The sequence below is a fragment of the Miscanthus floridulus genome, unplaced genomic scaffold, assembly GCF_019320115.1.
Source record: "Miscanthus floridulus cultivar M001 unplaced genomic scaffold, ASM1932011v1 os_1181_1_2, whole genome shotgun sequence".
Lineage (NCBI taxonomy): Eukaryota > Viridiplantae > Streptophyta > Magnoliopsida > Poales > Poaceae > Miscanthus > Miscanthus floridulus.
In genome coordinates this window covers 1-120,000 of record NW_027097568.1, presented here as the reverse complement: position 1 = coordinate 120,000, position 120,000 = coordinate 1, and the positions used below count along the sequence as shown (strand labels likewise).

Genomic DNA, 120,000 nt, shown 5'->3' with positions numbered 1-120,000 from the left:
CAAAATTGGATTTTTTTATTTTATAATTTTTCTATGATTTACTATGATTTTTCAAAAATTCAACCGAAATAAATAAATAAGAAAAAGATAAAACCGCCTTTGAAAACAGCTTATAACCGGTTAGGGAAGTAAAATGAACGGTTTTAAAAGTTTAGGAGGTGATTTACTCGGTTTTAGAGTTTACAGAGATAAAAGTTGAGGGAGCTAATGTGGACTTTTTCCAAAATTGGATGACCTCGGAGCTGAATTGAACTTTTTCTGGAAACCAGGCCGGGCCAAAACTGAGGAACCTTTCTGCCCAAAGTTTCTCTCAAACAAAAACAACGGCTCGGGCGCACACGACACGGCACACATACGAAAACCAAACAGGCCAACAAGTACTACAGTACACTGTACTTCGGCGTCCCCTGGGCGAATATCTCGAGAATGATTCTGTTCCCACACCCCACCGCAGAAAAGCAAGTCCATACCCACATAAAACAAGCCCGCCCGTCTCTTTCGCCACCCCAAGACGCCCGACGCCTCTCCTTCCCCATCCGCCCATCGCCCCTCCCCTGCGGTCTGCGCTCCCACAGCCTCACCCCTGCGCTCTCACCGATCCGCATCGCCCGTTATTGGAAGGAACGATGGAGCAGACCTTCATCATGATCAAGCCCGACGGCGTCCAGCGGGGCCTGGTAATCTCATCTGCTTCTTCCTTTTCCCCGTTTTCCGTAGAAGAGTCTGATATAGGAGTCCCGTTCGCGGGGACAAGTTTTGGTTTCGTTTGGGTTCCATAGAAGAGACTTTGTTGATCCCGGCGGTTTGATGTTTGTTCACGGGGACGAGTTTTGATTTCGTTTGGGTTTCCGCGTCATGTTTCATGTTTGGTGCGCAGTTTTTAACTGGCAGTTCCTGTGCAGATCGGGGACATCATCAGTAGGTTCGAGAAGAAAGGGTTCTATCTTAAAGGTAAGGCTGTTTCTTTTTGTTCTCCAATTGATTGCTGGACCTCATACTCTGTTTCATTTCTGTTACATTTCCTAGTTATACACATGAACTTGCCTGCTGATTAGACAAAGGTTTCATCTGCGTATTCTGGATTTCTGGTGATATCTTTAATTTGTTCGATCTATCTATGTTGGGTTGCATTTTTTTGTGAAAATAGGTGTTAGGCCGGTATGATTACCATCTGAAAAAGGATGTTGGTCGTGGAAGTAGGAATATTGTGTGGAGATTTGATTTGATTGAAAACCATTATTTTTCTGTCACTAGCCCATGATGGCATGATTGGTCCCTTTTTATCTGGGCAGCTGATGGTCGGTACTCTGGAATTAAGTTCAGCTGCTGTTGCATTACTATAAAGTCTAATAATGAATTAGACCAACCACAGGTCAGGACTATTGTTAAAAAAATGAAGATACTAGGATAAATGTTGGACGTGGAAGCAGGAATATTGTGTGCGGATTTGATATGATTGAAAACCATTATCTTTCTGTCACTAGCCCATCGGTTGGCCCCTTTTTACCTGGGCAGCTGATGGTCACAGTAATCTGGAATTAAGTGCCTGCTGTTGCGTTGTAAATTCTACTCATGAATTAGATCGATGGACCACAGATCAGCACTATTGTTAAAAAAATGAGGATTCTAGGATATGGATTCCAAAAGCAGATATTCCTGACTGTATGCTCTGAATGTTGAAACTACGTCACCATTTATGCCTTTCATCAGGTTTTGAACATTCTCTTTCCGTTTCAGCATCAAGGAAATTTATAGAGCACAACAGTATATTATATATAACAAAAGGCAATCAATCCTTGGCCAGTCGTTATATTGATATTATGTGTATCCTTGCAGGGATGAAGTTTATGAATGTGGAGAGGTCATTCGCACAGCAGCACTATGCTGACCTTTCTGATAAGCCCTTCTTCCCTGGGTTGGTGGAGTACATCATTTCTGGCCCTGTCGTCGCAATGGTGTGGGAGGGGAAGGACGTTGTATTGACTGGCCGCAGGATCATTGGGGCCACCAGGCCTTGGGAGGCAGCCCCTGGTACCATTCGTGGGGACTATGCTGTGGAAGTTGGCAGGTGAACATTCCTTTCTTTGTAATTAATTGTACTTCATTGCGACGATTTTAGTTTAATAGCTTTGCTGCTATTGAAGTCAACCAGTCCTTGTCTTGGCAATTTTCTAGTTCAGTCTAAATAAACGTGTGGTTTATGAATTCAACCAAGGTCAATCAAATAAGATGACTCGAATAATCCATGTGAGCGATGATATGCTCCATTCTGAAATATTTATTGAAGCACTATTGTTTATTTGTGTTTATTGGAAAAAAAAAACAGAACATAGAGGCAAATAATGACGGCTGCTTGTGATGATAAATGGTTTGTTTAGAGTAAGAAGTGTTATGATCTCTGGTACATGTCACATCATGCAAAACTAGTCTCGATTGTGTGGTCTTACTGAAAAATAAAATCATGGTTGCTGGATCTCTGCAAGTGTGCTCCTGTACTAAATCTGTCCCCTCTCGTATAGGAATGTCATCCATGGAAGTGACTCCGTGGAGAACGGAAAGAAGGAGATCGCTCTCTGGTTCCCTGAAGGTCTGGCTGAGTGGAAGAGCAACCTTCATCCCTGGATCTACGAGGCTTGAGCAGTTGAGCTTCGCGGTATTGGTACTGGATGCCTGCTTCCATGAAAACCGAGTTTTGTTTGAGTTATCTATTGGCTCTGGCTATAGAGTCATAATTTCGTGCTTTGTGCTACATCGTAGTTAAGTCTGCCCGAACTTATGTGGCATTTGAGTTTCTGCCTTTGTGCCCGGTTTAATGTACTGTGATTGTGAACCAACTAATGTGATCTGAAATAAAACTTGCATGCCAAGTTTGTGTTCTATAACTGTCAGGTCACTGCGATTATACTTGCTTTAAGCGCTAGAAGCTTGAGGATCCTGCCTGGTTTGATGCACTGTGAATGTCAAGCAACTAATGTGATAATAAACCTTCGGCCAATCTTTTCCCCCCTAATTCTAGATCAGTGTAATTTCATTTGCTTTTCGAACAGTTTTGACAGGCACTGTTGCTCGTCTTCATTTCACATATATATGAGGTGGCTAGTAACTCTGAATTGAAAGGGAATTGTGAACATACAGAACAAAATTTCAGATAGCGAGTCGTGCGTAGTAGTGTAGACTTTGGTATAGGTAATCAAACGAATCAAACACCTTGGTGATGACTGCAACTCTGCAAGATAGCATGTGCAAGGGCAATAAGCTGGTCATCTTAACAAAGCAGAGGGCCCAGCATGCAACCATGGTCAGCAATGACCGCTCAAAAAAATTTTGTCATCTCTACCAATAAGACTCGTTGACGTGTCTTGTGCATGCTCTCTTACTCCTGGGTCACGGCATGCAACCATGGTTCACTTCCCCCACCACACCACACCGGTGGACGTGTCTTGTGCATGCTCTCTTACTCCTGGGTCAGGAACATGTGGCTCAAAACCTCCACCTTTCCAGACTTGTAATTCTCACGGCAGTCAAATAGCCGCATGGCACTGCGAGTTCCCCGACCCCAACTCCTGTTTGTCATCGCCGCATGGCACTGGCCACCGCCATGATCTCTTCTCCACAGCTCCGGTACTGCCCCTCTCCTCGAGGTAGGCGTCGTCGGCGTGGACGCCACAGCCCCGCCGCGGCTACCGTGGCCGCCTCGGCGACGCCGCGGTCGGAGGAGAACATCGTCATCGTCGGCGCAGGCGTCGCGGGGCTAGCCACGGCGGTCGCCCTGCGCCGGCTGGGCGTGGGCGCCGCCGTGCTGGAGCAGGGCGACGCCCTGCGCGCGGGCGGCACGTCCCTGACGCTGTTCAATAACGGGTGGCGCGTGCTGGACGCCATCGGCGTCGCCGACGAGCTCCGGTCCAAGTACCTCCGCATCCAGGGGTGCGTTCCTCTTCCCTCTTGTTGCGTTCAAGTTCAACCTCAACTCAAGCTGCCGTCGTTGCTCCGTTGCGTTCATGGATCGTTGTGTGTTCTGAGCTGCACTGTGAGGTTCCAGCTGACCGCAGGATGAGGATGCGATCGCCGGCGGCGGGCGGGCGGGACCTGCGCGAGTTCTCCTTCGAGGAAGAAACTCCCGGGTACTGCAGTTTCCATCCCCTGATGAACATCGTGAATGAATGCATGGCTTCAAGTATGTAGTAACCGGGAAGCTGCTGCTTCGATTGCTTGGCACATTTGGCAGACAGGAGGTGCGCGCGGTGGAGAGAAGAGTGCTTCTCGAGACGCTTGCTTCTAAGCTGCCACCAAGCGCCATATCGTTCTCATCGAAGCTGAAATCGATTTCAGAGCAAGGGCGTGCAGGCACCCTGCTCGAACTGGAAGACGGGAGGCAAATTCTTTCCAAGGTGAGTGAGAGAACTAACAATTCTCGTGCAGTTTTGAATTTCGATTCACCAAAACCGAACAACGGAACAAGCTTGGTTTTGATGTTTTTTACATACGAATGAAAAAAACTGCCTCTGCATGTCTGCAGATTGTGATCGGCTGCGACGGAGTGAACTCGCCCATTGCGAGGTGGATGGGCTTCTCGGAGCCCCGGTACGTCGGGCACATGGCGTTCCGGGGCCTCGCGGAGTACGCCGACGGCCAGCCGTTCGAGCCCAAGGTGAACTACATCTACGGCCGAGGCGTCCGTGCCGGTTTTGTCCCCGTCTCCCCAACCAAAGTCTACTGGTTCATCTGCTTCAACAGGACAGATCCAGGTACTGTATATCTCCTATCTCCTAGGAGAACCCCACTAGCAGATTTCTCAGCAATTTCATGAAGCCACGTCCATCGAGCTATTAAGTCAAGCAATGTGTTCCCGTGCGTCCCTTCACATCCGCATAGAAAACGCAGACAAAGCTATCGCAGGAAGCCATTATGTCGGGCCCTTGCACTTCACCTTCTGCACCTTCCTTGCGCTTCACCGGCAACCTATAAAATGAAAAGAAAACGCATCTAGATCAGCCTCAATTCTTCCTGGCTCCCCGACTGCATCGCTCCGACGTCGAGTTGCTCGGCCATTTGGATCTCTTCCTGGATCTCCGGCTGCACCGCTACGATTTTGAGCTGCTCGGCCACGAGGACCGCGGCCATCCCCGAGAGGCCGAGACGGAGCCTGCGGCAGGGCCCTCGGGGAGGCCGAGGAGACTGCGCGGGAGCAGAAGCCGCGACCAGGGCGGATGCAGCCAGGGCCAGCGCACGGGAGATCAAGGCCACGTATCGCCGTCTGGTGCTCGCCGTCCATCGTCGGACGCCGCCCCACCACCGGCCTCCTTCCGACGAGGTCTTCATCTGCGCCCATGGCTTGCTCGAGCTTGACGCTCTCCGACCCTAACAAGCGCGCGGCCACGACTGCCTCCTCCTCTCCGCCGCCGCGAGGTGAAGGCTCTTCGCCGAGATGTTGGTAAGTGGAATGGATTGGTGCGGCAGTAATCGGCGGAGAAGCGGCGGATACGGTGCAGGAGATAAGGGACGAGTGGATAAAAAGACATCCGCGCATGGTCATGACGGCAGTCGACTTCTTTTTCTTTAAGGGTACGGTGGCATTTTTTTAGGGAGCGGATGGATTGTGAGCCCTTAGAATGGGAATAACTTATTCTATAGCCACTTTGATTTACGATAATATTTATACTAATTTATGATAACATGAATATGCATTTACGATACTCGTGTTACTACAACTCACGGTAATATTTACGACAATGTTACAGTAAATCACTTAGTAAGGAATTACTGTAATCTCGTAAATTAGCATGGTAATTATCGTAACTCAAAGTGACCACAGAATAAGTTATTCTATAGCCCGCTGTAAAACAGTGTGTGTGTGTATATATATATATATATATATATATATATATATATATATATATATATATATATATATATATATATATATATATGATACTTGTGCAGTTTATTTTACTTTTAATACGAGTATCGGCTCCATATGATCTCTGCAAACTATCATGTTTCTACTCAGAAGTATACATTAGTCTGACGCACGCGTATACGTGAGCTCCAATGCTTATGATAGCCAGAGTATTGTCGAGTTTCATAATACTATTTTTTTACCTGTCTTATTTTTGAACTAAATGGTGATAATTTTCTACACTGGTTTTTTAAAAAGTAGACCTGTAAGATAATTGTTACTTTTTATCATATTCACGCTATTATCCATTTTATATCCAAACTTATATTTAACTCTTACATCTAACGGCAACACTCTGGTGTTGTTAGATGGTACTATCAATTCTTCATGCATAATTTTTCCCATGTATCATACAACACAGTTCCCGGAGCAACACGCGGGTATCTAGTTTATTCAGACAACAAATGCCAGGGTTGCTGGTTTGTCCCAGGAAAACGGCATCACTCGCTGACATTAATGGCGCGGATGGTTCTGGTGTTGTTGGCAGGGCCTAAGATCACCAACCCCGCGGCGCTCAAGAGCGAGGCGCTGGAGCTCGTCCGCGGCTGGCCATCGGACCTCCTGGCGGTGATGCGCAGCACGCCCGAGGGCGCCGTGGTGAGGACGCCGCTGGTGGACCGGTGGCTGTGGCCCGGGCTGGCCCCGGCCGCGTCGAGGGGCGGCCGGGTGGTGCTGGCCGGCGACGCGTGGCACCCCATGACGCCCAACCTCGGCCAGGGCGCCTGCTGCGCGCTCGAGGACGCCGTCGTCCTGGCTCGCCGCCTCGCCGACGCCGGCGGTGCCGGCGCGGACGGAGACCAGGCCCAGGCTGCCATGCGCGCGTACGAGGCGGAGCGGTGGGCGCGCGTGTTCCCGCTCACGGCGCGCGCGGGGCTGGTGGGCGCGCTCGTGCAGTGGGAGAACGCGGCGGTGTGCGCGGCCCGCGACGGCGTGGTCATCCCGAGGCTCGTCAGGCTGGGTCCGTTACTCGAGCACACCAATTTCGAGTGCGACCTGCTCGAGCCGGCGCCGCAGTCGACATGAGACAGACGTGCACACCAGCTTTCTCCTGTACATCATTGCCCGACTCTGCTGATTCACACTAGTAATTAGTAGTATATTAACCTCAGATTGGCATGTGCTCCCTCCGTTCCAAGATGTGTCTACAGATATCTGAATTATCTATACGTTTGATCCTTTTCTTACCTTGATTGAGATAATAATGTAGGCCTTCAGCTATCTGAATTCCAGTCGAACTGTGAATGACAGTGGATCTGCAAAGTCGACCTAGATAGCATCAGGAGCGATTCAGAGTCTGGCACGCAGCATCCTTGAGCTCTCTCACTGTGAAGGAAAGTTCTTACAAAATATGAAAGCACAGCGAACATGTACCCCTTCGCTCTGTCCTTGATTCTGTGCAGACATGAGAACAAGGCAAGCATTACAATATATATAGGCAAATTTTGCAATAGCGCATCAAACATACGTGGTATTGGCAATTTCACACCGCATGCACTGAAATATATGCCATGTATCATTATGAAGGTGTGGATCTTTGCTGCAGCAAACCAGCAAAGAGCTTCCGTTTATTTATTTATTTTTGGAAACTAAGAGCTTCCGTTGGTGAGAAAACCGTTCATCAGTCATCACTGAGAAACCGCTCGCTCGGAAAATGGATCGGAGTTGCTAGCGCCCGGATCAGACGCTTAGCGTCGGACAGTGCAAATTTCCGTTGAAACGTTAATATGTGAATAAAAAAAATCCCGTGCCTCACCGTGCTTATCTGTACGCCCGCCCCGATGCCTTACTCGCCCCATCCACGCACCCCGCCACCATCTCCATCCGTTCGCCCTGCCCCAGCAGGTGCACCCCCGCCTCATCGTGTCCCCGACCGCCGGCCACCGGCTCGCCGCTTCCCATTCCCCGGCGCCCCCTGACTCTCCGAACAGCATGAAACACATGCAACATGAAACACTTGAATGCAACATACATCTGAAATAGATGAAACATCTACAACATATGTGTGAAAACATATGCAACATCCATATAAAACACTTGCAACTTGTAGCATGAAAACACTTGCTACAATAGAAGACTGAAACAGATGAAACATTTAGGAAATACTGTTGCAACATATGTGTAAAAACATATGTAACATCCAGATCAAATCAATTGCAACATACGTCTGGAAAACATATGAAACATTTTGAACAAGCGCTTGCAACATGCCTCTAAAACACTTGCAACATATGCAACATGTGCAACATCCCCCGATCTACTTTTGCAACATCCATATGAAACAATTGCAACATCCATCTGAAACACTTAGAAACATACATATGCAACATAGGGGATGGGAAGGCTAGGTCGGTCGATTTCGGTCGTCGGGGTCGGAGACGGCGGCGAGCGGCTGCGCACTAGCACCACCGCCACCAGCGCCACTAGTATCGGGCTTGGCTCAGCGGCAACGGTGGGCGATGGGGGCGAGGAGTGCCATGGCCGCCAGGTGGGGGGAGCTTGGTCACCGGTGTGAGAGAGGGAGTCGCCGGGGGTGGGGAGGACGCGCACGCCGGAGTGGGGGAGAGAAGCCCACTCCCCTGCAACACCGCCTCGCCACCTCCATAGATCTCACTCGTGCTACATGGATCTCGCCAGGGTTGAGGAGAGCGCCACCGGATCTGTGGCATTGGGTTGATTTTGTTTTTTTTATTTATTTAGGCATGCGGCGCGTGCGGCACTGAGGTAAAGTTATGGTGCACGTCACGCCACCCATCCGGAGGGGAGTCACTGGCATCAGACGTCCTGTTTGTAGCATTACCGAAAACCGATATGTGCAATAGCAGGAGCTCGCACTACACATGATCCCTATGCGTGATTATTTAGAGAGTTATTTGAGTAAAAATCACTTTCTATACATTTGTACCCTTAGTTCTTTATCTTGTGCAGACTCTATAGAGCCAAACAGATGAGTAACCTCATATGATAACTCGTAACATAATGAACGTTGATATGCAAAGACACCTTGTTTAGGTCCAAGGTATCTTGTGCGCATTCTAACGAGAAATCGGGGATCAATAAAAGAGGCTATTAGAAAGGGGGGGGGGGGTTCATCAAAATTTCTATTTCTATAAACTAAATTATTATGAAAGGAATATTCTAGCACAATGGCCAAACAGATGGCAACCTCAGACAGACAACTCGGAACATGATGGACGTTGACCTGCAAAGACACTATGTTCAGGTCCAGGGTATTGGTGTTGCAAAACTGAAGACTGAATATTGTAATACGGTCGAGGCGTTACGATTTGCGAGCTTCCGTTCATGATGTGGATCCAGATAGAAACCCAATTCAGCTGATAGTTTTTATGGCTGATAAACAAACTGCAGTAGAGAAAAATGTTGTATCATGTCCTTTTGCCACCCGTGTCATGTCTTAGAGCAATACATAAAGCAGGGGAAAAAAAGTTACTTTTTGAAAAGTTAAGTTTTTTTTATATCACACCGCCGTGGCGTCATTGCAATGACACATCCCTCACATTGTACTTGTACATCACCCCAGCGCAATGGGGAAGATCCGAAGATTCAACTATTTACATCGAATGCTATACCGGGATCTGGCAGTTTTGCCTTGCGGCAATACATCTGCAACAACGCTCCACCTCTCCGTTTGCATCTGTACCATCTGTTGTTCAACCGAAGAAACCTGAACAACATCTCCGAGTTGTATTGTATACACCTCCGAATTCGTATCGCGAACTCGTGCCCCTGTCATGTACACGCGCTGCGGTCATGTGCTGCCCCTCAGCCTCTCCAGTCTCTCCAGGTAAGACCTGAGCCAGGCAAACTCGTGCCTCATCTTCTCCATGTGCGCCTCCACTGCCTGCATCTCCTCGCTTAGTAAGCTGAGGCGCTTCTGCACCCACTCCATGCTTTCTTTGCTGTACCCTAAACTGCCCGTGATCCCATGAGGAGCCATTTGGACCTGGGGGGATCTAGTTAGCAGAACTATGATGGTCACCTGCAACAGAAGTATGTGTCAGAATGGTTGGTAGTCAGAGGATGATTCACTGATCATTTTCATCATTTCATGCCATTGGTTATGTTCAGATATTTTTCAGTTGAGGTTTATTCAGCATAACAAACTGCATAAAATCCAAAAAACTTGCCTGCATTAGGATAATGATAGCCACCAGTGCCACTGCTAGTACTGGACCAAGTTGGCTTGATCTCATGTATGACGTTAGTGAACCCCACAATTCTTGTGAAGTGGACGCGATGGAAGAATCTCTCCCTGTTCTCTGCTGGTGATCTTGAATAGGAGGAATGAGGCTTCTCGCACCAGATTCATCCTGTGAGGAACTCACCACTGGAACTTGTACTTCCACGGTATTTTCCTCGTTTGTTGTAGCCCCTGGTTGAACACCAGAATTAGTTGTGCTCGAGGTGCCTGTAAGAATGGATGGAAAAAATAGCTATTTAATTGCTTCATAACTTAGTGTTTGCAGTGAAAGGGGATGCGGTTCATATAGAGAAAAGTTGGAACTGCAGCAACTCTTTGACTGAACCGTGAAGTACAAATTACCTTTTGATCGATCATATTCCTGCTTCAAAAGATCATGACCCTAAAAACATGAAATGAGAAAAGATTATATACACCTCCAAATGGACAGTAGCACTGAGAAATATTTTCAAGTATGAGAATAGACGTACAAGCTTAATCCAGAGACTGAAAACTTCACGGCATTCATCTTTTGTTGACTGCTCTATTTTTCCTGTGATTTAGAGATTTAAAGAATATAAGCAGTGATGCCATACGTTCTAAATAAATGGTACTATATATGATTTGTGTGTTGGAATAAACTAATTGCACAAACATACAGACACCATGATAATAAATGATGAGAATAGTACTTTCTTTAAGCCTGGCAAGGGGCTCAGACAAGGTGACCCCCTGTCACCCCTTCTATTTAATTTAGTTGCTGATGTGTTTTCTAGAATGCTTATGAAAGCAGCTAGGGCAAATCTTATTTCGGGCCTGTTACCTCAGGTTGAATCTGGGGGTATTATCAGTCTACAGTATGCCGACGATACCTTACTTTTTTTTTAGGATGACCTCACTAAAGCTGCAAATCTGAAATGGATGCTGGTATGCTATGAACAGTTATCTGGTATGAAGATAAATTATGATAAGAGTGATCTTTTAGTAGTTGGGATGGAGGAGTATAGAGCTAATGAATTTGCTAGAATTTTATGTTGTAAGAGAAGTAATTTCCCAATCAAGTATCTAGGGGTTCCCCTGCACTTTGCTAAGTTGAGAAGAGAAGACCTACAGCCCATAACTGATAAGATAGTGAAGAGGATTGCTGGCTGGCGGGGGAGGCTCCTGTCTTATGCAGGGAGACTGACCCTTCTTAAGACCTGTTTGGCCAGCATACCGATTTATCTCCTCTCCATTATTAAGTTTCCTAGATGGGCCATAGACATGATTAATTCCCATATGGGACACTTTCTGTGGAACAATACTGAAGACCACCACAAATACCATCTAGCTAGTTGGCAGTTGGTGTCCCAGAAAAAAGAAATGGGTGGCTTTGGCATCCCTGATTTACGGAGTTTGAATTTAGCTCTTTTAAGTTCCTGGATCTTTAGATACCATTTGAATACCAATTCGATTTGGACTAGGATAGTTGATTATAAGTATAAGACAAAAAAACCCAATATATTTTGCTGTCCTGATGTTGGATCCTCACCTTTTTGGAAAGGTGTGATTTGGGCTATACAGGCTGTCCATATGGGTATCAGGTGGTTAGTCGGAAATGGGGAAAAAATTCGGTTTTGGGAAGACCAATGGTTTGGTAATACCAGTCTGGCGATCATCTATTGGCCATTGTATGTTATAAACGAACAGCAAGGTAAATCCATTCAGGAGGTCTGGGATGGTGAGGAGCTTAAGCTCTCTTTTAGAAGGAATGTGTCTGAAAGTCTTATGTCTCTTTGGGAAGAACTGAGAGCTATTGGAGAAAGTGTTGCCCTCACTAATGAGGAGGACCGGATCATATGGAGTTTTAACTCTAATGTGCGGTATTCTGTCCAGTCCTTGTATGCTGTGATTAACCATAGAGGAGTAGTTCCAGTCTTTGTGCAGGCTGTCTGGAAACTCAGTATACCACCAAGGGTGCAAATCTTCCTGTGGTTACTTTCTAAGAATAGATTGTTAACTAGAGATAACCTTGATAAACGTAGAGAAGTCAATGACCCCTCTTGTTTGTTTTGCTCTGAGAATGAGTCAATTGTGCATCTGTTTTTTGATTGCTGTGTAGCCACAAATGTTTGGCAGTATATATCTGATTTGCTAAATGTGAATATCGGGAAGGATTTTGAATCTGTAGCTGCCTTGTGGTTAGCCAATAAAAAACACTTGATCACTAACATTGTATCTTCTGCGGTTTTATGGGTGCTTTGGAAATTACGGAATCTATTGTGTTTTCAGGGAGTAAGTTGGAGTGGGCTAAAGAAGGTGCTGTCTATGACTGGAAGAATGCTGAGAGGGTGGCTACCCATGTTCAAGCCAGTTGTCTAGGAGAAAGTGGAGTTTATCATTCAACAAGTGGAACACGAAGCAAGCTTGGCGCCGCAGATCAGTTGGAGGCAGGATTCATTAGAGTTGGCACAATCAGATGCTCAGCCTTCGGAGGTCTTAAGCGATGTGATCTGGGATCAATGTAATAGGCCTAGTAGTTTCGGCTGTGGACCTGGTTAAACTCTAGTTTCGGCAGCTTGGCTGCTTTTGTTGGTTTTGGCGGCTTGGCTGCTCTGTGCGCGATGGTGCCTAACTCTGTACTGAATTGTTGTTCGCTTTACAGCTATAAAGCGGGGGAAACCTTTTTATTCAAAAAATACAGACGCCATGATAGCAAAATTCGAGCATGAAATCTGATCCACGATAAACAACATCTGCAAGAGTCTCTACATCAACTCCGTTCTATTCATAGTGATACAATCCCTAGAACTAAGCCCCTCAGTTTCACTGAAAATAGCACAGCAATCCAAAGAACCAACTTGGCCAAATCAAGTATATGACATATTGAACTGCAGGGGGGAGGGGCTCCACTTACTAATAATAACTGCTTGTGTCATTTGTACCCAGGTAACCATTACTTTGTATGTTTTTCCAACTATGCGACTAAAAAACAGTAAATACATAAATAAAAATGTGCACCATTGTTGTGGAAATATATAGAGCTGATATAAGTTGTAACCCTAGGGGTTTCCCTGGCAAATTATGTTTTGGTTTATCAACACATGAGCTGAAACTTAACATAAAAAGCATAGCTTGTAAGATTCAGGCACCAGGTTAAGTTGGACTAACTCAAATTAACAAACTTTCTCGCAGAAACTAGAGTTGGTAGGGGGTTAATTCTGAAGGCATGCAAAAAATGGGCCCTAAGAATATTGAGGACATTTTGAAAGTGCCGGAGGATCCAGAATACAAGGATGCAGGATAATTCCAAATATCGTTCTCGCTAGAGCATTCAGGATACAATGGATGTAAATTACCTCTAAATATCGTTTTCTTTGAGAAGGCTACATTAATATATATCCTGAGGTCACAACAGTTCTCATCTAGGCTATCCTGTTCGACATCCCAGATGCCCTGAAGGTAAAAATAAGATCAAACAAGAGTTAAGGGCTTAAAGCTAAGAGCAAATCAATGTTAATATGGCATATAACAACAGAAGTTGATACTTGACAGAAGCAAAATGAAAAATTATAAATACATTATTTTCCATTGTACACAAAAAGGAAATTCCAAGCTAGATAAAAATCAACATTATAAACAGCATTTGGATTACTCACCTCTACAGTGAAATGGTCCCCATATGGGGCATCACCTATTGACTGAGAGGTTTGAATCATTAGACGCCTACAAAGAAGTGAAAGAAGTTAATTGCAGGGAGCTGTAACATCAATTATTCTTCGGAAGGGAAACATTGATACAAGAAACAAGCATGCGGCAGATTGAACAGAACTAGCAACAGATTACTGCTCGGACTAAAATCCAAACATAAGAAATTAAGGCATGAGTTTTGTTCAGGTACAGAGCTAAGTTTGATAAAACCAAGTAACCAACAAAAAGGGCGTACCCAGTGCAGAGAGCTCCTGCTCTGTACGGGGTCTGGGGAAGGGTGTCAGTGGCAAGCCTTACCCTCGCCTGTGCAATGCGAGGAGACTGCGACTCGAACCCGGGACCTTCCGGTCACAGGCGGTAAGACTCTACCGCTTGCACCAGGTCCCCCCTTCAAGTAACCAACAAAAGAGGACACTAAATAATTGCTAGTTCTACAATCTCAATTTTTTATTCCATAATGACCAAAGGCTCAGTGAAGACACCACTTAACTGGAAGAAAATGGATCTTACACTAACCTGTTTTTGTAAAGACGAAGTTTCTGAACCTCTTGACAAGTCCCAAATTTTGCACCTAAAGACAATTCAGAGTAATCAAAGTGGACCATAAGAAAATATAAAGCAAGTCATAGCCCATGTCATATTCGATGCCAATTAATTTCTTCAGTCAACTGAAAGCTCTTGTCTTACCAAGATAAATTTTTATCGGATGCAAAAATGAGACATCCCTTACAAGTCCCCCTTGCTCATCTGTACGCCATTTCGAGCAACTAAATTCTGCAGGTCATCCACGTCAAAACTCAAAATACTTCTAAAGACCAAAAGATGTTCATGATTAAGGAAAGGATAGATTGGCATCAACCTTTGTCACCACATTTTTTGTGGAAATCATCCACATAGCCAAAAGCACCATCAGACAATAAGAAATTAAAGAGAACCTCCACAGGCACCTGTTTTTAGGATGTTAGTGTTGTAAACGTAATTGTCAATACTACTACAAAGAAATGGAATCATGCAAACCTGAAACTTTGACTCCGTGATCATAGTGTAAGATTCAGGTACTGTGAGAAAAGGCATGATGGACGTTTAGTAAAAACAAAAAATCATGTAACAAGTGGCTAGCAAACAATTAATGATATAAAAATAAATAGGAATAACGAATATGGCAACAAACCACTAGGAGGAGCATCATCAAGTGGTTCCAAATTGAATGGGTTTAGTGCGATGATGTTGTCTTCGAGTCCATTCTCCTCAGCTTTTGAAAACCTTTTGGAAATGTTGATGTTCGAATCACCACCATCAGCACTACTAGAGACAGCTGTACTATCGACAGACCTACAGTCCAATACGTTTGAATCATAAATAATTATAGAGAAAAGAAGTCAATTTCAAGATTTAAGACAAGCGTAAATCATTTTTGTCCATAAGCCAAAACCTGTCCGGTGGTGATGAATCTTCATCTTGTTTAGATTCCTTTGCTCCTTCCAATAAAACATAACCATTTTCTTCAGTGCTACTAGCTGACTTTGTCTCCTATATAGTGCCGTAAAAGATTCCATGTGAACAATAGTTTAGAAACAAACAGTAACTCCAAAGTGGCAGCTCCAGGTCAACAGATTGAAGTTACCAATGTGGTAATGATTCATAAAGAAACAAATCTGCTAACCTGACGTTCAAGGAGCAATCTTGCATCACTAACATGTTGTTCCCAGCCATCTACTATAATTTGATAGGCTTCATCACGTGACAAGAACGATCCAAAAAAGTGCTGAAAGTAACAGGACATTAGTGCAAGTGGTTTAATAATGTATACATACAAGAAACTTAGACAATGATAGCTCCCTCACCCTTCTAGTACCAGCAACAATTTCAATGGCATTAGAAAAAATGGCAGCTGTCTTTGCTTTACGAACATCAGTTACCTCTTGCAAAGGTATTGTTTTCTGGATAACAGGAACAATGTCAGGGAACTTCTCGAAGTCAACTAAACAAGCTACAACAGCTATATGGTGACGCTCTCCTTGGATCATTTATTAGTTATTACCTTTGTCTCATATCCAAATATGTTAGAGTAGAAGCATATATGGTGAAGAAATAAATACATATGCCCCTGCAAGATAACACAATTTAGTAACAAAGTCCATTAAGAATGCTCAGTTTAAATATTACATTTATTTCCTTAAAAGATAAAAAGATAAGTGTGCAACTTAATTCAAAAACAATTTTAAAGTTGTCAGATGACCCGGTAGATTTTTTAGACACAAGGCACTACTGGCTTAGCATTGATGAATACTTAATAATTTTACAAGGCCAAAATCTGTTCATTTATTTCACTAGAGGTTAACAGGAGATATATTTAGGGAGCACCGCAAATTTAATAGGAGCATGTACTCATATTTTCACCAAATATAATGGATGACAGATAAATGTATACTTTATTGTAATGTCATGGAGACGATCATGTAAGAACTACCTGAAGAAGGATATTTTCTTGGAGAGCGCAGTTAAAATCTTGCACGAGAACCTGGATGACACGAAAAGTTAAGTAAAATACAAACAACGAATTGCATTCTCAGTTTCTCACTTGCATAAATGAAGTGTACCAACCAAACAACATTTGTGGAAATCAGTGTTTTCCTTTATTCAAATGGACATGATAGTCCATAAATAAATGTTACCGAATGGCAAGTGCTCTCGAATCAAATGGTAAACTTGACATGTATGGTAACAGGCTATGTTAGATGGACAGTTGGACACTTTGGCTTAAGCGTTATTGCTCAAAATCCACCTATCAGACTACCTTTCAATCAACTATCAGCAAAATAATTAAGTATGATCACTCAAAATCCTCCTTTTTGTACAGTGGTTCAACCAACTGTCAACCAAATCAAAACGCGGAAGGAAACTCATGAAACTATAAACCGCTTAGGAGTGAAGTCAAACCAAGAATTATAACAAGGCTCCTCTGAACTCACTCATGATTCAAACCAAACTCTCAAAGCAAGATGCTGGCGTACTCCAGAGCAAAGGAGCAAGATGCTGGCATACTCCAGAGCAAAGGGTAAAGCAGCTAGTAATTAATTATGATAAGGTTTGTCCTAGAAAACGACTTTGTGATAAAAAAAAAGTCAAAGCCCCCCACGAAATCAAATCCCCTCAGCACCAGTACGAGCACTTGAGCATCCAAATTCCGCCAGAACGCAACGATCACGGCCCAAAGTCAAAAGCTAGATCGCACGGAGGGAGGAAGGAGCTAGGGATCACTCGGCACCAATCGGCCGCTCGTCCAATTACCTCGTCGGGCGGCAGCCGGAACAGAAGCCTGTACTCCTCGCTCCTGCTCGCGAGCAGCGGGCTCTGCACGATCAAACACCGCGCCACATCAGACACGCACCAGGGCAAAGGAGGAAAAAAGGAAACGAGGTGCGATTCCAGCGGTGATCGAATTCGCACGCAAGCGCGCTGCGCGCGGCACCCACCAAGGCGTCGGGGGCGGAGAACTGGTCCCCGGAGTGGGCGGAGGCCGGGGAGGAGGACACGGACGCGTCGACGGCGGGCGGCGCCGACGCGAGCCGCCGCGGCGGGGAGGCGGGCGAGGGCGCGGCGGTGGGGATGTCGGTGGGGCTCGCCCGGCTCGGGGAGGCGACCGTGGGCGAGGCCATGCCGGTGAACGCCGGCGAGACTGGGGTCCGGTGGGGCGCAGTCGCGCGGAGTCGGGGACCGGGAGGAGGGCGGGGTGTGAGGGTGGTGGGAAGATTGAGAGAGAAGGGTAGGTGAGTGAGGGCAAGGAGAGGAGGAGGGTTTACCTTTCCACGTACAGCTATCAGCCTGCTCGGTTGGCTGGTTGACATCGTTGTTTGTTCGTTTATACGAGAGAAAAGTACTGTTGGTCGGTTTATTAAAACAGTGTCTATATGAGGGGGCTGGCCAGCCCAGTCAGCCAGCCAGCCCTAGTCGAACACGCCCTATGTACTTGTACTTCACTTCTCCCTGCTCGGTCCGCTGCCTCCACTCACTCTCTCCCACACTCACTCGGTCCGCTCCTCCACACTCGATCTCTCTTGCGCTGCTCCTCTGCCCGCTTTGCTGCCGGCTCTCTGGTCCATCCCCGGGACGGGGACACCGCGCGTTGTCCGCTCGTGCTCCCTTCCTTCCTCCGTCCCTCGCCCTCCGCGATCTCTATGCACCCCCCCCCCCATCTCCCTACGACCCGGCTCCTGCACCCCAATCGAAGACGAGGACGACAGCGACGGCTCAGGCGAGGTAGCTCGCGGAGGGATATGGATCTGAGACCTGCTCCTCTTCCTCTCGATCTGGATCTGAGCCCTCCTCCTCCTCCTCCTCTGGATCTAAGAGATGCGGCGGTGGCTAGGGTTCCGATGAGCTCTCGGGGTCTGATCTCGTCGTGTTACGCTGGGTTTTTTTATGTTGCAATGTGATTTTTTGGTTGTTGCAACAGATGTTTTTGTGATGTTGCAGTACTACTGCTTGAGATGTTGCAGTACATTTTTTCGAATGTTGCAGCATAATTTTTTGATGTTGCAGTAAACATTTTTTTATGTTGCAGTATATGTTTTTTCGATGTTGCAGTACATGTTTTTCAATGTTGCAGTACACATTTTTTTCGTTGTTGTAGTAGATATTTTTCATTGTTGCAGTGCATGTTTTTTAATGTTGCAGTAGATATTTTTTCGATGTTGCAGTCTATATTTTCTGTTTGTTGCAGTAGATTTTTTTTCGATGTTGCAGGGTATGTTTATCAATGTTGCACTACATCTTTTTTTCGATGTTACAGTTGGGGAAGGGGGTACGTTGGAGAAGGGGGGACAGGAGCGTGTTGGGGAGCGGAGCCGTCGTCGGGGGCCACGACGCGGTGGGGGTGCTCCTACGAGGGCGAGACAAACGGATGAGGATGGGGGATGAGGATGGCGATGGAGATGGAGACGAGGTGCAGACGTATTGGGCGTGCGCAGGGGCATCCCGATGGAAGCGGGCTCGGTTGCGGGCGATGGGGACGAGGTTGCTGGTTGTGGGCGGAGAGGCATCCAGGAGCAGCAGCGCGAGAGTCCGACGCTAGCGCCCGGATCGGACGTCCCGGCGCTAGCAGTTCCCATAATAAAGGCGAGGTGCATGACGGTGACGTGTTCCGGCTCCGGCGTTTGTGGCTCCACCTCCTCCTCCGCCTTCCTCTGATATGGTATGGGTTTGCTCGTTCCAGACTTTCCGAAGAAGAAAACGGGCAGAGGAGCAATATAAGACTAGTGTGTTCGGCCTTCTGTTGAATCGAATTATCTTCCGTTTATAATCATCCTACTTTCTCTCGTCATGAATATAACTTTATTATATACATTGACTTGGAAACTTTTGAGTAGAACGTCTTATAATTTGGAATGAAGTTCATTAATTATTGTCATGGCGAAATATCTTTTTGTGACTATATGATTTTTTAGATGACGATGGTCAAAGTATTAGGAAAGTTTGAGTCAGAACAAAGATATAGCAAAACTTATATTTGCAAGGGGAGAAGTAAAAGAAGCTATGATAAGCAAATATAAAGTTTTAATTAGAAGTACTATATATAACCATAATTGTGAGGGAAAAACAGCTTACAATCACATACTCCTTCCTAGGTCACTAAGCAAGGTGTCACAATAAAGAACGGTTCAGATAAGGTACAGTTTAGTCCAAATCCAAACATGAAACAACAGCCCTGGCTCGTCCTAGTTCGGCGGCATGGCGGCAGGGCGGCAGCCAGCACCATTAGACCCGGCCAAATCCGGCGATAAAAATACCAAAACCACTCACGAGTGCCGACGACACTCTAACACGTAAACGCTCCTCTCTCAAACGTCGCATCTCCGGGCGTTGCGTCGCGTCCATGCGCATATATCTAAGATTAAGAAAACACCGTCATCTACGATTAGCAATTAACAAGTTGGATCATAAACTAACACCATGATGATTGATTGAGAGGGGCCGGTTGATGGGACACCCACGCCGGCACGGCACGGCGAGTGCGAGACCGATAGAGCTTTTGCCTTGGGATCGGCGTCGGGGCAGGGGCAACCCGAAGCGTGCCGGTTTTGGCTAGGGATCGGCGATCCCCGCGGCGGGGCCACGGCGACGGCGACGCGGCACCGGTGGCGTCGGTGGCACGTCGGCGCGGCGCCCGCCTCCGCCTGTGCGCGCTCGATCGCGGCGTACGGGTACGGCGTGACGCGTACAGGGCCGCTCTGGCCCACTCATCCTGCCATGCAGGGCCGGGCCGCCAAAAGCGGGCCTCAAATCGAATGGGGGCCTCTGTTTTCGTGTCCTTGTCCGAGACCGAGATATCGACAGATCTGAGACACGAGCAAGGACGGAACAGCAGTGCTAGCGCCGCCCGAACGTCCACTCTGCTTAGGAAGGACCCGGGTGTGCCCCGGCCGCGGCGTCCTACGGACGCGCAGCCAGCGTCAAGAGAATGAAGAAAGGCCGCACAAGGAGAGGAAAAAGATGCAACATCTGATTTATATTTGAAACATTCTGATATAATACTTACAACATACGTATAAAGACAGATAAAACACTTGAAACATGCCTACGAAATACTTAAAAAACACACCTGAAAAACACTTAAAACCATTGCAAACATATACAACATCCAGATAAACACACTTGCAACATGTGTCTGGAAAAAACAGATGAAATATTAAGAACAGAAGCTTACAACATACGTATCATTGCAACATCTCGATCTACTTTTGCAACATTCATTTAAAACACTTGCAATATATCTATGAAACATCTGAAATGCTTGAAACATACGCTTGCAACATATGTTTTCACATTTCTTCTTCCAAACACGTAGAGCAGAGTGGGTAACAGCCAGTTTCGGCCAGCCGGTGGCCAAGGATGGTGGCACGGTCTAGGAGCTGCAAGCTACGCCTGCGCCTAGCCTGGCCCGGCCAGCGACGACCCTTCTCCTGGCCACCTAGCCACACACGACAGTCGCCTGCTGCGCGGCGGTCGTTGAGCGTGGTGGAGAGGGAGGAAGGCGATCGTCGGTGCTCGGATGTGGTGGAGATGGAGGATAGAGGCCGTCAGGTCAGACGAACGTGGTGGAGAACGTCGCTGTGAGGCAATCATAGTGGCCCGCTCTACGATGGTGCGGGCGATGCTTTAAGTGGAGAGCCACTTTTCTAAGTGGAGACATCAGCCAAACGAAAGAAACATGAAGACGAGTGCGGAGAAAAGTTGTTGGACCGTTCGGAGTATGGCGGCCCACGCCAACCTGAGCGTCCAATCGATCGGACGTCCGGGTGTAAGCATTCTTGAGGACGAAAATGTCCGAAACCATGGGGCTCGGTCAATCTGGTCTCGCAGATCATCGTGGAGTTAAAAAAAAAAGAGGTTTAGAGTGGACGGTAGAGTTTTTGAAACTTAAAAAAAAATATAGTTTTAGCAGTACCACAGCAAACACCTCGTGCCACCCTAAAACCGAAGTATTTTATAAAACCGTGGTATTTTTCTAGAGCATCTCCGATAGTATTTCTAAAACTTATTCTCTAAATCATTATTTAGAGAATTATTTAAATACAAATTATTTTCTGTATTTTTATACACTGACAACTTTTCTATATCCCGTTTGCACTCTAGAGATTTATCCTCGCTCTCAATCTTTGACCAGCGAGAAATATGGAATAGATGATGTCTATATTTAGATATCTCTACAGCTAAAAAGACCGGTAACGTTATATTCTACTCGGTGATACCAAAACTCGATCTCTCCTTACGTGTCAGCGTCGTGATAGAATTATCCTCTACTTAGATCTCACGTGTATGTGTCTACTCGTCTCCGATACGAAGACCGGATTCACATATCCACGTCTGACACGAAGTCTTCAAAGCTCAGGCGTCCGCAAGCAATCTAGTAAGGTCTCCTCTTTGGGAAACTATTTTTAGTTTTTCTATTATTTCCTGCAAAACCATTGTGGACAAAAATATGTGGTCCCAACCCATGCACGGGCATATATATCTGCCTGATTTAAGGGGTTATAATTGAAGAATATTTATTTTATCAAAATCTATATTTCTATAAATTAAAAAGGATTGTACTTATATCAAACAGGGCCTAATTGGGACAGGCGGGCAATATTCGTGTACGTACTCCGTAACGAAGCGCACTAGCCACAAGCAGGCCAAAACCCTCCCAACAAACTCGCGGAAAGCCGCACCGAGAACACCATTAAGGACGGGCGCGAGAGGGAAGGCCGAAAGCGAAACGCCCAAACCCCAGGAGGTCCTGTCGGATCCTCCAAACCCTAACCCTAGCGCCCCCGACTCGCCGCGGGGCGATGGCGATGGATGCGGAGCGGCGGCAGGCGGAGCTGATCGCGCAGTTCTCCGCTCAGGCGGCGGCGCTTTCCTCCGCGCCCCAGCTCGCCGCGCTGGTGCTCGAGGCCACCTCCCACCCGGCCCTCTTCGCCTTCTCCGAGCTCCTCACCCTCCCCGCCCTCTCCAAGGTACGCACCCCGCCCTTCGGCGGGCGCCCTAGTTTGTTACCCCGGGGCCTGCTGCCGGACTAGGGTTAGGGTATAGTTATCCGTTTGCTTTCGCGTCGATTAGGTGGTGTGCGGCTCGATCTGACGCGGGTTTGTTTGTTTGTTTGTTTGTTGGCGCAGCTCGCTGGCACGCAGTACGCGTCGTCACTGGACTTGCTCCGGCTCTTCGCCTATGGCACCTTGAAGGACTACAAGAGTAAGACCGTGGCCTGCGCCTTTACAATTCTTACATTGTTTTGCCCTTTGCGGCTTTGCGTTCGTTGCTGTGCGTCTCGGTGTATGCCCGTTGGTTCTGTGGGCTTTTCCGAGGTATGCTGTTTGGTCTGTTTGTTTGGAGTAACTCCCAGCAACTCTATCTGTGGCTTAAAATAAAAGCTGGACCATGGGGATTCTGTTCTAAAGATTATCGAGTATGAACTCGGAAATTTTACTCTGAAAGAAGGCCACTGGGTGGGTGAGATCTAATGTTGAGATCACACATTGCAGAGAATGTTGCTGATGGCCCAAATTTAAAATTTTATTTCTGGAACTCTGGTCAACAAACTGAGAACACATCACATATCACATTGTCATGCTAGAGATCAGACGATGAGCTATTGAGATGAATTCACCTTTTTACCAACTACTATGAATGTGCATTTAACTGTTCATAAATAAGGTTATGAACTTATTTCTGCTTGTGGACTTATATCCTACCGTGCACTGCACTTGTAATTTCTGAAATTTTCCGCTTGTTTGATCTACCATTGCTGTCAGCGTGTATTTAGTGGTTAATGTCCAAGTTTGGCTTACTTATTGGTACTGCACTACTGCTGTATAGCAAGATATGCACATTGTTCTGTTCGCTAATGTATCTTCGTGCAAGTGTAGGTAATTCTGGATCCCTTCCAGCATTGTTGCCTGACCAGGTTCGGAAGCTAAAGCAACTCAGTGTGCTAACTCTGGCAGAGTCAACTAAGGTGCAAATTCTGATGAAACCTATCATCTAATATTTGTAGCAATCATCTATATCATGCTAATGACACAAAGGCGGGGTGGATCTATATTGACATTAGTGGGTGCTGGCGCACCCACACAAAATTGAAAAAACAGTGATTATGGCTAATTTTTCACCATATCTGTACCCTCACAGTAAAATTCTATGCACCCACAAGGCACCCCCCGCCCCCCCCCCCCTCAAATTTGCTCTAGCTCCGCCAAGCTATGCTTATTTGTTGCCATCACTTGCAGGCATGTAAATGGTAGCTACCCATCTTGCATGCTTGTTGTATAGGTTTCTTAATCCTCCTCTTTGTTCTTCTAATGGTAAATATTTCTGTGTAGTAACCTAGTAGGAACTATCTTTGAAGGGGAAAGTGTTATTTTCTTTGGTCAATTAGTTAACCAACGGCTGATAATCTTACCTTATTATGCGTGCCAAATCTATGAAATACATGGACCTATATTATGCTTAGCTTAACATTGGGAGAAACATTCTTGTAGCAATATCTTTTACCTTCTACTCCACAACAGCAACAACAACAACAAAGCCTTTAAGTCCCAAACAAGTTGGGGTAGGCTAGAGTTGAAACCCAGCAGAAGCAATCAAGGTTCAGGCACGTGAATAGCTGTTTTCCAAGCACTCCTATCTAAGGCTAAGTCTTTGGGTATATTCCATCCTTTCAAGTCTCCTTTTATTGCCAATACCCAAGTCAACTTCGGTCTTCCTCTGCCTCTCTTCACGTTACATATTGGCTTAGGATTCCACTATGCACCGGTGCCTCTGGTGGTCTCCGTTGGACATGTCCAAACCATCTCAACCGGTGTTGGACAAGCTTTTCTTCAATTGGTGCTACCCCTAATCTATCACGTATATCATCGTTTTGAACTCGATCCCTTCTTGTATGACCGCAAATCCAACGCAACATACGCATTTCCGCGACACTTCTGTTGAACATGTCGTCTTTTCGTAGGCTAACATTCTGCACCATACAACATAGCAGGTCTAATCGCCGTCCTATAAAACTTGCCTTTCAGCTTCTGTGGTACCCTTTTGTCACATAGGACACCAGATGCTTGGCGCCACTTCATCCAACCTGCTTTGATTCTATGGCTAACATCTTCATCAATATCCCCGTCTCTCTGTAGCATTGATCCTAAATATCGAAAGGTATCCTTCCTAGGCACTACTTGACCTTCCAAACTAATATCTTCCTCCTCCCGAGTAGTAGTGCTGAAGTCACATCTCATATACTCAGTTTTAGTTCATAACTCCAGTTTCTGATTCACTCCTGTCCGGCTTTCATCAACTAGCACTACATCGTCCGCGAAAAGCATACACCAAGGGATGTCCCCTTGTATGTCCCTTGTGACCTCATCCATCACTAAGGCAAACAGATAAGGGCTCAAAGCTGACCCTTGATGTAGAATTAGCCTTAGATAGGAGTGCTATATTTTTTTACCTTCTACTCCATGCTATATTTTTACCTTGCACTCCATGCTATATTTTTTCCTGTAGAATTCTAATGTACCCCCTTTTTCACTAAAATTCTTTCTTCAGATACTACCGTATGATCAGCTCATGCAAGAGTTGGACGTTTCCAACGTAAGAGAACTTGAAGATTTCCTAATCAATGAGTGCATGTACTCGGTGAGTTGTTACATCCTCTTTCGATTTATGCACTTAATCTTTGTATAAACCATCCCTGTGAGACTTGTAAATGTGTCATTTGAAAATTTATCATTTACCGCTACTGGTAGTATTTTTATTATTTCTAGTGGTTTTACTGTGGTTTCTAATACTTAGTGTTGCCTAAAGTATTTTTGGCATCATATACATAATATTCTTCATGTTTATGTAGGGTATCGTTAGAGGCAAACTGGATCAGCTGAGAAGGTGCTTTGAGGTAAGATGCTTGCAGCCTGTATCTGTAGCATCATTTTCTATATGTCTAATGATAAGTTTTTTTATTAAAAAAATTTGTCTTCATTCATTTTAGGTACAATTTGCAGCTGGAAGAGATCTTACACCTGATCAGCTAACCAACATGATAGAGACCTTGTCTGACTGGTGTGTATGCTTATTTAAGAAATCTTTCTACATCTAGTAAATGCACATGCTTGTTTAGTACAACTTTTCTACTCCCAAAAAAATGTGAATGCTTGTTTTCGTAATTGCCATTTAATTTTATGTCTCATATACAACGTTATGATGTCACATTGTGGTTTGTTTGCCATGGAATGGACAACCTGTTTTTCTGTTATGTTTATTCTTCTATTGATTGTTTGCGCTACTCTTCTTGGTGTCTTACAAGGTAGTGACCTATATTAGTTTTATGAGATAATTTGTTTTGGTAGGATGATCATGATCATAGTCACAACTCACAAAGTTCCCGGGTCGAGGAACGTACGCTACTTGTGAGAGGTTTTTACACTGCAGGTTCGAAAATGACCCCGCGTACCCGGGTCGGGGGTCGATGCCTTCGACCTGTTTTATGTGACTGATCATGATGTGATGAAATAGTGTGCACCATATTGTTCCCTAAAAGCCATGGCCTGTTTGAGTAACACTCTACATTAAGGTATAATTGCTTTGTGTTTCTTAAGGTTTTTCCTTCAAACTGGATAGACTTTCATTGTTCCTTCTGTTGTTATGGTATTATTATTGTTAAACTGGAAATAGATAATATCAACTTATTTCGGCATCCTTTGCTGATGATTTAGTTCTGTAGCAATCTATCCATATGTTATGGTTACTCAAATTTTTTTTGCTCTGAGGTGAAACTCAAAGAAAACAAAGTACATTTTTACAAGTTCTGATGAAAATGTAGCATCGCTCAGGTTGGGAACATCAGATAGCCTGTTGCATCAAATTCAGGAGAAAATCAAGTGGGCTGATACAATGAGTGAGGTGAACAAGAAGCACCAGAAAGAATTTGAGGACAGAGTGGAAGAGGCCAAAAAATCAATCAAGGTGAGCTGGATTAAACTGAAGCATTTGTTATTCATCACTTTTTCTTGTTATTAGTAAGATTGAAGAAAAAAGGAATAATTTGCATCTTCTTGTGATGAGTTATGCTCTGTTATCCTCATTTTCCTACTGCTACCAGACGACTGCCTTCTGTTTAGATATATTATTATTATTATTATTTTGAGTGTTCATATAATGGCAACTACTGTATTAAATAGTGTTGCCGAACCATGTTTCTTACTTGATGGCAGAAGTTGAACAATTTAAGCAGGCAGACATCGACTTACGGGGGCATGACGACTTTCTCTCTGAATCTGGAGGAATAATGGATTTTGAAGAGGACCGCGTCCGACCAAAAAGGTAATAAAATATAGGGCACTCTAGGTTGTGTGGTTATGTATTATCCTGCTAATTTTTAGCTTTTGTGCATCTGTTTGGAGATATTGTTGACTACTTGTACAGAAGTATAGTGTTTTTAGCTAGCATTATAAACCTATTAAAAGTTAGCTACTCCCTCCATTCCAAATTGTAATTTCTTCTGGCTTTTCTAGATACACAACTTTTTACTATGTATCTAGACATAATCTATATCTAAGTGCATATCAAAAGCTATGTACCTAGAAAAGCCAGAACGGCTTACAATTAGGAACAGAGGGAGTAGTTTTTAGCTAGCATTTGTAGCTTCAAGTATATGTTTTGTCCAAATGTACTTTGTACATGAGCTACCCTGAGTCACCGTTTTATTAACCCTCCTGTTCGTCCTTTTACAGAATTGTGTTCTATTGTGAAAACTATAGTGCTGTATTAATTTGATAGACTGATATTGCATGCAGGAGGCGACAACCACCGGCGTAGTTTCAATTAAGCTCTTACCAAATCTCTCCCAGAATGGGAACTGCTGATACCTTGATTGAGACATTTTGATGCCAGAGTCTAGGAAACTTTGTACATCTGTCATGTGATGCCTCCACTGTAGCGAGTCTGTTATTTTGCCTTCTGGTCAAACTGCTCGTTTGTGTTTTTGGTAGGGATGTACAAGGTCAAACCTTAACGTTATGTTGCATTTATTTGGTAGTAAATGGCGCATGGCAGAAATAGCGCTGTTATGATTATGGCACTGGGTTATTCTCAAGTTTCATTTCGTTCTGTCGTGTTTGTGATGGTTTGTGTGGTGAGGTGCTCGCAGGGTCGTGGCTATGGGCACAGCAGGTGCCCTATTGGCGATTGATGTGACGTTAATCTTCACCGTTTTTATTTTTCAGATGATAGAGATCCGAGCCATTTTTCGGTGAAGCGTGGCTCTTGCTGAAAAATCTGCCAACCTGATTCATGTTCTCTCGATTGTTTTTGTTTCTGACAGAGGTCCGCTCCATTTTTTTTTTCTGAAATTTTATACCGGCCAACCGGATTCATGTTCTCTGGATTGTGTCCGGTATTCAACAATAACGTGCCAGCTAAACATACGCTAAACTAATGGATACATACTCTCCAAACTCTCATGAATAGTTCATCCCCTGCGGTAGGTAAGGCAAATAGCCTCGCGCGTTGAGTATAGTAAAATGCCTAACCGGCTGTAGATGATTTGACTGATACAACTATAGTGATTTTGCCTATACCATTAAAATATATAGTTTTTGTATAAAAGTAACCAGATTTCAGAATAGACAAAGGAGACTTACCAACATAAAAAGACTTCTCGAAGGGCAGCATTCTTGCCAAACCCTGACCTGATGCGTCCTGTCCATTACCCAAAAAGGAAGACTTTTAAAAGGGCAGGTATGTTCCAAATTATTCCCCGCTTTCTGCAGCGTGTTCAACCGCTCCAGGTATCATGAACTTGGGTTTGAGCGGTGAACAGTCCATTCAGCATAACATTTGTGGTTAGAAAGGGCTATGTTTTGTTATCACGGGGTGCAAAGCTAATGAAAATTCGATCCAAGGTTGAAAACATTCACACAGATGTCATCACGCTGAACTGAAAGTTCAGGGAAAAACAGGAGCTAAATGGCAGGAAAGAGACTGTTTACAGTGTAGTTTACTGAACGGTAACAAAAGGACAAGGCTATATCTATGTTACAGGAAAAAACAGGAGCTAAATGGCAGGAAAGACTGTTTACAGTGTAGTTTACTTAACGATAAAAAAAGGACAAGGCTATCTCTATGTTACATGATTGATTCGAGGCTGGCTGACTTGCTGTTTTAGAGGTTAGCGTAGCTGCTCACGTATACAAACTGCCATCATGTACTCTGCAAAAGGGAACCAACTTTTGGTGAATCAAAATTGTACTAACATGAGAAGAAAAGGCAAATCTGAATTCTGAGACGAAATGTTGGTATGTACTTGTTGAAAAAAGAAATAAGGTTATGTACTTGTTCAAAAAAGAAATTAGGACCAGGTCACATAGCAATACGGAGGGAGCACTACAGCAATACGATTTGCATCAGAAACAGCAGCAGTGAAAAAATCTGGAAGCGGAGGCAGCAATAGATCCAATAAGGGGCCTTGTTTGGATGTAGTCGGATTCGCATCAATTCACATAGGTTGGGGTGGATTGAAGTGGAACTTGAACTAAATTCCACTCCAATCCACCCCAACACATCCCCCAACACATGTGGATTGAGGTGAATCCGATAACATCCAAATAAGGCTTAAGGTGGATATTCACATGCAGAGTGTTATGCTTAGATAGAAATAGTGAAAAACGTTCAACTCCCTCTCCAACTATAGGCTATCGCAATAACATGATTGAACTTCCGCGCCTGCAAAGAGAGGAATACACGCTGTCTATCTCAATTCAAGAAAATACCATCTTGTAACCTTCTGTGCAGAGTGCCAAAAAAAAATTCAAATGACTTGCAAAGTGTTATTCAGTTGAATACAGTGAGAATGTGGACGAAAAACAAGTATGGCTCACGCTATATACACTGTACAGCATGCTAGGAAATAAGTGTTGTCATGCCTAGGAAATAAGAAGTCTGGTCGAAAATGTAAGTGTAATGAGCTGTGTGACAAAGAACACACCAATGGTTGACATCTCACAAGATTGCATATCTGAACAGAACAAAGTTGTGTTCTTTTTTCGAAAGATCCGTTACCGGCTTTCATTGATAAGGAACAAAGTTGTGTTCGATACATAGTTCCAGAGATGTGTTCTCACTTTGTGTTATTTGTTCCCCGTGTGGTCAGCGATCATTCTCTCCTTGGAATTAATGCGTAACTGAACGCTTCCAACCTGGTTCATTTGGCTTTCATAGTACTTTTTCCTCTTCAAGCACTGCATTGCTGCTTGTTTGTTTCCCGACTTTGTAAACTCCTTGGCCCGTTCCATCTCTTGAGAAATCTTCTTTTGCAAGACCGCCTCTTTCGCCTTGAAGACATCGCGAGCCTGCAGAGCCAGCACATACTGTCAGTGATCAATTCAGCAGCGAGAAATGAAATACATCAATCAGATCAGATCACACTCCTTTAATTTAATTCAGTAATTTTTGAGTCTTTGGTTAGTTCAGAAGCGCAGCAAAATGAAGAAATGAAATAGCCTTGAGTGCAAGACCACGCAGTGCAGGATGCAATTTGTGCTAGTTAGAGAATGTAGAAGGGTAGGAAACAACATTGCAGAAGAAAACAAAATGTTTGTAATGTTTCTCCTCAACACGGAGGTACCAAAACTTGCATCTCAAACTCATTGATCCAGGTAACAGCAGGAAACCCCACCCCACATTGATCCACCAGCAGTTTATTTGACAAAAGAACAGATCAGCAAAGAAGACACATTTCTCCTCTTATTATATCGTCGAAGTCCATCCAGGAATTGTAGGAAAGCGAAGGGGAGCACACTGGCGCACCCAGTCCCAGAAATGAGAACTTCCCCAATCTTCTCTATCTCACAGTTTCCGCACGCCTTCATTCTTCTTGGTACAGGAAATTAGCTCCATCCTTTACCCCAAGACTCTCAAATGGCAAAAGTGGGGGAAAGGCCTCCTTTTCCTGTTGTGTGGTTCATTCGAAATCGACGGGGAGAAACAGATTTTGGGGGGTGAAAGGCCGACCTGCTTGAGCTGGTCGGAGGCAGAGCTCTCGTCGCGGCAGCCGCGCAGGATCCAGGCGAACATGGCCGCGGCGGCGGGTCCACACCACTTGCAGCGTTGGCGGCAGCGGCAACTGACAGGAGGAGAAGAGCGCCGCAGAGGCAGAGCAACGGCAACGGCCGGAGAGGAGAGAAAAGGGGGGTAAAAATGGAAAGCCGAGACGCCGTGGAGACAAGTCTAGACGGCGGCCTTTGGGCTTCGGTAGCCATCGGAGTGGGCCGCGACTTTTTTGCGTGGGGCTCTATCTGGCCTTTTAGCGTTCTTTTATTAGCGAACCTACGGTTTCCTACAAAAAAAAAAAAAGCGTTGTTGCTAAAAAAAAGGCGAACCTATGGTAACCGTTCATCCAGCTAACCCACAGTAAATTACTCATACATCCACAGCAGGGTGACGGGTGTGATTGGATTCCAATTTCCAACTTGGCTCGCGCATGCATCAAAATTCGAGAAACGCACCAACTGAACAAATGTACTTTGTTTATACCGTATATATAAACACGTAGCAGCAAGACGAGTGTAGATCGGAGTGGCTAGCTGCATACATACCTGCCTCAGCTGAGACGCGGCGGAGGCTAGCCCGGCGGCCGAGGAGGAGGAGGACGCAGACGGCTGCAGGCGATCTGCGCGCGGCACGATGACGGTGGTCTTGGCGGCGACGACGGAATCCGCCGTGAAGCCGCAGAGCCAGTGCGAGAACCAGGGGGACGACGGCCTCGAGCACGCGGCGGAGGTGGCAACCATTGGTGCTATACACGTTGGCTACAAGCTAGCAAGGCACGTACGTACGTATGCACAGATGACAGATCCCGCCGCTTTACAAGGTTTGTTTGGTTTCCTGGCTTTAGATGGAGCCCGTCTAGAATTGGAGACATGTTGGGTTTGGCTTGGTTCCATCAAGCCAACATGGACTTAGTTTGGTTGGACTGTTTTTATTGGTCTGGTTTAGCTCAGATTTTGTTTGGTTGGGTGCATGAGCTCCTGACTGTACTAGTGTAGCCAAGGGTAGGTGTGTTTGGTTTGGTGTATACAGCTCAGTCCATTCACCCCTAAGTTCAATCGGTGTGCTTACCCCGTCACCCATTACTCCGTCCATAAATACGAACCGGCTACCCACAAGCTCGCTCACCACCATTCGTTCACCGTCCCCTGACCCCTCGTCTCCCTCTCGCCGTCCCCTTGCCTCCTAGCCTTCCCTCGAAGCCGTCACCGACGAGCCATCCCACCCGTGGCGATGAGCGACAACGCCGCCGCCGCGGACTCCTTGGAGGTGCGTCGCGCTGTGGGCCGTTGCACTGGTGGCTCCGGCTGCACCTGTGCTTCCCACTCGGCGTCTCCGCTCCGTTCGCCGGCCGTCGGGTCTCTGTCCAGGAGCCGCTTGGCAAGGAGTGAGGATGGGGAGTCTACCGACTCATCGGAGAACCGCGACAGCGACGACAACGCGACATCCAAGGTATACATTCGTTCCCGTCCTGCTCCCCTCCCTCCTACGGTTTTAGTTGGAGTGCCAAAAACCCATTTTTGCCTTTGAAGGAAGGATAGGTGGCGATTTGTGTTCGATTGTTTACTAAAACCCGAGGATAGTTGCCGATTTGTGTTGGATTCTTGAGGAAAACCCTAGGTGTGATCAGTAACTCATGTTAAGGTCGCAAGGATAGGGTTTTTTCTCTCAATAACGCGACATCATGTTTATGTAATAATGCATGTGATAGAAAATGTTGATAAATTTCTTATAGCCTAAAATGACCAATAAAAATGTTAAATAGAAATTTATTCAATAACTCATGTTATGTCAAGTAGGGTGGAAAAAACAATTTTATTGAGCAAAAATACTATAGAACATGTGTGTGATACTTAAATAAAGTTTGAAGTACAAACTTTGTAGATGACAATGAAATACTTTGAAAGGGACCGTGACGCCTAAGAGGGTGGGTGAATTAGGCAACTTAAAACTCTAACTCTAAACTATGGCCTCTTTTTCTAACCTTAGCAAAACCTATGCAAAAAGATAAATTATCTAAATATGCAACTACGGCTTTGCTAGTATGTTGCTATCTCTAACGTAAAATGAGTTATGCAACCTAGGTTCCAAACCTATCAACTAGCCTATCACTAAGTTAGGAAAGTAAAGCACACACCAAGATTGCAATGTAAATACGGAAGCTAAAGAGTAATGTAGAGATATGCAAACTCCCGTCGATGACTTCGGTATTTTTATCGAGGTATTGAAAAACGCGCAAGCTTTCCCCTAGTCCTTATTGGAGCCCCTCGCAAGGAATCCCTCGTAAGGGCCAAGCTCCCAATCGGGTAACTCCATGGATAGCCTCGGGCCTTCTTCACGCGCAAGTGGGTCTCCGACGTGCCTTCCGATAAGCCTCTCCCGGATACTCCTCGCCGTCTTCACTATCAAGCTTCTGGCCAAAAAGCCACAGGCCTTGTTCTCTTCGGTATACGGTGGCGGCCACACCACAAATGCGGTTGGTGTGATCTCGCAAGACTACAAGCCCATCCAATGTACAACAATGGTGCGCACAAGCACCGAGTGGTAAGAGATATGCAAACCTCACTAAACACTAGGCCTAAACCTAAAGCAAGCGCATAAGCGATGGTCTAATCAACCTAAATATTTCGCAAAGCATCTACGCTAATCACCTAATGAATCACTAAGTATTATGCAAGTGGAGATCACTAAAATGGTGCATCAACACCCTTGGTATATTTCCTCAACTCTCCACATATCAAATGGCCGGTTGGGGGTCTATTTATAAGCCCCATGGAGAAAGTAGCCGTTGGGGGTGAAACCCAGCTTTCTGCTACCGACCGAACGCTGCTGTCATTCTTACCGGACGTGTCCGGTCGTCTTAACTGTTGAGCACGCGCATAGAGATCAGACACACTACCGAGTCCGGTCATCATCGACCAGACGCGTCCGGTGGCATTTGCGTCGCTCTGGAACCTCTCTGGACATGATCGGACGTTGTACTTTGTGCGTCCGGTCATCCAGTGCCGCTGCATCTGGTCTCCACTGAGTTGTTGCCGCGACGATGAACAGTGAAGTCCGTGCGTCCAGTCACTGCTTTGCTCAGTGTTCGGTCGCTACTGCTGACGCCTGTTGTTGCCGAGCAACTGATCGAACACGTCCGGTCCTCCTAGGGCCGTGTCCGGTCACCTCTACCGAGCTTATTTTTTCGCGATCTTGCGTCCAGCTTGATTTCCATCTTCGTGCTTGGACTATGCTTGATATCTTGGGTCTTCTCTTGTGCTTCTAGGGTCTTGCTTAAGGTGTTGTTCATCGGATCATCATATCGCCTTCGTCCAAGTCACGTCTTGCACCCTATTAAACTACAGAACAATTACTTGCAAATTCATTGGTCCAATTTGGTTGTGTTGGTCATCAAACACCAAAATCCAAAGTAAATGGGACTAGGGTCTATTTTCCTTACAATCTCCCTCTTTTGGTGATTGATGACAACACAACCAAAACAAGCAAATAATAAAAATTTTGGAATTTAAAAACTATTTACTTGCTAGGATGCAATGCAAAGGGCAAGGTTATATGATGCTAAAAGATATCACATGTAAACATCTTTAGAAAGTTATCTTGCCCTTGCAAATGTTCCCATGTGGCATTATGGATTTAAGCCTCCCCTAACTCCATAATCCACTATCCTCCCTTTCTCGGACTATTACCACTTGTAAATTATTATGATCAGGCTTGCTTTTGGTCCTACAAATTCTCTCCCTTTGGAATCAAACACCGAAAAGAAAGACATTAGTAGCATAAGGGAGGGTCAAACTTTATGATACTTTGTATGTGGAGTAGAATATGTCACAAAATTTGACTATCACATTACATAGACTAAGCTCCATCTAAATATATGCATACATATGATGGAGAATGTAGTTTATGCATAATTGGTAAATTAATGCTCAAGAGAGTTTAATCTATATAATGCATGGAGAAAGCATATAAATACCAAAGTGAAATCAACATGATGATATCGGTTTAGAAATACCACATGTGGAAACCAATTTGATTTATACCACTTGCAATAGGTGGTGGATATTTGAAGTATGATGCTTAACTCTGGGGACTTCATTTTCCTTGCAATGAGACTACTACACACATGATAAGTTTGAAAAGAAGTTAGTCTCAAAGTATCCAACTTGTAGAGTAACCTCCCTCTAAATTTGTGCACACAAGTATGGAATACTTGTAGGAGACATGCACATTGATTTTAGAATAAAAAATACCACTTGAAAGATGGCATCACATGAATGTGAGAATCATTTTTGAAGATGATATTCGAAAGAAATTATCTATAATTTGGACTTTGGCACATATTAGATGAACAATTGTAAAACAAGCCATATGTCGTGCTCCTAAACAATTTAAACCATGTAGGTTTGTTCCAAAGGTTAAGAGTGAAACCGAGCAAGTCTACCATAAGATATACCTAGTGTATGCAAGATAAAAGATTAAACATGCAAATGCAAACCTTGGTATGAAAATAAACTAGATGCCAATTGAAATTACAAAAAATTAAATCTAGTTACCTAACATGGGAAGAAGAATTTGGGTCTATAGTATTCACTAACTCACTTGGCAATTGACATGATCCAATGTGATGCACCCCATAAAATGCACTCATACTTTGCCAAGTCTCTAAATTCCCCTAAGTCCATCGGACTTCTCACTTCCCTTTTGGGATCCAAATTTTCTTGGTGCTCTTCATGTTGGAAATGATCTCCTTTGGCACCCAAATGCGTTTGGCCCCATTGTTGGCTTGCTTGTTCACCTCGATGGCCACCACCTTGTCATTTTTCTTCTTCAAGAGATAAGGTGCAGAGACCTTTTTGTCCACCTTGTTGGTGTAGGTGTTGGTGAGCTTGCTTGTTTGCCTTTTGTTTTTCTCTTTCTTCTTTTCTCCTCCCCCATTCTTCATGTTGCGCTCATAGGACTTGTGGCCTTCCTTGTGGCATATGTAGCAAACCATATTTGTCCTTCATCAAGCTTCTTCACTCCCTTGATGGTGTTATCTTGATGAAGTTGGGCTTGCTCCGTCTTACCTTTCACTTGAGTCAAGTCCTTGGTGAGGCAAGCCACTTCTTGCTTGAGTTGCTCATTCTCCATTGCGACCTCTTATGTGTATGTTTCTACAACAATTTTCTCAACACAAACTTGGTTGCACAAGGGTGAGTCTAAACATAAATCATTACAAGAAGTAGAGGCTTCCTTTTTAGGCATATCAAAAATTGAACCTTTCTTTTTAGGTGCCTTGGTGGGGGTTGTACCGATGACTTCAAGATTAGCAACTTTATTAGTTAGCTCATCATAATGTTTGCACATGGTTTCCATTTTAGCGAGCAAACTTTTATAATCATCTTGTAAGCTAGCTAACTTTTTCTTTAATTTTTCATTTTTCTTTACAAGTTGCTCATCATTGATTATGCAATTATTTGTGTTTGCACTAGTCTCAAGTTGCTTAATTTTAGTAGATAGCTCCATATTAAGATTGGTAAAACTTTCATATTGTTCAAGCAAGGTAGCATAAGCTTTTTGTGAGCTATCTAGTTTTTATTTTAATTTTTAAGCTTCTTTTGTTGACTAGTGTAAACTTTAGCAAAGTTAAAATTTTGTTGCACAATTTCATCATAAGAAGGTAGCTCATCATCTCTATCACTATCATTGTCACTATCACTAGAGATAGGCTTTTTGTTACCTCGTGCCATAAGGCACACACGTGAGGTGCTTGATGATGAGTGCTTGTGCCTGCGCCTCTTGTGGTGGTCTTCTTCTTCACTTGAAGAATCGACCCATGACTTTATTGATGTGAGGGCTTTGTCCTTGCACACCTTCTTCTTTGTCTTGGGTGTGGTCTTGTTTGGATAAACTTCCACAAAGTGCCCCAACTCACTGCATTCATAGCATCATTTCTTTCTTTGCTCATTTCTTTGATTGGTGAAGATGAAATCTTGAATTTGGATGGGCACACCCTTGACATTGAGTTTTTGGATCATCTTCTCCACTTTGTTGATAAGCTTGATAGATTCTTCATCAAGTCCTCCATGTTATGAAGGATGGTGATGATGCTTGCATATTTCTTTTGTGGTAGCACGGAGATGATCTTCCTCACAATGTTCGCATCATCTAGCTTTGTTAATCCTATTGAATGGAGCTCATTGATAATTAGATTCAAATGAGAATGCATATCACGAATAAGCTCATCATCATTCATTTTAAAGGAATCATAATTTTGTTTAGCTAGACAATATTTTTGCTCACGGACACTAGTTGTGCCGTCATGGAGCTCTTGGAGTTTTAACCAAATTTTATGTACCATATTTAAAGTAAACACTTGGTTAAAAAATCTATGCTAAAAGATTCAAACAAGCAATTTTTAGCTCTAGCATTGAAATGAATTTCTTTTTCTTCACTCTTTGTGGATTTATCGAGATTCTTAATGGGTTTCATCCCGTCACGAGTGACTCTCCAAACAACCAAATCTACCACCTCAAGGTGACAAGCCATTCTAGCTTTATAGTAGAGGAAATTAGTTTCATCAAAGTACGGAGGCCTAGAGGTATCCATCCCAACCACCTAAATAGCGTCGGCTCAACAGCGGTGAAGCAAAAGGTCCAAATTGAGCCAACCAAGCTCCGATACCAATTAAAAGGGACCGTGATGCCTAAGAGGGGGGGGTGAATTAGGCGACTTAAAACTCTAACTCTAAACTATGGTCTCTTTTTCTAACCTTAGCAAAACCTATGCAAAAAGATAAACTATCTAAATATGCAACTATAATTTTGCTAGTGTATTGATATCTCTATCGCAAAAGGAGTTATGCAACCTAGGTTCCAAACCTATCAACTAGCCTATCACTAAGCTAGGAAAGTAAAGCACACACCAAGATTACAATATAAATGCGGAAGCTAAAGAGTAAGGTAGAGATATGCAAACTCCGATTGACGACTCCAGTATTTTTATCGAGGTATTAAGAAGCATGCAAGCTTCTCCCTAGTCCTCGTTGGAGCCTCTCGCAAGGAATCCCTCACAAGTGTAACACCCTAGGTGTTTGTCACTAGATAAGCATTGGGTTTGAGCTCAACCATGACATGTTAAGTGGTAATGAAGATGTCAAGGTCAAACCTATGGAAATGAGCCCTAACCTAAACTCAGATATTGCACCTTTGCTTATATATTGGCCCTTTTCAGATATATACCTAAGTAATATTGAAGGTGCTTCTTTCATGTGTCTCACATCAATATCCATCTATATTGATCATTGGAAAAGTTTCATGAAGTTTGGAATCAAAAAGTCCCATGAAATGATAAGTTATATCCTTATTGGAATGACTTTGCTAAGTGCTTGAATTGCATTATTAAGTGAATGGAAATGTAGGTCATCAACCAAACCTTGCAAACTTACCCAAATAACTCTAATTGAACTCTACAACAAAAGTCATGAAGGGTTCATATTGAGCAGAAGTCAAGAAAATGCCTCAATTGGTCGAAAACTCTAATTCTAGGTTTAATGAGATGCTGCTTTGACCAAAGTAAAAGAATGGTTTATATTCAAGATACAAGGTTTGACCTTAAATAAAAGTTGTAGTATAGTTTGTGTACTACAAACTTTATTTAAGGACCCAAGTCTAAATCTATCTCTAAGCTTGACAAACAAAGGTCACAAGATTAATTTTGCTACAGTCTTCATCACTTAGAATTATTCTAAGTCTGGAGTTTTGCTAAGCAACGACGTTGGCATTCCACGTTCTCCGAAATTTGTTAAACAACTTGAGTTGGTACAAAAATAAAAAGTTGAAGGTTATATTATGGAGAAGAGCATGCAAAAAGTTGCACTGAGTTTAACCGAGTTTTGACCTCTGAAAGTGAATTTCCGTGACCGTTATCAAGGTGTTGACACTAGTAGTTTGTGGCTTAATTACCTACTGATGAAGAGCTCTAATGACCATACAACCTTAATCAAGTTTGTAGAGCATCTAGAGTAGAGCAACTTTGCTACTAGCGCTAAGGTCCGAATGTGCATGGAATATGCCGAAAACGGACTCCAAGTCAGGCTCCATCGCGCGCGCCACATGTTCGACGAAATGGCGTCGTGGCAGCCATGCACCGGAGCGCGCCCCGCCATGGCTGACGCGCGTCTAAGCTCCGCACCACGCGCTGCCTCATGCCCTGCTCCTCCAAACTGAGCGCCCAAGCTCTCCACGTCCTCTGGCTCTCTCTGGCACTCCCTCGCGCACGCATTCACCCTCCTCCGCTCTGCTGCCGCGGGCGCCATGGCCTTGGCCACCATTGCCAAGCGTGAAAGGTCCTAATATGGCTAGAGGGGGGGTGAATAGCCTATTTAAAAATCTACAAATTAACTAGAGCAATTTGATTAGTATGACAAATAGCATAATGCAAACTTGCTCTAGCTCTACAAGGGTTGCAAGCCACCTATCCAATAATTCTAGTTGCAATGATTACTTAGGCACACAAACTTGCTACTCCAAAGAGCTCAACTAGATGAATGTAAATAATAAAGCAAGCTCTCAATTCTAATTACACTAAAGAGCTTGTATCAACTAGTTTGCAAGAATGTAAACAAGTAAGTAGAGTGATTATACCGCCGTGTAGGGGATGAACCAATCACAAGATGAAGATCAAGCCAATCACTGGGAGAATGCAAATGACAAGAGACAACCGATTTTTCTCCCGAGGTTCACGTGCTTGCCAACACGCTAGTCCCCGTTGTGTCGACCAACACTTGGTGGTTCGGCAGCTAAGAGGTGTTTTACAAACCTCATCCACACGATAGGACACCGCAAGAACCGACCCACAAGTGAGGTAACTCAATGACATGAGCAATTTACTAGAGTTACCTTTCGACACTCCGCCGGGGAAGGTACAACTCCTCTCACAATCACTAAAGGCGGCCACGAACAATCACCAACTTGTGCCGATCCTTCACCGCTGCTCCAACCGTCTAGGTGGTGGCAACCACCAAGAGAAAAAAGTGAAATCCGCAGCGCAACACGAATACCAAGTGCCTCTAGATGCAATCACTCAAGCAATGCACTTGGATTCTCTCCCAATCTCACAATGATGATGGATCAATGATGGAGATGAGTGGGAGGGCTTTGGCTAAGCTCACAAGGTTGCTATGTCAATGAAAATGTGCAAGAGATATCCTTTGAGCCAGCCATGAGGCTATAAATAGAGCCCTCATCAAATAGAGCCGTTATACCCCTTCACTGGGCAAAACGCGCTCTGACCGGACGCTCCGGTCATACTGACCGGACGCTGGCCCTCAGCGTCCGGTCGCCCAATGGACGCCACGCGTCACCGGCTTCAAACGCTGTTCGTCAAATTTCAACGGCTATGAAGCTGACCGGACGCTCCGGTCAAAACTGACCGGACGCTAAAGCCCCAGCGTTCGGTCGTTTCCAGTAAGCTCCTCGAGGCATGTTTTTTTGACCGGACGCGTCCGGTCCACCTTGACCGGACGCAGCCAGCGTCCGATGCTCAACCCTTAGCCACTGTGCAGACCCATCAGTTTGACCGGATGCAGAAACCAGCGTCCGGTGCATCTCAGGTCCAGCGTCCGGTGCAACACCGAAACTGGCGACCTCTCTGCCAGCTCGACCGGAAGCAGCCTTTCAGCGTCCGGTCGCTGAGTGACCCAGCATCCGGTCAGTAGATCGACGCCAGCATCATTTCGACCAACTCCATTTCAACTCTAACTTCTTCACCCTTTCTCAAGTGTGCCAACCACCAAGAATTTTGCATCCGGCGCAATAGAAAATAGACATTTCATTTTCCCGAAAGCGCCGAATCCCGAGAGACCCAAACTCATCTCAACCCTGCAAACACCTTGTGCACATATGTTAGCATATTTTCACAAATATTATCAAGGGTGTTAGCACTCCACTAGATCCTAAATGCATATGCAATGAGTTAGAGCATCTAGTGGCACTTTGATAACCGCATTCCGATACGAGTTTCACTCCTCTTAATAGTACGGCTATCTATCCTAAATGTGATCACACTCACTAAGTGTCTTGATCACTAAAACAAAATGGCTCCTACATTTTATACCTTTGCCTTGAGCCTTTTGTTTTTCTCTTTCTTCTTTTCCAAGTTCAAGCATTTGATCATCACCATGCTATCACCATTGTCATGATCTTCGTCATTGCTTCATCACTTGGAGTAGTGCTACCTATCTCATAATCACTTTGATAAACTAGGTTAGCACTTAGGGTTTCATCAATTAACCAAAACCAAACTAGAGCTTTCAAAGCGGCAGAGCTCCTCCCAACCACCGCCTTGCCCCTCTGCGGCACCATGCCTTGCTGCTCGCTCCAGCCGTTGCTCCCTTCTCCCTTCTCCACCTTGGCACGCTGCTCCCCTGGCCGCAATGAGGACCAGAGCCGACCTCCAGCCGGCCACCATCGTGGCTGGCGGGTAGCGCCATGGCTAGGCCAAAGCTAGCTATGGCTGGCCGGGCGTGGGCCACGTGTAGGTGCGTCTAGCCTCCAACCTGATCCCGCACCTCTTCCTCGCCACCGACGGCAACCTCACCGGCCGGCCGATGACCTCCGCTGCCGTACTCTGCTGTGACTCCGTGAAGAAGAAAGAGAGAAGGACCACACGCATGAATAGAGTGTCTTCCAGGGGGTTAAGTGAAGAAGCAGTGACTTGGTTGAACAGTACCTAAAAGGATCTTTTTGTTCGTCTTTAATTTCTGAAAACTGCAGGGTCCCCGATGCAAGTTTACATTCCTTTTCTTTTGATTTTTATAGATTTGAATGATGAACTTTGAAAATCCGTATTAATTAGTAGAAACATCCTAAAATAACAAATGTGAACTTTTTGGAATCCTTGTGAAATTATCTATGCAGTAGATCTATAATATGGCATGTTTTAGTTTAAAGTTTTAGCTGTAAAAATGGATTTATGCAGGTTAGGGTTTGAATGCTAGTCTTACTTGTCTTTTTCATAACTGCAGTTGTTTTGCTCAAATAATTGTGAAATTTTTGTGGAGTGCTAATAAGGTTAGTCTTGATGTCTGGTAAAAATTTCAATATTTTAGGCTTGATAGTTTAAGATATATAAAAATAACAAATTACCTATATTGCTTTGCTCCTATTTTGAATAGTCCTGCATGTTTGAATCAATTGGCTCAGTTAAGTTATTAATCATGACTTTATGATAATACATGAGTTGTAGTACTTTTATTAAGATTTTCAAAAAGATAAATATCAAGATTTTTGGTTAAGTAGATCTTAATTTATACTTGCTTAAATCTCTATGGCTGTTTCTGCCCAAACCTAGAGAGGGTTTCCTTGTTCTTACTATGGGGCCTTCTTTATAGTAGAATTAGCTTAAGGTGTTTACCACAAAGTTGTTTAGAATTTGATAGGATTTCTAAAAAGTCTAGAACCACATTTATTGGATATGTATAACTCCATTTATATCTATTTAAAGTGGCATGTCAGTTTCTGTCTATATTTTGGATAGAGATGCAATTATTGGATTAATTTACCCTTCTAACTATAGAATCATCTTAATATGAGAATAATAAAGTTGTAGGTAACTTTCTAAGCTTTTCAAAAAGTTATGGTTCATGTTTGTTAGAGGTCTAGAACTCTAGTTATGCTTCTCTGAAGTTCCTATCAGTTTTCTGCACCACTGCTGTTGGGTTGCATTTGTGGTTTTGCTTGTGCAATTATTTTCGTGATGGAAATGATGTTTGCTATGGTTGTAGTGAATACAAAAGTTGTAGAAAATTTTATGATCTTGCTTGTTTTCAAATTGTAAGGCCATAGGCCTGATAGTGTAGGAGTTACATGACTTTTAAGTCTTCTGTCAGGTTTTGATTGTATTCTGAGCAGATCTAAAAGATGCTAGTGTTTGATCTAGTTAGGATTTAAATGAGCTTTTGGTGATAATAACAAAGTTGTAGATAACTCACCTAACTATCTTGTGTTAAATTTTCATGGAATGTTGCCAAATAGTTTGAGTTATGACTGTTCTAAGTTGGTCTTCAGAAATTGTAGCTCTTTGGAATTTCTGGACTAGATTTGATAAATGTACCTATTTGACCTTGTTAACTTTGGAATCATGCTGAGAGGTTTAAATATGAATTGTAGACAATTTCATAAGATTTCTAGATTGTCTTGTTGCATGTCTTTTGGATTAGTATAACTCCTATTATGCATAAAATTAGCTGCTACTGTTTGCAGCCTTGACTCGGTGATTGCCGTGAATAACTTGTTCGCTTGATATGAGTTGATGTGATGATTTAGATGCTAGGCCCTTAACTGAAGATGAGCAATTGTATATTAGGTTGTCTAAACTTGGTAAGTTAAAGTGATTTGAATAGAACTTAAGTAAACTAATATGCCATGCTTGATGTACTTTCTATCTCGATGTTTGATTTGATGTGAATAGCTTGCTCTCTAAGTACTCATGTCATGTGGCGTAGCCTTGTTCTTGTCTTCAATGTTTCAGGTGATGCATCTTTTATTACCATTCCCCATATTCATACACATGCATCTTGCATCTCATTTAGGTACGCTAGATGCACCACGTAAAGGATGTGAGATGGAGCCGAACTCAAAGATTTGGTTTGGTGGATATATCCCGAAGATGGAAGAACTTAGCGAGTGTCATCTAACAAACACTGACCTAGTGTTGGATCCCAGGCAAGCCCTGGAGCATTCTAAGCCTCCTATGTTTTTACAAATATCTTGAGTATCTTTTATTATTGATGATGCATTAAGTATAGGAATTGGTTGGAACCAATTGTTGCATTATATCCTTACCTTGTCTAGATAAAATCCTATGAATCCTAATTAAGTGTAGGATCGAATGATGCTTAGCTATGCTTAGACCGGTAGAAGTCGGGTGATTTCCTGTCACCTGTGAGATGTAGGATGAGCTCTAGTCATGGTTGGCTATAATTGCTATCATGGAAAAGAACCATGTGTTAATAATGAAAAGAGACCGGGCGGGATGACGGTAGTGCAGCAACAAGGCATGGAGGTCTTAGGTGTGAATCTATCCCCGTCTATGTCGGTTAAGGACCAATTCGCTATACGTCCTCATGTCATGTTGAACGCATGCCTATCACTTAGTTGGCCGGATAACTCATTTCGACCGCGAAGCCGAGTAGCTCAACTCAGGCCGGAAGCCGAGAAGTGAAAGTGCGCACTCTGGTGATAGAAAGGATGTGTGGGGAGCCATTGGCGTAAGTCCAAAAGGTGAGATTAACCACCTGGCAGAGTGGACTCTCTGAGAGTGCGGCACTGCGTGGACCCGCGATTCCTAAGTTGTACCAAAGGTGACCCGAGGAAACCACTGATTAGGTTGATTGGGTTTGTGTTAGGAATACCCCTCCAGCTGGATAGGAATCGATTCGAATCGCTGTCTCTCCCGGATAGTGAGAACTTGACTGAGCAGCGGCAATGTAGATTCACTAAATTTAAAGATATGGTTAAAGAATAATGATGATAATGACAATGAGCCATGAAATACCTGATATGGTTATTATTGTTTGCAACTTAATCAAGTGATTGATTAGTACATGTGCTAATATAGATGGTAGGTAATGGCTAAAAGTCACTGCTAGTATAGGTGGATAATGCTAATGATTACTCAAGCTTTTATGCAAAAAGGTTGTCAGCTTAGCTCCACCAAATAAAGTCTAGCTGAGTACATTCGAGTACTCAGGGTTTATCCCACCATGTTGTAGGTGAAGTTCTCGGCCTGTTGAAGATGGTGGCTAACCGCCGGTGGGCTCAGTGATTCTATATTTACTTCTCATCTATATGCTTTTGTTTGAGGATGTCACTTATGCTAGCAATGTATTTGGAACTTATATTAATATAATCAATTGAAAGCTATGTTGTTTTCACTAATCGGTTTTGAAACCCAAACTTGTACTATTGCTTGTGAACTCATTTGTAATATTATTTTCACTGCAACTCTGCGTATGTGATGTGTATTTGCTTAATCACGCGATCTTGGTTGTGATGTTGATTTACCAAGGTCCTTCGTGACACTCGGCGGACTACCAGGTTTATATAAGTGAAAGTATGTGTGTGTCAACGTGCTAGCGGGGACAACCGTACTTGATCTTGTATAAATTGGGCGGTTCTATCACAACAAGGGCTAAGCTCCTGGTCGGGTAACTCTGTGGATAGCCTCGGGCCTTCCCCTCACGCAAGTGGGTCTCCGATGTGCCTTTTAGCAAGCCTCTCCTAGATGCTCCCCGTCGTCTTCACTATCAAGCTTTGGGCCAAAATGTCATGGGCCTTGTTCCCTTCGGTATACGATGGTGACCGCACCACAAACACGGTTGGTGTGATCTCACAAGACTATAAGCCCCTTTAATGTACAACAATAGTGTGCGCAAGCACCAAGTGGTAAGAGATATAGAAACCTTACTAAATACTAGGCCTAAACCTAGAGCAAGCGTATAAGCGGTGATCTAATCAACCTAAGCACTTCGTTAAGCACCTACACTAATCACCAAATAAATCACTAAGCATATACAAGTGGAGATCACTAAAATAGTGTATCAACACCCTTGGTATGTTTCCTCAACTCTCCACATATCAAATGACCAGTTGGGGGTCTATTTATAAGCTATATGGAGAAAGTAGCCGTTGAGGGTGAAACCCAGCTTTCTACTACTGATCGGACGCTGCTGTCGTCCTGATCGGATGCGTCCGGTCGTCCCGACCGTTGAGCACGTGCATAGAGATCAAACGTGCTGTCGAGTCCAGTCATCATCGACTAGACCCGTCCAGTTGTATTTGCGCCACTCTGGAACCTCTCTGGACATGATCAGACGCTGCACTTTGTGCGTCCAGTCATCCAGTGCCGCTGCATCTGGTCCTCACTGAGTTGTTGCCATGATGATGAATAGTGAAGTCCATGCGTCCGGTCACTGCTTTGCTCAGCATCCGGTCGCTGCTGCTAACGCCTATTGTTGCTGAGCAACTGATCGAATGCGTCCGATCCTCCTAGGGCCACGTCCGGTCACCTCTACCGAGCTCATTTCTTCACGATCTTGCGTTCGGCTTGGTTCCCATGTTCGTGCTTGGACTATGCTTGATATATTGGGTCTTCTCTTGTGCTTCTAGGATCTTGCTTAAGGTTTTGATCATCGAATCATCATGTCGCCTTCGTCCAAGTCACGTCTTGCACCCTATTGAACTACAAAACAATTACTTATAAATTCATTAATCCAATTTTGTTGTATTGGTCATCAAACACCAAAATTCAAAGTAAATGGGCCTAGGGTCCATTTTCCTTACATACTTGCTGTGGAACAATAACATTGCTAGCTAACATTTCTAATAGCCTAAAAATAGAACTTGAAATCAAATTCAGCTCAAGGACTTAGAAGAATGTAAGTGTATTTATACAGCAAGACAATATCATGTTTGGCAATTTATTTTGTGAAATTGAGTTAAGAGATGGTGTCGTATTTTAGCTTGGGTTGGTAGCCTAATTTGCTCTCTTGAGCATAAGGAAGATAGTTTAGGTCTAGAAGCAACTGTTTAGTTGTTATAGAATCTTTAAAATGCGTGTATGACAAGTTTTTGGGCTGGCTCGCCAGGTGGACGTGGTCACCAAGCTCGGGCACTCGGCGTCACCGCACTGGTCATGCGTGTGCACTGCCGCACATGGCCAGCCATGGCTGCCTTTGGCTTAGCTGTGGCCCAGCCACGCGAAGCCGCTACTATTGTCGCTTGCCTCGGCCACCGCCGCGATGAAGTGAAAGTGCAATCAAGCCCTAATTGTCGGTTTTGGTGATAATGACCACGCAATTAAAGAACTAATGAGATTTATCGAGATGACAAGCAGGAAATTCATGTTCGAGGATGCTACACAAAATGGAGGAGCCCCCAATTATGAATGTAGATGGCTTAAAACTCAAAGGAGGTTTAAATTCTTTTATATTTTAAATTTGAGTATAGGAAAAACCGTACTATAAAAGGGGACACAATGCTTAAGCTAATATGTGTTACCAAGTGATCAAACATACACATGTATCCTCAGATTCACAGCCAAGACAGTCTAAACTTCACTCTTACCCTTGTTGTCTTGCGTGGTGTGGCACTGCCACACTTGAAGAGAGGCATCGCCGCAGTGCGGCACTACCGCACTTAAGCAACGACACTACCATGACTTAAGTGATCATTGGGGCTGACGGGATATTTATACCCATCCTCTTCCTCCCCAACATCTCTCTTCCTCCTCCTGCTGATTCCAACACTCCTAAATAGAAAAGGAGCTCTCTCTCCTTCCATTGTTGACCTCAAGCCCCCAAGCAAATTCATTGATTTCCCCATCAATCCTTAAGGAAAAGGGTCCAAAACTCGATTAGAGAGCAACTCCATTGATTCCCTAACTCAAAAGAGCACTTGATTCATGTTTTGACCGGCGGTTGTGTTTGTTACTCTTGGAGCTTGGCTCCTAGCTGGCTAGAGCGTTGCCCGTGGAACTTGCCAACTTGTGTGGTAACCCCGGGAGGTTTGTAACCATCTCTTAAAGCTAGTATACTCACCCCTCATCTTAAGAGTTAAGTCTCTTGACTTGAGAACGAGAAAGGGTTGGAAAGCCCTATGCCTTAGTGGCTATCCTCAACAACATAGAGGTAGGCAAGCCTTGGTGGTGAGCCGAACTATGGGATAAATCATTGTGTCACTTGTGCTTGCTTTACATTACTTGCATTTCATATTATTGGTTGAGGTGATTTCTAGGGTTTCTAGTTGATCTACTTGTGTGTGGTGTACCTACTCATTCTAGCTCTTGATCTGTGACTATAATACCTACAGTAAGCTAAGAAATTTCTCCGATCTAAGTTTCCGTTCACTAATTTTAAAATGTGACTCAAAGTTGTCTATAGGTGCGGTAGTACCATTGTTCTTGTCTGGTAGTGCCACAGTCCGATAGTGTCGCCCTCCAGAGCGACAGTGCCGCAGGGTGAATTTGATAAAAGTTTGAATGCTTATTTTGATAGGCCTATTCATCCTCTCTAGGCCAACTAGAGATCCTATAAGTGGTATCAGAGCAGGTGACCTCATATACGCTTCACCGTGTGAGGTATGGAGGATGGAGGAGAAACTAGTAGTGTGAAGCGGGTGGATGTCGACATGGATAGCAGCGAGCTAAGCGCGTCGACAACGAACAACACCACACTACCACATCTTGAGGCTACCGATGCCGAAAGAACTCTAGATGATAATGAGAGAAGAAGAAGGAAGGAGGCAAGAAAGCTAAAAAGAGAAGCAAGAGAGAAGAAGGAAGAGGAACAACAGTTAGAGGAGAAGAAGAAAAGGAAAGAAGAAAGAAGACTTAAGAGAGAAGCAAGAAGAAAAAGAAGAGAAGCTAGGAAGAAGAAGGAAGAAGAAGAGAAGGCAACAAGTGCATCATCAAGCATATCAAGTAGTTTCGAAGATGGAGATTGTCGATGTTTTACCACCGATAGCCTGCCACGGGGGTACCCGGGGCAGTATGTTCAGGCTTCGACGTATGCCGAACTCGATGGTTAACGTAAGACACAGTCGATTTATCCTGGTTCAGTCCCTCGATCGTAGATCGAGTAATAACCTTACGTCCAGTCGGCGTTAGCCTTTGCGTTGGATTGATTGTCAATTGTTGTGTTGTACAATGGTCCTCTCGTCTCAGGAGTCCTGCCCTCCTTTATATAGTCAAGAGGCTAGAGTCCTAGTCCATTTACAATGAGATTTTCTAGTTGGATTACTTAATAGCTATACTACTAAGATTACATGGGGAGAATCCTAGTTGGACTAGATATTCTCTCTCCCTTGCAGGGTATCCTGTAGGTCCTGCATCGACAAGCCCCTGAGCACTTCATGGTTGAGCTCCGAAAGTCTCGCTTTGCTTCTTCAAGTCTTGTTGAGTAGGAACAAAATATCATCCGAGTACTTTCTGGAGTGAAACCTTGTAGCGCTTCTTGGGATCTTCGAGTGGTGAGTGCTTTTTGAAGAAAAAGTACATCCACCTGGTTGTAGCCCCCGAGCCTCTTGCTATTTGGAACAAGGAGCTAGAGGATCTTGTCTTGAAGTTGCTCTGATTGTTCGTTGAAGTTTTATGAAAAAGAACTCGAATATGGCTCGTTCTGGGTTCTTTTTGTCGTAGTGTCTTGAAGTGATCTGCGTTGAGGAAGTCTTTTGGTGACGTGCGCTTTTTCAAAGAAAAAGTGCACTCACTGAGTGTAGCCCCCGAGCCTCTTGCTATTTGGAACAAAAAGTTGGAGGGTCTTGATTCTTGTCTTCAAAAAATTCTGTGGCTATGTATCCTGCTTTCTTCGAGTTCTTCTCTTTTAGAAAAGAAGTCGGATGAAGAGTCTTGATGTGTTGTTGTCGTTGTAGTCTTGAGCTTCTTGTATTCTTGGTCCTTTGTCTTTGGTTCCGAGCCTCCGGGGGGTAGTTGAAATGAAAGGCCGAGCTCCCTAGCTTAGTGTTGATTAAGCTATGATGTTGGCCGAGGCCCCGAGCGTATATCCGTGTTGTTTTGTTCGGGAAGAACTCGGATGCGAGGTCTTGGCATATTCTTTGATAGTCTGCTGTTGTCAGATGTAGTTGTATGGTGGTGGTTGAGTGTAAATGCCTTTTGTTCACGGGTTGTACTGTGCTGGTATATTCTTCCGAATATGCCTGTCTTCGAGTACTGCCTCTTCTCGCCTGAGTCGTCCATTATTGTGTCCTGTCTTTTCACTGTGTCCTTTGTTAGGCTTATTTTGTTGGTACTCCTAGTCCATGTGCGCCGATCCTTTGGTCTATAAATACTGTCCCGGAGTGCTTGTTTTCATTTATTGGATACTCTGTTGAAGCCTTGGTGGTCATGAACATGGTAGTTTGTGAAGTAGAGCAGCCCCCGGGCATGTTTTGTAGTTTCTGTATGTCTTGTCGTAGCTGGAGGAAGTCTTATGATAGGGATTAGAGGTAGGCTAATCCCGCGATAGCATTGTGCTAGGATGTACGTGGTGGTAGTTGGAGGAAGTCTTGTGATGTGGGCTTCGTTCCTTCATCTGGCAGTTCTGGGTTGATCCTCGTCGCCTGTCTTGAGACCGTCCGGTGTAGATCAACACCATATCTAGCATCACATCGGTCTTGGGTAGACAGATGCCCGCCGGCCTTCTCTGCTCCATGTTGCCCTGCCGTGCTGCCGATTTCCGCCTTGGATGCACTGCGTTCATCCTTTGAAGAAAACAATGTAGCTGATGGCGGTCTGTCCTTCCGAGTAGCAATTTGGGACACGTAGTCATTCTAGAGCCTAGTCATGTCCATGTTCCTCTTTGCTACTTTGCTTTTCATGGTGCCGAGTTCGTTGGGTCTTGTAAGATTTGTAATCTTCTATTTTTAAAGTCACTTGTAATGTAACGAATCTTGTCTTCTGAGTTGTCTTTGACTTTTCTGTTGTGATCCCTGTCGTTCATGAGACTACCGAGTTCTTTCTTACATAACCGGGTTCTTTTGTTCCTCGTGAGGTAGCCCTTTTTTTCTTCTTGGTTCAACGAGTTGTTCTTGTGGCTATCTGATAACCCTATTGTGGTGCTGCGCGGATAAGTCTGAAATCTGCCCGTTGGTTTGTACCATTGTGTGGATTCGTGCCCTCCGTCGTTTTAGCTGCGTCGGTAAATGGACCGTTGCGTTCCCATGCTGTGCTTTAACGGGCCTTATGGGCCGTTTGTATCACTAAGAAATCTATTTAAAGACCTTTTTATCTTCCTTTCCCTTGTCGCCCAGCTCTTGCCTTTAAACCCTAGTTCTCAGAAACCCGCTGCCGTCATTGTCGTCATCGCCCGAGCACCATCATTCTAGCTTCATCCTCCTTAGCGCCTTTGTTGCTTCCGCCAGTTCATGGGAAAGAAGAAGACCGCAAGCAAGTCTCAGGCGACCTTCGTGGACAAGGAGTCATCCCTGTTTTTGATTGAAAACCAGGAGTTCGTGGCCATGAGGGCAGCTCAGAAGGTTTGGCCGGCTCCAACAACCAGCGAAGACCAGCTGCGCGAGCTCGTTAGTGATGGCTTGATCCAAAGCAAAGTCATCGCTGAATGGAGAGTTCCGGGCGAGCATCGGGTTCCGGCCCCGGGTCCTGGTGAGATTATCCTTTTTGTTTCTTTTGTCCGCGCTGGACTTTGTCTTCCTGCTTCCGTCTTCCTTCATCAGTTTCTTGGGTATTTCGGGGTTAGTCTGAACCATCTAACCCCCAATGCCGTTCTCCATCTTTCTGTTTTTGTTCACCTTTGCGAAGCCTTCCTTGGGATCCCTCCTTCTCTATCTCTTTTTCGCTTTTTCTTTCGCCTGAAACCTCAACCCTGCCACGAGGAAACCAGTGCCCTCGGCAGTTGCGGGATTCAGTTTCGCCAGGGTCTCAAAATCAAGTTTTTTGATTATGACCTGGTCGATTCTGTCAAAGATTGGCGTGCCGAGTGGTTTTACGCTGCCAATTTGATCCCTTCTCTTGTTGTTCACTCCGGATCCGGTCCTGTGGCGAATGACCGATGGGACAAGAAGCTTGAGTCTCCTGCTGAGATTCAAGCGATCCAGCCACTCCTTGATAGGATTAGCACGTTGAAACAGCAGGGATTGACCAGCTTTGGTATTGTCTCAAGTTTTCTTCGTCGCTGGGTTCAGCCCTTGAAAGAGCGGGAACATCTCGGCTTTGAGTATTCTGGGGCCAAGGATCCTTCACGCATGGTCCCAGCTCTTGAGCTGACCGGTGAGGAGGTACTCGAGCGTCTCCAGAAGATGCTGAAAGGAGTGAGCGTCATTCCTCCTGCCGTCTCTGAGTACTCGGCCAACAACCCGCCCCCTGCTGTGAGTTGTCTATCTTTTTTTTATTTGAGTTCTTTATGTACTCTTGCTGCGTCCGTTCTTGCTTAGCTTTTCCTTGTCTTGGTGTTTTGTCTTTTTCGCAGGAGCTTGGGCGGAACTTTGTTGATCCGATCCCCCTTGATGTTCTCCCTGCTGTGGCAGAGACTGGGGATCATCTAGCTGGTACTTCTGCAATTAGTAAGTCTCAAACTTTTACAGCCCTTCCTGGGGTTTCTTTCAGATTTGTTGATGTATATGAAGAGTATGTTCCTCGTCTAGTCCCTCGCGGTCCTCGCAGTGTCCCAAAGAGGGGGTGAATGGACGGGTCTTCATCTGGCTTGCCTGTCTCCAAGAAGCCTCGCAAACCAAGTACTCCCTCAGGTACTCCAGTTGTTGCTAGCATGCTCTTAGGTGAGCACATTTAGTACTCTTTGTTCTTTTATTTTCATGTTTCTCTCTTGAACCGAGTACTTTTCATCTCTTTTTCAGCAGGTGCTCTAGTTTCGTTGGCTGAGGAAGAAGAGGATGATGAAGTCCCCCTCATCATGCGGCGGTGAGTTGTTTTTCATATTCTTGTCGCATTGAATTTTTCCTCTTTGTTTTTAATTTTAGTCTTGAACTTTTTTGAAGTAATCGGAGGTCGGGTGTGAGTTCTTCCGAGGCTCTCACGCCGACTTCTTCCGAAGCTCCGGGGTCGAGTTCTTTGGTTGCCTCTGCCCTGAGCTGTACTGCTCCTCCGGTGCGGAGTTCTTCAAGACGCCCGACGCCTCTCCTTCCCATCCGCCCATCGCCCTCCCCTGCGGTCTGCGCTCCACAGCCTCACCCCTGCGCTCTCACCGATCCGCATCGCCCGTTATTGGAAGGAACGATGGAGCAGACCTTCATCATGATCAAGCCCGACGGCGTCCAGCGCGGGCCTGGTAATCTCATCTGCTCTTCCTTTCCCCGTTTTCCGTAGAAGAGTCTGATATAGGAGTCCCGTTCGCGGGGACAAGTTTTGGTTTCGTTTGGGTTCCATAGAAGAGACTTTGTTGATCCCGGCGGTTTGATGTTTGTTCACGGGGACGAGTTTTGATTTCGTTTGGGTTTCCGCGTCATGTTTCATGTTTGGTGCGCAGTTTTTAACTGGCAGTTCCTGTGCAGATCGGGGACATCATCAGTAGGTTCGAGAAGAAAGGGTTCTATCTTAAAGGTAAGGCTGTTTCTTTTTGTTCTCCAATTGATTGCTGGACCTCATACTCTGTTTCATTTCTGTTACATTTCCTAGTTATACACATGAACTTGCCTGCTGATTAGACAAAGGTTTCATCTGCGTATTCTGGATTTCTGGTGATATCTTTAATTTGTTCGATCTATCTATGTTGGGTTGCATTTTTTTGTGAAAATAGGTGTTAGGCCGGTATGATTACCATCTGAAAAAGGATGTTGGTCGTGGAAGTAGGAATATTGTGTGGAGATTTGATTTGATTGAAAACCATTATTTTTCTGTCACTAGCCCATGATGGCATGATTGGTCCCTTTTTATCTGGGCAGCTGATGGTCGGTACTCTGGAATTAAGTTCAGCTGCTGTTGCATTACTATAAAGTCTAATAATGAATTAGACCAACCACAGGTCAGGACTATTGTTAAAAAAATGAAGATACTAGGATAAATGTTGGACGTGGAAGCAGGAATATTGTGTGCGGATTTGATATGATTGAAAACCATTATCTTTCTGTCACTAGCCCATCGGTTGGCCCCTTTTTACCTGGGCAGCTGATGGTCACAGTAATCTGGAATTAAGTGCCTGCTGTTGCGTTGTAAATTCTACTCATGAATTAGATCGATGGACCACAGATCAGCACTATTGTTAAAAAAATGAGGATTCTAGGATATGGATTCCAAAAGCAGATATTCCTGACTGTATGCTCTGAATGTTGAAACTACGTCACCATTTATGCCTTTCATCAGGTTTTGAACATTCTCTTTCCGTTTCAGCATCAAGGAAATTTATAGAGCACAACAGTATTATATATAACAAAAGGCAATCAATCCTTGGCCAGTCGTTATATTGATATTATGTGTATCCTTGCAGGGATGAAGTTTATGAATGTGGAGAGGTCATTCGCACAGCAGCACTATGCTGACCTTTCTGATAAGCCCTTCTTCCCTGGGTTGGTGGAGTACATCATTTCTGGCCCTGTCGTCGCAATGGTGTGGGAGGGGAAGGACGTTGTATTGACTGGCCGCAGGATCATTGGGGCCACCAGGCCTTGGGAGGCAGCCCCTGGTACCATTCGTGGGGACTATGCTGTGGAAGTTGGCAGGTGAACATTCCTTTCTTTGTAATTAATTGTACTTCATTGCGACGATTTTAGTTTAATAGCTTTGCTGCTATTGAAGTCAACCAGTCCTTGTCTTGGCAATTTTCTAGTTCAGTCTAAATAAACGTGTGGTTTATGAATTCAACCAAGGTCAATCAAATAAGATGACTCGAATAATCCATGTGAGCGATGATATGCTCCATTCTGAAATATTTATTGAAGCACTATTGTTTATTTGTGTTTATTGGAAAAAAAAACAGAACATAGAGGCAAATAATGACGGCTGCTTGTGATGATAAATGGTTTGTTTAGAGTAAGAAGTGTTATGATCTCTGGTACATGTCACATCATGCAAAACTAGTCTCGATTGTGTGGTCTTACTGAAAAATAAAATCATGGTTGCTGGATCTCTGCAAGTGTGCTCCTGTACTAAATCTGTCCCCTCTCGTATAGGAATGTCATCCATGGAAGTGACTCCGTGGAGAACGGAAAGAAGGAGATCGCTCTCTGGTTCCCTGAAGGTCTGGCTGAGTGGAAGAGCAACCTTCATCCCTGGATCTACGAGGCTTGAGCAGTTGAGCTTCGCGGTATTGGTACTGGATGCCTGCTTCCATGAAAACCGAGTTTTGTTTGAGTTATCTATTGGCTCTGGCTATAGAGTCATAATTTCGTGCTTTGTGCTACATCGTAGTTAAGTCTGCCCGAACTTATGTGGCATTTGAGTTTCTGCCTTTGTGCCCGGTTTAATGTACTGTGATTGTGAACCAACTAATGTGATCTGAAATAAAACTTGCATGCCAAGTTTGTGTTCTATAACTGTCAGGTCACTGCGATTATACTTGCTTTAAGCGCTAGAAGCTTGAGGATCCTGCCTGGTTTGATGCACTGTGAATGTCAAGCAACTAATGTGATAATAAACCTTCGGCCAATCTTTTCCCCCCTAATTCTAGATCAGTGTAATTTCATTTGCTTTTCGAACAGTTTTGACAGGCACTGTTGCTCGTCTTCATTTCACATATATATGAGGTGGCTAGTAACTCTGAATTGAAAGGGAATTGTGAACATACAGAACAAAATTTCAGATAGCGAGTCGTGCGTAGTAGTGTAGACTTTGGTATAGGTAATCAAACGAATCAAACACCTTGGTGATGACTGCAACTCTGCAAGATAGCATGTGCAAGGGCAATAAGCTGGTCATCTTAACAAAGCAGAGGGCCCAGCATGCAACCATGGTCAGCAATGACCGCTCAAAAAAATTTTGTCATCTCTACCAATAAGACTCGTTGACGTGTCTTGTGCATGCTCTCTTACTCCTGGGTCACGGCATGCAACCATGGTTCACTTCCCCCACCACACCACACCGGTGGACGTGTCTTGTGCATGCTCTCTTACTCCTGGGTCAGGAACATGTGGCTCAAAACCTCCACCTTTCCAGACTTGTAATTCTCACGGCAGTCAAATAGCCGCATGGCACTGCGAGTCCCGACCCCAACTCCTGTTTGTCATCGCCCGCATGGCACTGGCCACCGCCATGATCTCTTCTCCACAGCTCCGGTACTGCCCCTCCTCGAGGTAGGCGTCGTCGGCAGTGGACGCAACAGCCCCGCCGCGGCTACCGTGGCCGCTCTCGGCGACGCCGCGGTCGGAGGAGGAGAACATCGTCATCGTCGGCGCAGGCGTCGCGGGGCTAGCCACGGCGGTCGCCCTGCGCCGGATGGGCGTGGGCGCCGCCGTGCTGGAGCAGGGCGACGCCCTGCGCGCGGGCGGCACGTCCCTGACGCTGTTCAATAACGGGTGGCGCGTGCTGGACGCCATCGGCGTCGCCGACGAGCTCCGGTCCAAGTACCTCCGCATCCAGGGGTGCGTTCCTCTTCCCTCTTGTTGCGTTCAAGTTCAACCTCAACTCAAGCTGCCGTCGTTGCTCCGTTGCGTTCATGGATCGTTGTGTGTTCTGAGCTGCACTGTGAGGTTCCAGCTGACCGCAGGATGAGGATGCGATCGCCGGCGGCGGGGCGGGCGGGACCTGCGCGAGTTCTCCTTCGAGGAAGAAACTCCCGGGTACTGCAGTTTCCATCCCCTGATGAACATCGTGAATGAATGCATGGCTTCAAGTATGTAGTAACCGGGAAGCTGCTGCTTCGATTGCTTGGCACATTTGGCAGACAGGAGGTGCGCGCGGTGGAGAGAAGAGTGCTTCTCGAGACGCTTGCTTCTAAGCTGCCACCAAGCGCCATATCGTTCTCATCGAAGCTGAAATCGATTTCAGAGCAAGGGCGTGCAGGCACCCTGCTCGAACTGGAAGACGGGAGGCAAATTCTTTCCAAGGTGAGTGAGAGAACTAACAATTCTCGTGCAGTTTTGAATTTCGATTCACCAAACCGAACAACGGAACAAGCTTGGTTTGATGTTTTTTACATACGAATGAAAAAAACTGCCTCTGCATGTCTGCAGATTGTGATCGGCTGCGACGGAGTGAACTCGCCCATTGCGAGGTGGATGGGCTTCTCGGAGCCCCGGTACGTCGGGCACATGGCGTTCCGGGGCCTCGCGGAGTACGCCGACGGCCAGCCGTTCGAGCCCAAGGTGAACTACATCTACGGCCGAGGCGTCCGTGCCGGTTTTGTCCCCGTCTCCCCAACCAAAGTCTACTGGTTCATCTGCTTCAACAGGACAGATCCAGGTACTGTATATCTCCTATCTCCTAGGAGAACCCCACTAGCAGATTTTCTCAGCAATTTCATGAAGCCACCGTCCATCGAGCTATTAAGTCAAGCAATGTGTTCCCGTGCGTCCCTTCACATCGCATAGAAAACGCAGACCAAGCTATCGCAGGAAGCCATTATGTCGGGCCCTTGCACTTCACCTTCTGCACCTTCCTTGCGCTTCACCGGCAACCTATAAAATGAAAAGAAAACGCAATCTAGATCAGCCCTCAATTCTTCCTGGCTCCCCGACTGCATCGCTCCGACGTCGAGTTGCTCGGCCATTTGGATCTCTTCCTGGATCTCCGGCTGCACCGCTTACGATTTTTGAGCTGCTCGGCCACGAGGACCGCGGCCATCCCCGAGAGGCCGAGACGGAGCCTGCGGCAGGGCCCTCGGGGAGGCCGAGGAGACTGCGCGGGGAGCAGAAGCCGCGACCAGGGCGGATGCAGCCAGGGCCAGCGCACGGGAGATCAAGGCCACGTATCGCCGTCTGGTGCTCGCCGTCCATCGTCGGACGCCGCCCCCACCACCGGCCTCCTTCCGACGAGGTCTTCATCTGCGCCCATGGCTTGCTCGAGCTTGACGCTCTCCGACCCTAACAAGCGCGCGGCCACGACTGCCTCCTCCTCTCCGCCGCCGCGAGGGTGAAGGCTCTTCGCCGAGATGTTGGTAAGTGGAATGGATTGGTGCGGCAGTAATCGGCGGAGAAGCGGCGGATACGGTGCAGGAGATAAGGGGACGAGTGGATAAAAAGACATCCGCGCATGGTCATGACCGGCAGTCGACTTCTTTTTCTTTAAGGGTACGGTGGCATTTTTTTAGGGAGCGGATGGATTGTGAGCCCTTAGAATGGGAATAACTTATTCTATAGCCACTTTGATTTACGATAATATTTATACTAATTTATGATAACATGAATATGCATTTACGATACTCGTGTTACTACAACTCACGGTAATATTTACGACAATGTTACAGTAAATCACTTAGTAAGGAATTACTGTAATCTCGTAAATTAGCATGGTAATTATCGTAACTCAAAGTGACCACAGAATAAGTTATTCTATAGCCCGCTGTAAAACAGTGTGTGTGTTGTATATATATATATATATATATATATATATATATATATATATATATATATATATATATATATATATATATATATATGATACTTGTGCAGTTTATTTTACTTTTAATACGAGTATCGGCTCCATATGATCTCTGCAAACTATCATGTTTCTACTCAGAAGTATACATTAGTCTGACGCACGCGTATACGTGAGCTCCAATGCTTATGATAGCCAGAGTATTGTCGAGTTTCATAATACTATTTTTTTACCTGTCCTTATTTTTGAACTAAATGGTGATAATTTTCTACACTGTTTTTTAAAAAGTAGACCTGTAAGATAATTGTTACTTTTTATCATATTCACGCTATATCCATTTTATATCCAAACTTATATTTAACTCTTACATCTAACGGCAACACTCTGGTGTTGTTAGATGGTACTATCAATTCTTCATGCATAATTTTTCCCATGTATCATACAACACAGTTCCCGGAGCAACACGCGGGTATCTAGTTTATTCAGACAACAAATGCCAGGGTTGCTGGTTTGTCCCAGGAAAACGGCATCACTCGCTGACATTAATGGCGCGGATGGTTCTGGTGTTGTTGGCAGGGCCTAAGATCACCAACCCCGCGGCGCTCAAGAGCGAGGCGCTGGAGCTCGTCCGCGGCTGGCCATCGGACCCTCCTGGCGGTGATGCGCAGCACGCCCGAGGGCGCCGTGGTGAGGACGCCGCTGGTGGACCGGTGGCTGTGGCCCGGGCTGGCCCCGGCCGCGTCGAGGGGCGGCCGGGTGGTGCTGGCCGGCGACGCGTGGCACCCCATGACGCCCAACCTCGGCCAGGGCGCCTGCTGCGCGCTCGAGGACCGCCGTCGTCCTGGCTCGCCGCCTCGCCGACGCCGGCGGTGCCGGCGCGGACGGAGACCAGGCCCAGGCTGCCATGCGCGCGTACGAGGCGGAGCGGGTGGGCGCGCGTGTTCCCGCTCACGGGCGCGCGCGGGGGCTGGTGGGCGCGCTCGTGCAGTGGGAGAACGCGGCGGTGTGCGCGGCCCGCGACGGCGTGGTCATCCCGAGGCTCGTCAGGCTGGGTCCGTTACTCGAGCACACCAATTTCGAGTGCGACCTGCTCGAGCCGGCGCCGCAGTCGACATGAGACAGACGTGCACACCAGCTTTCTCCTGTACATCATTGCCCGACTCTGCTGATTCACACTAGTAATTAGTAGTATATTAACCTCAGATTGGCATGTGCTCCCTCCGTTCCAAGATGTGTCTACAGATATCTGAATTATCTATACGTTTGATCCTTTTCTTACCTTGATTGAGATAATAATGTAGGCCTTCAGCTATCTGAATTCCAGTCGAACTGTGAATGACAGTGGATCTGCAAAGTCGACCTAGATAGCATCAGGAGCGATTCAGAGTCTGGCACGCAGCATCCTTGAGCTCTCTCACTGTGAAGGAAAGTTCTTACAAAATATGAAAGCACAGCGAACATGTACCCCTTCGCTCTGTCCTTGATTCTGTGCAGACATGAGAACAAGGCAAGCATTACAATATATATAGGCAAATTTTGCAATAGCGCATCAAACATACGTGGTATTGGCAATTTCACACCGCATGCACTGAAATATATGCCATGTATCATTATGAAGGTGTGGATCTTTGCTGCAGCAAACCAGCAAAGAGCTTCCGTTTATTTATTTATTTTTGGAAACTAAGAGCTTCCGTTGGTGAGAAAACCGTTCATCAGTCATCACTGAGAAACCGCTCGCTCGGAAAATGGATCGGAGTTGCTAGCGCCCGGATCAGACGCTTAGCGTCGGACAGTGCAAATTTCCGTTGAAACGTTAATATGTGAATAAAAAAAATCCCGTGCCTCACCGTGCTTATCTGTACGCCCGCCCCGATGCCTTACTCGCCCCATCCACGCACCCCGCCACCATCTCCATCCGTTCGCCCTGCCCCAGCAGGTGCACCCCCGCCTCATCGTGTCCCCGACCGCCGGCCACCGGCTCGCCGCTTCCCATTCCCCGGCGCCCCCTGACTCTCCGAACAGCATGAAACACATGCAACATGAAACACTTGAATGCAACATACATCTGAAATAGATGAAACATCTACAACATATGTGTGAAAACATATGCAACATCCATATAAAACACTTGCAACTTGTAGCATGAAAACACTTGCTACAATAGAAGACTGAAACAGATGAAACATTTAGGAAATACTGTTGCAACATATGTGTAAAAACATATGTAACATCCAGATCAAATCAATTGCAACATACGTCTGGAAAACATATGAAACATTTTGAACAAGCGCTTGCAACATGCCTCTAAAACACTTGCAACATATGCAACATGTGCAACATCCCCCGATCTACTTTTGCAACATCCATATGAAACAATTGCAACATCCATCTGAAACACTTAGAAACATACATATGCAACATAGGGGATGGGAAGGCTAGGTCGGTCGATTTCGGTCGTCGGGGTCGGAGACGGCGGCGAGCGGCTGCGCACTAGCACCACCGCCACCAGCGCCACTAGTATCGGGCTTGGCTCAGCGGCAACGGTGGGCGATGGGGGCGAGGAGTGCCATGGCCGCCAGGTGGGGGGAGCTTGGTCACCGGTGTGAGAGAGGGAGTCGCCGGGGGTGGGGAGGACGCGCACGCCGGAGTGGGGGAGAGAAGCCCACTCCCCTGCAACACCGCCTCGCCACCTCCATAGATCTCACTCGTGCTACATGGATCTCGCCAGGGTTGAGGAGAGCGCCACCGGATCTGTGGCATTGGGTTGATTTTGTTTTTTTTATTTATTTAGGCATGCGGCGCGTGCGGCACTGAGGTAAAGTTATGGTGCACGTCACGCCACCCATCCGGAGGGGAGTCACTGGCATCAGACGTCCTGTTTGTAGCATTACCGAAAACCGATATGTGCAATAGCAGGAGCTCGCACTACACATGATCCCTATGCGTGATTATTTAGAGAGTTATTTGAGTAAAAATCACTTTCTATACATTTGTACCCTTAGTTCTTTATCTTGTGCAGACTCTATAGAGCCAAACAGATGAGTAACCTCATATGATAACTCGTAACATAATGAACGTTGATATGCAAAGACACCTTGTTTAGGTCCAAGGTATCTTGTGCGCATTCTAACGAGAAATCGGGGATCAATAAAAGAGGCTATTAGAAAGGGGGGGGGGGGTTCATCAAAATTTCTATTTCTATAAACTAAATTATTATGAAAGGAATATTCTAGCACAATGGCCAAACAGATGGCAACCTCAGACAGACAACTCGGAACATGATGGACGTTGACCTGCAAAGACACTATGTTCAGGTCCAGGGTATTGGTGTTGCAAAACTGAAGACTGAATATTGTAATACGGTCGAGGCGTTACGATTTGCGAGCTTCCGTTCATGATGTGGATCCAGATAGAAACCCAATTCAGCTGATAGTTTTTATGGCTGATAAACAAACTGCAGTAGAGAAAAATGTTGTATCATGTCCTTTTGCCACCCGTGTCATGTCTTAGAGCAATACATAAAGCAGGGGAAAAAAAGTTACTTTTTGAAAAGTTAAGTTTTTTTTATATCACACCGCCGTGGCGTCATTGCAATGACACATCCCTCACATTGTACTTGTACATCACCCCAGCGCAATGGGGAAGATCCGAAGATTCAACTATTTACATCGAATGCTATACCGGGATCTGGCAGTTTTGCCTTGCGGCAATACATCTGCAACAACGCTCCACCTCTCCGTTTGCATCTGTACCATCTGTTGTTCAACCGAAGAAACCTGAACAACATCTCCGAGTTGTATTGTATACACCTCCGAATTCGTATCGCGAACTCGTGCCCCTGTCATGTACACGCGCTGCGGTCATGTGCTGCCCCTCAGCCTCTCCAGTCTCTCCAGGTAAGACCTGAGCCAGGCAAACTCGTGCCTCATCTTCTCCATGTGCGCCTCCACTGCCTGCATCTCCTCGCTTAGTAAGCTGAGGCGCTTCTGCACCCACTCCATGCTTTCTTTGCTGTACCCTAAACTGCCCGTGATCCCATGAGGAGCCATTTGGACCTGGGGGGATCTAGTTAGCAGAACTATGATGGTCACCTGCAACAGAAGTATGTGTCAGAATGGTTGGTAGTCAGAGGATGATTCACTGATCATTTTCATCATTTCATGCCATTGGTTATGTTCAGATATTTTTCAGTTGAGGTTTATTCAGCATAACAAACTGCATAAAATCCAAAAAACTTGCCTGCATTAGGATAATGATAGCCACCAGTGCCACTGCTAGTACTGGACCAAGTTGGCTTGATCTCATGTATGACGTTAGTGAACCCCACAATTCTTGTGAAGTGGACGCGATGGAAGAATCTCTCCCTGTTCTCTGCTGGTGATCTTGAATAGGAGGAATGAGGCTTCTCGCACCAGATTCATCCTGTGAGGAACTCACCACTGGAACTTGTACTTCCACGGTATTTTCCTCGTTTGTTGTAGCCCCTGGTTGAACACCAGAATTAGTTGTGCTCGAGGTGCCTGTAAGAATGGATGGAAAAAATAGCTATTTAATTGCTTCATAACTTAGTGTTTGCAGTGAAAGGGGATGCGGTTCATATAGAGAAAAGTTGGAACTGCAGCAACTCTTTGACTGAACCGTGAAGTACAAATTACCTTTTGATCGATCATATTCCTGCTTCAAAAGATCATGACCCTAAAAACATGAAATGAGAAAAGATTATATACACCTCCAAATGGACAGTAGCACTGAGAAATATTTTCAAGTATGAGAATAGACGTACAAGCTTAATCCAGAGACTGAAAACTTCACGGCATTCATCTTTTGTTGACTGCTCTATTTTTCCTGTGATTTAGAGATTTAAAGAATATAAGCAGTGATGCCATACGTTCTAAATAAATGGTACTATATATGATTTGTGTGTTGGAATAAACTAATTGCACAAACATACAGACACCATGATAATAAATGATGAGAATAGTACTTTCTTTAAGCCTGGCAAGGGGCTCAGACAAGGTGACCCCCTGTCACCCCTTCTATTTAATTTAGTTGCTGATGTGTTTTCTAGAATGCTTATGAAAGCAGCTAGGGCAAATCTTATTTCGGGCCTGTTACCTCAGGTTGAATCTGGGGGTATTATCAGTCTACAGTATGCCGACGATACCTTACTTTTTTTTTAGGATGACCTCACTAAAGCTGCAAATCTGAAATGGATGCTGGTATGCTATGAACAGTTATCTGGTATGAAGATAAATTATGATAAGAGTGATCTTTTAGTAGTTGGGATGGAGGAGTATAGAGCTAATGAATTTGCTAGAATTTTATGTTGTAAGAGAAGTAATTTCCCAATCAAGTATCTAGGGGTTCCCCTGCACTTTGCTAAGTTGAGAAGAGAAGACCTACAGCCCATAACTGATAAGATAGTGAAGAGGATTGCTGGCTGGCGGGGGAGGCTCCTGTCTTATGCAGGGAGACTGACCCTTCTTAAGACCTGTTTGGCCAGCATACCGATTTATCTCCTCTCCATTATTAAGTTTCCTAGATGGGCCATAGACATGATTAATTCCCATATGGGACACTTTCTGTGGAACAATACTGAAGACCACCACAAATACCATCTAGCTAGTTGGCAGTTGGTGTCCCAGAAAAAAGAAATGGGTGGCTTTGGCATCCCTGATTTACGGAGTTTGAATTTAGCTCTTTTAAGTTCCTGGATCTTTAGATACCATTTGAATACCAATTCGATTTGGACTAGGATAGTTGATTATAAGTATAAGACAAAAAAACCCAATATATTTTGCTGTCCTGATGTTGGATCCTCACCTTTTTGGAAAGGTGTGATTTGGGCTATACAGGCTGTCCATATGGGTATCAGGTGGTTAGTCGGAAATGGGGAAAAAATTCGGTTTTGGGAAGACCAATGGTTTGGTAATACCAGTCTGGCGATCATCTATTGGCCATTGTATGTTATAAACGAACAGCAAGGTAAATCCATTCAGGAGGTCTGGGATGGTGAGGAGCTTAAGCTCTCTTTTAGAAGGAATGTGTCTGAAAGTCTTATGTCTCTTTGGGAAGAACTGAGAGCTATTGGAGAAAGTGTTGCCCTCACTAATGAGGAGGACCGGATCATATGGAGTTTTAACTCTAATGTGCGGTATTCTGTCCAGTCCTTGTATGCTGTGATTAACCATAGAGGAGTAGTTCCAGTCTTTGTGCAGGCTGTCTGGAAACTCAGTATACCACCAAGGGTGCAAATCTTCCTGTGGTTACTTTCTAAGAATAGATTGTTAACTAGAGATAACCTTGATAAACGTAGAGAAGTCAATGACCCCTCTTGTTTGTTTTGCTCTGAGAATGAGTCAATTGTGCATCTGTTTTTTGATTGCTGTGTAGCCACAAATGTTTGGCAGTATATATCTGATTTGCTAAATGTGAATATCGGGAAGGATTTTGAATCTGTAGCTGCCTTGTGGTTAGCCAATAAAAAACACTTGATCACTAACATTGTATCTTCTGCGGTTTTATGGGTGCTTTGGAAATTACGGAATCTATTGTGTTTTCAGGGAGTAAGTTGGAGTGGGCTAAAGAAGGTGCTGTCTATGACTGGAAGAATGCTGAGAGGGTGGCTACCCATGTTCAAGCCAGTTGTCTAGGAGAAAGTGGAGTTTATCATTCAACAAGTGGAACACGAAGCAAGCTTGGCGCCGCAGATCAGTTGGAGGCAGGATTCATTAGAGTTGGCACAATCAGATGCTCAGCCTTCGGAGGTCTTAAGCGATGTGATCTGGGATCAATGTAATAGGCCTAGTAGTTTCGGCTGTGGACCTGGTTAAACTCTAGTTTCGGCAGCTTGGCTGCTTTTGTTGGTTTTGGCGGCTTGGCTGCTCTGTGCGCGATGGTGCCTAACTCTGTACTGAATTGTTGTTCGCTTTACAGCTATAAAGCGGGGGAAACCTTTTTATTCAAAAAATACAGACGCCATGATAGCAAAATTCGAGCATGAAATCTGATCCACGATAAACAACATCTGCAAGAGTCTCTACATCAACTCCGTTCTATTCATAGTGATACAATCCCTAGAACTAAGCCCCTCAGTTTCACTGAAAATAGCACAGCAATCCAAAGAACCAACTTGGCCAAATCAAGTATATGACATATTGAACTGCAGGGGGGAGGGGCTCCACTTACTAATAATAACTGCTTGTGTCATTTGTACCCAGGTAACCATTACTTTGTATGTTTTTCCAACTATGCGACTAAAAAACAGTAAATACATAAATAAAAATGTGCACCATTGTTGTGGAAATATATAGAGCTGATATAAGTTGTAACCCTAGGGGTTTCCCTGGCAAATTATGTTTTGGTTTATCAACACATGAGCTGAAACTTAACATAAAAAGCATAGCTTGTAAGATTCAGGCACCAGGTTAAGTTGGACTAACTCAAATTAACAAACTTTCTCGCAGAAACTAGAGTTGGTAGGGGGTTAATTCTGAAGGCATGCAAAAAATGGGCCCTAAGAATATTGAGGACATTTTGAAAGTGCCGGAGGATCCAGAATACAAGGATGCAGGATAATTCCAAATATCGTTCTCGCTAGAGCATTCAGGATACAATGGATGTAAATTACCTCTAAATATCGTTTTCTTTGAGAAGGCTACATTAATATATATCCTGAGGTCACAACAGTTCTCATCTAGGCTATCCTGTTCGACATCCCAGATGCCCTGAAGGTAAAAATAAGATCAAACAAGAGTTAAGGGCTTAAAGCTAAGAGCAAATCAATGTTAATATGGCATATAACAACAGAAGTTGATACTTGACAGAAGCAAAATGAAAAATTATAAATACATTATTTTCCATTGTACACAAAAAGGAAATTCCAAGCTAGATAAAAATCAACATTATAAACAGCATTTGGATTACTCACCTCTACAGTGAAATGGTCCCCATATGGGGCATCACCTATTGACTGAGAGGTTTGAATCATTAGACGCCTACAAAGAAGTGAAAGAAGTTAATTGCAGGGAGCTGTAACATCAATTATTCTTCGGAAGGGAAACATTGATACAAGAAACAAGCATGCGGCAGATTGAACAGAACTAGCAACAGATTACTGCTCGGACTAAAATCCAAACATAAGAAATTAAGGCATGAGTTTTGTTCAGGTACAGAGCTAAGTTTGATAAAACCAAGTAACCAACAAAAAGGGCGTACCCAGTGCAGAGAGCTCCTGCTCTGTACGGGGTCTGGGGAAGGGTGTCAGTGGCAAGCCTTACCCTCGCCTGTGCAATGCGAGGAGACTGCGACTCGAACCCGGGACCTTCCGGTCACAGGCGGTAAGACTCTACCGCTTGCACCAGGTCCCCCCTTCAAGTAACCAACAAAAGAGGACACTAAATAATTGCTAGTTCTACAATCTCAATTTTTTATTCCATAATGACCAAAGGCTCAGTGAAGACACCACTTAACTGGAAGAAAATGGATCTTACACTAACCTGTTTTTGTAAAGACGAAGTTTCTGAACCTCTTGACAAGTCCCAAATTTTGCACCTAAAGACAATTCAGAGTAATCAAAGTGGACCATAAGAAAATATAAAGCAAGTCATAGCCCATGTCATATTCGATGCCAATTAATTTCTTCAGTCAACTGAAAGCTCTTGTCTTACCAAGATAAATTTTTATCGGATGCAAAAATGAGACATCCCTTACAAGTCCCCCTTGCTCATCTGTACGCCATTTCGAGCAACTAAATTCTGCAGGTCATCCACGTCAAAACTCAAAATACTTCTAAAGACCAAAAGATGTTCATGATTAAGGAAAGGATAGATTGGCATCAACCTTTGTCACCACATTTTTTGTGGAAATCATCCACATAGCCAAAAGCACCATCAGACAATAAGAAATTAAAGAGAACCTCCACAGGCACCTGTTTTTAGGATGTTAGTGTTGTAAACGTAATTGTCAATACTACTACAAAGAAATGGAATCATGCAAACCTGAAACTTTGACTCCGTGATCATAGTGTAAGATTCAGGTACTGTGAGAAAAGGCATGATGGACGTTTAGTAAAAACAAAAAATCATGTAACAAGTGGCTAGCAAACAATTAATGATATAAAAATAAATAGGAATAACGAATATGGCAACAAACCACTAGGAGGAGCATCATCAAGTGGTTCCAAATTGAATGGGTTTAGTGCGATGATGTTGTCTTCGAGTCCATTCTCCTCAGCTTTTGAAAACCTTTTGGAAATGTTGATGTTCGAATCACCACCATCAGCACTACTAGAGACAGCTGTACTATCGACAGACCTACAGTCCAATACGTTTGAATCATAAATAATTATAGAGAAAAGAAGTCAATTTCAAGATTTAAGACAAGCGTAAATCATTTTTGTCCATAAGCCAAAACCTGTCCGGTGGTGATGAATCTTCATCTTGTTTAGATTCCTTTGCTCCTTCCAATAAAACATAACCATTTTCTTCAGTGCTACTAGCTGACTTTGTCTCCTATATAGTGCCGTAAAAGATTCCATGTGAACAATAGTTTAGAAACAAACAGTAACTCCAAAGTGGCAGCTCCAGGTCAACAGATTGAAGTTACCAATGTGGTAATGATTCATAAAGAAACAAATCTGCTAACCTGACGTTCAAGGAGCAATCTTGCATCACTAACATGTTGTTCCCAGCCATCTACTATAATTTGATAGGCTTCATCACGTGACAAGAACGATCCAAAAAAGTGCTGAAAGTAACAGGACATTAGTGCAAGTGGTTTAATAATGTATACATACAAGAAACTTAGACAATGATAGCTCCCTCACCCTTCTAGTACCAGCAACAATTTCAATGGCATTAGAAAAAATGGCAGCTGTCTTTGCTTTACGAACATCAGTTACCTCTTGCAAAGGTATTGTTTTCTGGATAACAGGAACAATGTCAGGGAACTTCTCGAAGTCAACTAAACAAGCTACAACAGCTATATGGTGACGCTCTCCTTGGATCATTTATTAGTTATTACCTTTGTCTCATATCCAAATATGTTAGAGTAGAAGCATATATGGTGAAGAAATAAATACATATGCCCCTGCAAGATAACACAATTTAGTAACAAAGTCCATTAAGAATGCTCAGTTTAAATATTACATTTATTTCCTTAAAAGATAAAAAGATAAGTGTGCAACTTAATTCAAAAACAATTTTAAAGTTGTCAGATGACCCGGTAGATTTTTTAGACACAAGGCACTACTGGCTTAGCATTGATGAATACTTAATAATTTTACAAGGCCAAAATCTGTTCATTTATTTCACTAGAGGTTAACAGGAGATATATTTAGGGAGCACCGCAAATTTAATAGGAGCATGTACTCATATTTTCACCAAATATAATGGATGACAGATAAATGTATACTTTATTGTAATGTCATGGAGACGATCATGTAAGAACTACCTGAAGAAGGATATTTTCTTGGAGAGCGCAGTTAAAATCTTGCACGAGAACCTGGATGACACGAAAAGTTAAGTAAAATACAAACAACGAATTGCATTCTCAGTTTCTCACTTGCATAAATGAAGTGTACCAACCAAACAACATTTGTGGAAATCAGTGTTTTCCTTTATTCAAATGGACATGATAGTCCATAAATAAATGTTACCGAATGGCAAGTGCTCTCGAATCAAATGGTAAACTTGACATGTATGGTAACAGGCTATGTTAGATGGACAGTTGGACACTTTGGCTTAAGCGTTATTGCTCAAAATCCACCTATCAGACTACCTTTCAATCAACTATCAGCAAAATAATTAAGTATGATCACTCAAAATCCTCCTTTTTGTACAGTGGTTCAACCAACTGTCAACCAAATCAAAACGCGGAAGGAAACTCATGAAACTATAAACCGCTTAGGAGTGAAGTCAAACCAAGAATTATAACAAGGCTCCTCTGAACTCACTCATGATTCAAACCAAACTCTCAAAGCAAGATGCTGGCGTACTCCAGAGCAAAGGAGCAAGATGCTGGCATACTCCAGAGCAAAGGGTAAAGCAGCTAGTAATTAATTATGATAAGGTTTGTCCTAGAAAACGACTTTGTGATAAAAAAAAAGTCAAAGCCCCCCACGAAATCAAATCCCCTCAGCACCAGTACGAGCACTTGAGCATCCAAATTCCGCCAGAACGCAACGATCACGGCCCAAAGTCAAAAGCTAGATCGCACGGAGGGAGGAAGGAGCTAGGGATCACTCGGCACCAATCGGCCGCTCGTCCAATTACCTCGTCGGGCGGCAGCCGGAACAGAAGCCTGTACTCCTCGCTCCTGCTCGCGAGCAGCGGGCTCTGCACGATCAAACACCGCGCCACATCAGACACGCACCAGGGCAAAGGAGGAAAAAAGGAAACGAGGTGCGATTCCAGCGGTGATCGAATTCGCACGCAAGCGCGCTGCGCGCGGCACCCACCAAGGCGTCGGGGGCGGAGAACTGGTCCCCGGAGTGGGCGGAGGCCGGGGAGGAGGACACGGACGCGTCGACGGCGGGCGGCGCCGACGCGAGCCGCCGCGGCGGGGAGGCGGGCGAGGGCGCGGCGGTGGGGATGTCGGTGGGGCTCGCCCGGCTCGGGGAGGCGACCGTGGGCGAGGCCATGCCGGTGAACGCCGGCGAGACTGGGGTCCGGTGGGGCGCAGTCGCGCGGAGTCGGGGACCGGGAGGAGGGCGGGGTGTGAGGGTGGTGGGAAGATTGAGAGAGAAGGGTAGGTGAGTGAGGGCAAGGAGAGGAGGAGGGTTTACCTTTCCACGTACAGCTATCAGCCTGCTCGGTTGGCTGGTTGACATCGTTGTTTGTTCGTTTATACGAGAGAAAAGTACTGTTGGTCGGTTTATTAAAACAGTGTCTATATGAGGGGGCTGGCCAGCCCAGTCAGCCAGCCAGCCCTAGTCGAACACGCCCTATGTACTTGTACTTCACTTCTCCCTGCTCGGTCCGCTGCCTCCACTCACTCTCTCCCACACTCACTCGGTCCGCTCCTCCACACTCGATCTCTCTTGCGCTGCTCCTCTGCCCGCTTTGCTGCCGGCTCTCTGGTCCATCCCCGGGACGGGGACACCGCGCGTTGTCCGCTCGTGCTCCCTTCCTTCCTCCGTCCCTCGCCCTCCGCGATCTCTATGCACCCCCCCCCCCATCTCCCTACGACCCGGCTCCTGCACCCCAATCGAAGACGAGGACGACAGCGACGGCTCAGGCGAGGTAGCTCGCGGAGGGATATGGATCTGAGACCTGCTCCTCTTCCTCTCGATCTGGATCTGAGCCCTCCTCCTCCTCCTCCTCTGGATCTAAGAGATGCGGCGGTGGCTAGGGTTCCGATGAGCTCTCGGGGTCTGATCTCGTCGTGTTACGCTGGGTTTTTTTATGTTGCAATGTGATTTTTTGGTTGTTGCAACAGATGTTTTTGTGATGTTGCAGTACTACTGCTTGAGATGTTGCAGTACATTTTTTCGAATGTTGCAGCATAATTTTTTGATGTTGCAGTAAACATTTTTTTATGTTGCAGTATATGTTTTTTCGATGTTGCAGTACATGTTTTTCAATGTTGCAGTACACATTTTTTTCGTTGTTGTAGTAGATATTTTTCATTGTTGCAGTGCATGTTTTTTAATGTTGCAGTAGATATTTTTTCGATGTTGCAGTCTATATTTTCTGTTTGTTGCAGTAGATTTTTTTTCGATGTTGCAGGGTATGTTTATCAATGTTGCACTACATCTTTTTTTCGATGTTACAGTTGGGGAAGGGGGTACGTTGGAGAAGGGGGGACAGGAGCGTGTTGGGGAGCGGAGCCGTCGTCGGGGGCCACGACGCGGTGGGGGTGCTCCTACGAGGGCGAGACAAACGGATGAGGATGGGGGATGAGGATGGCGATGGAGATGGAGACGAGGTGCAGACGTATTGGGCGTGCGCAGGGGCATCCCGATGGAAGCGGGCTCGGTTGCGGGCGATGGGGACGAGGTTGCTGGTTGTGGGCGGAGAGGCATCCAGGAGCAGCAGCGCGAGAGTCCGACGCTAGCGCCCGGATCGGACGTCCCGGCGCTAGCAGTTCCCATAATAAAGGCGAGGTGCATGACGGTGACGTGTTCCGGCTCCGGCGTTTGTGGCTCCACCTCCTCCTCCGCCTTCCTCTGATATGGTATGGGTTTGCTCGTTCCAGACTTTCCGAAGAAGAAAACGGGCAGAGGAGCAATATAAGACTAGTGTGTTCGGCCTTCTGTTGAATCGAATTATCTTCCGTTTATAATCATCCTACTTTCTCTCGTCATGAATATAACTTTATTATATACATTGACTTGGAAACTTTTGAGTAGAACGTCTTATAATTTGGAATGAAGTTCATTAATTATTGTCATGGCGAAATATCTTTTTGTGACTATATGATTTTTTAGATGACGATGGTCAAAGTATTAGGAAAGTTTGAGTCAGAACAAAGATATAGCAAAACTTATATTTGCAAGGGGAGAAGTAAAAGAAGCTATGATAAGCAAATATAAAGTTTTAATTAGAAGTACTATATATAACCATAATTGTGAGGGAAAAACAGCTTACAATCACATACTCCTTCCTAGGTCACTAAGCAAGGTGTCACAATAAAGAACGGTTCAGATAAGGTACAGTTTAGTCCAAATCCAAACATGAAACAACAGCCCTGGCTCGTCCTAGTTCGGCGGCATGGCGGCAGGGCGGCAGCCAGCACCATTAGACCCGGCCAAATCCGGCGATAAAAATACCAAAACCACTCACGAGTGCCGACGACACTCTAACACGTAAACGCTCCTCTCTCAAACGTCGCATCTCCGGGCGTTGCGTCGCGTCCATGCGCATATATCTAAGATTAAGAAAACACCGTCATCTACGATTAGCAATTAACAAGTTGGATCATAAACTAACACCATGATGATTGATTGAGAGGGGCCGGTTGATGGGACACCCACGCCGGCACGGCACGGCGAGTGCGAGACCGATAGAGCTTTTGCCTTGGGATCGGCGTCGGGGCAGGGGCAACCCGAAGCGTGCCGGTTTTGGCTAGGGATCGGCGATCCCCGCGGCGGGGCCACGGCGACGGCGACGCGGCACCGGTGGCGTCGGTGGCACGTCGGCGCGGCGCCCGCCTCCGCCTGTGCGCGCTCGATCGCGGCGTACGGGTACGGCGTGACGCGTACAGGGCCGCTCTGGCCCACTCATCCTGCCATGCAGGGCCGGGCCGCCAAAAGCGGGCCTCAAATCGAATGGGGGCCTCTGTTTTCGTGTCCTTGTCCGAGACCGAGATATCGACAGATCTGAGACACGAGCAAGGACGGAACAGCAGTGCTAGCGCCGCCCGAACGTCCACTCTGCTTAGGAAGGACCCGGGTGTGCCCCGGCCGCGGCGTCCTACGGACGCGCAGCCAGCGTCAAGAGAATGAAGAAAGGCCGCACAAGGAGAGGAAAAAGATGCAACATCTGATTTATATTTGAAACATTCTGATATAATACTTACAACATACGTATAAAGACAGATAAAACACTTGAAACATGCCTACGAAATACTTAAAAAACACACCTGAAAAACACTTAAAACCATTGCAAACATATACAACATCCAGATAAACACACTTGCAACATGTGTCTGGAAAAAACAGATGAAATATTAAGAACAGAAGCTTACAACATACGTATCATTGCAACATCTCGATCTACTTTTGCAACATTCATTTAAAACACTTGCAATATATCTATGAAACATCTGAAATGCTTGAAACATACGCTTGCAACATATGTTTTCACATTTCTTCTTCCAAACACGTAGAGCAGAGTGGGTAACAGCCAGTTTCGGCCAGCCGGTGGCCAAGGATGGTGGCACGGTCTAGGAGCTGCAAGCTACGCCTGCGCCTAGCCTGGCCCGGCCAGCGACGACCCTTCTCCTGGCCACCTAGCCACACACGACAGTCGCCTGCTGCGCGGCGGTCGTTGAGCGTGGTGGAGAGGGAGGAAGGCGATCGTCGGTGCTCGGATGTGGTGGAGATGGAGGATAGAGGCCGTCAGGTCAGACGAACGTGGTGGAGAACGTCGCTGTGAGGCAATCATAGTGGCCCGCTCTACGATGGTGCGGGCGATGCTTTAAGTGGAGAGCCACTTTTCTAAGTGGAGACATCAGCCAAACGAAAGAAACATGAAGACGAGTGCGGAGAAAAGTTGTTGGACCGTTCGGAGTATGGCGGCCCACGCCAACCTGAGCGTCCAATCGATCGGACGTCCGGGTGTAAGCATTCTTGAGGACGAAAATGTCCGAAACCATGGGGCTCGGTCAATCTGGTCTCGCAGATCATCGTGGAGTTAAAAAAAAAAGAGGTTTAGAGTGGACGGTAGAGTTTTTGAAACTTAAAAAAAAATATAGTTTTAGCAGTACCACAGCAAACACCTCGTGCCACCCTAAAACCGAAGTATTTTATAAAACCGTGGTATTTTTCTAGAGCATCTCCGATAGTATTTCTAAAACTTATTCTCTAAATCATTATTTAGAGAATTATTTAAATACAAATTATTTTCTGTATTTTTATACACTGACAACTTTTCTATATCCCGTTTGCACTCTAGAGATTTATCCTCGCTCTCAATCTTTGACCAGCGAGAAATATGGAATAGATGATGTCTATATTTAGATATCTCTACAGCTAAAAAGACCGGTAACGTTATATTCTACTCGGTGATACCAAAACTCGATCTCTCCTTACGTGTCAGCGTCGTGATAGAATTATCCTCTACTTAGATCTCACGTGTATGTGTCTACTCGTCTCCGATACGAAGACCGGATTCACATATCCACGTCTGACACGAAGTCTTCAAAGCTCAGGCGTCCGCAAGCAATCTAGTAAGGTCTCCTCTTTGGGAAACTATTTTTAGTTTTTCTATTATTTCCTGCAAAACCATTGTGGACAAAAATATGTGGTCCCAACCCATGCACGGGCATATATATCTGCCTGATTTAAGGGGTTATAATTGAAGAATATTTATTTTATCAAAATCTATATTTCTATAAATTAAAAAGGATTGTACTTATATCAAACAGGGCCTAATTGGGACAGGCGGGCAATATTCGTGTACGTACTCCGTAACGAAGCGCACTAGCCACAAGCAGGCCAAAACCCTCCCAACAAACTCGCGGAAAGCCGCACCGAGAACACCATTAAGGACGGGCGCGAGAGGGAAGGCCGAAAGCGAAACGCCCAAACCCCAGGAGGTCCTGTCGGATCCTCCAAACCCTAACCCTAGCGCCCCCGACTCGCCGCGGGGCGATGGCGATGGATGCGGAGCGGCGGCAGGCGGAGCTGATCGCGCAGTTCTCCGCTCAGGCGGCGGCGCTTTCCTCCGCGCCCCAGCTCGCCGCGCTGGTGCTCGAGGCCACCTCCCACCCGGCCCTCTTCGCCTTCTCCGAGCTCCTCACCCTCCCCGCCCTCTCCAAGGTACGCACCCCGCCCTTCGGCGGGCGCCCTAGTTTGTTACCCCGGGGCCTGCTGCCGGACTAGGGTTAGGGTATAGTTATCCGTTTGCTTTCGCGTCGATTAGGTGGTGTGCGGCTCGATCTGACGCGGGTTTGTTTGTTTGTTTGTTTGTTGGCGCAGCTCGCTGGCACGCAGTACGCGTCGTCACTGGACTTGCTCCGGCTCTTCGCCTATGGCACCTTGAAGGACTACAAGAGTAAGACCGTGGCCTGCGCCTTTACAATTCTTACATTGTTTTGCCCTTTGCGGCTTTGCGTTCGTTGCTGTGCGTCTCGGTGTATGCCCGTTGGTTCTGTGGGCTTTTCCGAGGTATGCTGTTTGGTCTGTTTGTTTGGAGTAACTCCCAGCAACTCTATCTGTGGCTTAAAATAAAAGCTGGACCATGGGGATTCTGTTCTAAAGATTATCGAGTATGAACTCGGAAATTTTACTCTGAAAGAAGGCCACTGGGTGGGTGAGATCTAATGTTGAGATCACACATTGCAGAGAATGTTGCTGATGGCCCAAATTTAAAATTTTATTTCTGGAACTCTGGTCAACAAACTGAGAACACATCACATATCACATTGTCATGCTAGAGATCAGACGATGAGCTATTGAGATGAATTCACCTTTTTACCAACTACTATGAATGTGCATTTAACTGTTCATAAATAAGGTTATGAACTTATTTCTGCTTGTGGACTTATATCCTACCGTGCACTGCACTTGTAATTTCTGAAATTTTCCGCTTGTTTGATCTACCATTGCTGTCAGCGTGTATTTAGTGGTTAATGTCCAAGTTTGGCTTACTTATTGGTACTGCACTACTGCTGTATAGCAAGATATGCACATTGTTCTGTTCGCTAATGTATCTTCGTGCAAGTGTAGGTAATTCTGGATCCCTTCCAGCATTGTTGCCTGACCAGGTTCGGAAGCTAAAGCAACTCAGTGTGCTAACTCTGGCAGAGTCAACTAAGGTGCAAATTCTGATGAAACCTATCATCTAATATTTGTAGCAATCATCTATATCATGCTAATGACACAAAGGCGGGGTGGATCTATATTGACATTAGTGGGTGCTGGCGCACCCACACAAAATTGAAAAAACAGTGATTATGGCTAATTTTTCACCATATCTGTACCCTCACAGTAAAATTCTATGCACCCACAAGGCACCCCCCGCCCCCCCCCCCCCTCAAATTTGCTCTAGCTCCGCCAAGCTATGCTTATTTGTTGCCATCACTTGCAGGCATGTAAATGGTAGCTACCCATCTTGCATGCTTGTTGTATAGGTTTCTTAATCCTCCTCTTTGTTCTTCTAATGGTAAATATTTCTGTGTAGTAACCTAGTAGGAACTATCTTTGAAGGGGAAAGTGTTATTTTCTTTGGTCAATTAGTTAACCAACGGCTGATAATCTTACCTTATTATGCGTGCCAAATCTATGAAATACATGGACCTATATTATGCTTAGCTTAACATTGGGAGAAACATTCTTGTAGCAATATCTTTTACCTTCTACTCCACAACAGCAACAACAACAACAAAGCCTTTAAGTCCCAAACAAGTTGGGGTAGGCTAGAGTTGAAACCCAGCAGAAGCAATCAAGGTTCAGGCACGTGAATAGCTGTTTTCCAAGCACTCCTATCTAAGGCTAAGTCTTTGGGTATATTCCATCCTTTCAAGTCTCCTTTTATTGCCAATACCCAAGTCAACTTCGGTCTTCCTCTGCCTCTCTTCACGTTACATATTGGCTTAGGATTCCACTATGCACCGGTGCCTCTGGTGGTCTCCGTTGGACATGTCCAAACCATCTCAACCGGTGTTGGACAAGCTTTTCTTCAATTGGTGCTACCCCTAATCTATCACGTATATCATCGTTTTGAACTCGATCCCTTCTTGTATGACCGCAAATCCAACGCAACATACGCATTTCCGCGACACTTCTGTTGAACATGTCGTCTTTTCGTAGGCTAACATTCTGCACCATACAACATAGCAGGTCTAATCGCCGTCCTATAAAACTTGCCTTTCAGCTTCTGTGGTACCCTTTTGTCACATAGGACACCAGATGCTTGGCGCCACTTCATCCAACCTGCTTTGATTCTATGGCTAACATCTTCATCAATATCCCCGTCTCTCTGTAGCATTGATCCTAAATATCGAAAGGTATCCTTCCTAGGCACTACTTGACCTTCCAAACTAATATCTTCCTCCTCCCGAGTAGTAGTGCTGAAGTCACATCTCATATACTCAGTTTTAGTTCATAACTCCAGTTTCTGATTCACTCCTGTCCGGCTTTCATCAACTAGCACTACATCGTCCGCGAAAAGCATACACCAAGGGATGTCCCCTTGTATGTCCCTTGTGACCTCATCCATCACTAAGGCAAACAGATAAGGGCTCAAAGCTGACCCTTGATGTAGAATTAGCCTTAGATAGGAGTGCTATATTTTTTTACCTTCTACTCCATGCTATATTTTTACCTTGCACTCCATGCTATATTTTTTCCTGTAGAATTCTAATGTACCCCCTTTTTCACTAAAATTCTTTCTTCAGATACTACCGTATGATCAGCTCATGCAAGAGTTGGACGTTTCCAACGTAAGAGAACTTGAAGATTTCCTAATCAATGAGTGCATGTACTCGGTGAGTTGTTACATCCTCTTTCGATTTATGCACTTAATCTTTGTATAAACCATCCCTGTGAGACTTGTAAATGTGTCATTTGAAAATTTATCATTTACCGCTACTGGTAGTATTTTTATTATTTCTAGTGGTTTTACTGTGGTTTCTAATACTTAGTGTTGCCTAAAGTATTTTTGGCATCATATACATAATATTCTTCATGTTTATGTAGGGTATCGTTAGAGGCAAACTGGATCAGCTGAGAAGGTGCTTTGAGGTAAGATGCTTGCAGCCTGTATCTGTAGCATCATTTTCTATATGTCTAATGATAAGTTTTTTTATTAAAAAAATTTGTCTTCATTCATTTTAGGTACAATTTGCAGCTGGAAGAGATCTTACACCTGATCAGCTAACCAACATGATAGAGACCTTGTCTGACTGGTGTGTATGCTTATTTAAGAAATCTTTCTACATCTAGTAAATGCACATGCTTGTTTAGTACAACTTTTCTACTCCCAAAAAAATGTGAATGCTTGTTTTCGTAATTGCCATTTAATTTTATGTCTCATATACAACGTTATGATGTCACATTGTGGTTTGTTTGCCATGGAATGGACAACCTGTTTTTCTGTTATGTTTATTCTTCTATTGATTGTTTGCGCTACTCTTCTTGGTGTCTTACAAGGTAGTGACCTATATTAGTTTTATGAGATAATTTGTTTTGGTAGGATGATCATGATCATAGTCACAACTCACAAAGTTCCCGGGTCGAGGAACGTACGCTACTTGTGAGAGGTTTTTACACTGCAGGTTCGAAAATGACCCCGCGTACCCGGGTCGGGGGTCGATGCCTTCGACCTGTTTTATGTGACTGATCATGATGTGATGAAATAGTGTGCACCATATTGTTCCCTAAAAGCCATGGCCTGTTTGAGTAACACTCTACATTAAGGTATAATTGCTTTGTGTTTCTTAAGGTTTTTCCTTCAAACTGGATAGACTTTCATTGTTCCTTCTGTTGTTATGGTATTATTATTGTTAAACTGGAAATAGATAATATCAACTTATTTCGGCATCCTTTGCTGATGATTTAGTTCTGTAGCAATCTATCCATATGTTATGGTTACTCAAATTTTTTTTGCTCTGAGGTGAAACTCAAAGAAAACAAAGTACATTTTTACAAGTTCTGATGAAAATGTAGCATCGCTCAGGTTGGGAACATCAGATAGCCTGTTGCATCAAATTCAGGAGAAAATCAAGTGGGCTGATACAATGAGTGAGGTGAACAAGAAGCACCAGAAAGAATTTGAGGACAGAGTGGAAGAGGCCAAAAAATCAATCAAGGTGAGCTGGATTAAACTGAAGCATTTGTTATTCATCACTTTTTCTTGTTATTAGTAAGATTGAAGAAAAAAGGAATAATTTGCATCTTCTTGTGATGAGTTATGCTCTGTTATCCTCATTTTCCTACTGCTACCAGACGACTGCCTTCTGTTTAGATATATTATTATTATTATTATTTTGAGTGTTCATATAATGGCAACTACTGTATTAAATAGTGTTGCCGAACCATGTTTCTTACTTGATGGCAGAAGTTGAACAATTTAAGCAGGCAGACATCGACTTACGGGGGCATGACGACTTTCTCTCTGAATCTGGAGGAATAATGGATTTTGAAGAGGACCGCGTCCGACCAAAAAGGTAATAAAATATAGGGCACTCTAGGTTGTGTGGTTATGTATTATCCTGCTAATTTTTAGCTTTTGTGCATCTGTTTGGAGATATTGTTGACTACTTGTACAGAAGTATAGTGTTTTTAGCTAGCATTATAAACCTATTAAAAGTTAGCTACTCCCTCCATTCCAAATTGTAATTTCTTCTGGCTTTTCTAGATACACAACTTTTTACTATGTATCTAGACATAATCTATATCTAAGTGCATATCAAAAGCTATGTACCTAGAAAAGCCAGAACGGCTTACAATTAGGAACAGAGGGAGTAGTTTTTAGCTAGCATTTGTAGCTTCAAGTATATGTTTTGTCCAAATGTACTTTGTACATGAGCTACCCTGAGTCACCGTTTTATTAACCCTCCTGTTCGTCCTTTTACAGAATTGTGTTCTATTGTGAAAACTATAGTGCTGTATTAATTTGATAGACTGATATTGCATGCAGGAGGCGACAACCACCGGCGTAGTTTCAATTAAGCTCTTACCAAATCTCTCCCAGAATGGGAACTGCTGATACCTTGATTGAGACATTTTGATGCCAGAGTCTAGGAAACTTTGTACATCTGTCATGTGATGCCTCCACTGTAGCGAGTCTGTTATTTTGCCTTCTGGTCAAACTGCTCGTTTGTGTTTTTGGTAGGGATGTACAAGGTCAAACCTTAACGTTATGTTGCATTTATTTGGTAGTAAATGGCGCATGGCAGAAATAGCGCTGTTATGATTATGGCACTGGGTTATTCTCAAGTTTCATTTCGTTCTGTCGTGTTTGTGATGGTTTGTGTGGTGAGGTGCTCGCAGGGTCGTGGCTATGGGCACAGCAGGTGCCCTATTGGCGATTGATGTGACGTTAATCTTCACCGTTTTTATTTTTCAGATGATAGAGATCCGAGCCATTTTTCGGTGAAGCGTGGCTCTTGCTGAAAAATCTGCCAACCTGATTCATGTTCTCTCGATTGTTTTTGTTTCTGACAGAGGTCCGCTCCATTTTTTTTTTCTGAAATTTTATACCGGCCAACCGGATTCATGTTCTCTGGATTGTGTCCGGTATTCAACAATAACGTGCCAGCTAAACATACGCTAAACTAATGGATACATACTCTCCAAACTCTCATGAATAGTTCATCCCCTGCGGTAGGTAAGGCAAATAGCCTCGCGCGTTGAGTATAGTAAAATGCCTAACCGGCTGTAGATGATTTGACTGATACAACTATAGTGATTTTGCCTATACCATTAAAATATATAGTTTTTGTATAAAAGTAACCAGATTTCAGAATAGACAAAGGAGACTTACCAACATAAAAAGACTTCTCGAAGGGCAGCATTCTTGCCAAACCCTGACCTGATGCGTCCTGTCCATTACCCAAAAAGGAAGACTTTTAAAAGGGCAGGTATGTTCCAAATTATTCCCCGCTTTCTGCAGCGTGTTCAACCGCTCCAGGTATCATGAACTTGGGTTTGAGCGGTGAACAGTCCATTCAGCATAACATTTGTGGTTAGAAAGGGCTATGTTTTGTTATCACGGGGTGCAAAGCTAATGAAAATTCGATCCAAGGTTGAAAACATTCACACAGATGTCATCACGCTGAACTGAAAGTTCAGGGAAAAACAGGAGCTAAATGGCAGGAAAGAGACTGTTTACAGTGTAGTTTACTGAACGGTAACAAAAGGACAAGGCTATATCTATGTTACAGGAAAAAACAGGAGCTAAATGGCAGGAAAGACTGTTTACAGTGTAGTTTACTTAACGATAAAAAAAGGACAAGGCTATCTCTATGTTACATGATTGATTCGAGGCTGGCTGACTTGCTGTTTTAGAGGTTAGCGTAGCTGCTCACGTATACAAACTGCCATCATGTACTCTGCAAAAGGGAACCAACTTTTGGTGAATCAAAATTGTACTAACATGAGAAGAAAAGGCAAATCTGAATTCTGAGACGAAATGTTGGTATGTACTTGTTGAAAAAAGAAATAAGGTTATGTACTTGTTCAAAAAAGAAATTAGGACCAGGTCACATAGCAATACGGAGGGAGCACTACAGCAATACGATTTGCATCAGAAACAGCAGCAGTGAAAAAATCTGGAAGCGGAGGCAGCAATAGATCCAATAAGGGGCCTTGTTTGGATGTAGTCGGATTCGCATCAATTCACATAGGTTGGGGTGGATTGAAGTGGAACTTGAACTAAATTCCACTCCAATCCACCCCAACACATCCCCCAACACATGTGGATTGAGGTGAATCCGATAACATCCAAATAAGGCTTAAGGTGGATATTCACATGCAGAGTGTTATGCTTAGATAGAAATAGTGAAAAACGTTCAACTCCCTCTCCAACTATAGGCTATCGCAATAACATGATTGAACTTCCGCGCCTGCAAAGAGAGGAATACACGCTGTCTATCTCAATTCAAGAAAATACCATCTTGTAACCTTCTGTGCAGAGTGCCAAAAAAAAATTCAAATGACTTGCAAAGTGTTATTCAGTTGAATACAGTGAGAATGTGGACGAAAAACAAGTATGGCTCACGCTATATACACTGTACAGCATGCTAGGAAATAAGTGTTGTCATGCCTAGGAAATAAGAAGTCTGGTCGAAAATGTAAGTGTAATGAGCTGTGTGACAAAGAACACACCAATGGTTGACATCTCACAAGATTGCATATCTGAACAGAACAAAGTTGTGTTCTTTTTTCGAAAGATCCGTTACCGGCTTTCATTGATAAGGAACAAAGTTGTGTTCGATACATAGTTCCAGAGATGTGTTCTCACTTTGTGTTATTTGTTCCCCGTGTGGTCAGCGATCATTCTCTCCTTGGAATTAATGCGTAACTGAACGCTTCCAACCTGGTTCATTTGGCTTTCATAGTACTTTTTCCTCTTCAAGCACTGCATTGCTGCTTGTTTGTTTCCCGACTTTGTAAACTCCTTGGCCCGTTCCATCTCTTGAGAAATCTTCTTTTGCAAGACCGCCTCTTTCGCCTTGAAGACATCGCGAGCCTGCAGAGCCAGCACATACTGTCAGTGATCAATTCAGCAGCGAGAAATGAAATACATCAATCAGATCAGATCACACTCCTTTAATTTAATTCAGTAATTTTTGAGTCTTTGGTTAGTTCAGAAGCGCAGCAAAATGAAGAAATGAAATAGCCTTGAGTGCAAGACCACGCAGTGCAGGATGCAATTTGTGCTAGTTAGAGAATGTAGAAGGGTAGGAAACAACATTGCAGAAGAAAACAAAATGTTTGTAATGTTTCTCCTCAACACGGAGGTACCAAAACTTGCATCTCAAACTCATTGATCCAGGTAACAGCAGGAAACCCCACCCCACATTGATCCACCAGCAGTTTATTTGACAAAAGAACAGATCAGCAAAGAAGACACATTTCTCCTCTTATTATATCGTCGAAGTCCATCCAGGAATTGTAGGAAAGCGAAGGGGAGCACACTGGCGCACCCAGTCCCAGAAATGAGAACTTCCCCAATCTTCTCTATCTCACAGTTTCCGCACGCCTTCATTCTTCTTGGTACAGGAAATTAGCTCCATCCTTTACCCCAAGACTCTCAAATGGCAAAAGTGGGGGAAAGGCCTCCTTTTCCTGTTGTGTGGTTCATTCGAAATCGACGGGGAGAAACAGATTTTGGGGGGTGAAAGGCCGACCTGCTTGAGCTGGTCGGAGGCAGAGCTCTCGTCGCGGCAGCCGCGCAGGATCCAGGCGAACATGGCCGCGGCGGCGGGTCCACACCACTTGCAGCGTTGGCGGCAGCGGCAACTGACAGGAGGAGAAGAGCGCCGCAGAGGCAGAGCAACGGCAACGGCCGGAGAGGAGAGAAAAGGGGGGTAAAAATGGAAAGCCGAGACGCCGTGGAGACAAGTCTAGACGGCGGCCTTTGGGCTTCGGTAGCCATCGGAGTGGGCCGCGACTTTTTTGCGTGGGGCTCTATCTGGCCTTTTAGCGTTCTTTTATTAGCGAACCTACGGTTTCCTACAAAAAAAAAAAAAGCGTTGTTGCTAAAAAAAAGGCGAACCTATGGTAACCGTTCATCCAGCTAACCCACAGTAAATTACTCATACATCCACAGCAGGGTGACGGGTGTGATTGGATTCCAATTTCCAACTTGGCTCGCGCATGCATCAAAATTCGAGAAACGCACCAACTGAACAAATGTACTTTGTTTATACCGTATATATAAACACGTAGCAGCAAGACGAGTGTAGATCGGAGTGGCTAGCTGCATACATACCTGCCTCAGCTGAGACGCGGCGGAGGCTAGCCCGGCGGCCGAGGAGGAGGAGGACGCAGACGGCTGCAGGCGATCTGCGCGCGGCACGATGACGGTGGTCTTGGCGGCGACGACGGAATCCGCCGTGAAGCCGCAGAGCCAGTGCGAGAACCAGGGGGACGACGGCCTCGAGCACGCGGCGGAGGTGGCAACCATTGGTGCTATACACGTTGGCTACAAGCTAGCAAGGCACGTACGTACGTATGCACAGATGACAGATCCCGCCGCTTTACAAGGTTTGTTTGGTTTCCTGGCTTTAGATGGAGCCCGTCTAGAATTGGAGACATGTTGGGTTTGGCTTGGTTCCATCAAGCCAACATGGACTTAGTTTGGTTGGACTGTTTTTATTGGTCTGGTTTAGCTCAGATTTTGTTTGGTTGGGTGCATGAGCTCCTGACTGTACTAGTGTAGCCAAGGGTAGGTGTGTTTGGTTTGGTGTATACAGCTCAGTCCATTCACCCCTAAGTTCAATCGGTGTGCTTACCCCGTCACCCATTACTACTCCGTCCATAAATACGAACCGGCTACCCACAAGCTCGCTCACCACCATTCGTTCACCGTCCCCTGACCCCTCGTCTCCCTCTCGCCGTCCCCTTGCCTCCTAGCCTTCCCTCGAAGCCGTCACCGACGAGCCATCCCACCCGTGGCGATGAGCGACAACGCCGCCGCCGCGGACTCCTTGGAGGTGCGTCGCGCTGTGGGCCGTTGCACTGGTGGCTCCGGCTGCACCTGTGCTTCCCACTCGGCGTCTCCGCTCCGTTCGCCGGCCGTCGGGTCTCTGTCCAGGAGCCGCTTGGCAAGGAGTGAGGATGGGGAGTCTACCGACTCATCGGAGAACCGCGACAGCGACGACAACGCGACATCCAAGGTATACATTCGTTCCCGTCCTGCTCCCCTCCCTCCTACGGTTTTAGTTGGAGTGCCAAAAACCCATTTTTGCCTTTGAAGGAAGGATAGGTGGCGATTTGTGTTCGATTGTTTACTAAAACCCGAGGATAGTTGCCGATTTGTGTTGGATTCTTGAGGAAAACCCTAGGTGTGATCAGTAACTCATGTTAAGGTCGCAAGGATAGGGTTTTTTCTCTCAATAACGCGACATCATGTTTATGTAATAATGCATGTGATAGAAAATGTTGATAAATTTCTTATAGCCTAAAATGACCAATAAAAATGTTAAATAGAAATTTATTCAATAACTCATGTTATGTCAAGTAGGGTGGAAAAAACAATTTTATTGAGCAAAAATACTATAGAACATGTGTGTGATACTTAAATAAAGTTTGAAGTACAAACTTTGTAGATGACAATGAAATACTTTGAAAGGGACCGTGACGCCTAAGAGGGTGGGTGAATTAGGCAACTTAAAACTCTAACTCTAAACTATGGCCTCTTTTTCTAACCTTAGCAAAACCTATGCAAAAAGATAAATTATCTAAATATGCAACTACGGCTTTGCTAGTATGTTGCTATCTCTAACGTAAAATGAGTTATGCAACCTAGGTTCCAAACCTATCAACTAGCCTATCACTAAGTTAGGAAAGTAAAGCACACACCAAGATTGCAATGTAAATACGGAAGCTAAAGAGTAATGTAGAGATATGCAAACTCCCGTCGATGACTTCGGTATTTTTATCGAGGTATTGAAAAACGCGCAAGCTTTCCCCTAGTCCTTATTGGAGCCCCTCGCAAGGAATCCCTCGTAAGGGCCAAGCTCCCAATCGGGTAACTCCATGGATAGCCTCGGGCCTTCTTCACGCGCAAGTGGGTCTCCGACGTGCCTTCCGATAAGCCTCTCCCGGATACTCCTCGCCGTCTTCACTATCAAGCTTCTGGCCAAAAAGCCACAGGCCTTGTTCTCTTCGGTATACGGTGGCGGCCACACCACAAATGCGGTTGGTGTGATCTCGCAAGACTACAAGCCCATCCAATGTACAACAATGGTGCGCACAAGCACCGAGTGGTAAGAGATATGCAAACCTCACTAAACACTAGGCCTAAACCTAAAGCAAGCGCATAAGCGATGGTCTAATCAACCTAAATATTTCGCAAAGCATCTACGCTAATCACCTAATGAATCACTAAGTATTATGCAAGTGGAGATCACTAAAATGGTGCATCAACACCCTTGGTATATTTCCTCAACTCTCCACATATCAAATGGCCGGTTGGGGGTCTATTTATAAGCCCCATGGAGAAAGTAGCCGTTGGGGGTGAAACCCAGCTTTCTGCTACCGACCGAACGCTGCTGTCATTCTTACCGGACGTGTCCGGTCGTCTTAACTGTTGAGCACGCGCATAGAGATCAGACACACTACCGAGTCCGGTCATCATCGACCAGACGCGTCCGGTGGCATTTGCGTCGCTCTGGAACCTCTCTGGACATGATCGGACGTTGTACTTTGTGCGTCCGGTCATCCAGTGCCGCTGCATCTGGTCTCCACTGAGTTGTTGCCGCGACGATGAACAGTGAAGTCCGTGCGTCCAGTCACTGCTTTGCTCAGTGTTCGGTCGCTACTGCTGACGCCTGTTGTTGCCGAGCAACTGATCGAACACGTCCGGTCCTCCTAGGGCCGTGTCCGGTCACCTCTACCGAGCTTATTTTTTCGCGATCTTGCGTCCAGCTTGATTTCCATCTTCGTGCTTGGACTATGCTTGATATCTTGGGTCTTCTCTTGTGCTTCTAGGGTCTTGCTTAAGGTGTTGTTCATCGGATCATCATATCGCCTTCGTCCAAGTCACGTCTTGCACCCTATTAAACTACAGAACAATTACTTGCAAATTCATTGGTCCAATTTGGTTGTGTTGGTCATCAAACACCAAAATCCAAAGTAAATGGGACTAGGGTCTATTTTCCTTACAATCTCCCTCTTTTGGTGATTGATGACAACACAACCAAAACAAGCAAATAATAAAAATTTTGGAATTTAAAAACTATTTACTTGCTAGGATGCAATGCAAAGGGCAAGGTTATATGATGCTAAAAGATATCACATGTAAACATCTTTAGAAAGTTATCTTGCCCTTGCAAATGTTCCCATGTGGCATTATGGATTTAAGCCTCCCCTAACTCCATAATCCACTATCCTCCCTTTCTCGGACTATTACCACTTGTAAATTATTATGATCAGGCTTGCTTTTGGTCCTACAAATTCTCTCCCTTTGGAATCAAACACCGAAAAGAAAGACATTAGTAGCATAAGGGAGGGTCAAACTTTATGATACTTTGTATGTGGAGTAGAATATGTCACAAAATTTGACTATCACATTACATAGACTAAGCTCCATCTAAATATATGCATACATATGATGGAGAATGTAGTTTATGCATAATTGGTAAATTAATGCTCAAGAGAGTTTAATCTATATAATGCATGGAGAAAGCATATAAATACCAAAGTGAAATCAACATGATGATATCGGTTTAGAAATACCACATGTGGAAACCAATTTGATTTATACCACTTGCAATAGGTGGTGGATATTTGAAGTATGATGCTTAACTCTGGGGACTTCATTTTCCTTGCAATGAGACTACTACACACATGATAAGTTTGAAAAGAAGTTAGTCTCAAAGTATCCAACTTGTAGAGTAACCTCCCTCTAAATTTGTGCACACAAGTATGGAATACTTGTAGGAGACATGCACATTGATTTTAGAATAAAAAATACCACTTGAAAGATGGCATCACATGAATGTGAGAATCATTTTTGAAGATGATATTCGAAAGAAATTATCTATAATTTGGACTTTGGCACATATTAGATGAACAATTGTAAAACAAGCCATATGTCGTGCTCCTAAACAATTTAAACCATGTAGGTTTGTTCCAAAGGTTAAGAGTGAAACCGAGCAAGTCTACCATAAGATATACCTAGTGTATGCAAGATAAAAGATTAAACATGCAAATGCAAACCTTGGTATGAAAATAAACTAGATGCCAATTGAAATTACAAAAAATTAAATCTAGTTACCTAACATGGGAAGAAGAATTTGGGTCTATAGTATTCACTAACTCACTTGGCAATTGACATGATCCAATGTGATGCACCCCATAAAATGCACTCATACTTTGCCAAGTCTCTAAATTCCCCTAAGTCCATCGGACTTCTCACTTCCCTTTTGGGATCCAAATTTTCTTGGTGCTCTTCATGTTGGAAATGATCTCCTTTGGCACCCAAATGCGTTTGGCCCCATTGTTGGCTTGCTTGTTCACCTCGATGGCCACCACCTTGTCATTTTTCTTCTTCAAGAGATAAGGTGCAGAGACCTTTTTGTCCACCTTGTTGGTGTAGGTGTTGGTGAGCTTGCTTGTTTGCCTTTTGTTTTTCTCTTTCTTCTTTTCTCCTCCCCCATTCTTCATGTTGCGCTCATAGGACTTGTGGCCTTCCTTGTGGCATATGTAGCAAACCATATTTGTCCTTCATCAAGCTTCTTCACTCCCTTGATGGTGTTATCTTGATGAAGTTGGGCTTGCTCCGTCTTACCTTTCACTTGAGTCAAGTCCTTGGTGAGGCAAGCCACTTCTTGCTTGAGTTGCTCATTCTCCATTGCGACCTCTTATGTGTATGTTTCTACAACAATTTTCTCAACACAAACTTGGTTGCACAAGGGTGAGTCTAAACATAAATCATTACAAGAAGTAGAGGCTTCCTTTTTAGGCATATCAAAAATTGAACCTTTCTTTTTAGGTGCCTTGGTGGGGGTTGTACCGATGACTTCAAGATTAGCAACTTTATTAGTTAGCTCATCATAATGTTTGCACATGGTTTCCATTTTAGCGAGCAAACTTTTATAATCATCTTGTAAGCTAGCTAACTTTTTCTTTAATTTTTCATTTTTCTTTACAAGTTGCTCATCATTGATTATGCAATTATTTGTGTTTGCACTAGTCTCAAGTTGCTTAATTTTAGTAGATAGCTCCATATTAAGATTGGTAAAACTTTCATATTGTTCAAGCAAGGTAGCATAAGCTTTTTGTGAGCTATCTAGTTTTTATTTTAATTTTTAAGCTTCTTTTGTTGACTAGTGTAAACTTTAGCAAAGTTAAAATTTTGTTGCACAATTTCATCATAAGAAGGTAGCTCATCATCTCTATCACTATCATTGTCACTATCACTAGAGATAGGCTTTTTGTTACCTCGTGCCATAAGGCACACACGTGAGGTGCTTGATGATGAGTGCTTGTGCCTGCGCCTCTTGTGGTGGTCTTCTTCTTCACTTGAAGAATCGACCCATGACTTTATTGATGTGAGGGCTTTGTCCTTGCACACCTTCTTCTTTGTCTTGGGTGTGGTCTTGTTTGGATAAACTTCCACAAAGTGCCCCAACTCACTGCATTCATAGCATCATTTCTTTCTTTGCTCATTTCTTTGATTGGTGAAGATGAAATCTTGAATTTGGATGGGCACACCCTTGACATTGAGTTTTTGGATCATCTTCTCCACTTTGTTGATAAGCTTGATAGATTCTTCATCAAGTCCTCCATGTTATGAAGGATGGTGATGATGCTTGCATATTTCTTTTGTGGTAGCACGGAGATGATCTTCCTCACAATGTTCGCATCATCTAGCTTTGTTAATCCTATTGAATGGAGCTCATTGATAATTAGATTCAAATGAGAATGCATATCACGAATAAGCTCATCATCATTCATTTTAAAGGAATCATAATTTTGTTTAGCTAGACAATATTTTTGCTCACGGACACTAGTTGTGCCGTCATGGAGCTCTTGGAGTTTTAACCAAATTTTATGTACCATATTTAAAGTAAACACTTGGTTAAAAAATCTATGCTAAAAGATTCAAACAAGCAATTTTTAGCTCTAGCATTGAAATGAATTTCTTTTTCTTCACTCTTTGTGGATTTATCGAGATTCTTAATGGGTTTCATCCCGTCACGAGTGACTCTCCAAACAACCAAATCTACCACCTCAAGGTGACAAGCCATTCTAGCTTTATAGTAGAGGAAATTAGTTTCATCAAAGTACGGAGGCCTAGAGGTATCCATCCCAACCACCTAAATAGCGTCGGCTCAACAGCGGTGAAGCAAAAGGTCCAAATTGAGCCAACCAAGCTCCGATACCAATTAAAAGGGACCGTGATGCCTAAGAGGGGGGGGTGAATTAGGCGACTTAAAACTCTAACTCTAAACTATGGTCTCTTTTTCTAACCTTAGCAAAACCTATGCAAAAAGATAAACTATCTAAATATGCAACTATAATTTTGCTAGTGTATTGATATCTCTATCGCAAAAGGAGTTATGCAACCTAGGTTCCAAACCTATCAACTAGCCTATCACTAAGCTAGGAAAGTAAAGCACACACCAAGATTACAATATAAATGCGGAAGCTAAAGAGTAAGGTAGAGATATGCAAACTCCGATTGACGACTCCAGTATTTTTATCGAGGTATTAAGAAGCATGCAAGCTTCTCCCTAGTCCTCGTTGGAGCCTCTCGCAAGGAATCCCTCACAAGTGTAACACCCTAGGTGTTTGTCACTAGATAAGCATTGGGTTTGAGCTCAACCATGACATGTTAAGTGGTAATGAAGATGTCAAGGTCAAACCTATGGAAATGAGCCCTAACCTAAACTCAGATATTGCACCTTTGCTTATATATTGGCCCTTTTCAGATATATACCTAAGTAATATTGAAGGTGCTTCTTTCATGTGTCTCACATCAATATCCATCTATATTGATCATTGGAAAAGTTTCATGAAGTTTGGAATCAAAAAGTCCCATGAAATGATAAGTTATATCCTTATTGGAATGACTTTGCTAAGTGCTTGAATTGCATTATTAAGTGAATGGAAATGTAGGTCATCAACCAAACCTTGCAAACTTACCCAAATAACTCTAATTGAACTCTACAACAAAAGTCATGAAGGGTTCATATTGAGCAGAAGTCAAGAAAATGCCTCAATTGGTCGAAAACTCTAATTCTAGGTTTAATGAGATGCTGCTTTGACCAAAGTAAAAGAATGGTTTATATTCAAGATACAAGGTTTGACCTTAAATAAAAGTTGTAGTATAGTTTGTGTACTACAAACTTTATTTAAGGACCCAAGTCTAAATCTATCTCTAAGCTTGACAAACAAAGGTCACAAGATTAATTTTGCTACAGTCTTCATCACTTAGAATTATTCTAAGTCTGGAGTTTTGCTAAGCAACGACGTTGGCATTCCACGTTCTCCGAAATTTGTTAAACAACTTGAGTTGGTACAAAAATAAAAAGTTGAAGGTTATATTATGGAGAAGAGCATGCAAAAAGTTGCACTGAGTTTAACCGAGTTTTGACCTCTGAAAGTGAATTTCCGTGACCGTTATCAAGGTGTTGACACTAGTAGTTTGTGGCTTAATTACCTACTGATGAAGAGCTCTAATGACCATACAACCTTAATCAAGTTTGTAGAGCATCTAGAGTAGAGCAACTTTGCTACTAGCGCTAAGGTCCGAATGTGCATGGAATATGCCGAAAACGGACTCCAAGTCAGGCTCCATCGCGCGCGCCACATGTTCGACGAAATGGCGTCGTGGCAGCCATGCACCGGAGCGCGCCCCGCCATGGCTGACGCGCGTCTAAGCTCCGCACCACGCGCTGCCTCATGCCCTGCTCCTCCAAACTGAGCGCCCAAGCTCTCCACGTCCTCTGGCTCTCTCTGGCACTCCCTCGCGCACGCATTCACCCTCCTCCGCTCTGCTGCCGCGGGCGCCATGGCCTTGGCCACCATTGCCAAGCGTGAAAGGTCCTAATATGGCTAGAGGGGGGGTGAATAGCCTATTTAAAAATCTACAAATTAACTAGAGCAATTTGATTAGTATGACAAATAGCATAATGCAAACTTGCTCTAGCTCTACAAGGGTTGCAAGCCACCTATCCAATAATTCTAGTTGCAATGATTACTTAGGCACACAAACTTGCTACTCCAAAGAGCTCAACTAGATGAATGTAAATAATAAAGCAAGCTCTCAATTCTAATTACACTAAAGAGCTTGTATCAACTAGTTTGCAAGAATGTAAACAAGTAAGTAGAGTGATTATACCGCCGTGTAGGGGATGAACCAATCACAAGATGAAGATCAAGCCAATCACTGGGAGAATGCAAATGACAAGAGACAACCGATTTTTCTCCCGAGGTTCACGTGCTTGCCAACACGCTAGTCCCCGTTGTGTCGACCAACACTTGGTGGTTCGGCAGCTAAGAGGTGTTTTACAAACCTCATCCACACGATAGGACACCGCAAGAACCGACCCACAAGTGAGGTAACTCAATGACATGAGCAATTTACTAGAGTTACCTTTCGACACTCCGCCGGGGAAGGTACAACTCCTCTCACAATCACTAAAGGCGGCCACGAACAATCACCAACTTGTGCCGATCCTTCACCGCTGCTCCAACCGTCTAGGTGGTGGCAACCACCAAGAGAAAAAAGTGAAATCCGCAGCGCAACACGAATACCAAGTGCCTCTAGATGCAATCACTCAAGCAATGCACTTGGATTCTCTCCCAATCTCACAATGATGATGGATCAATGATGGAGATGAGTGGGAGGGCTTTGGCTAAGCTCACAAGGTTGCTATGTCAATGAAAATGTGCAAGAGATATCCTTTGAGCCAGCCATGAGGCTATAAATAGAGCCCTCATCAAATAGAGCCGTTATACCCCTTCACTGGGCAAAACGCGCTCTGACCGGACGCTCCGGTCATACTGACCGGACGCTGGCCCTCAGCGTCCGGTCGCCCAATGGACGCCACGCGTCACCGGCTTCAAACGCTGTTCGTCAAATTTCAACGGCTATGAAGCTGACCGGACGCTCCGGTCAAAACTGACCGGACGCTAAAGCCCCAGCGTTCGGTCGTTTCCAGTAAGCTCCTCGAGGCATGTTTTTTTGACCGGACGCGTCCGGTCCACCTTGACCGGACGCAGCCAGCGTCCGATGCTCAACCCTTAGCCACTGTGCAGACCCATCAGTTTGACCGGATGCAGAAACCAGCGTCCGGTGCATCTCAGGTCCAGCGTCCGGTGCAACACCGAAACTGGCGACCTCTCTGCCAGCTCGACCGGAAGCAGCCTTTCAGCGTCCGGTCGCTGAGTGACCCAGCATCCGGTCAGTAGATCGACGCCAGCATCATTTCGACCAACTCCATTTCAACTCTAACTTCTTCACCCTTTCTCAAGTGTGCCAACCACCAAGAATTTTGCATCCGGCGCAATAGAAAATAGACATTTCATTTTCCCGAAAGCGCCGAATCCCGAGAGACCCAAACTCATCTCAACCCTGCAAACACCTTGTGCACATATGTTAGCATATTTTCACAAATATTATCAAGGGTGTTAGCACTCCACTAGATCCTAAATGCATATGCAATGAGTTAGAGCATCTAGTGGCACTTTGATAACCGCATTCCGATACGAGTTTCACTCCTCTTAATAGTACGGCTATCTATCCTAAATGTGATCACACTCACTAAGTGTCTTGATCACTAAAACAAAATGGCTCCTACATTTTATACCTTTGCCTTGAGCCTTTTGTTTTTCTCTTTCTTCTTTTCCAAGTTCAAGCATTTGATCATCACCATGCTATCACCATTGTCATGATCTTCGTCATTGCTTCATCACTTGGAGTAGTGCTACCTATCTCATAATCACTTTGATAAACTAGGTTAGCACTTAGGGTTTCATCAATTAACCAAAACCAAACTAGAGCTTTCAAAGCGGCAGAGCTCCTCCCAACCACCGCCTTGCCCCTCTGCGGCACCATGCCTTGCTGCTCGCTCCAGCCGTTGCTCCCTTCTCCCTTCTCCACCTTGGCACGCTGCTCCCCTGGCCGCAATGAGGACCAGAGCCGACCTCCAGCCGGCCACCATCGTGGCTGGCGGGTAGCGCCATGGCTAGGCCAAAGCTAGCTATGGCTGGCCGGGCGTGGGCCACGTGTAGGTGCGTCTAGCCTCCAACCTGATCCCGCACCTCTTCCTCGCCACCGACGGCAACCTCACCGGCCGGCCGATGACCTCCGCTGCCGTACTCTGCTGTGACTCCGTGAAGAAGAAAGAGAGAAGGACCACACGCATGAATAGAGTGTCTTCCAGGGGGTTAAGTGAAGAAGCAGTGACTTGGTTGAACAGTACCTAAAAGGATCTTTTTGTTCGTCTTTAATTTCTGAAAACTGCAGGGTCCCCGATGCAAGTTTACATTCCTTTTCTTTTGATTTTTATAGATTTGAATGATGAACTTTGAAAATCCGTATTAATTAGTAGAAACATCCTAAAATAACAAATGTGAACTTTTTGGAATCCTTGTGAAATTATCTATGCAGTAGATCTATAATATGGCATGTTTTAGTTTAAAGTTTTAGCTGTAAAAATGGATTTATGCAGGTTAGGGTTTGAATGCTAGTCTTACTTGTCTTTTTCATAACTGCAGTTGTTTTGCTCAAATAATTGTGAAATTTTTGTGGAGTGCTAATAAGGTTAGTCTTGATGTCTGGTAAAAATTTCAATATTTTAGGCTTGATAGTTTAAGATATATAAAAATAACAAATTACCTATATTGCTTTGCTCCTATTTTGAATAGTCCTGCATGTTTGAATCAATTGGCTCAGTTAAGTTATTAATCATGACTTTATGATAATACATGAGTTGTAGTACTTTTATTAAGATTTTCAAAAAGATAAATATCAAGATTTTTGGTTAAGTAGATCTTAATTTATACTTGCTTAAATCTCTATGGCTGTTTCTGCCCAAACCTAGAGAGGGTTTCCTTGTTCTTACTATGGGGCCTTCTTTATAGTAGAATTAGCTTAAGGTGTTTACCACAAAGTTGTTTAGAATTTGATAGGATTTCTAAAAAGTCTAGAACCACATTTATTGGATATGTATAACTCCATTTATATCTATTTAAAGTGGCATGTCAGTTTCTGTCTATATTTTGGATAGAGATGCAATTATTGGATTAATTTACCCTTCTAACTATAGAATCATCTTAATATGAGAATAATAAAGTTGTAGGTAACTTTCTAAGCTTTTCAAAAAGTTATGGTTCATGTTTGTTAGAGGTCTAGAACTCTAGTTATGCTTCTCTGAAGTTCCTATCAGTTTTCTGCACCACTGCTGTTGGGTTGCATTTGTGGTTTTGCTTGTGCAATTATTTTCGTGATGGAAATGATGTTTGCTATGGTTGTAGTGAATACAAAAGTTGTAGAAAATTTTATGATCTTGCTTGTTTTCAAATTGTAAGGCCATAGGCCTGATAGTGTAGGAGTTACATGACTTTTAAGTCTTCTGTCAGGTTTTGATTGTATTCTGAGCAGATCTAAAAGATGCTAGTGTTTGATCTAGTTAGGATTTAAATGAGCTTTTGGTGATAATAACAAAGTTGTAGATAACTCACCTAACTATCTTGTGTTAAATTTTCATGGAATGTTGCCAAATAGTTTGAGTTATGACTGTTCTAAGTTGGTCTTCAGAAATTGTAGCTCTTTGGAATTTCTGGACTAGATTTGATAAATGTACCTATTTGACCTTGTTAACTTTGGAATCATGCTGAGAGGTTTAAATATGAATTGTAGACAATTTCATAAGATTTCTAGATTGTCTTGTTGCATGTCTTTTGGATTAGTATAACTCCTATTATGCATAAAATTAGCTGCTACTGTTTGCAGCCTTGACTCGGTGATTGCCGTGAATAACTTGTTCGCTTGATATGAGTTGATGTGATGATTTAGATGCTAGGCCCTTAACTGAAGATGAGCAATTGTATATTAGGTTGTCTAAACTTGGTAAGTTAAAGTGATTTGAATAGAACTTAAGTAAACTAATATGCCATGCTTGATGTACTTTCTATCTCGATGTTTGATTTGATGTGAATAGCTTGCTCTCTAAGTACTCATGTCATGTGGCGTAGCCTTGTTCTTGTCTTCAATGTTTCAGGTGATGCATCTTTTATTACCATTCCCCATATTCATACACATGCATCTTGCATCTCATTTAGGTACGCTAGATGCACCACGTAAAGGATGTGAGATGGAGCCGAACTCAAAGATTTGGTTTGGTGGATATATCCCGAAGATGGAAGAACTTAGCGAGTGTCATCTAACAAACACTGACCTAGTGTTGGATCCCAGGCAAGCCCTGGAGCATTCTAAGCCTCCTATGTTTTTACAAATATCTTGAGTATCTTTTATTATTGATGATGCATTAAGTATAGGAATTGGTTGGAACCAATTGTTGCATTATATCCTTACCTTGTCTAGATAAAATCCTATGAATCCTAATTAAGTGTAGGATCGAATGATGCTTAGCTATGCTTAGACCGGTAGAAGTCGGGTGATTTCCTGTCACCTGTGAGATGTAGGATGAGCTCTAGTCATGGTTGGCTATAATTGCTATCATGGAAAAGAACCATGTGTTAATAATGAAAAGAGACCGGGCGGGATGACGGTAGTGCAGCAACAAGGCATGGAGGTCTTAGGTGTGAATCTATCCCCGTCTATGTCGGTTAAGGACCAATTCGCTATACGTCCTCATGTCATGTTGAACGCATGCCTATCACTTAGTTGGCCGGATAACTCATTTCGACCGCGAAGCCGAGTAGCTCAACTCAGGCCGGAAGCCGAGAAGTGAAAGTGCGCACTCTGGTGATAGAAAGGATGTGTGGGGAGCCATTGGCGTAAGTCCAAAAGGTGAGATTAACCACCTGGCAGAGTGGACTCTCTGAGAGTGCGGCACTGCGTGGACCCGCGATTCCTAAGTTGTACCAAAGGTGACCCGAGGAAACCACTGATTAGGTTGATTGGGTTTGTGTTAGGAATACCCCTCCAGCTGGATAGGAATCGATTCGAATCGCTGTCTCTCCCGGATAGTGAGAACTTGACTGAGCAGCGGCAATGTAGATTCACTAAATTTAAAGATATGGTTAAAGAATAATGATGATAATGACAATGAGCCATGAAATACCTGATATGGTTATTATTGTTTGCAACTTAATCAAGTGATTGATTAGTACATGTGCTAATATAGATGGTAGGTAATGGCTAAAAGTCACTGCTAGTATAGGTGGATAATGCTAATGATTACTCAAGCTTTTATGCAAAAAGGTTGTCAGCTTAGCTCCACCAAATAAAGTCTAGCTGAGTACATTCGAGTACTCAGGGTTTATCCCACCATGTTGTAGGTGAAGTTCTCGGCCTGTTGAAGATGGTGGCTAACCGCCGGTGGGCTCAGTGATTCTATATTTACTTCTCATCTATATGCTTTTGTTTGAGGATGTCACTTATGCTAGCAATGTATTTGGAACTTATATTAATATAATCAATTGAAAGCTATGTTGTTTTCACTAATCGGTTTTGAAACCCAAACTTGTACTATTGCTTGTGAACTCATTTGTAATATTATTTTCACTGCAACTCTGCGTATGTGATGTGTATTTGCTTAATCACGCGATCTTGGTTGTGATGTTGATTTACCAAGGTCCTTCGTGACACTCGGCGGACTACCAGGTTTATATAAGTGAAAGTATGTGTGTGTCAACGTGCTAGCGGGGACAACCGTACTTGATCTTGTATAAATTGGGCGGTTCTATCACAACAAGGGCTAAGCTCCTGGTCGGGTAACTCTGTGGATAGCCTCGGGCCTTCCCCTCACGCAAGTGGGTCTCCGATGTGCCTTTTAGCAAGCCTCTCCTAGATGCTCCCCGTCGTCTTCACTATCAAGCTTTGGGCCAAAATGTCATGGGCCTTGTTCCCTTCGGTATACGATGGTGACCGCACCACAAACACGGTTGGTGTGATCTCACAAGACTATAAGCCCCTTTAATGTACAACAATAGTGTGCGCAAGCACCAAGTGGTAAGAGATATAGAAACCTTACTAAATACTAGGCCTAAACCTAGAGCAAGCGTATAAGCGGTGATCTAATCAACCTAAGCACTTCGTTAAGCACCTACACTAATCACCAAATAAATCACTAAGCATATACAAGTGGAGATCACTAAAATAGTGTATCAACACCCTTGGTATGTTTCCTCAACTCTCCACATATCAAATGACCAGTTGGGGGTCTATTTATAAGCTATATGGAGAAAGTAGCCGTTGAGGGTGAAACCCAGCTTTCTACTACTGATCGGACGCTGCTGTCGTCCTGATCGGATGCGTCCGGTCGTCCCGACCGTTGAGCACGTGCATAGAGATCAAACGTGCTGTCGAGTCCAGTCATCATCGACTAGACCCGTCCAGTTGTATTTGCGCCACTCTGGAACCTCTCTGGACATGATCAGACGCTGCACTTTGTGCGTCCAGTCATCCAGTGCCGCTGCATCTGGTCCTCACTGAGTTGTTGCCATGATGATGAATAGTGAAGTCCATGCGTCCGGTCACTGCTTTGCTCAGCATCCGGTCGCTGCTGCTAACGCCTATTGTTGCTGAGCAACTGATCGAATGCGTCCGATCCTCCTAGGGCCACGTCCGGTCACCTCTACCGAGCTCATTTCTTCACGATCTTGCGTTCGGCTTGGTTCCCATGTTCGTGCTTGGACTATGCTTGATATATTGGGTCTTCTCTTGTGCTTCTAGGATCTTGCTTAAGGTTTTGATCATCGAATCATCATGTCGCCTTCGTCCAAGTCACGTCTTGCACCCTATTGAACTACAAAACAATTACTTATAAATTCATTAATCCAATTTTGTTGTATTGGTCATCAAACACCAAAATTCAAAGTAAATGGGCCTAGGGTCCATTTTCCTTACATACTTGCTGTGGAACAATAACATTGCTAGCTAACATTTCTAATAGCCTAAAAATAGAACTTGAAATCAAATTCAGCTCAAGGACTTAGAAGAATGTAAGTGTATTTATACAGCAAGACAATATCATGTTTGGCAATTTATTTTGTGAAATTGAGTTAAGAGATGGTGTCGTATTTTAGCTTGGGTTGGTAGCCTAATTTGCTCTCTTGAGCATAAGGAAGATAGTTTAGGTCTAGAAGCAACTGTTTAGTTGTTATAGAATCTTTAAAATGCGTGTATGACAAGTTTTTGGGCTGGCTCGCCAGGTGGACGTGGTCACCAAGCTCGGGCACTCGGCGTCACCGCACTGGTCATGCGTGTGCACTGCCGCACATGGCCAGCCATGGCTGCCTTTGGCTTAGCTGTGGCCCAGCCACGCGAAGCCGCTACTATTGTCGCTTGCCTCGGCCACCGCCGCGATGAAGTGAAAGTGCAATCAAGCCCTAATTGTCGGTTTTGGTGATAATGACCACGCAATTAAAGAACTAATGAGATTTATCGAGATGACAAGCAGGAAATTCATGTTCGAGGATGCTACACAAAATGGAGGAGCCCCCAATTATGAATGTAGATGGCTTAAAACTCAAAGGAGGTTTAAATTCTTTTATATTTTAAATTTGAGTATAGGAAAAACCGTACTATAAAAGGGGACACAATGCTTAAGCTAATATGTGTTACCAAGTGATCAAACATACACATGTATCCTCAGATTCACAGCCAAGACAGTCTAAACTTCACTCTTACCCTTGTTGTCTTGCGTGGTGTGGCACTGCCACACTTGAAGAGAGGCATCGCCGCAGTGCGGCACTACCGCACTTAAGCAACGACACTACCATGACTTAAGTGATCATTGGGGCTGACGGGATATTTATACCCATCCTCTTCCTCCCCAACATCTCTCTTCCTCCTCCTGCTGATTCCAACACTCCTAAATAGAAAAGGAGCTCTCTCTCCTTCCATTGTTGACCTCAAGCCCCCAAGCAAATTCATTGATTTCCCCATCAATCCTTAAGGAAAAGGGTCCAAAACTCGATTAGAGAGCAACTCCATTGATTCCCTAACTCAAAAGAGCACTTGATTCATGTTTTGACCGGCGGTTGTGTTTGTTACTCTTGGAGCTTGGCTCCTAGCTGGCTAGAGCGTTGCCCGTGGAACTTGCCAACTTGTGTGGTAACCCCGGGAGGTTTGTAACCATCTCTTAAAGCTAGTATACTCACCCCTCATCTTAAGAGTTAAGTCTCTTGACTTGAGAACGAGAAAGGGTTGGAAAGCCCTATGCCTTAGTGGCTATCCTCAACAACATAGAGGTAGGCAAGCCTTGGTGGTGAGCCGAACTATGGGATAAATCATTGTGTCACTTGTGCTTGCTTTACATTACTTGCATTTCATATTATTGGTTGAGGTGATTTCTAGGGTTTCTAGTTGATCTACTTGTGTGTGGTGTACCTACTCATTCTAGCTCTTGATCTGTGACTATAATACCTACAGTAAGCTAAGAAATTTCTCCGATCTAAGTTTCCGTTCACTAATTTTAAAATGTGACTCAAAGTTGTCTATAGGTGCGGTAGTACCATTGTTCTTGTCTGGTAGTGCCACAGTCCGATAGTGTCGCCCTCCAGAGCGACAGTGCCGCAGGGTGAATTTGATAAAAGTTTGAATGCTTATTTTGATAGGCCTATTCATCCTCTCTAGGCCAACTAGAGATCCTATAAGTGGTATCAGAGCAGGTGACCTCATATACGCTTCACCGTGTGAGGTATGGAGGATGGAGGAGAAACTAGTAGTGTGAAGCGGGTGGATGTCGACATGGATAGCAGCGAGCTAAGCGCGTCGACAACGAACAACACCACACTACCACATCTTGAGGCTACCGATGCCGAAAGAACTCTAGATGATAATGAGAGAAGAAGAAGGAAGGAGGCAAGAAAGCTAAAAAGAGAAGCAAGAGAGAAGAAGGAAGAGGAACAACAGTTAGAGGAGAAGAAGAAAAGGAAAGAAGAAAGAAGACTTAAGAGAGAAGCAAGAAGAAAAAGAAGAGAAGCTAGGAAGAAGAAGGAAGAAGAAGAGAAGGCAACAAGTGCATCATCAAGCATATCAAGTAGTTTCGAAGATGGAGATTGTCGATGTTTTACCACCGATAGCCTGCCACGGGGGTACCCGGGGCAGTATGTTCAGGCTTCGACGTATGCCGAACTCGATGGTTAACGTAAGACACAGTCGATTTATCCTGGTTCAGTCCCTCGATCGTAGATCGAGTAATAACCTTACGTCCAGTCGGCGTTAGCCTTTGCGTTGGATTGATTGTCAATTGTTGTGTTGTACAATGGTCCTCTCGTCTCAGGAGTCCTGCCCTCCTTTATATAGTCAAGAGGCTAGAGTCCTAGTCCATTTACAATGAGATTTTCTAGTTGGATTACTTAATAGCTATACTACTAAGATTACATGGGGAGAATCCTAGTTGGACTAGATATTCTCTCTCCCTTGCAGGGTATCCTGTAGGTCCTGCATCGACAAGCCCCTGAGCACTTCATGGTTGAGCTCCGAAAGTCTCGCTTTGCTTCTTCAAGTCTTGTTGAGTAGGAACAAAATATCATCCGAGTACTTTCTGGAGTGAAACCTTGTAGCGCTTCTTGGGATCTTCGAGTGGTGAGTGCTTTTTGAAGAAAAAGTACATCCACCTGGTTGTAGCCCCCGAGCCTCTTGCTATTTGGAACAAGGAGCTAGAGGATCTTGTCTTGAAGTTGCTCTGATTGTTCGTTGAAGTTTTATGAAAAAGAACTCGAATATGGCTCGTTCTGGGTTCTTTTTGTCGTAGTGTCTTGAAGTGATCTGCGTTGAGGAAGTCTTTTGGTGACGTGCGCTTTTTCAAAGAAAAAGTGCACTCACTGAGTGTAGCCCCCGAGCCTCTTGCTATTTGGAACAAAAAGTTGGAGGGTCTTGATTCTTGTCTTCAAAAAATTCTGTGGCTATGTATCCTGCTTTCTTCGAGTTCTTCTCTTTTAGAAAAGAAGTCGGATGAAGAGTCTTGATGTGTTGTTGTCGTTGTAGTCTTGAGCTTCTTGTATTCTTGGTCCTTTGTCTTTGGTTCCGAGCCTCCGGGGGGTAGTTGAAATGAAAGGCCGAGCTCCCTAGCTTAGTGTTGATTAAGCTATGATGTTGGCCGAGGCCCCGAGCGTATATCCGTGTTGTTTTGTTCGGGAAGAACTCGGATGCGAGGTCTTGGCATATTCTTTGATAGTCTGCTGTTGTCAGATGTAGTTGTATGGTGGTGGTTGAGTGTAAATGCCTTTTGTTCACGGGTTGTACTGTGCTGGTATATTCTTCCGAATATGCCTGTCTTCGAGTACTGCCTCTTCTCGCCTGAGTCGTCCATTATTGTGTCCTGTCTTTTCACTGTGTCCTTTGTTAGGCTTATTTTGTTGGTACTCCTAGTCCATGTGCGCCGATCCTTTGGTCTATAAATACTGTCCCGGAGTGCTTGTTTTCATTTATTGGATACTCTGTTGAAGCCTTGGTGGTCATGAACATGGTAGTTTGTGAAGTAGAGCAGCCCCCGGGCATGTTTTGTAGTTTCTGTATGTCTTGTCGTAGCTGGAGGAAGTCTTATGATAGGGATTAGAGGTAGGCTAATCCCGCGATAGCATTGTGCTAGGATGTACGTGGTGGTAGTTGGAGGAAGTCTTGTGATGTGGGCTTCGTTCCTTCATCTGGCAGTTCTGGGTTGATCCTCGTCGCCTGTCTTGAGACCGTCCGGTGTAGATCAACACCATATCTAGCATCACATCGGTCTTGGGTAGACAGATGCCCGCCGGCCTTCTCTGCTCCATGTTGCCCTGCCGTGCTGCCGATTTCCGCCTTGGATGCACTGCGTTCATCCTTTGAAGAAAACAATGTAGCTGATGGCGGTCTGTCCTTCCGAGTAGCAATTTGGGACACGTAGTCATTCTAGAGCCTAGTCATGTCCATGTTCCTCTTTGCTACTTTGCTTTTCATGGTGCCGAGTTCGTTGGGTCTTGTAAGATTTGTAATCTTCTATTTTTAAAGTCACTTGTAATGTAACGAATCTTGTCTTCTGAGTTGTCTTTGACTTTTCTGTTGTGATCCCTGTCGTTCATGAGACTACCGAGTTCTTTCTTACATAACCGGGTTCTTTTGTTCCTCGTGAGGTAGCCCTTTTTTTCTTCTTGGTTCAACGAGTTGTTCTTGTGGCTATCTGATAACCCTATTGTGGTGCTGCGCGGATAAGTCTGAAATCTGCCCGTTGGTTTGTACCATTGTGTGGATTCGTGCCCTCCGTCGTTTTAGCTGCGTCGGTAAATGGACCGTTGCGTTCCCATGCTGTGCTTTAACGGGCCTTATGGGCCGTTTGTATCACTAAGAAATCTATTTAAAGACCTTTTTATCTTCCTTTCCCTTGTCGCCCAGCTCTTGCCTTTAAACCCTAGTTCTCAGAAACCCGCTGCCGTCATTGTCGTCATCGCCCGAGCACCATCATTCTAGCTTCATCCTCCTTAGCGCCTTTGTTGCTTCCGCCAGTTCATGGGAAAGAAGAAGACCGCAAGCAAGTCTCAGGCGACCTTCGTGGACAAGGAGTCATCCCTGTTTTTGATTGAAAACCAGGAGTTCGTGGCCATGAGGGCAGCTCAGAAGGTTTGGCCGGCTCCAACAACCAGCGAAGACCAGCTGCGCGAGCTCGTTAGTGATGGCTTGATCCAAAGCAAAGTCATCGCTGAATGGAGAGTTCCGGGCGAGCATCGGGTTCCGGCCCCGGGTCCTGGTGAGATTATCCTTTTTGTTTCTTTTGTCCGCGCTGGACTTTGTCTTCCTGCTTCCGTCTTCCTTCATCAGTTTCTTGGGTATTTCGGGGTTAGTCTGAACCATCTAACCCCCAATGCCGTTCTCCATCTTTCTGTTTTTGTTCACCTTTGCGAAGCCTTCCTTGGGATCCCTCCTTCTCTATCTCTTTTTCGCTTTTTCTTTCGCCTGAAACCTCAACCCTGCCACGAGGAAACCAGTGCCCTCGGCAGTTGCGGGATTCAGTTTCGCCAGGGTCTCAAAATCAAGTTTTTTGATTATGACCTGGTCGATTCTGTCAAAGATTGGCGTGCCGAGTGGTTTTACGCTGCCAATTTGATCCCTTCTCTTGTTGTTCACTCCGGATCCGGTCCTGTGGCGAATGACCGATGGGACAAGAAGCTTGAGTCTCCTGCTGAGATTCAAGCGATCCAGCCACTCCTTGATAGGATTAGCACGTTGAAACAGCAGGGATTGACCAGCTTTGGTATTGTCTCAAGTTTTCTTCGTCGCTGGGTTCAGCCCTTGAAAGAGCGGGAACATCTCGGCTTTGAGTATTCTGGGGCCAAGGATCCTTCACGCATGGTCCCAGCTCTTGAGCTGACCGGTGAGGAGGTACTCGAGCGTCTCCAGAAGATGCTGAAAGGAGTGAGCGTCATTCCTCCTGCCGTCTCTGAGTACTCGGCCAACAACCCGCCCCCTGCTGTGAGTTGTCTATCTTTTTTTTATTTGAGTTCTTTATGTACTCTTGCTGCGTCCGTTCTTGCTTAGCTTTTCCTTGTCTTGGTGTTTTGTCTTTTTCGCAGGAGCTTGGGCGGAACTTTGTTGATCCGATCCCCCTTGATGTTCTCCCTGCTGTGGCAGAGACTGGGGATCATCTAGCTGGTACTTCTGCAATTAGTAAGTCTCAAACTTTTACAGCCCTTCCTGGGGTTTCTTTCAGATTTGTTGATGTATATGAAGAGTATGTTCCTCGTCTAGTCCCTCGCGGTCCTCGCAGTGTCCCAAAGAGGGGGTGAATGGACGGGTCTTCATCTGGCTTGCCTGTCTCCAAGAAGCCTCGCAAACCAAGTACTCCCTCAGGTACTCCAGTTGTTGCTAGCATGCTCTTAGGTGAGCACATTTAGTACTCTTTGTTCTTTTATTTTCATGTTTCTCTCTTGAACCGAGTACTTTTCATCTCTTTTTCAGCAGGTGCTCTAGTTTCGTTGGCTGAGGAAGAAGAGGATGATGAAGTCCCCCTCATCATGCGGCGGTGAGTTGTTTTTCATATTCTTGTCGCATTGAATTTTTCCTCTTTGTTTTTAATTTTAGTCTTGAACTTTTTTGAAGTAATCGGAGGTCGGGTGTGAGTTCTTCCGAGGCTCTCACGCCGACTTCTTCCGAAGCTCCGGGGTCGAGTTCTTTGGTTGCCTCTGCCCTGAGCTGTACTGCTCCTCCGGTGCGGAGTTCTTCCACGGCTCCAGCTCTGGCTTCTTCCGTGGCTCCATTGTTGGCTGTCCCGCTCCCGTCGCCGGGTGGCGGGGACGTCTTCGCCGTCGTGGTTCCCCCTGCGAGGCCTTCTCTTGGCTTCGCAAAGAAAAAAGTAGTCGGGTGAGTAGATTCTTGCTTTATCTTTTTGGCTTTTATCTTCCTTCCTCTGGTTCTTATTGGTGCTTCCTTTTATCACTTTTCAGTGTTTCGTCTTCTCTAATTTCTTCATCGACTTCTTCTCTGTCTCCCGCCATGCCAACGAGTTCTGAGCCTCGAGACTCACAACATTCTGTTGATGAAGTCGCGGCGGGGGCTTCAGAGCTACCTGGCGGAGTCGCGGACTTGGTCGCTCTGGAGGTAACTGTGGCCGTCGCGCTGGGTCCTTCTGGGGGTTTGGCTCTGGCTTCCCTGGAGGTTGCTCTGGTTGCTCCTCCTTTGCCCCAGCCGGCTTCTCTTTCCCCTTCTTTTGCCTCCGGCGGCCCCTCCCTGTCCGATGATGTGGTGCAACAGTTCGATGCCACTCATCGGTTATCGGAGCTGACCACAGCCTGGGGGAGCTTGTCGACCCTCGCGACTTCTTTTGGTGAAAAGCTCCAGGTAAGTTTTACTACCACTTCTCTTTTGCATGCTTGTTTTTCTTCTATCCTTACGCCTTGTTTCTCTTTGCCTCTTTCTGCTCAGTCTTTTTCTCGTGATCATTCTAGCTTCTTTTTCTCATCTAAAAATGAGAGGAAGTTGTCTTCGGAGGTGGATGCTCTGAAAGCCGATCTTGACCTTCTCCGGGTTGAGTTGGAGACGGAGCGTCAATTGCACCAAAAGGAGGAGAAAGCCCTTCGTGCCCGGGTAGTGGAGACGGAGAAACAGAGAGATGCTGCGGTGGAGTCTGCGAAGAATGAATGCAAAGGTGCCGCGGGTTCTGCCTGTTTCTTCTTGTATTTTGACTTCTTTTTCCGCTGACTTGTTCTTTGGTGTTCTGTCTAGCTCTCCGAGTTGAGAAGCAAAAGCTCTCGGAGAGTATTGATGAAATGAAGGCCCTTATCCGTTCTAGTCATAATAGAGCTGAGGAGGTAAATACTCATGCTGAGGAAGAACTCACCCTTGCTAGGTTGATTAGGCGTGGAGCTGACAGAGATCTTGTGCAGGCCCAAAAAACCATTGAAGGCTTGTCCGGGAAGCTGGCGACGGCTACCGAGAATTGGAATGCCTTGTGGAAATCTTTTCGTTTGGTGGCCGATGTCCTTCGGACTCCAGCGGATGACGGGCAATCTTGGGCGCAGTTCATTCCCTGGATTCCGACTCGTTTCCAAGAGTTCGCGAAGAGGTGTGCCCAAGTATGTACCAAGAATGTGCTGGCCCAGGTCCGGGTCCTTGCTCCAGAAGCGCCTCTCTCCAAGATAGCAGAAGAAGCTAAAAGCCAAGAATATCTTGACGCCGTTGAAAGGATGGAGCCCGAGGTTGAAGATCTAGCCAGTAGGGTTGTAGATAGTCTAAATATTGATATTTCCCTTTCTGATGACAACGCCTGACTCGATTGAGCATCCCCTTGTAATATTACACTCATTTTTAAATGAAGATTCTTTATTTTTGTTGATGTATTCTTCGCTTGGGTGCGGTTGAAGTTATTTGGCTTGCTGAGTACTTTGTCTTGTTCCCGTCTCTACTCCGTAAAACAATTCTGTGCGTTATTCTGACGAGGCCCCTTGATTTGTCGGGTGCTTTCCTTTTCTTCCTCCCTTGTGATTCGTCGAGTGCTTTGTCCGTGCTATGACTTGTTAGATGTAGATCTTTGTGTTAACAACCTTTTGCCTGTGCTATGTAAAACGACTCGGTATAGAATGTTGCCTCCACAAACTTCGGTGTCCGAGTGCTTTCTTGAGTGGCGCTTGTGCTTTTATGAGGAAAAAGTATTCCTATCTGGATGTAGCCCCCGAGCCTCTTGCTTTTCGGAATGAAGTGCTGGAGGATCTTTTGAAGTTAAATTTTGGTCGACTCAGCCAATTTGCTTTTTGTTAGCTTTTAGCTACCCTCATCAGCAAGTTATAGCGTTTTTTCAGCTATTTTGCTCTTGGTCGGGATGCTTAGGCAAGTTTTCAGCCATTTTGCTTTTTTGTTTCGGGTGTTAGCTTTTAGCTACCCTTATCGGCGGGCTCAAGCGTTTTTTAGCTATTTTGCTCTCGGTCGGGATGCTCAGGCATGTTTTCAGCCATTTTGCTTTTTTGTTTCGGGTGTTAGCTTTTAACTACCCTCATCGGCGGGCTCAAGCATCTTTTCAGCTATTTTGCTCTCGGCCGGGATGCTCAGGCATGTTTTCAGCCATTTTGCTTTTTGTTTCGGGTGTTAGCTTTTAGCTACCCTCATCGGCGGGCTCAAGCATCTTTTCAGCTATTTTGCTCTCGGCCGGGATGCTCAGGCATGTTTTCAGCCATTTTGCTTTTTGTTTTGGGTGTTAGCTTTTAGCTACCCTCATCGGCGGGCTCAATCGTCTTTTCAGCTATTTTGCTCTCGGCCGGAATGCTCAGGCATGTTTTCGGCCATTTTGCTTTTTGTTTTGGGTGTTAGCTTTTAGCTACCCTCATCGGCGGGCTCAAGCGTCTTTTCAGCTATTTTGCTCTCGGCCGGAATGCTCAGGCATGTTTTCAGCCATTTTGCTTTTTTGTTTCGGGTGTTAGCTTTTAGCTACCCTCATCGGCGGGCTCAACCATCTTTTCAGCTATTTTGCTCTCGGCCGGGATGCTCAGGCATGTTTTCAGCCATTTTGCTTTTTGTTTCGGGTGTTAGCTTTTAGCTACCCTCATCGGCGGGCTCAAGCATCTTTTCAGCTATTTTGCTCTCGGCCGGGATGCTCAGGCATGTTTTTAGCCATTTTGCTTTTTGTTTCGGGTGTTAGCTTTTAGCTACCCTCATCGGCGGGCTCAAGCGTCTTTTCAGCTATTTTGCTCTCGGCCGGAATGCTCAGGCATGTTTTCAGCCATTTTGCTTTTTGTTTCGGGTGTTAGCTTTTAGCTACCCTCATCGGCGGGCTCAAGTGTCTTTTCAGCTATTTTGCTCTCGGCCGGAATGCTCAGGCATGTTTTCAGCCATTTTGCTTTTTCGTGAAAACAACTCGTTGGAGTTCATGACAAGACATGCTATGGATGAATATCATCTTTATTGACCATGAGTATAAACTAATACATATGTTGTTGAAGAGTATTGTCTTTCGTTGATTGTAGGTCCCTTGTGGCTTGCATATCTGTTTTTTCTTGAGTTGTTTTTACGCATAGAATCTTCTTAGCTGGCTGATGTGCCATGTATTGCTGACTTCTTTTTCATCTTCGGTCATCAACTTGTATGTGCCTGGTCCGGTGACTTTTGTGACAATGAACGGGCCTTCCCATGGACTGAGTAGCTTATGTCATCCATCAGTCTTTTGTATCCTTCTTAGTACTAAGTCTCCAACTTGTAGTGATCGTGGTTGGGTACTCTTGTTGTAGTGCCGTCTTAAGCCTTGTAGGTATCTGGCTGATTGGAGGGTAGCATTTATTCTGACTTCTTCTAAGCTGTCGAGTTCTAATCTTCTTGTGTGTTCTGCTTCTCCTTCATCATATTGTTCTATTTTTGGGGAAGTCCAGATCAAGTTGGCGGGTAGTACGGCCTCTGACCCGTAAACTAGGAAGAAGGGTGAGTGGCCTGTTGCTCTGCTTATTTGAGTTCGTAGCCCCCATACTACTTTCAGTAATTCTTCAATCCATTTGGACCCATAGTCCACTAGTTCTTCGTATAACCTTGGTTTTAATCCAGCTAGTATGAGTCCGTTAGCCCTTTCTACTTGTCCGTTGGCTTCTGGATGTGCAACGGACGCATAGTCTATACTGAAACCACAGTCTTGTGCCCAGCTCTTGAATTCCGTAGCTGTGAAGGGGGAGCCTAGATCTGTGATGATTCGATTGGGCATGCCGAAGCGGTGCATAATGTCTTGGATGAACTCGACTGCTTTGGTTGTGCTGTACTTCGCGAGTGGCTTGTATTCAATCCACTTGGTGAATTTGTCGATTGCTACGAAGATGTACTCGAAGCCGCCTTTTGCTTTTTTCAGGGGTCCTACTTGATCTAGCCCCCAGCAGGAAAAAGGCCAAGTGGGTGGGATGTAGATAAGATTATGAGCTGGTATATGGGCTTGTCTTGCAAACATTTGGCAACCATTGCATTTTCTGACAAGCTCTTCGGCGTCTTTCAAAGCGGTTGGCCAGTAGAATCCGGTGCGAAATGCTTTGCCAACCAGTGTCCTTGAGGCGGCATGATTTCCACAGCAACCTGAGTGTATTTCATTTAGGATTTCTTTGCCTTCTTCAAATGAGACACATTTTAGTAATACTCCTGATGATGCTGCTCTTTTGTAGAGTTTATTCCCTACTGAAACGTAGTTTTTGCTTCTGCGAACAACTTGTGTGGCCTCTGCTTTATCTGCTGGCAGTTTATTTTCTTTGATATAGTCAATGAAATCTTGGGTCCATGAAGTGTTGATTATCAAGATCTGAACGCCTTTAGCCTGAATCTCATGTGTTGTTTCATCGGGTTGTTTGATAGAGGGAACTGATAGCTCTTCTATGAATACGCCGGGTGGAACCTTTGCTCTGTCTGATCCGAGCTTGGCAAGGACATCTGCTGCAATGTTAGAATCGCATAGGACGTGTAAAATTTCTAATCCTTGGAAGTGTTTTTCAAGTTTCCATATTTCAGCACAATAAGCACCCATGTTTTCTTTGGTGTAGTCCCAATCTTTGTTGACTTGGTTGATGATCACTGCTAAATCGCCGTATACGAGTAATCTTTTTATTCCGAGGGTAATCGCGACTCGTAGCCCATGGATGAGGGCTTTGTATTCTGCTTCGTTATTTGTAGCTTGCCATAATATCTGAAGGACGTACTTGAGTTGTTTTCCTTCTGGAGAAATGAGGAGAACGCCTGCACCGGCCCCGTCTAGTTTGAGTGATCCGTCAAAGTACATTTTCCAGTGGTCGAGGATTGTATCTGATAAGGGCTGTTGAATCTCTGTCCATTCGGCCACGAAATCGGCGAGGGCTTGAGATTTGATTGCTTTCCGTGGGGTGAAATTGATATCAAGAGCTCCAATTTCAACTGCCCATTTGGATATGCGCCCTGTGGCGTCTTTATTGTGTAGGATGTCTCCGAGTGGAAAATCTGTCACTACGGTAATCTTGTGGCTTTTGAAATAGTGGCGAAGCTTCCGTGAGGTAATGAGTAGAGCGTAGAGTAGTTTTTGTACGTGTGGGTACCGGATTTTGGATTATGACAGTACTTCGCTAATGTAGTATACTGGACATTGCACTTTATACACGCGCCCTTGTTCTTCTCTTTCTATGACTATTGCTGTACTGATTACGGTGGGAGTTGCCGCGATATATAGCATCATATCTTCATCTTTCTTTGGAGGTGTCAGGATAGGCGATGAAGTGAGGTATTCTTTAAGTTTTTTGAAAGCTTCGTCGGCTTCTATTGTCCACTCGAACTTGTCTGTCTTCTTTAGTAGTTTAAAGAAAGGTAACCCCTTTTCGCCGAGTCTTGATATGAAACGGTTGAGGGCCGCCATGCATCCTGTTAGTTTCTGAACATCTTTGACACTTCTAGGTGGGCCCATTTCTGTTATAGCTCGAATTTGCTTGGTGCTGGCTTCGATTCCGCGCTGACTGACCAAAAATCCAAGTAGTTGTCCTGAGGGAACTCCAAATACACATTTATTTGGGTTCAATTTCCATCTCCATTTCTTCAAGTTTTCGAAGGTTTGCTTTAAATCTTCAATTAGAGTGTCTGGGTTCTTTGTTTTTACCACCACATCGTCCACGTATGCCTCCACATTTTCACCGATTTGATTCCCGAGGCAAGTCTGGATAGCTCTTTGGTACGTGGCACCAGCGTTCTTTAGTCCAAACGACATGGTCTTGTAGCAGTAGGCACCAAACGGGGTGATGAAAGATGTCTTGCTCTGGTCTTCTTCTTTTAGTGCGATCTGGTGATACCCTGAATAGCAATCGAGAAAAGATAATAACGCAGATCCTGCTGTCGAGTCAACTATCTGGTCAATGCGTGGTAGCCCGAATGGATCTTTTGGGCAATATTTGTTGAGATCTGTGTAATCGACGCACATATGCCACTCGTCCGTGTTTTTCTTCTGTACAAGGACCGGGTTGGCTAGCCAATCTGGATGAAGGATTTCCTTGATGAATCCGGCTGCCATCAATTTTGTTATTTCCTTTTTAATTGCTGCCTTCTTGTCGGGTGAGAATCGTCGTAACTGTTGTTTTACAGGTTTGGAGCTTTCGTTAACATCAATTCTGTGCTCAGCCAACTCCCTCGGGACTCCTGGCATGTCGGCTGGCTTCCAAGCGAAGATATCTTTGTTGTCCCGAAGAAAGTTGGTGAGCGCGAGTTCCTATTTTGCCGAGAGGTGAGCACCGATAGTTGCTGTCTTGGAGGTGTCGCCTGTGCCTAAGTCGATTTGCTTGACGTCGGCTTCTTTTGGTGGTGCGATGATACTGGGTTTTTTAGCTGGTATTTCTAATTCTTCTTGGCTTGTTTCTGCAGTGATTGCGGCTATTTCTTTTCTTCCATTGTCAGCTTGTGCTTTAGCTGCAATTTGGATCGCCTGAACGTCGTAGTCAAAAGCGCGCTTTAAATCACTTCGAAGAGAAAGGATACCGTGGGGTCCTAGCATCTTAAGCAGTAAGTACGGATAATGTGGTATTGCCATGAATTTGGCCATTGCTGGACGTCCTAGGATTGCATGATATGATGAATCGAAGTCAGCGACTTCGAATTTGATAAACTCTGTTCGGTAGTTTGAAGGAGGTCCAAAGGTAACAGGTAAAGTAATTTGTCCGAGTGGCATGGCTGCTTTGCCAGGTACTATTCCGTAAAAAGGTGTGCTTGTTGGTGTAATCATCCCGGCGAGTTGTAGTCCCATTTTCCTTAGAGTTTCTGAGAAGATGATGTTAAGCCCAGCTCCTCCATCGATTAGTACTTTGGTGATGGTTATACCAGCTATAGTCGGATCCAGAACCAATGGATAATGGCCTGCGTTTCCCACGCTAGTCCATTGGTCTTCTCTGGTGAATTGGATAGGATACTGAGACCAATTGAGGTATCTTGGTGTAGCCGGTTCTGCTGTCATAATGGTCCGCAGTGCTAGTTTTTCTTGATGTTTGCTTCTGCAATCCGGAGCCCCTGAGAAAATCACTGCTACCGTTCCCCTAGGTTTTTGGAATCCTTTGTCCTCGTGGTTGTCTTCTTCTCTTTTCTGATTGTCCTCTTTGGTGTCTTCCTTACTATCTTTTCTTGTGTATCGATCTTTGAAAGTATAGCAATTTCCGATGGTGTGCCTCCCACTAGGGTGCAATGGGCAACGTATGTTTTCAATGTCATCATATCTTCTGGGTTTGGTAAACTTCTTTGATTTGTCGGCCATTGCCACAGTATTGTCTGGTCTATGTTTTCTTTCTTGATGTCTGCTATTTCGATGATTTTGCTTGTCCGAGTTGTCCTGGTTGTTTCTGTCTAGGAACCTTTCTCGTGTTTTTTCTTCTGCAGTAATCATCTTTTCTACTGTTCATCTGAATTCTTCATTGTTTCTCGGATTTTCTTTGTAGAAGTTTTGAAATTGCCACCTAGCCATGATTCCGTGAGAGAAAGCTTCAATTACTTCTCGTTCGGTTATGTCATGCACTTGAGCTCGTAGTTCGCCGAATCGTCGATAGTAATTTCTAATACTTTCACCTCCCTTTTGCTTGAGTCCTTTTAATTCTGCATGGGTGATTGGATGTGTAATGATTCCTGCAAAATTCTCACAAAAAGCTCTTTGCAAATCCTCCCAATTTCTGATAGATCCTGGGTTCAGTTTGTCGAACCATTGGAGAGGCATGGCTTCCAGTGCCATGGGAAAGAACAGGGTTTTGATATCGTCGTCTCCTCCGGCTAGTTCAATTGATTGTGAATATATTCTGAGCCATTGCCTTGGTTCAGTTTTGCCATCATACTTGGAGTGGTTAGACGGTTTGAATTTGTGAGGTAATCGTACCAATGCAAGCATGTTCACGAAACAGGGGAATCTGTCGTGTGTCTTAGTTTCTTTGAATTCGGATTCGGCACCTTCTTCTGGCCAACTGTCGTTCTGACGGGAATAATCTTGCAAGATTGTCTGGGTAGGTACCCTACTCCTAGTCTTCCTTGGTTGTTCAAATCGGTGGCCTTGATTATGTTCCTTCCTACTTCCTTCGTCATGGCTTCCACCCGGCCCAAGTCTTTCGAAAGCGGATTTCCTTTGATTTTGATCTTCTTGCCTGTGGGTTGTTGATCTGGCGGGTAGTCTTGATCGAGCTCTCTCTCATGCATTTTCGGGATCGTCAGTCGGAGCAAGTCCTGGAGCTGTTCATACTTCTCACTGGGATGTGAAGTTTTTCCGAGTTCTTCTAATGCTTCTCGAATCTTATCGTAAGGTGTATTCGCCGTGCGTCTCCCCTTGACTTCTCGTTGCGATTTTCTTTTGTCATACTCAGCCAATTCTAACTCGTATCTGATCCAAGCTTCCCTGCGCTGCCTAGCACGGTGTTGACGCCCTTGCTTCTGACTATCTGTTTCTTCGTCGTAGCCTTGGGCAAAAGGTGATATGTTGGATTCTGATTCATCTGATGATCTGACATCGGGTGCTTCTGGGGGATTTAATGGTGACCGCGGTCGTCGAACCATGAGCACTTCTCGCGCATGAGTCATTCTGTTATTGGCGTTAGTTTTCACGCTGTCGGAGTTGCTAATAACTTTAGTGGATGCCTCGGTGTCGTAGATCGAGTCTCCTTCTTGGTAGGGTAGAATTGCTGTCGTCGTCGTGCCGACTAGTTGGGTACCGCTGTCCTCAGGAACAGAACCTGGCCAGTGGATGATGCAGTCTTGGGATGTTATTATTAGCATGAGACCCTCCTGAGCTCCTGTCAGTGGTATCCCGCATCTTGGATTGAAAGATCTTTCGAACTGTCCCTGATAGGATTTTGCCATGTTGTCGAGCCCAAATGGAAAAGAACTCGACTTCTTGGAAGAACTCTGAGGGTAATCCGAGTTGTTTTGGGTTGTGCTCTGGAATCTTGCCAAAAAAGAACTCGGTTTCTTGAAAGCACTCGGATAAAACTTCACCTTGATGTTTGAATTTGAATCGGATACGAGTGGCTGTGAAATCTGATTTGAATCGGATACTGTGAGCTGTGCGAATCTTCTGGTGAGCTGATCCGTTGTAGTTGGTGAAATATGAAATTCTTTATGATGATCTGGATCTTTGAGGAGATGGCCCTGAAGCTTGCCGTTGTTGTCTGCCTCGCAGATCCATGAGCCAAAGATGAAAGTTGATCCCGTCGGGAAGATTATGTTGTCGAGGTCCATCGAGTTCTCGGATGCAAAGTCGCCGAAATCCCCTACCTGGCACGCCAGCTATCGATGTTTTACCACTGATAGCCTGCCACGGGGGTACCCGGGGCAGTATGTTCGGGCTTCGGCGTATGCCGAACTCGATGGTTAACGCAAGACACAGTCGATTTATCCTGGTTTAGGCCCTCGATCGTAGATCGAGTAATAACCTTACGTCCAGTCAGCGTTAGCCTTTGCGTTGGATTGATTGTCAAGTGTTGTGTTGTACAATGGTCCTCTCGTCTTAGGAGTCCTACCCTCCTTTATATAGTCAGGAGGCCAGAGTCCTAGTCCGTTTACAATGAGATTTCCTAGTAGGATTACTTAATAGCTATACTACTAAGATTACATGGGGAGAATCCTAGTTGGACTAGATATTCTCTCTCCCTTGCGGGGTATCCTGCGGGTCCCACATCGACAGAGATGATGTTGAGTTATACCAAGTGTCGAAGGGGAACAAGAAAGAGAAGAAAGGAAAGGGCAAGGCTGACAACAACAAATATGCCGTCACATCCTTTAACTATTCTTCTATTCCTATGATTAACCATGATCGAAGGTCTTTTATCAATGTGCCCGCGGACAAGTTTACCTCATTTCAATGGGACTAACTTTGCCAAGTAGAAGCACTTGATGAGAGCTTATCTTATAGGTCATCACCCTAGCATTTAGAAGATTGTTTACAACGGATTTGTGCCATTGGTTGATCCCAAGAACCCAACACTAGAAGAGATGAGAATCATTCACCTCAATGGTCAAGCCACAAGTGTGTTGCTTAGTGCCTTGAATGGTGATGAGTACAATAGTGATTGGAGTTGATGTTGCTAAGCAAATATGGGACACTTTGCACCTAGCACATGAGAGGGTTGACAAAGTGAGAAAGGCAATAATTGACTTATTAATGTCAAAACTCAACCGGTTTATAATCTTGGATGGAGAGGGGCCACAATAGATGTTTGATAGGTTGATGACGATGGTGGGCAAGATTAGGCTATGGTTGTGATGAGCTAGATGATCATAAAGTTGTCAAGATTATATTGGAAGCTTATTCACCTAGAAATGAGACCGTAGTCACTCTAATTAGAGATAAGAAGTTTGAGTATTTCACACCAAATGATGTACTTGGGCGGATCTTGACCTTTGACATGCAAAGAGAAGAAGCAAATGAGAGAAAGAAACTTAGAGAATTGCAAGCAAAGTGATAGGGCATCAAGATCAAAGATGTAGCTCTCAAGGCCAACAAATCAAGCAAGCAAGGCTCTACAAGTAGGTCCAAGATCAACCAACAAGCTTCAACTAGCAAGCCCAAAGCAAGCAAGCAAGTTCAAGAAAGAGTAGATGCCACATCATCTTGAAGTGAAAGTGAAAATGATGATGATCAATATGAGAAAGTTGATGACGTTGCTCTCTTTATGAAGAGGTATCACAAGGGGCTCAAGAAGCAAGGCTACAAGGTAGTGAAGAGAAGCTTTCCAAACAAGAAAAAGAGAACATGCTACAATTGTGGAAGCACCGATCACTTCATTACCAAGTATCCATATGAGATCAAGGACAACAAATATAAGAAGGACAAGAAAGAAGAGAAGGCCGACTGTAAAAAGAGCAAGAAGTACATGGGAGAGGCTCACATTGGGCATGAATGGGACTCAGCTAAAGAGAGCACAAGTGAAGAGGATGAGAAGATTGCAACTATTGCTATTCATAAGTCATCCCCTACACCAAGGCTCTTTAACGACATGTCTGATGATGACTACTACTCCCCTCACATTTATCTCATGGCAAAGGGTGCAAAGGTAAAATACAAATCGAAGGCCAAATCTCCTCCACCTCCTAGTAATATCTCTAGTAGTGATATGTGGCAGAACCACCTAATCTAATGCCTTCCAGGAGTGGTCGTCTTCCATTAGACACTAAGCACTCGAAGAAGAACCCATGGGAGAACCTGAAAATCCATATTTTTTCATCAGGATCACAAATTAGAGAATAAAGCTTACACCATTCTTAAACCATTTCTTACATCACTTTTAATACAACATCAGAGTATAATATTTACTATGGATAATAGCAGAATATTATCATGTTATCAGAGTTATGAACGATTTAATTTAATAGCAAAATATAAACATGTGATCAGAATTACATCAGAAATAATTATCTATTCATGACATGATGAAACATTAATATATAAACGATGACAACCGATTATAAAATTTCATTTATAAAAACATTTAGTGAGAGTTATAAATAAAAACTATGATCGCAACGTAAAAGAATCATCGCTGAGCCCACCAGGAGGTATCCAACACACACAAGAGTTAGCTCTAGCATCCGCCTGTCACCTGCAACAGGGGAAAATAAAACCCTGAGTACTCAATTGTACTCAGCAAGACTTACCCGACATGAGGAAAGAAAAGACTCTAAAGATATGCAAGGCTATCTGGCTTGTGGGTTTATTGCATCTGCATGAGCATTACTAAAAGTGCGTCCTTATATTCGATTTTTATTAGCAGTTCATTAGTTCATTAACTAACCATTCTATGTAAGCACATGTGCTACTTTCAAACAGGTGATAAGCAATCAGAGTTCCTTTTTCCATCTTTCATCTTTTAGTTTTTACTATGGTGCTAGAGTTTAGACAAGTCGTACCGATATGGCGGTGATTCATGAATCAATGTTCCCAGCTGGGTACTCCAAAAACATACGCCCTACTTGTACCCTAGGCACAAATAGGACCAACCCATCACCCTCCTGTCACGAGATCTAGATCCCCGTCCAAACTTGGACTCCAAGCCCCTGCTCCTAAGTCCCAGACTTAGTACGGTGCAAGGACCTCCACCATCCCCGCCTCCAATCAGTCGATCTGGAAAGTGCCAGAACCCACAACAAGAGAGCAACAAGTCTTCCCTACGCCCATACCCAAGTATGTGTTTGGGATAATAAATCTATGACTTGCCTAGCGTCCAATGCAACGGTCGGTCCTTAACCGACATAGACAGGGACAAGTGTAACCAAGCTATGCCCTGTTGGCTATAGGACACAACCTCTTACACCCACCAGTACCCAAACCATATCCCTGCCTGATCACCATTTTTCCTTTTCACTATTTTATATTTTCTAAGTGATAATAATACACTAATAAATTTCCTATCTCTCGCGAGTGATAGGCAATCACTCGACTTCTATCGAAGCCCTATAGCATAGCAATCTAAACGATCCTATCATACTAGTAAGACTCATAGGATAAAGATATATATATGCAAGAGGGTTTCACTCAACTCCTGAAAACTTAATGCACAATATAATTTAAAGTATAAAAAAGTAGGGGTTATGCACCGAGGCTTGCCTGGGTAAAATTCAATCAGAAGTTAGCATTCTATCATAGTGACATGATCTCCAAAAGTACCATTTCTCTAGCAACTTTCGATGAATCCGTGATCCATCGACATCCCTATTATGATATGCAATGCGATGCAATGCAAAGACGTAATTAATCAACTGTAATCGTAACTCGTAAAATATGATTTACGCCTCTCAAGTTAACAAGCTAGTTCTAACGATGACCGTACTTAGGCTACATATCCCTGTTGTCGAATAAGACGTTATTTCCCAATAATTGTTTTAGTTATACAAACCTAAGTTATTTCTTTATTCCGTTCTATCAATCTAATCTTTATTCAAAATAGGACATCATTATCTATCCAGCAAACTAATTATTCTGGAGCTACAAAAATTACCATGAGTAGCTAATAATATTAGTAGTTTACTGTAAAATATTTAGAGTTAATACTATCACCAATTTATCACGAAAATTCCTATAAGTTCACATTTTAATAATATTAAACATTTTAAAAATAATTAAAAGCAATCCTAAAATATAGACCTATGCGAACGAAATGCCCTATCAGGTATATTATGATTTTAGAAACTTAATAAAATTAGTTTCACAATTTTTAGACAACTACACAAATTTATATTGATTTTACAAGTTTATTTCTGAAACTAAATTGACAATCACTTAGAAAACTAAAGGGCTAGCGGCTTGGTTCGGCCCGCAGACACGCGCACGGCCCAGGCGAGAGTGGCACTCGGCCAGCCCAGGCGTGGCATGGGGTCAGCGACCTAGGCGGGCGGCACAAGTTGGCCCACTACGGATGACGACGACCGGTAGCCCAGCGCGCGGACACAAGCAGCGCAGCAAGGCGCGCGACAACGGCGCGGGTGGCCTAGGCGCACAGTCAGCAGTAGGCCGGCCCAGCAAGCCAACCCAACATGGTCTAGGCACGGTGGCGATGGCACATTTGCTAAGAGGCCCTTACACTTTCTTTAAATTAACCCGCGATACTCTAGACACTATTAACATGAGTCACGTATTTTGCAATAAGAACCCTATATTAATTTCTATTCTCACTATCTCAGCTTCCCTTCATCCTCAAGAGCAGAGGAGGCATGGGACGGGTGCGGTCGGCCAAATCCCGGCCACCTGCACACCCACCAGTGGGGAAGACGACGTGGGGCAGCAGCGGACTCGGCCGCTCGTGGTCGTCTACGATAAGGCCCGAGGCGTAGCCTATGGTATGGTGGCCATGCACGCACATGGGCGGCCATGGGGCGACAATGATGGAGGTGAAGTGTAATGGAGATGGGGATCCCGATCTTTCGTCAGGTGATGGTAACTATCGTTGTGGCGGAGAATGACACACCGATCCGGCTTCAGATCAAACCCTGCAATCTTAGCACCACAGCTCCTCTGGTTATCAACCGAGTCATAGACCAGGTTGACCTCACCAAGAAGGCTAATTCCTACCTGCGCAATGAAGAATACAAGCAAGAACAAGAAAGAACGCAACCAAATTGTAGATGAATGATTGATCTCACGAGTTGGTGTCTCACAAACCGATGAACGACGAAACTGTTCTTGATAGAATAATCTAAGAAAACCCAAAGCCTAAAGTAGGTGGTGGCTACTGATTATATAGCCTAAGGGATGTCCAAGAATCCCTCTTCATGTCCTAAAGGTGTCCCAACACGTTACAAGGCCCAACGGCCTAAAAGACAACGACGCAGCGCCGTGATAGATTCTGGACGTCAACTTGTTTCGACGATTCCCATTTATTCTGATGGAATTTTGATGTGGGACCACTTCCATTGGCTTCCTTATGAAATTATGTTTCCATCCATATGTGGATCATAAAAAACGGAGTTCGTATGCGACCTAGACGTCCGTTTTACTACACGCTGGTCCTGGAGCCAGAGATGGACTCGAACTCAAGTTGGACTGGGCCTCCGGCTTGGCTTGGACGTCCTTGCTGGCCTCCTAAGGTGGTGGTTAAGGAGGAGGATGTCCAAGGGCTTTCTTAGTGGGTTTTCCAAGTCCTTGGGGTGTGCTCCCACTTAGGTCAGGGTTCCAAGGATGAATAATAAGCCCATAACGACAGTGTAGCTCCTAGCAGAAATAGCGACATAATATCTTGATGGTTTGGAGGCCTTGCTGATGTGATATTGAGATGAGACTAGATCTATTTGAAATCTTATCAAACAAGCTTTCCATCAAGTGCTCATTGACCTCGATCGCACTCCAGATGGCTGAGTTATGGCCTTCCCAATGAAGCACTGTCGAGCTACCGATGAACAAAAAATTTAACTTTGATGAACTTGCACGTTGAGACATATTTGTACCTATCTTCAAATAACGACATGTACATGTGGAACCAAGTGAATTGTACTAAAAATCACTATGCAAATGTAGGAACGAGCTCACCTTATAAACAATGGTCGTATCCGATGGTGTCATGTCCTCATCATCCTCCTCTTCTTGACAACAAACTGTCCTCGGTTTGGGATTAACTGAAGATAGCGTTGTTGGTAGTAGCCAACATTGCTCTCCTTCTTGAAATTTAACATGTTTCTTTATAACAAAACTAGGGGAACTCGACATGACAAGATTATAGCAATTGCAATCCTTTGGTTGATCATACTTTTGCACAATATAAGGAGATTTCAGATTTGAACAAATATAGACACGATGCACCATATACTCTCCTTTACAATTATATTTTCCAATAAAATGATATGTACAAGTAGACAACTATAACAATTCAACACATTTAAGTTTCTCTTCTAAACTACTAAGAGCATATAAAGTATCAAACTCAATATAACCCAAAGTATTTGAAGAATACAATAATTTCTTTTCATCTTTTTCGGTAGCAATGGGAAGCAAATTTTTATGTTCAGCATAAGTAATTGGTTCTAAAGCCAAAACATCATACTCATTCACTAGTTGTGGCATACGTATAATAAAAGCATTTTCACACAGCTCTTCTTTATCACTAGCATTATTAGAATAATTATTTTTTGACAAAGGCAATTCAGATTTAACATCCAATTCTTTCCTTTCATTAGCAGCTCTATCTCTATTAGTTTGAGTATTTTTAGCATGGTTTAAAGTTTTACCATACTCCAAAGTATGTGTGGGAGGTGGTGGTGGTGAAGATGTTGTTGTAGTGGCGAAAGTAACCACTCGCCTTTTTATCGAAGTCTCAACCTTCGCAAATGGTTGCTCCACCCTTGCTAAAATCTGGTTGAGGTTGTCGCCAATGTTGGTATGGTTCTTTTGCTGACATTCCTGCAATTCTTTTTCTGCAAGCATAGCAAGCTGGAACAAATGTTTGAGAGTATAAAATTCTATATGGAAAACAATATCTTGTATTTCATGCCTCAAACCACCAAAAAAACGAACAATGGTATCTTCCATGTCCTCTACTATCCCACAACGTATTGCACACTTTTGAAACTCTGTATAATATTCTTGGACAGACATATTGCCCTGCTCTAAGCACTGCAATTTGTTATGCCATTCATGTTTATAAGGAGGAATAAAATGATCACACATAGCTATCTTAAGTTCTTCCCATGTACCAGGTAAAACATCCTCTGCAACTAGCCCATACCATCAAATAATGGCAAAGTCCTTA

At 44.5% G+C, this 120,000-nt stretch overlaps 9 protein-coding genes and 1 pseudogene across 15 annotated transcripts; 6 read left to right on the top strand and 4 right to left on the bottom strand.

Moving 5' to 3' along the window:
• The first annotated feature begins 491 nt into the window (after positions 1-491).
• On the top strand, positions 492-2,882 carry LOC136533756 (nucleoside diphosphate kinase 1). The gene is made up of 4 exons (XM_066526295.1): positions 492-677; positions 903-951; positions 1,837-2,068; positions 2,520-2,882. Exons 1-4 carry the CDS (start codon positions 627-629, stop codon positions 2,635-2,637), a joined length of 450 nt encoding a protein of 149 aa, XP_066382392.1. The 5' UTR covers positions 492-626; the 3' UTR covers positions 2,638-2,882.
• A 475-nt stretch (positions 2,883-3,357) lies between these two features.
• Positions 3,358-7,185, top strand: LOC136533755 (monooxygenase 3-like). The gene is made up of 5 exons (XM_066526294.1): positions 3,358-3,924; positions 4,050-4,121; positions 4,226-4,388; positions 4,517-4,745; positions 6,444-7,185. The coding sequence occupies exons 1-5, from the start codon at positions 3,581-3,583 to the stop codon at positions 6,977-6,979; spliced, it is 1,344 nt and encodes a 447-aa protein (XP_066382391.1). The 5' UTR covers positions 3,358-3,580; the 3' UTR covers positions 6,980-7,185.
• Positions 7,186-9,326: 2,141 nt separating this feature from the next.
• LOC136533754 (protein VASCULAR ASSOCIATED DEATH 1, chloroplastic-like) lies at positions 9,327-17,625 on the bottom strand. Its single transcript, XM_066526293.1, has 18 exons — positions 17,321-17,625; positions 17,136-17,198; positions 16,315-16,365; positions 15,886-15,951; positions 15,689-15,784; positions 15,508-15,609; positions 15,277-15,374; positions 15,016-15,176; positions 14,862-14,902; positions 14,704-14,791; positions 14,532-14,618; positions 14,361-14,415; positions 13,793-13,859; positions 13,493-13,589; positions 10,646-10,707; positions 10,518-10,557; positions 10,102-10,382; positions 9,327-9,953 (listed from the first exon to the last, which is right to left on the bottom strand). The coding sequence occupies exons 1-18, from the start codon at positions 17,501-17,503 to the stop codon at positions 9,723-9,725; spliced, it is 1,869 nt and encodes a 622-aa protein (XP_066382390.1). The 5' UTR covers positions 17,504-17,625; the 3' UTR covers positions 9,327-9,722.
• A 4,393-nt stretch (positions 17,626-22,018) lies between these two features.
• On the top strand, positions 22,019-27,445 carry LOC136533757 (COP9 signalosome complex subunit 7-like). 4 transcript variants are annotated; one of them, XM_066526296.1, is made up of 9 exons: positions 22,019-22,345; positions 22,505-22,580; positions 23,255-23,343; positions 24,924-25,013; positions 25,225-25,269; positions 25,363-25,433; positions 26,204-26,336; positions 26,602-26,693; positions 27,167-27,445. In XM_066526296.1, exons 1-9 carry the CDS (start codon positions 22,178-22,180, stop codon positions 27,186-27,188), a joined length of 786 nt encoding a protein of 261 aa, XP_066382393.1. In that variant the 5' UTR covers positions 22,019-22,177; the 3' UTR covers positions 27,189-27,445. The 4 variants fall into 4 exon arrangements, with proteins under 4 accessions (XP_066382393.1, XP_066382396.1, XP_066382395.1 ...); XM_066526299.1 differs by having other exon boundaries at positions 26,588-26,693; XM_066526298.1 differs by having other exon boundaries at positions 26,585-26,693.
• Positions 27,446-28,321: 876 nt separating this feature from the next.
• Positions 28,322-30,550, bottom strand: LOC136533752 (vacuolar protein sorting-associated protein 32 homolog 1-like). Its single transcript, XM_066526291.1, has 3 exons — positions 30,381-30,550; positions 29,492-29,719; positions 28,322-28,580 (listed from the first exon to the last, which is right to left on the bottom strand). Exons 1-2 carry the CDS (start codon positions 30,441-30,443, stop codon positions 29,498-29,500), a joined length of 285 nt encoding a protein of 94 aa, XP_066382388.1. The 5' UTR covers positions 30,444-30,550; the 3' UTR covers positions 28,322-28,580; positions 29,492-29,497.
• Positions 30,551-52,314: 21,764 nt separating this feature from the next.
• LOC136533761 (nucleoside diphosphate kinase 1-like) lies at positions 52,315-54,397 on the top strand. Its single transcript, XM_066526305.1, has 3 exons — positions 52,315-52,469; positions 53,353-53,584; positions 54,035-54,397. The coding sequence occupies exons 2-3, from the start codon at positions 53,355-53,357 to the stop codon at positions 54,150-54,152; spliced, it is 348 nt and encodes a 115-aa protein (XP_066382402.1). The 5' UTR covers positions 52,315-52,469; positions 53,353-53,354; the 3' UTR covers positions 54,153-54,397.
• Positions 54,398-55,094: 697 nt separating this feature from the next.
• Positions 55,095-58,718, top strand: LOC136533760 (monooxygenase 3-like; annotated as a pseudogene).
• A 2,141-nt stretch (positions 58,719-60,859) lies between these two features.
• On the bottom strand, positions 60,860-69,158 carry LOC136533759 (protein VASCULAR ASSOCIATED DEATH 1, chloroplastic-like). The gene is made up of 18 exons (XM_066526304.1): positions 68,854-69,158; positions 68,669-68,731; positions 67,848-67,898; positions 67,419-67,484; positions 67,222-67,317; positions 67,041-67,142; positions 66,810-66,907; positions 66,549-66,709; positions 66,395-66,435; positions 66,237-66,324; positions 66,065-66,151; positions 65,894-65,948; positions 65,326-65,392; positions 65,026-65,122; positions 62,179-62,240; positions 62,051-62,090; positions 61,635-61,915; positions 60,860-61,486 (listed from the first exon to the last, which is right to left on the bottom strand). Exons 1-18 carry the CDS (start codon positions 69,034-69,036, stop codon positions 61,256-61,258), a joined length of 1,869 nt encoding a protein of 622 aa, XP_066382401.1. The 5' UTR covers positions 69,037-69,158; the 3' UTR covers positions 60,860-61,255.
• A 4,393-nt stretch (positions 69,159-73,551) lies between these two features.
• Positions 73,552-78,979, top strand: LOC136533758 (COP9 signalosome complex subunit 7-like). 4 transcript variants are annotated; one of them, XM_066526300.1, is made up of 9 exons: positions 73,552-73,878; positions 74,038-74,113; positions 74,788-74,876; positions 76,458-76,547; positions 76,759-76,803; positions 76,897-76,967; positions 77,738-77,870; positions 78,136-78,227; positions 78,701-78,979. In XM_066526300.1, the coding sequence occupies exons 1-9, from the start codon at positions 73,711-73,713 to the stop codon at positions 78,720-78,722; spliced, it is 786 nt and encodes a 261-aa protein (XP_066382397.1). In that variant the 5' UTR covers positions 73,552-73,710; the 3' UTR covers positions 78,723-78,979. The 4 variants fall into 4 exon arrangements, with proteins under 4 accessions (XP_066382397.1, XP_066382400.1, XP_066382399.1 ...); XM_066526303.1 differs by having other exon boundaries at positions 78,122-78,227; XM_066526302.1 differs by having other exon boundaries at positions 78,119-78,227.
• An 870-nt stretch (positions 78,980-79,849) lies between these two features.
• LOC136533753 (vacuolar protein sorting-associated protein 32 homolog 1-like) lies at positions 79,850-82,084 on the bottom strand. The gene is made up of 3 exons (XM_066526292.1): positions 81,915-82,084; positions 81,026-81,253; positions 79,850-80,114 (listed from the first exon to the last, which is right to left on the bottom strand). Exons 1-2 carry the CDS (start codon positions 81,975-81,977, stop codon positions 81,032-81,034), a joined length of 285 nt encoding a protein of 94 aa, XP_066382389.1. The 5' UTR covers positions 81,978-82,084; the 3' UTR covers positions 79,850-80,114; positions 81,026-81,031.
• Between the last annotated feature and the right edge of the window lie 37,916 nt (positions 82,085-120,000).

Excerpts from the sequence above, each read along its gene's own strand:
- LOC136533761 (XM_066526305.1), top strand. The coding sequence starts at position 53,355 with ATGAAGTTTATGAATGTGGAGAGGTCATTCGCACAGCAGCACTATGCT. Across the intron at positions 53,585-54,034 it reads TATGCTGTGGAAGTTGGCAG|GAATGTCATCCATGGAAGTG; the intron begins GTGAACATTCCT and ends CCTCTCGTATAG.
- LOC136533759 (XM_066526304.1), bottom strand. The coding sequence starts at position 69,036 with ATGGCCTCGCCCACGGTCGCCTCCCCGAGCCGGGCGAGCCCCACCGAC. Across the intron at positions 67,485-67,847 it reads AAGAAAATATCCTTCTTCAG|GGGCATATGTATTTATTTCT; the intron begins GTAGTTCTTACA and ends GTTATCTTGCAG. Across the intron at positions 66,908-67,040 it reads GATTGCTCCTTGAACGTCAG|GAGACAAAGTCAGCTAGTAG; the intron begins GTTAGCAGATTT and ends GGCACTATATAG.
- LOC136533755 (XM_066526294.1), top strand. The coding sequence starts at position 3,581 with ATGGCACTGGCCACCGCCATGATCTCTTCTCCACAGCTCCGGTACTGC. Across the intron at positions 4,122-4,225 it reads TTCGAGGAAGAAACTCCCGG|ACAGGAGGTGCGCGCGGTGG; the intron begins GTACTGCAGTTT and ends CACATTTGGCAG. Across the intron at positions 4,389-4,516 it reads GGAGGCAAATTCTTTCCAAG|ATTGTGATCGGCTGCGACGG; the intron begins GTGAGTGAGAGA and ends GCATGTCTGCAG.
- LOC136533753 (XM_066526292.1), bottom strand. The coding sequence starts at position 81,977 with ATGTTCGCCTGGATCCTGCGCGGCTGCCGCGACGAGAGCTCTGCCTCC. Across the intron at positions 81,254-81,914 it reads CCTCCGACCAGCTCAAGCAG|GCTCGCGATGTCTTCAAGGC; the intron begins GTCGGCCTTTCA and ends CTGGCTCTGCAG.
- LOC136533757 (XM_066526296.1), top strand. The coding sequence starts at position 22,178 with ATGGCGATGGATGCGGAGCGGCGGCAGGCGGAGCTGATCGCGCAGTTC. Across the intron at positions 22,346-22,504 it reads CCCTCCCCGCCCTCTCCAAG|CTCGCTGGCACGCAGTACGC; the intron begins GTACGCACCCCG and ends TTGTTGGCGCAG. Across the intron at positions 26,694-27,166 it reads GACCGCGTCCGACCAAAAAG|GAGGCGACAACCACCGGCGT; the intron begins GTAATAAAATAT and ends TATTGCATGCAG.
- LOC136533758 (XM_066526300.1), top strand. The coding sequence starts at position 73,711 with ATGGCGATGGATGCGGAGCGGCGGCAGGCGGAGCTGATCGCGCAGTTC. Across the intron at positions 74,877-76,457 it reads CTCTGGCAGAGTCAACTAAG|ATACTACCGTATGATCAGCT; the intron begins GTGCAAATTCTG and ends TTCTTTCTTCAG. Across the intron at positions 77,871-78,135 it reads AGGCCAAAAAATCAATCAAG|CAGGCAGACATCGACTTACG; the intron begins GTGAGCTGGATT and ends GAACAATTTAAG.
- LOC136533754 (XM_066526293.1), bottom strand. The coding sequence starts at position 17,503 with ATGGCCTCGCCCACGGTCGCCTCCCCGAGCCGGGCGAGCCCCACCGAC. Across the intron at positions 14,619-14,703 it reads CAAAAAATGTGGTGACAAAG|AATTTAGTTGCTCGAAATGG; the intron begins GTTGATGCCAAT and ends GATGACCTGCAG. Across the intron at positions 13,590-13,792 it reads GGGACCATTTCACTGTAGAG|GGCATCTGGGATGTCGAACA; the intron begins GTGAGTAATCCA and ends TTTTACCTTCAG.
- LOC136533752 (XM_066526291.1), bottom strand. The coding sequence starts at position 30,443 with ATGTTCGCCTGGATCCTGCGCGGCTGCCGCGACGAGAGCTCTGCCTCC. Across the intron at positions 29,720-30,380 it reads CCTCCGACCAGCTCAAGCAG|GCTCGCGATGTCTTCAAGGC; the intron begins GTCGGCCTTTCA and ends CTGGCTCTGCAG.
- LOC136533756 (XM_066526295.1), top strand. The coding sequence starts at position 627 with ATGGAGCAGACCTTCATCATGATCAAGCCCGACGGCGTCCAGCGGGGC. Across the intron at positions 678-902 it reads ACGGCGTCCAGCGGGGCCTG|ATCGGGGACATCATCAGTAG; the intron begins GTAATCTCATCT and ends GTTCCTGTGCAG. Across the intron at positions 952-1,836 it reads GAAAGGGTTCTATCTTAAAG|GGATGAAGTTTATGAATGTG; the intron begins GTAAGGCTGTTT and ends GTATCCTTGCAG.